The 114738-nt window shown below is 35.1% G+C and overlaps 9 protein-coding genes across 15 annotated transcripts in view; 6 read left to right on the forward strand and 3 right to left on the reverse strand.

The window, feature by feature from the left end:
* Window positions 1-10728, reverse strand: part of LOC117912900 (endoribonuclease Dicer homolog 2) — a 13158-nt gene extending 2430 nt beyond the window's left edge. Inside the window, exons 1-20 of one of the 3 annotated variants that reach the window (XM_034827691.1) lie at window positions 10550-10728; window positions 10059-10140; window positions 9707-9884; window positions 9152-9265; window positions 8606-8740; window positions 7626-7710; window positions 7458-7522; window positions 6693-6833; window positions 6424-6552; window positions 6207-6336; window positions 5998-6097; window positions 5347-5542; window positions 5102-5262; window positions 3588-3806; window positions 3218-3444; window positions 2792-3063; window positions 2277-2686; window positions 2049-2152; window positions 1310-1503; window positions 185-394 (exon numbers count right to left, since the gene is read on the reverse strand). In XM_034827691.1, coding sequence (XP_034683582.1) covers window positions 185-394; window positions 1310-1503; window positions 2049-2152; window positions 2277-2686; window positions 2792-3063; window positions 3218-3444; window positions 3588-3806; window positions 5102-5262; window positions 5347-5542; window positions 5998-6097; window positions 6207-6336; window positions 6424-6552; window positions 6693-6833; window positions 7458-7522; window positions 7626-7710; window positions 8606-8740; window positions 9152-9265; window positions 9707-9884; window positions 10059-10140; window positions 10550-10568 — 3171 coding nt within the window. In that variant the 5' untranslated portion in view covers window positions 10569-10728. The other 2 variants (XM_034827692.1, XM_034827694.1) reach the window with 2 other exon arrangements.
* A 9047-nt stretch (window positions 10729-19775) lies between these two features.
* LOC117913687 (60S ribosomal protein L38-like) lies at window positions 19776-22430 on the forward strand. Its single transcript, XM_034828739.1, has 3 exons — window positions 19776-19878; window positions 21538-21721; window positions 22102-22430. The coding sequence occupies exons 1-3, from the start codon at window positions 19876-19878 to the stop codon at window positions 22122-22124; spliced, it is 210 nt and encodes a 69-aa protein (XP_034684630.1). The 5' UTR covers window positions 19776-19875; the 3' UTR covers window positions 22125-22430.
* Window positions 22431-26617: 4187 nt separating this feature from the next.
* Window positions 26618-35284, forward strand: LOC117913538 (phospholipase A(1) LCAT3). Of its 2 annotated transcripts, XM_034828530.1 has the most exons (12): window positions 26618-26913; window positions 28046-28137; window positions 29154-29281; window positions 29469-29604; window positions 29724-29775; window positions 30754-30854; window positions 31837-32019; window positions 32755-32912; window positions 33190-33273; window positions 33798-33852; window positions 34130-34183; window positions 34815-35284. In XM_034828530.1, exons 1-12 carry the CDS (start codon window positions 26685-26687, stop codon window positions 34968-34970), a joined length of 1428 nt encoding a protein of 475 aa, XP_034684421.1. In that variant the 5' UTR covers window positions 26618-26684; the 3' UTR covers window positions 34971-35284. The 2 variants fall into 2 exon arrangements, with proteins under 2 accessions (XP_034684421.1, XP_034684422.1); XM_034828531.1 differs by lacking the exon at window positions 33190-33273 and having other exon boundaries at window positions 26619-26913.
* Window positions 35285-45469: 10185 nt separating this feature from the next.
* Window positions 45470-50294, forward strand: LOC117912372 (AP2-like ethylene-responsive transcription factor BBM). Its single transcript, XM_034826936.1, has 9 exons — window positions 45470-45944; window positions 46084-46756; window positions 46867-46949; window positions 47110-47118; window positions 47261-47349; window positions 47637-47710; window positions 47802-47852; window positions 48829-48905; window positions 48993-50294. The coding sequence occupies exons 1-9, from the start codon at window positions 45707-45709 to the stop codon at window positions 49898-49900; spliced, it is 2202 nt and encodes a 733-aa protein (XP_034682827.1). The 5' UTR covers window positions 45470-45706; the 3' UTR covers window positions 49901-50294.
* A 2585-nt stretch (window positions 50295-52879) lies between these two features.
* Window positions 52880-56200, forward strand: LOC117913292 (AP2-like ethylene-responsive transcription factor BBM). Its single transcript, XM_034828240.1, is given in 8 exon segments — window positions 52880-53150; window positions 53231-53305; window positions 53594-53682; window positions 53989-54062; window positions 54160-54210; window positions 55123-55169; window positions 55286-55415; window positions 55417-56200. Coding segments are annotated over 8 exon segments (1521 nt in total).
* A 7560-nt stretch (window positions 56201-63760) lies between these two features.
* LOC117912146 (histone-lysine N-methyltransferase SUVR5) lies at window positions 63761-82002 on the forward strand. 2 transcript variants are annotated; one of them, XM_034826635.1, is made up of 13 exons: window positions 63761-64106; window positions 64513-64597; window positions 66077-66628; window positions 67446-67748; window positions 67837-67947; window positions 70403-70513; window positions 74428-77250; window positions 77730-77891; window positions 78430-78546; window positions 78653-78759; window positions 78847-78984; window positions 80935-81022; window positions 81378-82002. In XM_034826635.1, the coding sequence occupies exons 3-13, from the start codon at window positions 66143-66145 to the stop codon at window positions 81483-81485; spliced, it is 4554 nt and encodes a 1517-aa protein (XP_034682526.1). In that variant the 5' UTR covers window positions 63761-64106; window positions 64513-64597; window positions 66077-66142; the 3' UTR covers window positions 81486-82002. The 2 variants fall into 2 exon arrangements, with proteins under 2 accessions (XP_034682526.1, XP_034682525.1); XM_034826634.1 differs by lacking the exon at window positions 64513-64597.
* Window positions 82003-82597: 595 nt separating this feature from the next.
* On the reverse strand, window positions 82598-83848 carry LOC117912147. Of its 2 annotated transcripts, XM_034826637.1 has the most exons (4): window positions 83492-83848; window positions 83296-83382; window positions 83056-83211; window positions 82598-82941 (listed from the first exon to the last, which is right to left on the reverse strand). In XM_034826637.1, the coding sequence occupies exons 1-4, from the start codon at window positions 83580-83582 to the stop codon at window positions 82862-82864; spliced, it is 414 nt and encodes a 137-aa protein (XP_034682528.1). In that variant the 5' UTR covers window positions 83583-83848; the 3' UTR covers window positions 82598-82861. The 2 variants fall into 2 exon arrangements, with proteins under 2 accessions (XP_034682528.1, XP_034682527.1); XM_034826636.1 differs by having other exon boundaries at window positions 83056-83382.
* Window positions 83849-86095: 2247 nt separating this feature from the next.
* On the forward strand, window positions 86096-91038 carry LOC117912901 (BTB/POZ domain-containing protein At3g50780-like). The gene is given in 3 exon segments (XM_034827695.1): window positions 86096-87785; window positions 89645-89780; window positions 89783-91038. Coding segments are annotated over 3 exon segments (1572 nt in total). The 5' UTR covers window positions 86096-87149; the 3' UTR covers window positions 90583-91038.
* A 4358-nt stretch (window positions 91039-95396) lies between these two features.
* Window positions 95397-101633, reverse strand: LOC117912563 (BEL1-like homeodomain protein 2). Of its 2 annotated transcripts, XM_034827201.1 has the most exons (5): window positions 101351-101633; window positions 99696-101095; window positions 98191-98576; window positions 97419-97479; window positions 95397-96303 (listed from the first exon to the last, which is right to left on the reverse strand). In XM_034827201.1, exons 2-5 carry the CDS (start codon window positions 101025-101027, stop codon window positions 95677-95679), a joined length of 2406 nt encoding a protein of 801 aa, XP_034683092.1. In that variant the 5' UTR covers window positions 101028-101095; window positions 101351-101633; the 3' UTR covers window positions 95397-95676. The 2 variants fall into 2 exon arrangements, with proteins under 2 accessions (XP_034683092.1, XP_034683093.1); XM_034827202.1 differs by lacking the exon at window positions 101351-101633 and having other exon boundaries at window positions 99696-101340.
* Window positions 101634-114738: the final 13105 nt, after the last annotated feature.

Below are 114738 nucleotides of genomic sequence, written 5' to 3' on the forward strand. Positions count from 1 at the left end.
CTTAAGCAAAAAAGTATCTGAATCAGGGAATTGAACAGCCAAAGCTTATGTTTATACAATACTATATTAAAAAAAAAACCTTGTTAATAGCATGCTTAGGTAATTAATCATTCGAGGAAATCTTCCACAGTTGTGAAACAATCATTTTATTGAGTTATAACAAAAAAAAAAACAAGGGAAGTACCGGAAGTTTGCGGTCACATCCTAGCTTACACAATGAAGCATTAGAAATTATTCTTTCTTTCTTAACACTAAGAAGGCCCTCATGATGATTTTGAAAGGTTTTGAAGAGCTGTTGACTTGCAGCATATTTGAGAAAAGAGTCTCCAAGGGTCTCCAAAGACTCCAAATGAAATCCCTCTTGGCAATGCTTTGTCGTAATTGCTTCCAATACCTATGATGGAAAAATGAGTTAGAACAAAGTTTAAATCAATGTTCACAAAACAGAAACCAATGAAGAATGAACTTAGAAATGTTAAAAAGTCAGAGAAAATTAATAATCAAAACAAATTTTATAACCAATTTGACATCTTAAGTAAATTGTATATTTTGCCAAAGTAAAGTGCACAAACCGCAATGCAAGAAAATGCCACATATTTGTGACAGATGCAAATGTAGTTTATCTATAAATAAAAAAATAAAAAAAAGAAGAAAAGATGAGCAATTTTCAATCAGATCCAAACACCAGAAGAAGTGAGAAATTCATCAGTTACTTAGGGATAACATAATTGTCATAAAATTTAGGCAATATTTATTATTTTTGTTTTCATCCTTGAACATACATAAACAAGAGGTAGTTATGTGTCCTACAAGTACAATAAAATTAATATAAAAAAAATGTATCTTTTCTTACCACATAGAATTCCCAACAACAATACAATGAATGCTACACACTAGTGACAGCTGCAGCTTTAGATTATTCTATAGTCAGCAGCAAATTAATTGTAAAACAAATCCAAAATGGCAAAACAAGTGAACAACCACAATCATGTACATAAATATCACAAAAGGCATTTGCTTATTTTATTTTTATTTTTACTTTTTATCTTTTTACATGCATAAACAACACTCTACATTTGCCCACCTTTTCATGCCTTTTATGTAAGATGAAATGATGATAGACCTCCATCACAAGCACACAGATGTAGATGGTAGTTGTGAATAACAAGCTGATCAGATTATCAATGACAATAACTATAGACAAATAATGATCCAAGACAGATATGAACTTCCAGGCAGAACTTGTCTTTCACAATATGAAGCATGCATTCTATGGATTTATAAATATATCCTACGTAAAGATAAGTACCTTGAAAGTTGGAATGTCATTTTGCTCGCAATAGTTGAGGTGTATCTTTTTCAAATTGACAGCAAGTAGTAGAGACTCAATCCGATGCATGATGGATGGGATCAATGAGAAAGAATAGATAATACTAATAGATATTGGAGACATAAAGATAACACATAGTTCAGGAGGCAGTTCGACGGTTGTGTTACTCAACTCTGCAATTATAGAACAAGCAGAATTATTTAGCATAAAACCAATAAGATTATTATGCAAATACAATACAAAGGCAAATTTTACTAAGAGTAAAATTTCTTATAATAGTGAAGAGGAACAGAGAAATTTTTTTTTTTTTTTTTTTAAATGAGTCTCAAAAGGAAATAACATGTCAGTTAGCTCAAGAAATCTGGGAAGATCCATAAGAAAATAGAAGGATTTAAGAGAGGCTTGTTTCCTAATTCATTTAGTGCATACACCAAAAGGAAAAAATAAAAATAACAACAAAATTCAATGGCTGAAAAACTGCTAGCTTTGCTAGCTTCATTCCAGATCCCACAGAAGACAAAATGTGGTAAAATCTACTTTCCAAGGAGCAGAGCACAAACAGAAACAAAAAAACTCCATGGGCCATTAACAAATCATTTTGTACAGTTGTTGCTTATCTCAATAGGACAAGACAAGAGTAATGTAACATACAAGCAACTAATAGGAACTAGAAACATAGAGGTACACATGTTCAGAATGAGAAGTAAGCAAAGTGAACCTTTCTCCTTCTGTTGTCTGCACCTCTGAAGATAGTTTTGTACCACAAACATGCGTCTTCCTTTAAGCAATTTTTCTCCATCAAACTGCAACTCAATTCCATGCCTGTAATTAAATATTTAGTTCACTTTCTGTTGTTTCATATCCATAGTGTTCAATATAATCATAAACAACTAACAAAAAAAGTTGTTACCATTAATAATATAGGGAGAAGAGAATATACACAAACCTTAGATGATAATATTCCTTGTAAGTAAGAAGACCTCCATTCTTCAAACTAAGAAACGAGTTCCCGTTCAATTCACCCAAAATACCAGTGATGCAATAAAATTGGCTAGTGTGCGGAGTGTACACTATTGAATTTTTAAGTGTACAACTACAAACAAAACCACTTTTTGTATGCATCCTTGGAAAGAAGCAACCCATGTGATTGGAAGCATTTTCATGTGAAAAGAAAACAGACCCAAGACATTTCCAATCAACGATGGATGGTATTTCCCGTGAGTTAGTCGACGGGAGCATGAGATAGTCCACCATTTGATCATTTCCTAAGTCATATCTGTCAAAAACCGCTTTATCTATAGCACGATCTATAAGAACCCTTAAAAGAGTGATTTGAAACTTCCTACACATAAGAACCTGTCAACAAAAGATTTCAAGAGTAAGGAAAAATATCAGCAAACTTATTTGTTCTAATATTAGACAGCAAGAAGCCATTGCAGCAAATGAAACTAGGTAACTCACCTGCTCAGCAGTAAGATGGATCACTCCAACATAATTCATGCTCACAGTCATAGTACCCCTATCAACTTGCAAGTCAAAATTTACATTTCCAACATCATATTCAAGTTCACTCCTAACAGCAAGCACAATACCCTGAGGAGAAACTTCATATTCGTACTTTTGGTCCAACTCAATTAAGTAGCAATGATATGGGGTGACTGGATCCTTTAATGAAGGATTAATCAACTCTGGTGGATAATAAGTCGCCTGCTCATCATCGTAAGGCATATTTTCTGCACATTAAGCAATTGAAGAGAAGCAAAGTAAGCAATGCAATTAAAAATTTGAAAGACCAAAGAATTTAAAGAAATAAAGGGAGGACAAAAATGTGTTTAAAGCTAATCATTCCAAGCATGTACAAAATTAAAGGTTATGTATGATAATTACCATCTTGTGCAACAATAGCTTCTTCCTCAACAATCTGTGGCACAAGATTATCAGTTAAAGCTCCGGCTTTATGTAGTTCCTTGCATGCTTCAAGGCATGCAATCTGCTTCAGTGTTTTAATGTTGCCTCGCACAGAAACAGTTTGTATTGGGCAGCTTTTAGGAAGGTATATGGTGCAAGTCCCCATGTCCTGATTGATAGAGCACCTAGGAGTCGGTTTAAAATATCTGCAAAAAGTTTACAAGAGAAGGGAATACAATATTAAATCACAGTACAAAGCTAAAAGTAAGATCTTAAGCTTAAAAAAGAATAATTATAACAATCAAAAACGCAGAGAGCAACATGAGATTAAAGAGAATTAGCAACCAACCCATCAGAAGGGAGCCGGGAACAGTAGAAATATAACAACCCAATGCTGGAACTCAGAGTCACTATTGCTCTAGTACTTTCAACCCAATAGAACTCTTCATCATCCAAACTACTTTTGAGAGGTGCACAAGGGAGGGAGGCATTGCGTAAGGACTCTTCCCTCATTACTTTTCCACTATCAAGATAGGTCCGTAGCCTTGAAAGTGTTTTATCATCCCCACTACAAAAAATGAAAAAGAAAAGGACAATTGAGGAACCAACTCCCCTTAAACCATATAATACAATAATCAAATCACCTATGGATAAAAAAAATATATAAAAAAAAAAAGTAAATAAATGGGAGTTATGTAATATTGAATTAAATCTTAATCACAAGGAGGCTATAGATGGAAAACGAGCATATTGAAATCCTTAAGATATTTTCTATAAATGAGAAAACATATACTAAAATTTCTCCAAAAAGTAGTGGTACTCCAAACTTAGTCTTGAGCCTTCTATCCAAATTTCCATTGGATACAAGGATGAGCAGTAACATTAAGGCATGTTTGATAACTTTTTCTGAAAATAGTTTTCTATTCTCCAGAACAAAAAACAGGAAAACATGTTTAACAACCAAAAAACAGAAAACTATTTTTTGTTCTTAAAAACAAAAAATGTTGTGTTTTAAGAGAACATCTTTTAGTTGTTTTCATTTGTATTCCGATGGCTGTTTTAAAAAATGATTATACAGATATAGAGAATGATTAAAAACAAAGCATTACATATAAAAGTTATTTTTAAAACATATTTAAAAATATAGAAAACAAGTTAAAAACATTTTAGGTTTTTTATGAGAAACAACAAAGTGATATATTGAATTAGAAAATAAGAATTACAATAGAAGTATGAGGAATCCTCCTACAATAAAAAATTAAACATAAGGAATACCAAAAAACCATAAACCATAAGGTAATTACAAAAGCAACCTCTTCTTACTCACCCACACCCTTGGAACTATACACCGCTAATCAATCAAGTTGAACCACATTAAGGGGAATGCCCTTAAAAGTTATGGTGCAAGAGGCCCAAAAAGAAGCGAGGAAATAACTAGTATCACAAAGAACCTCTGAAGTCCTTGCCTTGTCCTCAAAAATCCTCGCATTTCTTTCCCATCACACAACCCAAATTAAAGCAATACAAGGGGTACACTAGGCCTCTTGGAGGTTAAAAACATTTAAGGTTCCTAAATAGATATTTATTCTATAAAATATTAGAGAACAATTTTCAAAAACTATTTTTCAAAATTGTTTTTTAAAATAGTTACCAAACAGGGCTTTACCTTCTCACCATTAATAAGAAATCATAAGTTCTGCATTCTAGCACGATGGAAAAGGAGTATATTGAAATCCTTAAGATATTCTCTATAAATTACAAAACATTTTCAAAAATTTCTCCACAAAGTGGTGGTACACCAAACTTAGTCTTGAGCCTTCTATCCAAATTTCCATTGGATACAAGGATGAACTGGAACATTACCTTCTCACCATTAATAAGTAATCAGAATTCTGCATTCTAGCACGACCTCGGGACTGTATAAAACTGCAAACCGTGGCTGAGGGATCAAATCTTATGACCAAGTTGCAACTCTGAACATCTAAACCCTCCTCAAGGATCGATGTTGAAACAATAACATTCACCTGCAAATGTGATAATCTCATGTTCAAATGTGTCAATTGGTAAGTAATATATTTCATACAATTTACAGAAGGTAAACACCATACCATGCCTTTGCGAAATTCTTCAACAAGTGCATTTTGCACTCTCCTACTTTGAGATTGCAATTGAGAAGCATTCCCTGCTATATATCCTGCTTCCCAACCACTTAATTTGGGAAGCAACTTACTTAGCAGTTTTTGAAGAACAATAGCTGTAATGACCCTTTCAACAAAAACTATGCATCTCAAATTCTTTAAATGCCTGTTTTGAAATAAAGCAAAAGATATTCATAACCATTAAATAATGTGGTTCCAGAACAAACAAGAAAAACAAGTTCGGAATAGATTAAATTCCAAATGAAAATATAACGAATAATAAAATAGTACAAAGCCAGACAAAAGACCAAATAAATTTAATTCCAGTAAGTAAAAATGTTAGGAACTGTTAAATAATACAGGTGAATAAAAGTGAAGCTTTTTATAAAAGAAGCGTGCCAAAGGCTCAACAATAATGTGTTAAGTGCATGATATACATTATAGGTCCAAATCCAATAAGCTTAAGCTTTTAGGAAAATTGATTATCCAACACGGTATCAAAGCCTCGTTTGGCAAGAGGTCATTTGTTCTAAATTTTCAATAGTATCCAAACATTACAAAGATCAATAAGCATTAAACTTGTTGAAACGAGTAAAGATAAATCAGGTAATAAACAAAAACCTGTATTGAAGAAGAGACCCAACGAGGCAAATAACTTTTGTCGTTAGGAACCCGGACTCTGCATCAGCTTCCAGATCATCACCAACAGAAAGCTCTCGATCTAAATGCAAGTCAAAAGGAAAGCAAAAAAATGAGAAGAAACTGTATCATCAAGAAGAAAGAAAAAAGAAGATTACATTGAAACATCACCAACTCAGGATTAGAAGTACCAGATGGTAAATATGTCGAGATCACTTTGTATGCATCCTTATTGAAATTTTTAATTATTTCCTCACCAGACAAATCCAACTGTCCCCAGCAACAGATGTCCATATCATCACAAAACGAGAACTCAGCAGCCTGTTTCACAGACACAATGTTGATTGATGTCTAACACAGAATTGCCAATAACAAATGAGGTGTATTAGGCTTAGAGTTTACACCTACCTTTAAAGCCAACCAGAGCCCAAGGTCATTCAAACAAAACAAAAATGCAGAAAATAGCTTGGATATTTTTTTCCTAGCAGATTCCTTTGTAGATTCCATGAGATTCAAGCTTTCTAGAGAGTGTTCATACTGGAAAGTACATTTGGTGCCAAAATTCATCAGAAAATAAATAGTTTACCAGAAAGAAATAAAATATAGAAGATTCAGAAACAAAGAAACAAAAATAAAAGATTTAGAAGGAAGCACCCATTGATAAAAAATACACATACCTTATTCTTCAAAATCTCTAATTGATGTGCTAAACTCTCAAATAAGGCAGATGGGATATCCTTGTCTTTATAATACGTCAACTTTGGAGTTGAGAATGGTACAAACTCAGCCAATACAGCTTCACTAACACTTGTGTATATCTTCACAAAAAAGATATACAGAAGAAAATTTAAGAGATGAAGGGAAATCATCAAAATACTTTTATAGGAATATGTTGGGGCTCAGAAGGATAATGTATAAACAAATTACACAAAAAACAATGTAATCAAGATAAAATAATGAAATGGATAGAATGAATTGCTAAAAATCCAATATTAAAAGTCGAGGACAAGCTTGGTCGATGCTAAGCTGACTATTGGGATTTATTCGCCTTGGTAATCCTCTTGGAAGCTCAGGATCGACAATGGTCCATGGCCCAAGTCCCAACTTAATTCTAAGCTTTGTAGATAGAAATTTCATTGGTTTAATGTGAAAAGAAACTTAAGTTTCACTCCCGATTTTTTTTATTTTGGGTAACTCAGAAACTTCAGTTTGTAACTGATTTTAAGTATATTTCAGAAAGATAAAGGTTTTGCTTAGATGGTTTAAAATGTTTTACAGCGCCATCCAGACATCATATCAAATTGCAGAATTTACTAAAAGTGACTTTCAAAACAAAACATAAGAACTTAAGGTTAGACATATAATGGTCATCGTACATCTCACAAGCAAAATGAAGCTTATAATACATGACAAATAAATTAAACACAAGAATAAAGAAGCACCTTTGAGTTCATAAGATTCTCCAGTTCAATCATATTTTTACCACAGGACCATGTTGATGTTGTCCCTAGATGTCGAGAAAGTAATTGGTAAAAGGTCCAAAATCGTAGGCCATTCAGCATAATGTAAACAGAAAAAACAAGATGAAGAATGCATCAAGTCATTAACACCTTTGGTCTTTATAGGGGAAGCGGTCATTCCAAATATCCGAGGAAGATTAGAGTTATTAGACCGTACTTGTCCATGATAGAACTCCTGCAAAGGCAGAAAAAAAAAAAAAATCCTTCAAATCATCCTCTCATAAAAAATATAAAGAAAACTCCAGAAACAATATCCATAATATAGCGTACAACAAAAACATGTGGAGTGCGTACAACCAACATAACAAGGAAAATAAATTTTACATTTTTCATTCATTTTTACTGTTAGATTGAAAATCAACATCATTGGAACGTTTGAGAAGTTCAATATTGCTCAAAACATAATACAACCTCACCGAAAAGTAAAACGTGTAGTAACATCTGTCAATCAGCCTCACAACCTATAACAAAATTCTATCAAAAATTTCAATCCATAGTCCTGTGGTCATGAATGCCAGAACCAACATCTCAACTTTCCCTTACTAACTGCATAATAAGAAGTGGCACTAGAGATTAAACATGGCATAAGATTGGCATATGTTGTACTGATGATTTCCACTAGAATATCTCCATCTAGCTGAGATCCCATCTAACATCGATTTCAAGAATCAAGTTGTCTTAAGCATGATGAAAATAACTAACAAGTAGCATATCAGAGGCGTGTAGAAAATAAGAAAAAACTTTGATATATGGACATAAAGTAGAAGTATTATAAGGAAATAAAGCCCTCATTATAATGAAGGATTATAGCCTTTCCAGTCAAAAGTTAGTACAAGTATCTGTATTTTCCTGATTCTTTATTTCTGAGATACAATTTAAACAACCAAATCTTAATTTCCCACAGAGCAAAACATTTTGAGCTATAACTTCCTATCAGAAGTGAGGACAATGCTTAGAACAGTGAAAATCCAACCTTTTCCACCTTATTTAGCTACCACAAACCGACTAAGAGAACACACAGACATCTTGACACTCCAGCACTTAAATAGAAAGTAAAGAAGAGAACTCACTTTCATAATGCAAGCATAAGGGTCTTTGCCCCTGGCATGATGGCATTCATCAAATATCAAAACCTTAATCATGTCCAATTTGAAAAAGCTATGCCTCAAGCCATTGAGTAAAATTGCGGGTGTCATTACAAGCACCTGTAAAGATAAATCAAAAAGTTATTGAATTGAGCATCCCGTAAGTTTATATTATAAGGTCACCATATTGAAAATTTACTTCATATAATAAGCATATGCCTATGCCTGCAATGCAAAAGAACAAAGAATACAAGGCCAAATAGAAGTAGGAGATTAGCTGCGCTCCAATAAGACATAAACACAAGCAGGTTATATCTATTCACTATTTTCGAAAAACAGCCTCATCATATCAACCGAAATCACCAACATACAATAGATACAGATTTATTTGACAAAATTCAAGTCAACCAAAAAAAAGGAAACTTAAATAACATAAAACCAAAATAGAAACTAAACATATTAAACAGGCCAGCGGGCAAGGTTCCTTTATTATCATTAAAGAAATAATTGAAAAAATGTAAAAGTATCAACCTCATGCTTGTCTTGTTCTTTCCTCCAAGTTGCAGCATCCCAGTAATCAACTCCCATATCTCCCCAATACGTGCCCACTTTGAGGTCAGTGTGCATTTTCACAGCTTCTGCTTGCTTTACAAATATAACACGATATATTAGTTGTCAACTCTTCTAAATTTATCTCCAACATCCTTATTTAACCATTCTAAATTTTCACCTCAGCATCTAAATTTAAACATAAAATGCATCTTCCTCGTTTTATAATTTTAGCTTCAACCCCCATATCCAACAACCTTTTAAATCTGAGTAGGAAATACGAAGCTATTGAATAATAGCTGCAACACCCATATGTGACGCCTCCAAAATTTCAAACTGGCCTAAAGTTTCGGAAGGGAAATGTATAGTTTCTTGAATCCTATATTCGATGCCCAAATTGAAGATTTCATATTTTTGGTTTTTGTCATATAATTTGATTGCAGAAAGATCAAATTCAATCTAATAAAAATCCATAGAAATTGCATACACCCATTAAAATATATATGTATATAAAATCTTCTTTCCTTTTCTATATACCTGAGGAACTAAAACAACTTTAGGGACTAAGAAAACGGCAATGAAAGGCGATGGTTTCCGGAGGAGATGGGCATAGTAGCGCAGGAGCATTATAGCAATCAGGGTTTTCCCAGAGCCAGTCTCGAGAAACACTATGGTGTTTTGCTTAATTGCTTTCTCGAGGGCTTCAATCTGATAACTGCATCAATCCCACAATAATCAGATACCAAAACTATAACCCCAATCCATTATCGAGAAATGAAAAGAGTCTTTGATCTTCTTTTTTTCTTTTTCTTTCCTGCATTTTCCCTGCTACCAAACAAGGGAAATATAGAGATGCACCAATTAAAAAAAAAAAAAAATCAAGAATCACCTTCTAGCAAATGGGAGTGGATCGACGGTTTGCCCAACGTTGTTTCCATCAGCTCCGATCATATTCACTGGCTCCATTGATTCTGCTTCAACACCAAACAAATCAGAGATATAAAACTCAAATCAAAACCCAATTCTAAAGGGATATAAACCTCCAAAAAGAAAAAAAAAAAAAAAATGCTTAAAACCCGGTTCCAGAAAGAGATATAAAACTCAAAAACGATCGGAACCCAGTCCCACACAGAAGCAACAAAGAGAAATAAAACTAAGAAAATGTCAAAACCCAGTTCTGAAAGTTAACATCAGAGAGATTACAAAACTCAGAAATGATCAAAACCCAGATAAAAAGAGAGAAACACGAATTCAGAAACGATTAAAGGGCTCACTTTTGGAGGTGGGTTTGGACTAAAGAGAAGCAGAATCACAAAAAGTTTTGGAACTGTGAGTGCGAAATGAACGAAACAAAAGGAAGGCGTGAGATTTATAGAGCACCTGGGAGTGTAACAGTCATCACTCAACTGTAACTTCTTACTTGCTCTTGAAGGAACTGGAACTCCGTAGAGAAAAGGTATAAAGTGAAGAATGGAACGCGGAGAAAGGTATATTTATATAGAAAAAAACAAAGCTCTAGAATGAGAAAGTGAGGGTGACAGCACCAAGATTGCAACGTTTTATTTTCTGTGTCACCAAACAGAAAATAGTCAGTCTTATGGGGAACTACTGACTCTGGATCATTAGGTCATTTACTCATCATCTGTGATACTCCAAAGCTTCAAATTTTCAAATCAAATTGAATGGCAGAGTACTCCTAAGTTCCTAGCTGAGCTACACCTGGTAGGGCACTGTTGGCGGTTTCCAAGTTCGAAGCCTGCATGTCCAACTCTTTTCCCAATAAGCCCTTCTTGAAAGATTTTTGCCATAAACCCCTCCCTAAATATGTTATTGCCCGGTTCGCCCCCAAATATTTTACCACTTCTATACAATAAAGATTCGATAATTTTAACCTATGTAAGTTTGTAATTAATTTTAGTTATTTTTTTCGTATATTATACTATAAAATATGAGAAAATCATTTTTTATATTTTTAAAGATTTTTTTATATTTTTTTCTTTGTATTATTTTGAATCAAACATAACTTAACTGAATTTGCATAAATATATAAAAATAATTTACTAATTTTAGTTCTATTTTTTTATCTACTTTTTCTGCTTTGTGTCTTTTCCTACCATTTTTGCTTTCACATTTTCCAAAGCGAGTGTAAATTATTTTGAAAATGTTATAAGTGTTTTTTAATACTTGGAAGTGTTTTATTATATAAATTACGGCTATATTTAGTTCCTAAAAAATATTATTAAAAAAAATATTAAGAAAAATAGTTTTTTTTATGTTTGATTTCACGTTGAAAAATATATTAAAAAAAAAACCAAACATGGTTAAAATTTGTCAAAAATTTATATGTTTTTAAATTATTTAATATTTATATAATAAAAAGAAATAAGTAAAATGAGTTTGAAAAAATATATAAAAATAGTTTATTGAGTTTAAACCTAGTTTTAGTTTTTTTTTTTTTTCTTATGCTTTTTCTCTCTATTTTTCTTTCCTCACATTTTCACTCAAAATTTTCAGGACCAAACATAGCCTACATATTTGACAAACTTTTTAAATTTTAGAAAATCAATTAAAAGTAACTCTTAACCATAATTGTGGTTCTTTAAAAAATAACTCTTTTGCTAGGCAACACCTTATTAGAAATACTATGAAAACACTTATACTTTTTTTATGACATTTATTTCTTGTAGAAAATAGAAAATTGCCTTTTCATATAGGAAAAAATAGTGGAAAATGATTTGTCAATATTAAATGGCATACCCTAGTATATATTTGAAATATCGAGGCAAATTCGAAATTTATTTAAAATGAATGATAAAAAAATAATAATAATAATAATAATAATAGCATTCACTTCTTATTTTAAATAGATGCTATTTATATTGGGAAAGTTAGGGTAACTATTTTTTAGAATAATTAAAATTAAAGTACTTAGATCTAAAAATTATTTTTAAACTATATTTAAAAATATTTAAAACACGTTAATATTTTGAAAATGAATTTTTAGAACAAAATTTGAAAATTATTATTATCGGTTTGCAAAGCCCCTATCTTCAGAGCCTTTTCCCACAAGTCTCTTTTTTTAAAAGTAAAAAATGAGAGGCTTTGTCAAATTGTTCATACTAAATCTATCACAAATTCAAATTTATTTTTTCTAAATTTTATTAAATAATTGTTGAAAAAAATAATTCATAAATTCATAAATTTTTTTATTTATAAAAGAAATATACCTTCTCAAGTGAACAGGGTGAGTGCAGCCCATCATTTTGTTCTATTTATTTTATGGGCTATTAAAATTTTTTTAATAAGGGTATCTCATAAAAATAAATATTTTTTAAAAAAGACAATAAATAAAGATAACCATCATTGTAAGAATTTCGATTAATTACGATAACTCAATCCAAAAATATCAAACATATTATTACCATTTATTTATGCAAAAAATAATAATTATTAAAATCTTTAAATGAGTGTTAGAAATGATAGAAAAAGGGCAATATAATTTATAATTGACCTCACCAAATGAATTATTTTTTTCTTATCTATTAGTAGAAATAGAAGGCAATAAATATATTGGAAAAACGAAAATACACATATTTTTCTTCAAGCGTGACATTTTTATTTAATTACAAATTTTAAAAATATCATAATTTTTTCATTTTTAATAAAAGTATTTATAAATACGATTTCCAAGTCATTGATTATCTATATCCTTATAAAATGAAAAAATTAAACCTTATCCCAAATGGGATTTGGGTTATTAAGAACAAAAATTAATGAAATATGAAATAATCTTATAATTAAATATAAAATTATAACCGAAAAAAAAAGTGTGTTTTTCACTTATCTAAAAATAATTATAAAATACAAATTTTTTAAAAATAATCCAAATTTTATACACTCGGTAATATAAAATATTTATATCATTAAAAGATAGTATCTAAATGATAAAAAATATTATATTTGATAAAAATATATATATAAAATAATAATTATTTTTAAATAGCGATTTAAAATTTAAAATTTTACAAATTCGAATTCTTATTTTATAGTTTTTTTCATGTTAATACAAGTTTCGAAAAATAAAATAAAATAAACAAATAAAAGCAAAAGAAGTGGTTCCCAAGAACCAAATGCTAGGTTCCAAAAATCCAAACTTGGCCATCAAGTTATCCCCACTTGGACAAAACCATGCTTGGAGAGGACTCACCACTCATAACAATTCAAATCAATGAACTTATGGTGGGTCCCATCCTTTTCCTTTTCCTTTTCCATTTTTAAGAAGGGTGGAGGGGTGAGGAAAATTTTAGAATTTTGAAGTATGATATTTTTGGCTTTATTTGCTACTTGGGCCCTATCCTTAAGGCCAATTGCAAGTTGATCCATGCATTTCATACCATCTTATGGCCTTGATCTCAAATCAATATAAATTGAATTAACATAGTTGATATTTAAATATTTAAGTGGTATTATAAATTAGAAGAAAAATCTAAATCATCGGGAATTTTATTTATGAAATTTCTATTATTAAGAAATAATAATAATAATATTTTCATGGGTGGTGGGGTTTTTAAGGAAACAAAAAATTCATGGCCATATTATGAATTCAAGTACTTGAACCACTTGGATGCATAGATGTAACCATTGGTACCAATTTTATTTTTATTTTTATTTATTTTTTCAATAATTCAAACTTGTTCACCAAGATTTGGTTTCTAAGGGAGTAGACAACATGGTACACATGTGACCATTGTGAATTTTGTCCATAAAAGACCTAGATTTCTTCACATGGATATTCTACTTGTGTGTGTCCTTATTAAAGTTGGACCACAATCTTTGAGTTTTTGACTTTTAAGGTGATTACTTGATTTTGGGAGGATCCAGAACCTTTTAGAAGAAGTTTAAATATTTGAATAAAATGAAATGTAAAGGTTTTATGTTATGATATGATGACATGTCATGTTATTTTCTCGTGAGAATCATATTTTTGATATATCATTGTTTTTATAAGAATCTTAAAAGGTTTCGATTCTAAAAATAAAATAAAATCGACTATATCAATATGAAAGGTTTTATACTTCAATGAAATTGAATTAAATTTTTAGTGGTGAAAATTTAACCCAAATTAAAATTTTAAAACAACATTCTGGTCCGGTCAATTGGACTGGATTGGGATTGAACCGAGGTCAAATTGCTTGAACCGACAGTTCAACCGGTGAACCAGACGAATTGGCCGGTTCAATTGATTTTTTATTTATTTTTTTAAAACAACATCAAAATGACGTCGTTTTGGAGTCCTAAGCCTGCAACCTCCACAGTCCAAACCCTCCCTCCTCCTCGCAGTAGTTGCCACCTTGCTGTTTCGCCCTTCGTCAACGCGCCGCAACTCGCGACACCCAATCAACTCCCGCCGGCGGCTATTATAAGACGGCAACCCTCCCTGTCGTCGCCTCTTCCAGTCTTCCCAGTTCCCCACTGTGGCGTTGAAAACCCATCCCTACCGTTGGAAGCCTGTAAACCACCCTGACCAGCTGGTACCCACCCTTCTCGACTATAAACATCCCACACCCCCGACTGCCTGTAAACCCCCACCCCCTAGCGTCTCAAAGAAAAAATAGGGAAAGGGAAAGAAACAGAAAAAGAAAAAAAAATTATTATTATTCATGCAATATAGTTTCTTTTTCAAATAAAAAACTTTGCCTTTCTAGTTTGATATTTTTCTTTTTGGGGGTTCACTTAATTTGTTAGGTTAACTAGTTTCTTGACTAATTTAGATAGAATTTATTAATTTATTAATTTTGAATAATATATAAAATAATAAAATATATATTTATTATGTCATCGGTTTGACCGTTGGTCCGACCAGTGAACCGTGAACCGATAATTTTTCGGTTCAATGACCGGTCTAGTTCTGAAAACATTGCTCATAACTCATCCATATTTATTCTTATTGTAAGCCAAGAAAACACAAAGTTGTCTCACTTGTTAACATTGAAAAATCTTTGAAATTCACCAAAAAATCAAAGTCATCAATTTATTTACTTCAACCAAATTTATTTTTGTTTTTATTTATAAAAAAAAAAATTGGGGTTTCTAAATATATTTAATATTTATAATAATAATAATACCCCACTTATATATTTTATCTTTGAAAATAATAAAAATAAAAGTGCATCCAAACAAAAACCTTATTTCTAAAAACATATAACACTTCTCCCTATCCTTCTGAAGATGTGTTCAATAATACTTAACATTTATTATTTAACGAATTAAATTTACTTTAAGTTAAAATATATTTAAGTTGTTGAATTAACACTTATTACTTAATTATTATTCTAAGTATTAAGGTTATGATATACTTATCCTCATAAATTACAAATAGGACAAAGAAGGTCGAATAACAAGGGAGATCATAGAGTAGCAAAAGAGATTGTGGGGTAAATAGTAGAAATGATGATAAAAAAGTAAAATAAAAATATGAATTTAAGAATAAGTTAATTATTTTTATTTATTACTTAAAATTATTTTTTTACTATAAGTCGTACAATTTAATTATTTTATCAAATATACTTAATTTATTTAATGACTTAAATTAAGTTATTAAAATAATTTAAGTTATTAAAAAAAAAAAGCGTAATCCACCATGCATTGCTACAAATAAAAAATATATCTCATGGTAAGTCCAAAAGCATCACCCTTTTCACAAGTCATGGATTGTGTTCGATGCACTTTACTCATGTAAATGTGACAATTGATTGTGCCTTTTATTTATTATTTATTTATTTTTAAATATTTTTGGAATAATTCTAACTTGGTCCCCAAGCTTTGGCATCTAAAAAAACATATGATGAAGGTAGCACATGCGGATTCATCATGGATTTTTCTTTGATTTTGTTCCCCTCACTTTCCAACAATTTTGATTTAATCTCCTTAAAAGATAAACTACAATTTCTTTGTATCTTCAATGAAATATTAAAATAGTTATAATTTTGATAAAAGCCTAAATTTTTTATCTATTTTTTTTTTGTATCATTGGGCAAAAAGGTCTTTATAACTATTGGTATTAATTATTTTAAAAAATAATAATAATTCAAACTTGTTGACTAAGTTTTGACTTATGTATAGGATTGAAGAATTGAGTACATGTGGGGCCATGCTTTCACTTTTTAAAGCCCCTTGATGTTGAGTTTTTTCTTTGCATATGTTCTTCTCCCTCGCTTCCTTTATGCTATGCTATGCTATGAGGGGAGAGACCCAAAAATAAATAAAAAATAAAAAAATTATAAATTATTTTATTTGATTATTTGATGTTTGGCATTTTCTTTCAAATTTAAATCGGTTTGAGTTGGGCTCAAGCCAAAGTTCAAACAACAGAACTTGATTTAAACATGATTTAATGTTTTATAATATTTATAATATATTATATTATATAATAATATTCATTTCATTTTTATTTTTTTAAGAAAAAATCAAATTATATTATATATATATATAATTTTTTTAGAAAGATATATAAATTTTATTTTATTTTTCATTGATATATTGAAAATTTGTCCTATTTACAATTTAAATTTTGATGATAATTTTTTTTTTTTAAATATTACAAATGAATTTTGAAATTGGGTTAAGTACCCGACCAATCTCAAGTCAAATTTGACTAAATCAAACTTAACTCGAGTTAGGAGAAATGGGTTTGAGTTGAGTATTTTGAGTTAAAGGTTGGATTCAGGTTAAAGTTATTTTTTTTTTAATTCGAATTATATTTAAGTTAGCAATCAACTCATCAAAAGTTGAGATTTTTTATAAGAGTACGACAGTTTTATAAAATAATTCATATATTATTGTAGTAAGAAAAATAATTTCAAATTTAAAGTAGTTTTATCTGGATATGATGGAAAAAATAAATTATAAGTGATAAATCGTCTTTTAAAGAGACAATTTTTTTTTAAAAAATGAAGTGAGAAATCGTCTCTTCAATAGACGATTTCAAAAAATAAAAGATGAAGTAGGAAATCGTCTCTTAAATAAACAATTTTCATATAATAAATTAAAAAAAAAAAACACCTAAGTGGGAAATCATTTTTTAAAAAGACGATTTCCACATGGAAAAAAATATAGGGAGAATTACCCTTAAGGCAGGCTGGGGAAAAAAATTTACTGAAAATGGTGGATAGATTTGATAATTCTTATAAAGGCCTCATATTTTTATCAGACTAATTTACCTTGAATTTCTCAAGTCCATTTACCAATTGAGAAGTACACATTCTTTCCTAACAATTATAAAGTATAAATACAATACAAATGTAATATAGTTACAATGAAAAAATATTAACATTACGATACATTACAATAAACCAAAATGACAAAATATTGAATTCATTTTTTACTGAACTAACATTTATAGGCTATCATGTTGTATTCCTATCATAAAGCATCCTTACAAGCCAAAATTATAAAAAGACAACAAAAATATATTATTATAATTTCAATACATGAAGTTGTTGATGGTAATCCAAACGTATAAAAAAAATCTATAAAATTAATTTTTTTATATATAAAAATACACTACAATTACAATATAAATACAATAACATTACGATACATTACGATAAGGTAAAATTTTCAAATTTTTTATGAAACTGGGTAATTGTGGGTTTTTTTTATATAAAAATATAAATATACAATAAAAATACACTATAATTACAATATAAATACAATAACATTACGATAAGGTAAAATTTTTAAAATTTCAAATTTCTTATGAAATTGGGCAGTTGTGGGTTTTTTTGGCATATATATGTCTAATATACAACAAATATTGTTCTTTATTATATAAATTATGCCTCAATTGATTACAATTTTGAGTTTTCCAAACAACCCGAAAAATAAATTAAAAATAAAAACACATCTTCAATATGACCAAAATAATATAAAAAAAATTCAAAATAATAAATTTAAATAACATTTTATACAAAAAATGTAATTTCTTTCTCAAAACTTCCTTCAATATTTTAGATCTAATATCTTACATCTACATTGTTAAAATTATTAACTTTTCGTTCTTTCAATCCGATTTTTAAATTATTTATTATTTTTTCCATAAACTTTTATATATTTTTTTGGCATTTAAAGAAAAACTCACCTTTAATGGATTTCTTGCTAGATTCACACAAAAAAAACAAACTTTGTACAGATCATGACCTCAAGTGCTAGACTTTTTTCTTTTTTTCTTTTTTTCTTTTACAACACCGACAAGCTAGAGGTAGGTTAAATAAAACTCTTTTTTCTTTGCTGTTACTTTTCACTTTGCTATTACTTTTCATTTATTAAGGGTAGTGTTGGCATTTAAACAAAATAAAGTCTTTGGAGGAATTATCATAATTTCATCATACCCTTCACAATAATTATCAAATATACCTACCATTCACAGTAATTTTTTTCCCCAGACTACCCTTAACAGTAATTCTCCCAAAAATATATATGTGAGAAATTTTTATTTAAAAAAAAAAAAAAAAAGTAAGTAATAAATTATCTCTTGAAGAGACGATTTTCGTATGATAATTTTTTTTTTAAAAGAAAACACCTAAGTTGGAAGTAGTCTCTTAAAGAGACAATTTTCACAATTTTTTTTTTTTTAATTCTCACTTTACAAATTTAAAAAATAAAAAACAAAAAACAGTTGGAAATCTTTCTCTTCGAGATTTCACTCCAGCTGGTAGACCTAACCAGTCCTGTAAACCCCATCCGAAAATCAAAATGGGGTAAAAATGAAAACAAAAATGCAAGAAGAAAGTGGATTCAAATATGGTTTTTGTTCAGAAAAACACCAGCAAAGTCGGATGAATGGCTTCTTTATTTTTTATATGAGAATCTTGTAGTTGAAGGGAAGAATATGATGAAATTATACCCATCGGCTTTGTTTCGAGCTTGTGTCCACAACCGGGCCACTGCTTGGATCCACATGCTCTTCAAGCTTGGCATCAATGAGATCAGAGCTGCTGATGGAGCCCAAATGAGTCTTATTCATTGTTGTTCCGATTAATTCTTTTTTTATTTTTTGGAAAATGATCATCTCCGATTGGTTAATTTGTGTATATATATATATATATATATATATTTTTATTTTATTTTATGAAATCGTCTTTTCAAAAGACGATTTAAAGAAATAAATATCTTTTCCTTCCACCTAGTAAAAACTATCATATATTTTGAATTATTTTTCCGACTATGATAATTTAAGAATTATTTTTTAAAATCACCGTACTCTTATAAAAATTCCTTCAAAGTTATGTGTTAAAAGCTATGCAATACCGTCCATTATCAAAGGTTCGTTTATTGTGTGAAGCCCATTTGTTGGAGTTCCATACGTTTATATCCAACTATGGTCAGCCTACCCAACTCTACGCTATGACTGTCATAAGACAAACCTGGCCCAAGTACACCCCGTCCAAGCCCATTACTAGGCAAAGTTGGACCCAACATCCCTTAAAGCCCAATTTAGAATGAATCTGCGCACAGTTCGGAGCCCAAAGGCCCATCAACTGCCATAGGAATTAAGGCAAAAGATAGGGACAAACCCGGAAATTCAAGAAAATAGAATTAGGGTTAGGGTTTACGGCCAGCTCTCTCTCTTTATATATACATAGGCTTTCCTGGCGTTTTCTTCTTCAGAAACCGCAGCTTCCAGTGGGTCGGTTCGGAACTCAAAAATGGTAATACTTTGATCTCATTTTTACGTGTTTTCCTTCTCTCCTTTCGCTTTCTCAGCAGCCCAACAGAGTGTTAGTCTTTGTTTCTCAAAGAAGGATTTTTCTTTGGTGTTTTTGTTTCGTTATAGAAACATGGTTTAAGGTTTTGGTTGTTAGATTCTGTGAATTTGGGGTGTTGATTCGGCGGTGATTGGTTGGTAAAAAAAATGTAGGAAAAGGAAAGGAACGATAACATTATATTGAGCACAGTAGATTGGTTTGTTTGAGTTATTAACTGTTTTTCTTTGGAAGCAAATGGAAAAATAAAGCATAATACTCGAATCACCTTTGTTTTCTGGTTTGCCAAACGAGGATTAGGATTTCTCTGCGCATATCCCGCTCAGTTTGGTTTGAATCACCTAATCCCAAACCCGGGCTAGGGTTTTTTTTCCCCTCTGGATCTGCCATTTTCTGGTCTTTTTTTCCATCTTCTATTACCGTCTTGACATTTCAACCTTGATTGCCAAGAAAAACGTGGGAAAGTAAAACGAAATAAAGTGATGTTGGTTACCGTCTGTCAAAACTGGTTTTCATAATTTTTCAGAATGGAAGAGATCAAAATCATGTAAACAAGCCCTGAAAATATTTTCCTCAAAACCCTAACCTCTTGGTTTAAGTGGGTTTTGGTGGTGAACTAGATTTCTCAGAGCGCAACCAGACTTAAGTCAGGTATCCACCCTTATATTCAAAACTATGGTTGATACAGTTACATGTCTGGGAAATTAACAGGGGCCTATCGTTACAGATGTCCTAATGCTTTTCAAGCTCACATCTGCTCCATTTGGCCCCTACACATGCTAGCTTAATGCAACAATCTCGGTTTGTTGGATAGAATGGCTATCTAATTCGATGAACTTAGGATCTTAGATATAAAAGAAATTGTTGTTTTAGATGATTTTACTGCAATGGGTACTACAACTAAAAATTATTATTATTGTGATTAGTATTATTACTGTTGGGTCTAAGTAATTGATGACTATTCATCTGAAGGCATGCAGATAAATATATGCTATTTGAGAGATGGCTGCTATGGTTGGGGTGATATTATAATTGATTGGTTTCCTTTTGACTAGTTGATGATTGACCTGCCTGTGCTTTGTAATAAATTAATCATAGAACTCAGCTTATAATTCTGCATTTATTCTAATGTAAAAATAATGCAAATGTCTCAAAGTTGCTACAACCATCAATGGTTTTTAAAAAAGGTAATCGAATGCCCCAAAGATCACCTTTTTCAATCATTATTCCCATCCAACCCTTGGGGATTTTGCACTTACAATCAGGAAAACTATCACATCGTTGACCTAGTAGATTTTGTTTCATTATATCGAGCTTGCAACCCTTCATGCAGCAGATACCTGTCATATTAGAAGTACAAAGGTTTCAGTTTGTGTAACCTGACAAGGGTTATTATTAGTCACCCATAACCTTCTGTTTCTTATTGTTTTTCATTTTTTTGCATCTTTGCACTTGGCCTATGGGTTTAGTCATGGACTAAACATATATGCCCATGATGGGCCCAGCTTCGGAATATTGGTTTTCTAGCTTTACGAATCTCTTATGATGTACTTCTATTACAGATTTGAAATGTACTCATGCTTTGAGTCCTATTTTTTATTGCAGCCGAAGCAGATCCATGAGATTAAGGATTTCCTTCTTACAGCAAGAAGGAAGGATGCTCGATCTGTCAAAATCAAGAGGAGCAAAGATGTAGTCAAGTTTAAGGTTCGGTGCTCCAAGTACCTTTACACACTATGTGTGTTTGACTCAGATAAGGCTGACAAATTGAAGCAATCTCTTCCTCCAGGTATTTTACCCCCACCTTGCAATTTTCATGGGTTAATTTTTAGTGAGTTGATACATTATATGGCCATGCTTGAGACATGTGTTGCATGTGTGTCTGGTTCTTCCCTCAACACATGGACTAAACTGGACTATGCTCTTTTGGAACAGAGTTAACTGGGTTTATTTATACATTTGTGTTTTTTTCGTACCTGGTTTTTAAGTATACATGGCTCCACCTTTAATACTCTTAGAAAACCATGTTCAATCCAAACTTTTGCATGCATATTTTTTGAAGTTATAAATGCTTTTAAAAAGGGTTTTTCAAACAGACCCTTGGATCCTTTGCTGATATTGCGCTGTCTATGGTTGGTTGCTTCATCCACATATGTTTCTGTTTTGTAGGTTTGAGTGTGCAGGACCTGTGAAGAGGGAGCTGGGTAGGACCTTTTTGTTGGCATTTGGCTATGAGAAATTAGCAAATTTACTTTCGTTCTGTTCCTTTTTGGAAATGATATTTCTTCCTTGATTGCATACTATTTGGTGTTTAGATTCTATTTGCCTTTTTGGCAGAAAAAAATCTCCAGATTCTTTTTCTCCCTTGTATGTGTAGACTTGTGATGAGTGTAGCTTCTATCTAATGTATGCATTTTTCCATCTCTTGCATCTCTGAGGATGTGTTTGGGATGGGGGAATAGGAATGGAAATGGAAGTGAATCAATATTCATGTGCAAGAGATGGATCAAAATCCTTAAAAGAGTGGGTTTTGGTTTTACATGAGAATCGAATTGGCGATTCCCTATTCTCATTTCTGTTTTCTAGTTGTAAACCCAAACGCAGGAGGAACAAATGGGAAATGGGAATGCATTTCTCATTCCAATGTCCTATTCCAACATTCCAAATGTAGCCTAAATGTGATATGTGCATATGCAGGTATCCTTTTTGTGGCAAATTTGATCTTTGAAGACATTACTATTTAATTGCATTTTGGATTTGTAGGTGGGGGCCTTCTTGTGTTTGGGCAATGAGAAAATGTTTCTCCTTGTGGCCTGATAAACCTGAGGGTATGTTTGGAATCCGGGAATGGGAATGAAAACAAACAGTTTTAGAGTCTGGTTAAGGTGGATTCCGACCTTTACTTTCCTTTTGTTTTTTATTTTATTTTATTAAATAAAAATGTTTTATTTACTCAAAACATTTTTAACTGCAATAAGTTTTCTTTTTGGTTTTAGATGTTGAAGGGGGGGGGGGGGAGGAGGCCATGAATTTAAAGATTTATTATTTAATTTTTTTAAAAGATTTTATTAATTTTATTTATTAAAAAAAATTAGAAGTTAAAGTTTTTTATTAATTTTTTTAATTAAAAAACTAGAAGGATGCATTTATAGGATCGCTTTTAGTAAATCAACCAATAATGAGAAATATGACACATTTCCTTTTCTTTTAAAACATAGAGGAAATATGGGGAAGGAATTAAAAGTAATACTATGGTTTTTGAAAAATACTGAAAATAAAAAAGATGGAAAATGCTGAAAATAAAAAAATTAAGAAAAATGATTTTTTTATGTTGGATTTTATTATAAAAAATATAAAAAATTAAATAGAATTAAAATTAATTTAAAAATATATGCATGTTAAAATTATTTAATCTATGAATGAGATAAATAAGTAATCTATAAATGAGATAAATGAGGTTAGGGAACTATGAAAATAATTTATTAAATTTAAATTTATTTTTTACTTTCATTCATGAGTTTTTTTCTTTTTTCTTTTTTTGCATTTTCCTTCATATTTCCTTTCGGAATTAAATATATAGCTTAAAGAATTTCAAAAAGTAAAGTGTTTTTTTTTAGTAAAATAATTACTTTTTTTTTTCAAGTAATACCATTTATATATATATATATATATATATATATATATATATTACATAACTCTTAAAATTAAAAAAAAATATGTATATAAAAAATAAATAATAAAATAATGAATTTTCTAGAGATGTTGATGTCTAAATTTGTTTTTAGTTGATAAAAGGCAAAGACAGAAAACCATTACTCTCATGTTTCCCATTTTTGTATTCTTTAGGGTCAGGGGAATGAAGTTGTTGTTAGTGGGTTGTTTGGATGAACTCTTATATGGTTTTAACTTTGCTAAATTATTGATTTTCAAACATCTTTTATCTTAATAATAATAGTAATCATTTTTTTGTAATGACAATTATGATAAATTATTAGTTTTACAATATTTTACTATTGTAATAAATTTTAATATTTTGAAATATTTAAAAATATGTTAATTATTAATTTTTAATGGTATTATTAATTAAGATGGCAAATACATGATAATTTTTTATCCTTTGAAACCCGGTGTTGACAAAATTGTGTCTTACAATTAAGATTGCTATATTGACTCTGGGTTGTGATGATTTATTTTATTATTTTATTTTTAGATATTTCTAAAAAGAGTTTGATTAAGACTAAAAACCTAAAAATAAAAAAAGAGCTTCTCACAACTGGTCCAAGGCAAGAATGCACTTGGAAGTCACATTAGACGTGTTTCATAAGTTTTGAACCAAACAAGCCCTAATTTTTGAGGCCACCACCGTGACATTATCAATCGTTGAAAACTTGAAATTGATAATGGCATTTATCTATAAAGCGCTGAATCCAAGGATATCCACTACAGATACTACGTAAATCACTTTGGTGTTTTTCCTCTGCTTCGCATCCCCGCATAACACCTACTCTCCACCCAATCAGCCCCTTCCAACAGGTGTACTGTGCTGTCATTTTGTCAAAAGCGTAGGGTTATTTAGGGAATTCAACTATTTTAACAGCATTTTTTTCTTTTTTTTGTCTGAAACTACTGTTTTCCCCTCATTTTTAAATACAAATTAATCCTATAAAATGACAAAATTACCCCTTCTCACCTATAGTCCAACAACACGTATGATAAGTTAAATTTAAGTTAAATTAACTTATTGACTTAAAACTTATAACTTAATTAATTATTTGATAAAATTAATTTAAAATTTATTCTAAATTATCACATTAATATATTTATCCTCATAAATTATAATTAAGAGAAAGGAGTCTAGTAATAATAGGGGTAGTTAAATAACAAAAGAGATCTAAAAAAGTGAAATGAAGATGTGAAATTAAAAATTAATTAATTTTTTTACTTATTATTTGAAATTATTTTTGACTTTAAGTCATATTATTAAATTATTTTATCAAATATATTTAATATACCCAACAACTTAAATTAAGTTATTAAGTCACTTTAAGTTATTAAATTGGTTTATTAAATATCTACTAATTCTAAAATTCTTTTTTTATTTATTTTAATTTTTTAGACGTGTAATTTATTTATAGGTTATTATTATTGTATTTTAAAATTATTTTTATTTATAAAATAAAAGATAATTTTTTTGCTTTTATAATATACATTTTTTTAAAGTACATTGTTTTTATATTAAATTTTAATTATAAATAAATAAATATTATTTATGTATTATTTTGTAGCACAACGTGAATAGCACGTTTTACCGGTTTACGTAGAATTTCCCTGACTTGTTGCCGATTATAATATCTTCTTTCGTATCGGTTGTACTTGAGTGTCGCTCACAATGAACAGGTACAACTAATCATTCACGGTTGGGCACGTGGCAGTACTGGATTGATGTGAAAGGAAAACGAACCATCGCGTACCTTTTTTTTTTTTTGAGTGGCCCCTACTTTTTTATTAGTTTCATTGCCACCCTTTTTTATTTATATATTAGTCCTTTACTTTCCGAAATGATGAATTTCCATATTTAAGAAAAACCATAATAAATTTTACTACTCACAGTACGTGAAAAGAAAATTTAATAATTTAATAGTTTTTGTTTAACAAAAGTTTAGAATAAAATATCAAACTGTGAAGCTTGTGAAATAAACATTTTAAAATTAAAATAATTTAATTTAAACTATGAAGTTTGGGTACTGATAATTTTTTTTTCAAGTTCATTTTTGAACAAGATTTTTGGACATTTATTTAGCTCGGGTTTTGATATAAAAACCTAGCATTTTAGATTGTAATGTATGCATGTGATCTTATAACTATTCTTATGCGATTGTGCTCTTAATTCTAATATGCTTTTAAGAATCTTCTTAAAAGATTTTTCGATGAAAATTCGAAATACATTAAACTATGAACCTCAAAACATGTTGAAGTGATCCATCAATGAGCCTTGGGTGGTGTTTGTAAAATTAAATTTTTAATTAATAAATTATCTAAAACATAGAGGATGAGTGACTAAGCAATTCAAGCAATAAAAATTAAAATTTATGTAACAACTATACCGATAATGTATATAAAAATTTAATTTATTTGTAAATAAAAAAGAATAAAAATTATTGTTTAGTTTAATTTCATTTGTGTTTTTAATTTTTTTTTAAATGTTAAACTTGACTTCTAATTAGTATTTTCAGTCAAATGGTAAACCAATAATTTTTTATGAAAAGGGTTATAATATTTTTGCACAAGTTCATAACAAGCTTAAAAACTTTCTTTTTTATCGGTATTTATAATAATAATGAATTAATGTTGGTAATAATATTAATCGTGATCTTGATGCAAAATTGTAATCGTTAATTATGATAAATGCTCTAATTATAATTATCGGAAATAAATAAATTTTATATCATTATGCAATTTGAATTAACAAAATTAATGTTTCATTGCGTAGTAAGGGCATTCCAATTACCAAATATGATAATCTTAAGCTCGAAATGGTCTTATGTCAAGAAATGATAAAAATTTCGAGATTATGGGCATGCCAAATAAATGTAAAAATTATGATACTAAAGTATAAATAAGTGAAGATGTAAGGGTATTGTTGCAAAAAAGCACTTTTGTACAGTTATATTACAAGCAGAGAGCAACGACTCTCCTACCAGTCTCTTCACAATCTTCAGTCAAATCTAGACCCGACCCGATATTTGTTATCCATGATCGGATGCTGTAGTTTTTGCCCATGTTTCGGAATCTCCGGCGACGCCGACGACGATCTGGGCCGCTCCAATCTAGACCCGGTGCTGCTAATCTCCGGCATCGGTGGCTCCATTCTCCATTCCAAGAGGAGGCGGCGCGGGTTCCAGACCCGGGTTTGGGTCCGGATCTTCTTGGCTGATTTGGAGTTCAAGAAGAAGCTCTGGTCTATCTACAATCCGAAAACAGGTCTCCTCTATCTTCCTGTGTTTCTTGTTTGGTTGATGAGAAAATGCGGGAAAAAGTCAGGAACATGGAGTACAGAATCTCGTGTTTTTGTTATTTTTATTTTTGGTTTGGAGGAGAGAGAATGAGGAGATTCAACTCAGCTATGCGAAGTAGTTGAGCATTGGATCAGTTTGGTAGAGGTTTGTTTTTTTGTTTATGAAATGATGAAGTTGAAGACAGAAAATTGGTTTTTTGACTTTTTGTTGATTTTCTCAGCAACCAAACAGACAGTGACTTGATCTGCATTTCCAGTTCTTAGATGTTACTAGCAGTTAATCTGAATTCAGATTGTTAAAGTTAATTCAAACTGTTAAAAGGGATTGCTAAACTCAATTCGAATTCTTAGGTTGTTGAAGTTATTTTAGATTCTGGGTTGGTTATTATATAATTTATATGCTTGTCGGTTAATACTTTGATCTACTTATTTAGGTAGTAGAGCATAACATGCCTCTTCTCTTTCTCGGTTGTCTGATCGGTTGCTGAGAAAAAGCAAGAAAATATGAGAAAAAGGTTTATTTTCAGTTGGTTTTGAGAAAAGAAAATGAAGAGATTGAATTGCAATAAACCATGCAGTCGGACTTTATGCTAAGTCGGGTGGGGGGTTTTCATGTTCTTATTTCTGAAATGATGAAAGCGTAATAATATGCAAAATTAGTTTCCTGTCTTTTTATTAATTTTCTCAGCAGCCAAGTGAACCATAACTTTACTACGTTTTTTTCTGTTTTTTTTTTCCTCAACAACCAAACAGAACACATGTTGGTTTGGATCTTTTTTCTTATTAAATTTAATCCAAATTGTTAGAGGGATTTTCAAAGTCCATTCAAATTCTCGGGGGTTTGCAATTAATTTATCTTATGTTATTTTTTGGAGCATAATAAAATTCCTACATTTATTTCTTTGGAGAAATTTGTTTATTTGTTATCTTTCGAGTTTGATATTTGCTCCAATAAACTGGAATATTGGGAGTCAAGTTAGATATTGGGGCCTTAGTGTTTTCAGTTCAGCATGCTTATGTTGCATGGTGAGGGAATCTAAATTCAAGGGTTTTGTGAAATTTGTTGGTCCTGTAACTTTGTTGATGTGGACTTTTCAGGTTATACAGAAGCACTAGATGATGACTCAGAAATTCTGGTCCCTGATGATGATCATGGACTTTATGCGATTGATATTTTAGATCCCTCTGTGGTAATGTTGACTGAACTGTTCTTATAAGGAGATTACTAGTTTACATTTGTTTAATCTACCAAAAGAGGTGTACTGTTAATGTGACATTTTTTGCACCCTTCTTAAATGATTGGGCATGCAATTGCAGTATTCTGACTTGTGACTGGAAAAAAAATTAACAGACTTAAGTGGTTTATTGAGGTCTTGTTAAAAATTTATTCAGCTAGAGGGTATTTAGAAAGTTCTATGTTAGACAATGTGTTCCTCTTTCCAACTCTTTAGGCTCAGTAATTTGATCGATCATGTTTAACCTCTTGGTGTTTCATGTGCTTGACTGATTATTCAAATTCACTACTCCATTGAATTCTGAGACAAAGAAGGATTGTGGAACACCTCAGTTTCTTTAGAGTTGAGTAGGCCAAAAGCAAAAACATGCATCTGTCCTTGCAAGTTGAGTGAGCTTATAACAAACTCTTTGCTGGACATGTCTATTTCTGTTTGAAATTCTTAAAGCTCACTAGGCTAGGACTAGACCAGCTGACTTATCCTACTCTGAACAAAAAGGATCATTTGCTCCTGCTTGTTAGTCACTGACAGAGGATTAGGGCTTTACATATCTTTGCCTTACGTGATTTCTTCCACCTGTTAAAGATTGGGATTGGCTATTTGTTCTTATCTTGCCCTGAGCTGGGGTTCATTAAGTATTAGACTGCTGTATTCCTATGGTGTTGATGTCACTAGTCATTTCAGATAATGGTTCAAAGCTATTACTGGGAAATGTATACTATAATTTGATAGTAAGTCTTAATCAGACTTTGTGATCTGGGATTTCCATGTCCAATTGAAAACAGTTAACTTTTGTGTTTTCCTTTGAAACATGGCTGTTGTTGATTTAAGATCTTCAGAAACATATACCACTTATGGTTATCCTTTTTAATATAATATTTTGTTATTTATTTTGTTTATTTACCAAAAGACCATATATTTTAGTGTTTTATTATTTCTTATAGTTTTTTTTTTTTCGCTTTGATGTTCAGCTGACAAAATGTTTACATCTGAAGGAGGTATATTATTTTCATGATATGATTAATATGCTCCTTCGATGTGGGTACAAGAAGGGAACCACATTGTTTGGATATGGTTATGACTTCCGGCAAAGCAATAGGTAGTTCATTTCAACTTGTTGAATACTTTGTGGTAAAAGTTGATTACTTGATTATTTCCTCAAATGGTTAAATCCACAACCATACATAATCAACTATCACAACAATGTCCTAGCAAGAGTTTCCACAACTTGCATTTAGTGCAATGTCCTCAATCTCTGAGCATCCTGTTTGTTTTGTTATTGGCAGAATTGACAAAGCGATGGAAGGCCTAAAAATAAAGTTGCAAACTGCATACAAAGCTTCTGGGGGTAGAAAAGTTAATATAATTTCACATTCAATGGGTGGATTGCTAGTGTCCTGTTTCATGTCACTCTACAATGATGTGCGCAAAATTTATCTTGGTGATTAGTTGAATCATTTATCATATTTCATGGAGAATGTGGAAATATGAGCTCATATACCATGAGAGGTGTGACCACTGATTAAATTGTTCATTGGCAGGTATTTTCCAAATATGTAAATAAGTGGATCTGCATTGGGTGTCCTTTTCAAGGTAAATTTTTATGTTTGCCAACAAAAATGCTGTCTTGGAATAAGCCTAGAAAAATTACGCCCTTTTTTATAGCCAAACATCATGGAAGATTTTTTTTTTTTTTTGATAAGCAGAGAGAAAAATAAAAGATGCCTAACAAAAGAAGGGGGGTGTACCCCAAGTATATGGGGGGGACATCATAGAAGAAATTGTTGGTCATTGATTCTCACTTATATCTGTGAGTCTCAGTCATGTGAAAGAGGTAGAGTTTCTTGAGTATGTGAAACAATTCTCATACTGTTACAACCACACCCTGCCCTTACCCCTCCACTTGAGTCTAGAACTGAAAGTCAGTCCAAAATGGTCTTTTTGAAGAAGAATTGCTGGGCAAATCATATAAAAAGAAGCGCTAGCTCTGGTTTTTCATATCATACTTTGTTCATATTATATGGAGAAATGATGTCAAAAAAAAGCAACTTGAAATGGCTTTTATCACTTGTGCACCATAAAACCAGTGGAACAAAGTGGGTATAAATTTGCATTAATGGAAGCCAGATAGCTCACTGTTAATTAAATGATTTTAATATATTTTTTGTACAGATATTTAATTAAACAGCATATTAAGCATTACAAAATATGCACATTTAGGCAGTGGAAAAATGTGTAAAAATGCAAGACCTAATCTGTAGAGGCCCTTCAGTTCTTATTTTCTTATTCATGATGTGTGGTGATGTGGAAGGTTTCAGATTTGATTTTCCCAACAGGAAAAAGGAAATGTAACCTATCAAATAAATGAACTAAAAGTACTAAAAGTTTGCACAAGCACCTCCCCGACAAGTTGTACCTAGTGACCTTTACAGCAGGTGGAACAAGAATGCCCATGCTCTTTGAAATAATCTTTTCAAGACCTGAAAAGTTCCATTCCACCATTTATGCTGTTTCAGTTTTTCCCCTCTATGAGTGTATACTTGAATATCAATTCTGAAATATGCTTAACAGGTGCACCAGGATGCATCAATGGTTCCCTTTTGACTGGATTGCAATTTGTTGATGGCTTGGAAAGCTTCTTTTTTGTATTGAGGTGGACAATGCATCAACTGGTAATTTCTTAGTTTTGATTCCTCTACCTGTGATGAAACTAAGGCATGTGTTAAACTTTCTAGTGTGATGATACCTTCCATTATGTACACCCTAGGGTTGGGTCTATAGGGTCAGGACTGTTTTACTTGTATAGGCCTTTTGTTCCTTTTGTATAGCCTTCCTTGGTTAGGGGAGGTTTACTTAGTTCTTTTGATCAGGCGGCCTTTTGTACCTTTTGTATAGCCTTCCTTGGTTAGTGGAGGTTTACTTGGTTCTTTTGATCAAGCTTGTACTTCATGGGGAGGATTCCTCATCTTTCTCATGTTTCTTTTCTCATTTAATACATATCTTTTGTTTCTGATAAAAAAATATAAAAATGATGCCTTAAAAGTGGAGAAACTAAAATCTTCTTCACCATCAAGGGTTTTGCCCAATTTTGTTGGTCAGTTTTATCTCTAAGTTTTTCTTTTTGTGACATGAATGGTCATTTGAGTCTACTTAACTCATGTGATTATTGCTTGGTGGTGATTTGAGAGAATGCAAAGCTCTTAATTCACCTTTCTTACAAGCCAGTCCATATGAATCTGAAGCCTAAAACCAAAACTCATCTCATGTCACTCATCTTTCTTGATAGAATTATTTTAATAAGTGGAATGTAACTTGTATGTGGTGTTAATAAATGAGTCCTATAATAGTTATAATAATTGGAAGAAATAGATGGAATACAAATCAACTAATGCAAAATAAGAACTGAAGAAAAAAGCAAATTTCAAAATTAAATGGTCTGACTTCTGTTACGGATACATAGACTCATTCCTTAGGTAATATGATGAAAGAATAGGAAGTTGTGCATGCTATTAGGAAATAATAGCTAGTTTTAGCATGCCATCTCAGTCATGTTAGACAATACATTTCCATGATTTTTTCCTCACTTTGTCCATGTCATCATATTCACTTGGCACAGTTTCATTTAAAATGCTGCAAATTCTTTCCCATTTTTAGTTGGTCGAGAGCCCATCAATATATGAAATGATGGCAAATCCAGAATTCCAGTGGAAAAAGCAACCTGAGATTCAGGTTTGGAGAAAGCAATTCAAGGATAAGAAAACTTCTTCAGTCGTGCTGGAAACATATGGCCCAACTGAAAGCATCACTCTGTTTGAAGAAGCTTTGAGAGATAATGAGGTACAAATTCAAACTTCATTAAGCAGGAAAATGATCTAAATTCTTGTTGTGAAGGTATTGACACAACTTTATTTAAATGGAAAGCAATCTAAATTCATGCAGTGGAGGTGTTGAATCTCTGCGTGTCTGTTCCCACTGTGTGGCCTTAATTTTTCTTGATTAATCAAAAAGCTGGTGATTGTGTGGTTCAAGTTCACTAAATTAATTTAACTACATCTAAAACTGAGAACATCTTAAATAAAACCCAAAAAATGTAGAGTCCTTTTTTCTTTTTTAACATTGGAATTTCTCTAGTAGTGTTGAAGATGCAAAGGGACTTGAATGAAGGCAACTCTAACAATAATGAATGATAAATACTGTTCCTCACTCACAGGTCATGCTTGCCCTTTTCCATAGGCAACTAAAGTTTAAACATAAAATACATTGTTGTGAATTTCCTCTTGAACACCTATGGGTTTAGGATTTATACAAATTAGTAAAACTACTAGAACACCAATTCTATTGTTTTCTGTTATCTTCCAATCATATTTTGATATATTCTAGGTTGTTAACTAATCATTATTTTATAGCTGAATTTATTTATTGACTCTGTTTTGCTTGCTGTGATATCAGTTCTTGTAGCCTGGTTTTCCGCATTCTTGCCACTGAATAACTATTGTACTTCTTAACTTCTAGGCAGAACCCATTTCATTCATCTCTTGAAAACTAAATTTACTTTATTTCATTCAATTACAGGTGAGTTATAATGGGAGAACGATAGCTGTGCCATTCAACTTTTCTATTCTTCAATGGGCTACTGGTACTCGTCAAGTTCTCAATAATGCTCAACTACCAACTGGAGTCTCCTTTTACAACATTTATGGGACATGTTTTGACACACCATTTGATGTTTGGTATGAAACTAAACCATCTAAGAATGTTGTAATAAGTCAAAATTTGTCATAAACCAGCTTCACGTTTGTGTCAAAATGTGAGACGTGAAAAGCTATAACCTATGATTGATCAAACATGATATATCTTAGGTGACAGCTTAATGCATTATGTGCAATCATGAACTTTCACACTATCAATTCTTTTTTAATGATTAGAACTACTATGATGAGGATCAGAGAAAGGTTCAGAGCAGGAAGTTATAACTATCTTACTGTATTCTGTAAATATTATATGCAGTTACCAGTTCAGTGATGTTGTCTGCTTGAGTTTCTCTGGTAAAGCGTGGTCTTTGTGTTGTTCATTCCTTCTGGAATCAGATTGGTAGGTGTATGGAAATTCTGCTTTACTCAAGGTCTAGATAAATCCTTCTCCTTCTAGTCCAAATCTTAAGAATATCAGAGTTGTAGAAGAGATTGAAGGGCTGCATTGGCGATAGCATTTCCCCTGTTATTATCCAAATGCACCCATTAATCTGAAGATTTATTGTCACCCTTAATTGTATCAGTAATTTATTTCCACCCCCATAAGCTTTTGCTGAAACCTGATTGGGCAGTTTGACTTACGATCAGTACGTCTCCTTGGAAAATCCTAGTCACTAACAAATCATTGGTCTTTAAAATTGGAGGCTCTTAGATCTTCCAATTAACTACTAAAACTGTGAAAAAATATCCTTATATATGTGCACATCATGTAATCCAGGATGACCATCAAATTCTTCTGACTTAATATATCTAACTAGATTTATAATATTAGATAGTTGTATCATTATTAAATCAAAATTATGCAACTATTTTTTTTTTTGTCTTTAAATTGTAAGCAGATCTGACATATATGGTTGAATGCAGCTATGGCTCGGAAACTTCTCCAATCAATGACTTGTCTGACTTATGCCACACAATTGTGAGTGATATGATATCTTTTTATGTCATTGTGCTACTAGAGTACCTAAAATGGAATATTATAGTTTACAGTGACCTGCATTGTGCATCTGGTAATTGTAACGCTTTGCTAAAATATAGCAAGTTATAATACCTGCCTTTTCTGCTCATAGGAGCAGTTTCCGATTCCCTTTCTTACATTCATTGGCACCGTTGCACCTTCGTAAAAGTTTGGCTAACACTTAATGTTTCTATATTCCATTATAACATATATTTCTTATATTTTTTGTTTGTTTCAGCCTGAGTATTCTTATGTGGATGGAGATGAAACTGTTCCAGCTGAATCAGCAAAGGTGCTATTTCCATTTTCCAGCATTTCATTTTATGATCATGTTTACCTGGAATTATCTGAGGATGATCTCCATAATAATCTTGGGACTGATCTATAAAATGTTTGGTGTCAAAACCTTTGCATAGGGAGCCTAAATCCTGATTGATGAATAGAAAAAGACAATACAATATTGAAGCTTCTTTGGCAAAAATAAAAAATAAAATAGAGGAGAATCAATGACAGCTCTAGCCGATAGATCTATAGATTTGCTTTCTGAAAAGAGGAATATAGATGGATGCAAGCAATGTTTTTATCATTGCCATTCCTATTGTTTCAATCTCCTGGCTGATGTTGTTATGTTCTGAATTTCACCAAACTCAACTATGCCCATCTCCTATTGTCCGTTTTAATTGCCCAACATTTTCTACTATTTTCATGTATGGTCACATCTATGCGAAAATATATGGAATGTATTGGCCAATGTCTGAAGGAAGAAAATGATGTTAGATAAAATTTGAAATTGCTATAGTTCGTAGCCTCAGTATCAAGGCATGGAAAGCATTTATGAAGTTCTTGAGCTTTCTCTTTGAATACTACTAGTATCGCTGCATTTGACCCGATGCTCATCATGTTGTTTCTTATCCGTCCCACAGGCAGATGGATTTGCAGCAACAGCAAGAGTAGGAGTTGGTGCTCGTCATCGGGATCTCTTACGGGACAAAAAGGTATTCCATCTCATCCAGAAGTGGTTGGGAGTGAGCCCAAAACATTCAAGAACTTCCAGAGTGACGAATATTTCAGCAAATTAACACCCCTCTGTAAGAAACTCTCTTTTGCACGAAAATGGTATGTTTCATAGAATCAAAACTAATAAAACAGATTTTCTTGCTAAAACTAACCGGGACTGGCGATCCCTTTCCTGAAAATTCATGATTTGAATAATTCATACTTTACAACTGTGTAAAATTACTTCACTTGATCTTGTAAATCATATTACAAAGATTATAGCTATAGTAGCTGTGTTGTTTGGATTTGTAACATTTTCCCAAATGTGGGTTATGCAATGTATACTATATACTTCAAACTGATAAAAAATTGTTGCTCTTTTTGTTTTTGGATTTCATTCAGCTCTTGTTATGAAAATTTTTCAGTAACATGGCTTATCAAGGGAAGATTGATGCATTCCCTGCTAGGGTTTTGAGACTCACACCCCTAAGTGACAAACCCTCCCTTATTTTCAAGTGGGTTGTGTTATACTAAGTAGCCAGGAACAAGTGCCATATTAATACTAAACACTGACAATAACCATCTATGCTTCTTTTGCTATTGGTTTTAGAGCTTTGGGCCGGGTCCTTTCTCACTGCATCCAAGTTTTAGCCCAACAACAGCAACCCCACCCCCACCCAAAAAGAGGGTAAATTGTAGTGTAAAAAACAGAAAAGAGGAGATAAAGCTAGAAAAAGTGGAAGAAAATAGTCCTAAAACAAGCCAAGAAACACCAAGTGGGTGCATGGGCAGCACAGTGAAAAGGGGCACAAATACAGATGAGGATGAAGATCAACTTAGGCCAAATGGAACTGGAGGGAAGAATGTACATGGGGAGATGAAACTGAAGAAGAGGGGTTGAAGGGTGGTGGTGGGGTAGTCCAAGTCAAAAGAAAAAGTTTGAATCCCAAACACTCTTGGCCTTGGCATTGGGGCTTAAAATCTACTAAAGGAAAAGACTAAAAGAGAGAGATAGGGAGAGAAGGAGATGAGCATTCCAAGGGCCGCCTTGTTAGCTTGTGGGGAGGATTCCATTTCACATATTTGGACACACTCACACTCACCCATCTCCCATGCATTTTTTAATCTCTCTCTCTCTCTCCTTCTCTCCCTCTCTCCCTTGCAGGCTTCAAACTACTCATACACTAATATATTATGCGATTTTTCACATTAATTAATATTACACGCAAGGAAAAATTAAAATCCTTACAAGAATAAGTTTTGGTTTTCATTCAAATAAATTTAAAATTTTTATTCTTATTTTTAATCCAAACATAATAATAAATGAAATCTAAAATGATTTCTTATCAATGCATTGTAAAAAACTTAGATTTGTATTTCTTAAAGCATTAATACAATTTTTGAATTCGAATTTTTCCTTGACATATCACAATTTTTTTTTTTTTTTGGCAATTCCGACATTATACCACTTTGAAACTATTGTATTGAATTCGACTGTTAGGCAAGAAAATAAATAATATTATTAATAAATAGATATAAAAATCACATAATATGTAGCTAAATTTTTAAAATTTTCTAATTCCAAGAATCTGAAAAGCTATGAAACAAAGTTTTGTACCCTCGTATTATTGGTACGTAATCAATTTTTTTATATCCCATAGTATCGTTATTCGGACTTATTTTTCATATGCCGGTTACTTTTTTTGTCATAATTTTTGTACTTGTGTATGCTCATTTGTATTTTTTATATGTCTAAAATTAAATTGGACGGTAGCAATTCAACATGATGACTTTTTTTAAGGATAAAAAAATTAAAATAGAGCAAAAGCTAAACCCAAAATCCATTTTAATTAACTACTAATTATTTTCTAATGTAGATGAACTAAAAGTCACAAACTTAATTACAATAAGAACAAAAACGGGAGATATACAGAGAGGAAGAGAAGGCATGGATTGGGATTGGACCCATCTTCATTTTGTTGTAGTATGTAATAAAATAAGGCGACCTTTCTTGGAAATCAGAGCGGAGAGGGAGGGGGAGAAGGGGCTGCATGGATAATGATGAAATACATATAGAAGGAGAGAGAAGGGGGGAGAGAGAGGGAGAGGTGTGAATGATGAAAATGAAATATTGGAATTCATTCCAAGGAGGCACGGGTGCTCCGCTGATTTCTCCAAGGCAATCCCAGTTCCCACTGCCTTCTTCTCTCCCCTCCTCTCTCTCCCCCTTTGAATATTTGGCCTCTTTTCTTGTGCTTCATATGACTCCTCCTCCACCTTCCTCTTTTTATTCTTCTCATCCTCTCTTTGCATGCATATCCCTACTTTGTTTTATATATATATACTAGTTTTTATATGTGGTATGTGATGTTCATGATGGACCCCATTGAGTTTGAGGTTTCTTGTTTATTGGAAAATAAAATAATATTTTGTTGGTAAGTCGGTAGATTTAGACGGTGTTTATTTATTTATTTAAATAAAATATTAAATTATTTGAATTTTTTATTTAATTAAAAATAATCTTTTTATATCAACTAATATAATTAAATTGAATTTATTGATAATAAATTTACTTTTAATTATATTGGTTGATATTAAGTTATTTTTAATTAAATATTTAATTTTTTTTATTTGACAAAAAAAAAAAACACCACCTTAATGGTAAGAAGTTAAAAGATGAATGCATGATTTTGAAAGTTTTTATTTTTAATTAAATATGAAATAACTTTATCATAAATTAAAGAAATATTGTGAAATTAATATTGTCTTTACTTCTATATATTATTAAATTGTTTGTAAAATCATAATTGGCTTAGTGCAACTGCAACACCCTTGTTAAATATGAAGTTTTTGTTTATTGAAAAAAGTGTCACATTTGGGAGTCAATCTGACATCCATTTTGAATTAGGAAAAAAAAAAGAAGAAAAAGGAAAGAATGATTTTTAAAAATTGTTTTTGAATACGGAAATGATGGAAACATGTTTTTTTTTTTTTTTTTAAAGTATAATATGTGAAAGCAATGAGTCTTATTTAATTGGTTTGTTGTCAAGGTTTGGAAAACAAAATTCAAAACAATAAAAGCAACTACTTGGTGTTTTCTATATTAATGAAGGGTTTTAGGCATACAATTTATAGATGTTTCTTGATGTAAGAGAACTCGTAGTTATAAAATAAGTCTTATTTTTATTTTTATTATTTTTTTTTAAAGTTAAAGATGAGTTATTCAACCCTTATTTTATTTAGATTAAATTTTACAATGATTTTAAAAAATATTTTTAATTTTTTTGATATTTGAAATTTTTTTATGAAAAGAGTTATTTTTAAGTATTAGAGATTAAAAAACAACACCTCAAATAAAATCTTATTAAATTATCATTTAGAAATGATTCTCAAAAATTATATATTTTTGTTTTGTAGGACTTTCGTTGAGATTACTCCTATTAGAAATATTTTTATAAAATAATAGTTAATGTCTAAATATAAATAATTTTTTTATAATAAATATATTATTTGTCTATTATCTAATAATTAAGCTTTTATATCACTTGATAACTTAAGATGATATTGAAGTTTTGTTTATTTTTATTTATTTATTTATTAATTTCACGTGCAAACTCGAAGAAGAATTATTGATAATATAGTGAGTTTTTTGGTTTCTCTTAAATGGGTTAAAAGTGAGTTTGAGAATTTATTTTCTAAAACTAAGGTTGAGTTCAAGGTGTGTTTGGGTGTTACCTTATTGCACTCCGCCTTACCGCAATTACATATAAAAATTAAATAAAAATAATTTAATTTAATTTTTATTTTTAATAATATTAATTTAAAAATGGTTTTTTAAAATATTAAAAATTTTAAATAAAGGCGGGGTAGGGTGGGATAAGGCAAATATGGGAAATTGTTTGTCCAACCTGGTTTTATTTATTTATTTATTTATATCATAAAGGGATGAAAATTGATTTAAATATTTGAGACCCTTAAATTGGCAAGGTTGTGACCCTTATGCTTAAAGAGAGAGTTTGTGAGGTAGAATGAGGTGATAATATAAGAATAATTTTTCACATTTATTGTTAATCCTGTCACTAATGATATAGTAAGCATTAGTCCAAAAATTATTTAGACTTTTAAATTAATTTTTTAAACATCGTCAATAATTTTTAGAAGAAAAATATTAGACAATGTTGGATTGTGAAATTTGAATCTATTTTGTTGCGCTTCTCATGGGATGCCATAGTCAAGCTCTTTATTGAGCTCGCGAGGATCAAGTTGTCCAATTAGGTTCACGAGGTTACAGGAGGTAGCACCCCTCGAGAGGGTTTTTTTTTTCATATGATGAATGATGAATTTGTCCTTATCATATATTTAGTCTTTTTATGTTTTGGGGCTTTATTCTTAAGAGAGCGTGATCACAATTAAAAGACTTTTTAGAGTTTTATCATTGTACTATTTCTGTTTCCTTTTTATTAGTGTATTATTGAGTATTAATGCACTTCATTGACGTAAGGATTATATTGATAATTGAATCACGTTAAAATCTCATGTTTTCTTAATTTTCTGTTCATGTGTATACGTGATTTTGGTTAATACAAAATTTTAAAACTATTTATAACCATTTTGGAATCACTCTAAAATACAATTGATGTAAGCTTAACAATTCCGAATGTATTTGTTTCTTCAAAGGTATGGACCTTTCTAGCTTACTTTTTATAATTTATTAATTTTTGAGTTAGTTTTCCTTTTTTCTAATATAACTATTTTCTAAAATGCATATTTGATCATACCCTTACATAATATATTCCAAACTAATTGGGAGAGTACCAAACTTTGACAAAACCTAATTGTATGATTTAATATTCAAAAAATTTCATCATTTATTATTACTTTGGGTGATGGTTGAAAGCTTATGGATTCATATTAGGCTTGAACTTGATACAAGGATCAATCAATCATGGCCCTTACTTGGTTGAAATTATTATTGGATATAATATAATTAAAAGTCATCAAATCCTTTTTCAATAGCTAGCATTCAACTAAATCCCATGTTAGAGTGGTAGATCCACTTAATATGGTTGGTGTAGGCACCCATTTGACCTTGACTACCCCTCTTGCTCATTTAGTAATGTGATTGCTACTTTCTTTTGCTACACACAAACTAGACAGCATTCACCAACTTTCTTCCATCCATGTTGGCTAGTCCCTTCATGGCAAAGGTATCTTGACTAGGGTTTCCAAATAGCTATTTCTCAATTTTCTTTTGATACACACATCTTTATAATAGTCCCCATTTTGAAACATTTTCGGGTTTTTACATAAGTAGGTTTATTTTTAGACAAGTATGTTAATTAGTTTTTTTTATTGCTCGATCTTGATTATAACATTACATAAGTCTGTTTCCTTTTATTATTGATTTTACAATAATAATCGATATAATTGGGATTATAATATATTTTATATTTTATATATTATTTAAAAATTATAGTCATATTATATGTCATATTGGTAGCAACTTTATTTTAATTTCATCGATTCTAATTTTATGATCAAATGGTATTAAATAATGTATGTTTTTTAATAATATCAAATTAGAGATAGGAAAATGTCATTATCGTAAACGAAGCAAAAGAAACAAAAGTTAAGACAAATAAAAATAAAATATTTAAAAATTAAATTAAAATATTTTTTATAAAAATAAAACAATTAAAATATTACATATTACTAAGCTTGGTTTTTACTCTCCCTAGAGCAGTGAGTGCAGTGTTGGTCTCCCCAAGGCACACCTGTTGGCCACTAAGCTCTTAAATAAATGGACCGACCAACTGCCACGTGGCGGTCACATTTCATGAATCTCCCTTCATTTCGGCATTTCATCTTGCTTGTTATCCGGTTTCCTGTCCACTCTATCAACCCTACCAAAGCCCTATTATACTATTTGTGTTTCTAATTTATTTAATAATGAATTACTTAAAAATTGAAATCTTGGGCTAAAAAAAAAAATGGAAAATTAAAGTGGGTTTTGGAGATAGAGGAAAATTTTAAGATTAAAAGTAAAAAAAATGTGGCTAAAGTTTAAAATATTAATAAAGATATGAAAATTATGAATTAAATGTGAATAAGTATGAATTAGGAAAAAAATGGTAATAGTGAAAGATGAAACCTCCTATGTTTGAAAAAAAATGCAATATAGGTCTTGTTTGGCTATTATTTTCGAGAATAGTTTTGAAAAATTGTTTTATGATATTTTGTAGAATAAAAGTAAAGTAAAAGTTTGTTTAAAAATTTGAAATGTTTTTAACATATTTTTAAAATATTTTTTATGAATTAGGAAAAAAAAAGGTAATAGTCAAAGATGAAACCTCCTATGTTTGAAACAAAGGGTAATATACTTCTAGTTTGGTAACTTTTTAAAAAATTATTTTTGAAAGTTAATAAATGATGTTTTGTAAGATAAAAGTCTGTTTGAAAACCCAAAATATTTTTAATATTTTTAAATATATTTTAAAAATAATTTTTATGTCTAGTGGTCTATTTTTAATCACTTTATATGTTTGTATAATTATTTTTTAAAATAACCTTTAAAAAATAAAAAAATGAAATAATTGAAAATAACTATAAAATCATATCATCTTAAAGCACCCTATTTTCAGTGTTTAAGAACAAAAAAAAAAAAAAACAGTTTTTTTTTGTTATCAAACATATTTTTTTGTTATTTATTTATTTATTTTGGAGAATAGAAAACAAACAACTTTGTAATGATCCTATTTGAATCAATTTCTCATATGTCAAAAACTTTTCTTTTTTTAAACCTTATATGCATGTATGATAATTTTGTTAAAAAACTTAGTGTTTAATATGAAGGTAAAATAATATTGTTATTTTTTAATTTAATAAAACTTTTATGATAGCAATATCTTTCTCCAAAAATTGTAACTTAGAGTGAACGAATAAAAAGCTACTCTAAACAACAATGACGTCATAGTAAACCAAAGCAAAAGCTTGTCTTTTGAAATTCACAAGACAAGTCATGAATCGAGTGTTTGATTTCTACTATTCAATGTAGCTAAAAATATCCACACACAATATTGGGCACTGCACCAACAAGGAAGATGAACTCATGGAGGCCATTTTCATGAAGGAATTCACCAAAAAAAAAAAAGACCCATTTGCTACCTTTCTTCTATTCAATATCTTTGTTGATCAGATTAACATTGTCCATTAATGTCAGTTATATATGACTCTTGTAATTCTTCAATGTCCATTTTCCTATCTTTTCCCACATTTTCTTTAGAATCAAAGGTAAAAACAGTCCTCCCCCACCAATCCTTTTGCTCAAAACTTTCAATCATTTTCCATAAATCAAGCAATTCCACGGACATGGAATGAATAGAAAGACCCATTGTTTCTTTGAGAGTAATACTTGGCAGTTGAGATAAATATTATAAATTAATTGTTCCTTGTTCACTGTTCACTGTTCAATGATCTGCATATGCATATGGGCTTGAATTATAACACATATCAGCTGCCAAATTTGACAGCATGAATACGCTGTGCATGCAGGTGAGGAAAATTATAAGTACAACTAAGACCATAAATATTGTCATATATATATATATATATATATAGTATTAGGCCCTGAGAAATACTCTGATCTCCTTTGGTAGCTCAGAGCTCCCATCATGGTGGTGGACCCCTAGAGTTACAAGAATGTGGACTCAATGCCCTACATTATTTGGTAATCATAATGCATGGGCTAATAGTGCACTGCATGGGCTCCATGCATGCATATCACTCTCCCCTGGTTCACGAGCCAATAGTTTCATCACAGACTACCAGTAGAATTTACAGACTACTCTATGTATTAGATGAGCTATCCATATGCCTAGCTCCATGAGTATAATGGCTAACATCTTATATCTATCAAAACTATCGATTTAATTCAAAAGCTTATATGTCATCATTATGAATAGTATCAAACTGATTAATACAAATATTGAATAAAACCCTATTATCATTATATTAAATTGTGAGTGGATTAGTGACATTTAGAACCCTAATAATCTTACAACCATTTTAAGGATGAGGGCTCCACACTTCTCAATCTGATTTATTGATTTATGCAAGTATTAGTGAACCAAAAGGAAACAGATTTTGTTTAAGTGAATTAATTAACCTTATTTTTAATTAATGATTTATAATTAAATACAGCTCTTAAATATGAAATCAAAAGATGACTCTCTTACCATGTTATGAAGATGTGGAATTAAGAAGATACAAATGTGATGAAGTGGAGAGAAGAAAAAAATGTGATGAACACATGGCAATCATGCCCATGAACAGAGTGGCATCCATGCAGTGACCAAGTTTTGAAAACTACTTTAATATTAATATCTATATATTAATTTTATATGTCTTCTATGGTTGAGGTGGGCATGCGCAGAAGCCACAGGGCCTCACAATAAGTGCTGCTGCAAGGCAGTAAATTTTTATTTTTATTTTTAACAAAAGCCATACATGCATCATCTATGAGACATCCCCACATATAATATTTAGTACTATTAGGTGGGTAGAGTAATTTGTGAAGAACCCTAGAAAATGGTTGCTATGGTCAAAAGTCATAACCCACCCAACCCACCTTTAAAACTCTAAGATCTCTCTCTCTCTCTCTAAAGAAGAGAAGAGAGGGCTAAGCAAGGGCATGATTATGATTAGATTACCGAGAGCATTTATTTTTACAGTGGAGCAGGCTTTTAATAATAATAATAGTATATATATAAATATAGATATAGATAAAGAAAACCAGTGAAGCTATAGCCATGTGTTTTACCATGTTTGATTCCTTTCTTGACGGTCAAACTTACAGTGAGGTTTTGCACCCCTCGAGACCAACTTTCTCCATAAAATATTCAACCCCATGAATGAGTCCATGACAAACAATAGTGTAGAGCCATTAAACAAGGGAAAAACCTCACATTGACAAAAGCTTTTTTGGTTGTTATGCATGAATAATTCCATTTGGATCCTTGGGGGAGAGAGAAAGAGAGAGATGTGAGATCATTAGATTTTCTTCCAATCTGTCCCTTAATATATTGAGAATGAAATAAACCCTTAAACCCGGAAGACAAGGGTTAGTGTCTTCATATAGGGGTGCAAGGAGCAAACCCATCTCCATATTTTTTTCACCTTTTTATTTGGAAGTGTTATTAGTGTGTGAGTGAAGGATTCTCACTTTGCATTGTTGAGAAAAATAATGAATAAAAGTGTCAGTCATGCATGAATTATTGTTATGTGTACAGTACTGCAGTGAGGGAGAGAGGGGGCTAAAGAAAAGGTGTTTGGAGAGAGAGAGAGAGGGAGAGAGACTCCCGTTTGCAGCGGGGGAGCAGTTTGATGATTAGGACTAAGGGATAATAGTAAAATAATGGTGATCATGGATGGATGGAATGTGACAAAGTTATGGGTGTTCAAAGGGCAGACCCCAGGCTGAGGGGTTTATAGAGAGAGAGATGCCAATGAAAAGGGGTTGGTTAGGGGAGTGGTAGGAGCAGATCACTGACATGAAATGACTTGTGTCCAAATGGGTATGAATAAATGGGTGTGGAGAGGGGGCTGCGTGTGGGTTTTTTGTCACACCTTGTCAGATATCATCTTCTACAGGTGTTCTACACCAAATAGTTTCACACAAGCAAATAAAATATTATACAACTTGTATGAAAATTTTAAAATATAAACAATTACATTACGAAAAAATTTCGACTGTAAAAAATATCATTCCAAATAGATAAGGGTATGAAACCAAAATTATGATTCAAATAAGAGCATGAAAATTCAAATTGACCTTGATATTATGATGTCCAAAAGTTATAAAAAATATGATCTAAATGTGAAAAATTAAATTAGGTATGAAAATTGAATCTTAGATATTGAAAAGTTACAGACAAATATAATTTGAATAAAAAAAAGATTAATGAGGGTATATATGAAAAATCTAACCAAGACAAAGAGGGTATGGTACCAAAAAGCTGCTTAGCAGGAGCATAGTCCAACCCTATGAATAAAGTATTTTTATACTATATGTTTTTAATAAGTGTAAAAGCCAATTTGAACTCAAAGTAGAATCAAGGAAATCTTTGAAGTCCAAAGGGGGAATACATAGAGTTTGTTTTAGGTTTACGAAACCACATGCTCATAGGCTATGACCCATGTGTTAACCCTCGCAGCCTCATAAAAATATATAATTTAACTATCAGTGACCATGAAGATAAGCTCCAGTTCCCTCTCCCCCCTTCCCCCTTCTCTATTTTTGGATGAAATCAAAAAAGCTTTTAAAAAATAAAACTATCTCTATTTTTGGATGAAATAAAAAAAGCTTATAAAAAATAAAACTATCTACAATAGTACAATTGCCTAGATTCAAAGTCTTACTGCTCCTCGTGCACTTCTCTTTGTTGTTATTATTATTATTATACTTTTTTTCTAGGCAGTGCTACTGAGATTTTTCCTTTAGGATTGTGATTTGGGCACCTTAATGATGGAAGAATTTGGGGTTGGAGATCCAACTGCCCTTAAATTTGAGGAGTGCCCAGTTGATGATTCATATGAGAGAGAGGGAGAGGTTATATAAATCTTCATTTTGCTTTGGAAGAAATGATTTCTCTCCTATTTTTTCCCTTGACCTTTCCTCTTCTTCCTTCTTTGATGGTCTCCTCTCTTCTCAACTTCATGCATGAATGATTCTTCTTTTCCGCTTCTTCTGCCTCTTCTTCTTCTTTTTCTGTTTTTCTCAATCTTGACTGCAGTCTAACACTTCGGTTTTTTGCTTACAAAAATGGCTTCCATGAACAACTGGTTGGGTTTCTCTTTGTCCCCTCGAGAACTTCCACCACAGCCTGAAAATCACTCACAGAACAGTGTCTCTAGACTTGGTTTCAACTCTGATGAAATCTCTGGGACTGATGTGTCAGGTGAGTGTTTTGATCTCACTTCAGATTCCACTGCTCCCTCTCTCAACCTCCCTCCCCCTTTTGGGATACTTGAAGCATTCAACAGGAATAATCAGCCCCAAGGTTAGTCTCAGAGCCGGCTTTTCCCACATCTAAAAGTACTTTCAGGTTAACCAAAACCTTACCGAAAGAAATGGAATAATATCTTGTGATTCTCTTTCCTTTTTTTTTTCTCCCCCTTTTTGTTCTTCCTTTTTTGCAGATTGGAACATGAAGGGTTTGGGCATGAATTCAGATACTAACTACAAAACCACCACTTCTGAGCTCTCCATGCTCATGGGTAGTTCATGCAGTAGTCATCATAACCTCGAAAACCAAGAACCCAAACTTGAAAATTTCCTGGGCTGCCGCTCTTTTGCTGATCATGAGCAGAAACTTCAAGGGTGTAACTCCATTGCAGCAGCAGCTTATGATAGCTCTGCAGACTACATGTTCCCCAACTGCTCACTGCAGCTTCCATCTGAGCCAGTGGACACCCCCACTCCCCGCGGTGGCGGCGGTGGAAGCACTACCGTCAACAATAGTTCCATTGGTTTATCCATGATCAAGACATGGCTGCGGAACCAACCTGCACCCACCCATCAGGATAACAACAAGAGTACTGATACTGGGCCTGTCGGTGGAGCCGCCGCTGGGAACCTACCCAATGCACAGACCTTATCGTTGTCCATGAGCACCGGCTCGCAGTCCAGCTCTCCTTTGCCTCTCCTAACAGCGAGTGCAGGTGGTGGTGGTGGGAGTGGAGGAGAGAGTTCTTCATCAGATAACAAGAAGGCCACCCCTCTCGATAGCCAGACCGGTGCCATTGAAACGGTGCCAAGGAAGTCCATTGATACATTTGGACAGAGGACATCCATATACCGTGGTGTAACAAGGTCTCTTTTCAATACCCCATTTCCACTTCCTTTCCATATATTTCCTTTGTTTTGGTTTGTGATCTCTAACAATGATTTCGAGTTATATGTATGTATATGTATCTCTACAGGCATAGATGGACTGGTAGATATGAGGCTCATCTATGGGACAACAGTTGCAGAAGAGAAGGACAAACTCGAAAGGGAAGGCAAGGTATGGTATCATACTGCTTACACTTCTTAATTTAATCACTTCAGAATTAAAATTTTGCTTTCCATTTGGATACAAATCAATGATTTCTTTTGTATTAACTCGTGTTTCTTCCTTGATTTTCTTATGTTCTGATGTGGGCCTTCCTCAACCACCGTCACAGTTTATTTAGGTTAGTAGAAAAGGAGGGTTGGTTCCTTTATGCCTTTCCAATTTGTTTTCTCTTTTTATTCTTTTATCAAACCTATATTTCCGTTCAGATTTCTTAACTACCACTGTTGTTTTCTTTGTTTTTGTTTTTGTTTTTCCCATAGGTGGTTATGACAAAGAAGAAAAGGCAGCTAGGGCTTATGATTTAGCAGCACTGAAGTATTGGGGTACCACCACCACAACAAATTTCCCTGTAAGCTTCACCTTTGTCCCCTTTCAATAATGAATAAAATCATTCATAATGCAGCAACTTTGCCATTAGGGGTTTTCATTATTTTGATGAATGAAATACATTGGACCACCTAATTAAGGTGGCATTGACATGCAAGTGTTTCATGTAAAGGTAATAGGGAAAGTGTTGTAAAGTATTATAATATGCAAGGTGCACATACTGTAATCTCTAGTGCTTCTAAAAGGTGTCCCCATTATCAGGGATGTTGTTGATCTTTTTTCGGTTTTTCTTTGAATAAATGTCTTCAGATTAGCAACTATGAAAAAGAGATAGAAGAGATGAAGCACATGACAAGGCAGGAGTACGTAGCATCTCTGCGAAGGTACTTAATCTAATATATTTGATGAGGAAAAGAGATTACTGTTAATGAAAGAACTAGTATGCAGTGTATAATATTTTTGTTCTTCTTTCAGGAAGAGTAGCGGGTTTTCTCGTGGAGCATCCATATATAGAGGAGTGACCAGGTGAATTAATACTTTGAGAAAATGCAATTAATATCTACATTTTTCTCTTTCAACTTGATATTCTTTCTGCATTTTTCTGAAAAGGCTCAGTGGATATTATCATGTTCACTAAATTTGTACAAGACCATGGTTTTCAACTGCTCCTTCTTAGTTTCTTCTGAGACAGTTTTGATAACATCTAGATTGGAGATAATAACAGACATATTAAAAACAATGATTTCAATCTTAAACCTTAGTTTGAAGGAATCCATAAACGACACAATGATTTCTTTCCCCACATCTATCTACATATCAGCCAGTGCTTTAGCCTCTAGTAATGGATAGCTAGGGTTCTATCCCATATATGACTAGATTGAGATGATGGAGCTAGGACTGGATCAAGGTAATTAAGAAACACATCATCGTCATTTTGAGGTGTTCCAGTACTATTTCAGTTGGTAAACAATAATTTAATATGCTTGAGAGATTGGGCAATCTAGGAAGAAGCCCTATCGGTGGTTCATCAACCTGGGTGAGATTATATTAGACTGTTAGATCAATTGTCATGTCTACAACTCTTTGAGTTTATTCATTACTCGGCTTGTTAAGTTACTGATCTCATTGCGATGTTGGTAATGAGATGGAAAAACTTTGTAACATTTTAATCTAATGATGTTTAGCTGTGTGATTTAATGTATTCTTTGCTTTATGAATTGAAAGTTAATTCCTTGCTGTGTAGGACCAAACTTATTCTAGCCGTCTCTCTTACACAGTTGTATGCTGAGTTTTTGTTTACCTGGAATGACCAACGAGCATGGCCCTACAATGTTTTGTTGCCATGAATTATTGGTTTATATCATCATGTAGAAAAGAAGTGTGGCCAGCCCCTGTCCATATTATGATGCTCAATTCTAACACCCCCATGTCTTAACATTTTTTCAAGACATTGAGAGCTTTGTCTTACCATTTGTAATTTTGTAATGCAATGTTGTTACAGACACCATCAGCATGGGAGATGGCAGGCAAGGATTGGAAGAGTCGCAGGCAACAAAGATCTTTACTTGGGAACTTTCAGTGAGTATATCTATAATTCAATATCCCCATCTTCAAAAATGACAAAGACCTTTGTCATGGATTGTTGTTCCTTTTTCTTTTTTGCAGGCACCCAAGAGGAAGCAGCAGAGGCCTATGACATTGCTGCCATTAAGTTTCGAGGATTGAATGCGGTGACCAACTTTGATATGAGTAGATATGATGTTAATAGCATTCTAGAGAGCAGCACCTTGCCGATTGGTGGAGCTGCAAAGCGGTTGAAAGATGCTGAGCAGGCTGAAATGACTATAGATGGACAGAGGACAGACGATGAGATGAGCTCACAGCTGACTGATGGAATCAACAACTATGGAGCACACCACCATGGCTGGCCTACTGTTGCATTCCAACAAGCTCAGCCATTTAGCATGCACTACCCTTATGGCCATCAGCAGAGGGCTGTTTGGTGTAAGCAAGAGCAAGACCCTGATGCTACACACAACTTTCAAGATCTTCACCAACTACAATTGGGAAACACTCACAACTTCTTCCAGCCTAATGTTCTGCACAACCTCATGAGCATGGACTCTTCTTCAATGGACCATAGCTCAGGCTCCAATTCAGTCATCTATAGCGGTGGTGGAGCCGCTGATGGAAGCGCTGCAACTGGCGGCAGTGGCAGTGGGAGCTTCCAAGGGGTAGGTTATGGGAACAACATTGGCTTTGTGATGCCCATAAGCACCGTCATCGCTCATGAAGGCGGCCATGGCCAGGGAAATGGTGGCTTTGGAGATAGCGAAGTGAAGGCGATTGGTTACGACAACATGTTTGGATCGACAGATCCTTACCATGCTAGGAGCTTGTACTATCTTTCACAGCAATCATCTGCAGGCATGGTGAAGGGCAGTAGTGCATATGATCAGGGTTCAGGGTGTAACAACTGGGTTCCAACTGCAGTTCCAACCCTAGCTCCAAGGACTAACAACTTGGCAGTATGCCATGGAACACCTACATTCACAGTATGGAATGATACATAAAGCTTGGAAGAATGGAAGAAGAGATTAGATATGGGGGAAGAGGTGGGTGGAGGGTGAGGGGCAGAAAAGGATGTATACATCACAACTGATCATTTCCTAATTTTGATTTTTGATTTTCCTTTCTTCCTTATCTATATATCTTCGGCAAATGATCTAGTAAGGAAGATGGGCAGTTTTTTTTTTTTTTTTTTTTTTTTAAAAATTTCTTTTGTTAACTTGAATCAGGGAAATTGTAAAAGGATCTGACTGAGGAACATCAATAGCAGTTGAGAGTTGACAGGCTCTCAATATTTTGCTATGAATTTTGGGAACTTCAGATTGGTTGATCCTCGAAAAGTTTTAATTAACTACACCAGGCTTTGTAATTTTGAATAACAGAATGATGATACAAAGAATGGAATTTTCTCTTTTTCTCTATGTATATGGTTGTATGATGATATAAACATGTATGCCTTTCCTATATATAATTTATCTCTATTTATATGTTCTCTTTGTTGAGAGATGGATGCAGAATAAGGCTATCTTTACTTCGTAAAAAGTGATAAGAAAAAGAAAAAAAAAAATTTAAGATCTTAAGGGGTATTTGGGTTTGGGTTTGGGTTTGGAGGGGCTAATGCTAAAACAGTTTGCTCCGTATTTTTCTTGGAAAAAAGGTGGGAAAGTGGGACAAGTTTGCCCCCTAATTTTTTTCCTTTGATTTTTCTATAGAAAATAAGAGAAAATTTTACAATTTTTTTCTTCGTTTTCTTCCCCACAAGCTTTTTAGGAGCACAAACCAACATAAAATCGTCCATGTGTTTTCTAAGACAACCAGAATTTTATGGACATGTCTAAAGAGAAGTTGGGTTTAGTATTGATATGGTGAATGTCATCATAATTCACATGATTTCCTTTGAGTCTATTCAGAAGTGGCCGGTTTAGAATGCTTACAAAAATTAGATGGTTGAAATTTTTTTATAAATCACTATTACAAGCGTAAAGAATAAGTTAAAATGATTCCGAAACAATTCTTTATAAGTGATTTTTCTATAAATCATTTTTTTATATTATAAAATACATTATTTAAAAAGTTATTCAAATATTTTTTCGATTTATATTTAAGATGACGTTTCACAGTGTTTTCACTTAAAGTGTTTTTAAGAGAATCACTTAGTGTTTTAAAAATCGAATCAGACTGATTGGTTACCAATCTAGATCAATTTGACGACCAACTTTTAAACTAGTCTCAAATTGTCGGAACCGCCAACCGGCTGACAAATCGATTTCCCCACTTCCCCCTTTCTCCTTTCCCACTTCGAGCCCAATGCCTCCATTTCCATATTTTCTTTATGATTTTTATTTTTATTTACTTTATTAGTTTATCTTCATTATTGTTTATTTTATTTTACATTTGTTTTTTTTTTTAATTTTATGATTTTAATTTTAATTAATAAAAATATTATGATTTTAAATAAATTTATGAAAACATTGTGTTTCTGATATCTTAAATAAATTTTTGATTTTAAAATAAGTTTCTGATTTAAAATTTTTTAATTTTCAATTAAAATTTTGATTTAATTTAAATTTCTTATTTGAAACTGATTTTTTGATTTTCAAATACAATTTTGATTTTTAAATCATATATAAATTATTATTTTATTTTTATAATTATTTTTAATTTTAATAATATATAAATTATATATTTATAATATCATCAGTTCGAGCACGATTTAATCACAAATCTAACTAGTAAACTGTGAATCGATAACTTTTTCGATTCAATGACTGATTCTAGTTTGAAAACATTGTAATAAGTTATTAAGTGTTTTTCCAAAAATTTAAAGAAAAAAAAATACTATAAGCAATTTTTCAATATTATAAATGATCTCTTAAAATTTTAGAAGTGTTTTCCAACTTTTGCAAAATATTTGATTTTTGGTTATTGGTTTTTTTTTTTTAAGTGTCTTTCAAAAACACTCCCACATAGACTCTTTAAAAGTGTTTTAAATATAAATACTACTAAAAAACTGTTAAAGATAAAAACGCATTAACCAAAATCACTTACAGATAAACTCGTCATTTCTTCTTGGATATTTGTTGAACTCATTAGACATTTATTATTATAAATATAAATAGAAATTGGTCCACCACAAAAATAAGACTTTATAAACTTGGACACCTAATTACAACTTTGAATATAAGCTAAAAAATGTGGTAACAGACAGCTATTGATTGGATACTTAAGATAAAACACTCAAAGTGATATTGTTCCAATCAAAATCTTAGGATTCAATTGTCCACAAAAAAGATTTTGATTCTTGAGGTTTCAATGTTAGTTTAGCCTTAATTGGACAATTGAATCCTAATCGAGTCCAGACTCTACCATTATTAAAAGCTTAGGCTTCATATTTGTTGGATTTTGAATTGGGTTAGATCAAACCCCACTTTAAAAATGATCAATTCTTTCCATAATCCCAATCGAGCCTTCTTTCTTTCTTTCTTTCTTTTCTTTTCTTTTTTTTAAAAAACCTCCATAAATAGGAAATTTATGATTTAGTATCATATGAACTCATGACGTGTATGATTAAATTAATTTGAATCATTGAACAAAAATACAAATAAAAATACACATAATTTAATCCAAAGACTTATTTTCATCACACAATCACTTTTAATTGGATGTCAAATTTCGAAATGGTACAAAAAAAAAAAGGAAAAAAAAAAGACTTTTCAATGTCATAGAAAAACCCTATTGGAAGAAACATATAGCAAAACTCAAACTTCGACCACTACAAAAGTACTGGCAATTACATGTATAATCAAGTTGATCAAAATGAATATGTTGAATAATATTATCACATAAGTTTCATGCAAGGACGTGGGCTTCTCTTTGATTGATGGGGCGGCTGCATGCAAATCTAACTTCTTCATGTACATTAGGGTTTTTAAACTTACACCCCCACATGCTTTGACTTCTATAAATACATATACTAATACTATATGTTTGTATCTGCAAAACTGCCTCCAACACTGTATCCTGTGTCGGTGCAGCCGCTGGGAACCTACGTATCGCTATCCATGAGCACCGGCTCGCAGTCCAGCTCTCCTTTGCCTCTCCTAACAGCGAGTGCAGGTGGTGGTGGGAGTGGAGGAGAGAGTTCTTCGTCATATAACAAGAAGGCCACCCCCCTCGATAGCCAGACCAGCGCCATTGAAACAGTGCCAAGAAAGTCCATGGATACATTTGGACAGAGGGGATCCATATATCGTGGTGTAACAAGGTCTCCTTTCGATGCTTTTTGTTTGTGATCTCTAACAATGAGTTAGGGTTATATGTATGTATCTCTACAGACATAGATGGACGGGTAGATATGGGGCTCATCTATGGGACAACAGTTGCAGAAGAGGACAAACTTGAAAGGGAAGGCAAGGAATGGTATCATACTGCTTATACTTCTTAATTTACTCACTTTAGAATAAAAAATTTGCTTTCCATTTGGATACAAGTCAATGATTTCTTTTGTATTAACTTGTGTTTCTTCCTTGACTTTCTTTTGTTCTGATGTGGGCCTTCCTCAACCTCCCTCAGTTTATTTAGGTTAGTAGAAAAGGAGGGTTCTTTTATGCATTTTTCTTTTATCATTCTTTTATCAAACCTATATTTCTCTTCAGATTTCTTAACTACCACTGTTGTTTTCTTTGTTTTTCCCATAGGTGGTTGTGACAAAGAAGAAAAGGCAGCTAGGGCTTATGATTTAGCAGCACTGAAGTATTGGGGTACCACTACCACAACAAATTTCCCTGTAAGCTTCACCTTTGTCCCCTTTTAAAAATGAATCAAATCATTCATAATGCAGTAACTTTGAAGATGTTTGCCATCAGGGGTTTTCATTATTTTGATGAATGACATACATTGGACCGCCTAATTAAGGCAACATTTACATGCAGTGTTTCATGTAAAGGTAATAGGGAAAGTGTTGTAAAGTATTATAATATGCAAGGTGCACATACTGTAATCTCTAGTGCTTCTAAGAGGTGTCCCCATTTTCAGGGATGTTGATTTTTTTTTTTTTTTTTTTTTCGGTTTTTCTTTGAATAAACGTCTTCAGATTAGCAACCATGAAAAAGAGATAGAAGAGATGAAGCACATGACCAGGCAGGAGTACACTGCATCCCTCCGAAGGTAGTTCTCCATCTAAACAATTTGATGAGGAAAAGAGATTACGACTGTTAATGCAAGAACTAGTATAAAGCACATAAATTTTTTGTTCTTCTCTCAGGAAGAGTAGCGGGTTTTCTCGTGGAGTATCCATATATAGAGGACTGACCAGGTGAATTAATACTTCAAGAAAATGCAACCAATATCTACATTTTTCTCTTCCAACTTCATTTTCTTTCTGCATTTCTCTCAGAAGGGCTCAGTGGATACAATCAATGTCCACTAAATATGTACAAGACCATAATTTTCATCTGCTCCTATATTAGTTTCTTCTGAAGCAGTTTTGATAATACATTGGAGATAATAGCAGACAAGTTAAAAACAAAGATTTCAATCTTAGACCCTAGTTTGAAGGGATCCATAAACCACACAATGATTTCCTTCCCCACATCTATCTACATATATATTAGCCAGTGGTCAAGGTAATTAAGAAACACATCATTGTCATTTTGAGGTGTTCCAGTACTATTTCAGTTGGTAGACGATAATTTGATATGCTTGAGAGATTGGGCAATATAGGAAGAAGCCCTATGGATAGTTCATCAACATGGGTCAGATTATATTAGACTGTTAGATCGATCTTCATGTCTACAACTCTTTGTTTATTTATTAATCAGTTTGTTAAGTTGCCGACCTCATTGGCCATGTTGGCAACAAGATAGAAAACCTTTCTAACATTTTAATCTAGTGATGTTTAGCTTTGTGATTTAATTTATTCTTGCTCTTGATATATAATGCTTTATGAATTGAAAGTTCCTTACTGTGTAGAGCCACACCTACTCTAGCTGTCTCTCTTACACAGTTGTATGCTGAGTTTTTGTTTACCTGGAATGACCAACAAGCATGGTCCTACAATGTTTGGTTGCCATGAATTATTGGTTTATATCATCATGTAGAAAAAGAAGTGCGGCCAGTCCCCGTCCATATTATGATGCTCAATTCTAACACCCACATGTCTTAACATTTTCTTATTTCAAGACATTGAGAGCTTTGTCTTATCATTTGTAATACAATATTGTTACAGACACCACCAGCATGGCAGATGGCAGGCAAGGATTGGAAGAGTTGCAGGCAACAAAGATCTTTAATTGGGAACTTTCAGTGAGTATATCTATAATTCAATATCCCCATCTTCTAAAATGACAAAGACCTTTGTAATGGATTGTTTTTCCTTTTTCTTTTTGCAGGCACCCAGGAGGAAGCAGCAGAGGTCTATGACATTGCTGCCATTAAGTTCCAACATTTGAATGCGGTGACTAACTTTGACATGAGTAGATATGATGTTAATAGCATCCTAGAGAGCAGTACATTGCCAATTTTGAGCTGTGAAGTTGTTGAAAGATGCTGAGCAGGCTGAAATGACTACAGATGGACAGAGGTCAGACGATGAAATGAGCTCACAGCTGACTGATGGAATCAACAACTATGGAGCGCATCACCATGGCGGGCCTACTGTTGCATTCCAACAAGCTCAGCCATTTAGCATGCACTACCCTTATGGCCATCAGCAGAGGGCTGTTTGGTGTAAGCAAGAACAAGACCCTGATGCCACACACAGCTTTCAAGATCTTCACCAACTACAATTGGGAAACACTCACAACTTCTTCCAGCCTAATGTTCTGCACAACCTCATGAGCATGGACTCTTCTTCAATGAAACATAGCTCAGGTTCCAATTCAGTTATCTACAGTGGTGGTGGAGCCGCTGATGGCAGCGCTGCAACTGGCGGCGGCAGTGGGAGCTTCCAAGGGGTTGGCTATGGGAGCAACATTGGCTTTGTGATGCCAATAAGCACAGTCATTGCTCATGAAAGCAGCCATGGCCAGGGAAATGGCAGCTTTGGAGATAGCAAAGTGAAGGCAATTGGTTATGACAACATATTTGGATCAACAGATCCTTACCATGCTAGGAGCTTGTACTATCTCTCACAGCAATCATCTGCAGGCATGGTTAAGGGCAGTAGTGCATATGATCAAGGGTCAGGGTGTACCAACTGGGTTCCAGCCCTAGCTCCACTAACAACATGGCAGTATGCCATGGAGCACCTGCATTCACAGTATGGAATGATACAGAAAGCTTGGAAGAATGGAAGAAGAGATTAGATATGGGGGAAGAGGTGGGTGGAGGGTGGGGGGCAGGAAAGGATGTATACATCACAACTGATCATTTCCTAATTTTGATTTTTGATTTTCCTTTCTTCCTTCTATATATCTTCAGCAAATGATCTAGGAAGGAAGATGGGGCTCCATGCAAAGATGTCGCTGACTTCTTGGAGCAAATTCCACATCCGCACTTTGTCATGGTCCAACATGAGAGAGTCGACCATAACTATCTTTCCTGTGCCCTCCCCCTCTAATGCTAATGGTTCCAAGAGTTCAGCTGCTAATGACTCTGTATTCCCTGACTCCTTCCCGAGGGTTACTGACTAATTACTATTTGTACAAATGGATTCCTTCATCGACCCTTTTGCTGACCTTGAGGGCAATGTGGCAGCATATACATGTTGTGGTTTGGTTATCGTATATTTCCCAAGTTCCTTGCGACATGGGGAGCTTGATGATATAATCATAGCAGTTAAAAACTTACAATACACGATACAATACAATGACATGATACATTTTTTATGGAAATCAATACATATTGCGATTTGTATCATATCATGTATCGTATATCTTGAAGTGTATCTTACAATGCATATATGATATACAATATGCGATATAACAATACAACAATACATACATTTTTAACTATTTTCTAGAATTTTTAAGAAAAATCAAATTAATTTTTTTAAAAAGAATTTATAATACTAATTGTTTAAAATGTACTAAAAGATTAAAAATTGAATATAAAAAAAGAGACAAAGGTAAGATAATCTTATATGAAAAGTTGCATTCTTGTTGTCAAATGCTAAATTAGAAGTCAAGTAAACTATTGTAAGAATTTTTATTTGAATGGTTTGAATGTTGACATTGAAAATGATGGTGATTGGTGAATAAAATTTTTTTAGTTAATATATTAGCTTTTTTTATTTTGTTTTCAATGGGGAAGGAATGATGACAAACATGAAAAAGTTGGAACTTTGAAGATGACAAAGAAAGATGTATATATATATATATATATGCATATCAACAACACAATAAGTGCATATGCCTAGTTAGAATTTGGAAATAAAAATTATAGTTAAAAAATTTAATAAGTTTATTTCTATGGATTATGTGATGAATTTCTATATTAAAGTCATATTTTGTTAATTTGAACTAGTCAAAACACCAATATTCACTTTTTTCATATGATATGATAAGATATAATTTAATTCTTTAGATCTTACTATCTTCCATAAAAGTGATTATATATTACTTTATACTTCATACTTCCAATATATATATATATATATAACTTATAATACACAATACAAAAAAATAGAAAAACAAGACATAAAATGTTTTACTAGTTAACAACCATGAGTATAATGGTAGGTTAACGAGGTGATCTTCATGTTGTGGATCCAAGGTCCCCCCATGGCAATGCTATATAGAAAGGGTGTGTTCATGACTGAGAATTGCGTGTGTAAGGTTATTGGTCCCACTTCCATAGGAAGGGTTACCTTGCCCAATGGCTCATAGGGCACCCATCAAGGCCGACCAACTAGTACGGATTGGGTGGTAGCTCTTCCTTCATGAGATATATCTAATCATTTTCTAGTAAGTACAACAAAAAGATCAAGCTACCAAGATCAACCAAGATTAATTGGACTTCGAAGTTGGTGACTCTTAACATGATGAAGACGAGGGTCCTAATGGGGGACCTTGACACACTCAAGGTTGCTTCCAAAGAAGCATAGGGTGTAATTAAAACATGTGGTGATCCTTGGGTTTAAGCCAAAGATTTTTTATCTTATGGTAGTCTATTGCCTCGAGGTGTGAATACTTTGTCTCAAGCCTTCAAGCTAGGCAATGAGCCCACCAAAAACTATGGCTATTATCACTTTAGAAGCTTCAAGTTGTGGGTTTTGATGGGTTGTATCGTTATTTCTTCTTTTGCTAAACTCCTAGAGATACTCCTTTATAAGCTTCTCCATGAGCTTCTTTAGGCTCCTACAATCGTCCATCCATTACCCTCGTTATTCATGGAATTCATAGTACCAACTCTAGTCCCGATACTTCACATCCCATGGAAACGAAGCAAATTTCACATATTCCTTCATCTATTGGGTTTCTTGCAAGATCTTCCCATAGAAAACATTTAGGGTACTATATTCCATCTTGGGCATGTTCTAGCATTTGGTTTCCATTTGGGATCATTTCCTTGATGCACTAGCCCTTTGATTTATTAATCCATCCTTATGTTCCTGATCCCTTCCTATTCTCCCAACGAGCCTCCACTCCTCTCTAACGATAGTCAAGGCAATGGACTTGAGGGTTGAAATCCTCATGTCTTCCTCTAAGTCGGCATAGCTTCCGACTTTGGAAAATAGTCCTTCCAGGGTTGCAAGTGTTTTCTTTGTAAGGGAGCGGTAGAGGCTAGACATGGATGGAAGCCCATTCTTGAAAGTTACTATTGTAGCCACTACACTACATCCTTCTACTTAAGTGATCTCCAAGTTAAACTATCATATTGGCTTTGTACAAACTCACTACAAATTTTTAGCATCTTGAATAAGATATCTAAGCTTTTCTTTTGCCGAGTCGAATGCATATATTGGGAAGAAAACATGACCCCTAGTCCCTCATTGGGGGGAAGTTTGTGGAACCAAATTAGGGTTGATCCCTAAAGGCTTGTTGGAAAGATCTTGCACAAGAGTCAATCGTTCCCTTATTCTAGAATCATCATTTGCCTGTAGTGCATAAGGTGGTCTAACAGGTTGTCAATTCCATCAAACAGGTTAAATTTAAGGCATGGTGAACTATGAGGTAGCTTCCTCCCTCAAGATGTCCCTAGTGAAGGTTTTGAGGTGATGCCCCGCACAACCTAGACTATATTTGGTTCAACAGCACACTCAAGGAGTGCATAACGTTCTTCCGTGAGCCAAATGCTTGTTTGCCCCTTTTAAGTTTCCCTAAGGGGCCCAGAGTGGCAGCTTCCCCAAGAAAATGGATGCTAGTTGCTCATTGATCTCCTCAGACAAGTGTTCATTGGGTGAGTGGGGCCTTCGCTTGTTACCTTGTACTCTGCTAGCACTAGTCGTCAAGGGTGGAGCCACCTGATCCTTCTGATATTCCTCTTAACATCGCTCTAAGGGTGGTATTTTCCTAGGCTAACAACTCAATCTGATTGGTGAGCTTCTCCATCTGTTGTTAGGTGCACTCACTCCTGTTCTTAGCTTCACTGTCACTCGATCACAGCCAACCATTCTTGTCATGATTCTAGCATGGGGTAGTCTTCTTGGATTCATCCGTTATTACGAGTCTAAACCATCTCTAGCTTTTAGTACATCCCCACAGACGATGTATTTTCTGTCAGTACCATTCCTCCAATTTTACCCAGACTGGCTCTTTAGATACTTGCAAAATAGCATATCATGAAGCCCAAAGGCCCCTGAGGGTTGCAGGGGCTCCAATGCCAAAGTAGGAGACTGTTTATAGACAAAGCAGTGAAAACACTGAATTAGCTTGGAAGAGAATTTCTTCACCTACCTTTCATCCATCGTTAAGTGCTCCTTTTATAGGGGAATTCTTATTGCGGAAGCAATTGGGTTGCCTGACAATAGGGTCAGGCTTAAGGTTCCACAACATTCGTAATTAATGGCCATTAAATGGGAAATGAGTACCAATGGCTTTGTGCTACTATAAATGGGCTCTGGTTTATAGGTTTGATGGTGCGGGAGTTCAATTTGTCTCCTAAAGTCTATCAAACAGGAAAGCCCCTCCACAGCAGGATAAGAAATTATCTCACCTGTGACCGGCACCTTGTAGTAGGATTACACAACAAACACCTCATTCTTGGAAGCCTACCACAATGTCTCGTCCCCCACATCGCTCAGATTGCGTTGAGTTTAATCATTTCAAGAATGAATCCGACCCTTTCAATTCTGATCAAAGAAAACATTCCTGCATCGTATTCAGCGTCCTCCAGGTCCTTCTCCCATCGCCCAAAGTTCTTATGAATTCTAACATGAATTTCTTAATACCCACTTAAATATGTTTCATTTTTCCCCCTTTTAAGCCTAACAAAACCCAAGTCCCATCTATTCCCAAGACCAAACAACCCCCTGATACTGAATTTCTCACTTGCCACCATACTTACATGCATCGTGGCCCTCTTTAAGAATTCCGATGCTATATACATATTCCCCTGAAATTTCCAAGTATCGGACCCACCCATAGCAACAGTTTTTCGTATTTCCTTCAAGCTACGATTAGGGCAATGCTTCAAAGTGGTGGTAGTTCAACAGAACCCTATAATGTCCGAAATGGACGTCAGAAAGAAATGCAGAAAAACAAAATTCATATACAGATTTTGACAGTAAAATCCAGGCTTCAGAGTTCCATTAATTTTGCAGCGACCCAATTTTTGGAACTTAAATATGAAAATAAAGAAAGTGGACTTACAATCCCCATTTTTGTTAAGAGCCTCAGACTGAATCCGACTACGTTCTTGGGAAAAATCTCCCTCGTCTTCCGCCGAACTTCTGGGTTGCGGTTCCCTCCACCAGACAATGGAAAAGGATCCGATTCCATTTAGGCCATGAAAGGCATTTAAACGTCGTCGTTTTAATGTCTAATTTACTATTTTTATATTTTCAATCATTATTTGCCACATGAATTTAAGTTTATAATAATTCACTTTTCAAAGGAAGATAAAGCTTTGAGTTGTGCGTGTAATGTGTATTAAGAGCTACTACATCAAGAATGTAAAAGGGAAAGCGGATATAATTGAAAATAAGTCATGTATTTTGAGTGAATAAAAACTATGTATTTATTAGAATTTAATGAGGGAAAATTATATTTCTTTAGAATATGAAGTGGACTAAAATTAAAAGAAATTCGTTGATATTGTTTGTTGATATAATTCTTAAGTATCGTGGTGGTTACGCACGAGTGTAAAATTCTTGAAAAAAGTTATATATAAAAAAAAAAGAACTTGCTTTCTTAGGGGAAAAAAACCATAGTTTAATGACAATTATATTTTAGTCAATCCCTAAACACTTGTCCAAGTGAAAGCTATCAAGTATAACACAAAATTCATTGGTTTAAGACACAAGACAAAATATAGTTTAGGGTAACGTGGTAAATAAATTAAAATTAATAAGACAAATATAAGCTAAGACGATATGATAAAAAATGAAAGAAAAACTGAATTTAAAGTCCCAATGATGATCTCTATGTCCCTTGTGAGCATAGTGTGATAACATAAAAATTCTGAAAGTTATGGATGAAACAAAACATTCCATGATATAACGATAATGAATAATTAATGAGAAATATATAAACATAGGGGCCAAAACTCTAGAGGACCCTATGTATATATATATATACATACACTGTGGGATGAATACTCAATAAAAAAATATAAATACATTAATCAATGATTCTATTAGACCCTAACTATGAGTATAACACATAAGAGAGGGCTACCTTTGGTCAAGAAATAGTAGACTAGATGATAAAAAATAAAATAAGACATATACATAAGGTTTTATGGGCTAGCAAGGGATCATGCAATAAGTAAATACATGGTAAGTAGGTCATATGAATGATGACCACCGATCTTATGACCATAATTTCACCTATAGTTCTTTCTTAATTGATCTATATTGATCAATTTATGAGAATTGATTTTCATCCAAATCCGTCAATCATGTTATTCATTTTAAAGTTAACTTTTTAGTTGTATAAAGTTCACTCTAATTTGGTTTGAATTTGCCCAATGGGCTACCTAAGTCATCTCATGATTTTCAAAATGAGATCTCCTTTCTTCAACTTATAAAATATCACCCTCTTATTGAATATTCTAGCCATCTTTCTTTGATATGCTTAAACATATAGCAGAAGTCAAATTGTTGTCCCACTGTCTTTAAATGACCAATGATTTATAATTTTTTACCCCAATTTTTATATAAATTAGATATTGTATTTTGATCTTATTTACTTTATTTCATTCTCCAAATTGATTTAGAAATATGAAATTTACATATGAGTTATAAAAAATTAAAATTTAAACTAATTTAGATATGAAAACTTTATTTTTTTGTTAGGACAATCAAATCATCCTTTTCCTTTGGGTAATTTCATAAAATAAGGAGCATTTCTGTTTTAGAGTAAATTTCATTTAATATACATAAATTTAGTTATTAAAAAAATAAAATTATTCCATTTAATTGTTAAGAAAACAAAAGAAATATATATATAATAAAATATTTTTTTTCAAATATCCTTTCACTTCATCTCTAAACACTATAAGAGTATCCCAAGTAAGTTAGTGGTTGAGAAGAAGCTTAAAACTTAAAAAATTGGTTGCTTGTTTGATAAGAGAAGCTACTTAAGATATAAAACTTGAATCTATTGTACAAATTCTTTTTAAAATTTTAGGACTTTTTTATTTGTTTTTTTTAGTCTTTTTTATATTTTTAATTATATTTATAACAAAGTAGCTGCTGAGAAAATATAACAAATTTGTGAAATTTACGTTGTTTTATTAAAACCATTTAAAAAAAATTATGATATTAAAAACAATTTTCCTATCTCAAATAAAAATTACTTTGATTTTTTTTTCTCCATATGTTATTACTCTATTATCCTTATTTAATTTTATTAATTTGGGTAGTCATATAACACTAATAAAAAAAAAAGTGGGTGAGTAAATTAAATTTCCCACCACTATTGCGAGATCCAAAGAAATATATTATACCATATTGATATATATATAAGCTTAAAATAAATATATTGTATCATAATATTTGTCATAAAAAAGTATGAAATCTTTAATATTATTTAGAAATTATTTTGCATTTTAGTAAATATTATTATTATTATTATTATTTCGTTCATGCCATTTTTGAATTTAGAAGGGATTTCATGCTACAATTTATATTGGAAGCAAAAGTTAAAAATGGAAATTGCAAAAATAAATTCAATTCCAAAGTCAATAGGAAAGAAAAATGGAACAATGATTCCTATCTTTCCATTCCCATCCATCAATTCAAACATGACCTTATTTCTTATTCTAAAAATTTCCCAATTGAAGGGCAGTCCAAAAGTAAAAAGTTAATAGCGGTTCTTTTTATTATTAAAATATGTCTTGAATTATTACATTTATTTTAAAAAATAAAAATAAAAATCAAATGGTCGATCAGAATCAAGGGATTATTACTAAAAGCAAACCCATATCACCATTTGGGTAGATGAGGGGTTCCCATCTAATTAAGTCGTGGACAAGGAAAAGCCCACTTGACAAAATTAATAAAATGGAATCGAGCCGCACCAGTCTCATCAAAATTATGAATGCAATCCTTTCCACCTACGGCTACGATCTTAATCGACAGATAGTAGAAGGAGGGGGGTGGCGAGTCTGGCGACCCAAATTCTGAACCGGCGCACCGACCCAAGTCACGAAACTTCCAAACCCAGTGAATATATTGAAAGAAAATAATAATAAGAAGAAAACAATATATGATAAAAGGTGAAACCCTATAAATGAAGACCCCCCCAGCCACGTTACCCATATGGGTCTATAGAATCGCGATCCATACAGAACTCAACCACTCAGTCAGCCTTAGCCCTTAGGTTTTCACAATACCATTTCTTTTGTGCCCCACACCCACAGGTTACAACCATAGTTTCTCCTCCCCAATTCTCTCTCTCCTCTCCAATCTGTCTCTTTTCTCTTATATTTTTTGCCATGGTACACACCCAGACCTAAAAGAGAAAAAAAAGAAAGGGAAAAAAAAAACTGGCCCCGTAGCACATCTATTAGTAGGAATAGAGGAAAAATTCCCACAAATTTCACCCGAACAACAATGGGAAAAGGTGATGCTCGTGCAAAATCCACCTCTCCTGCCCATCTTTAAAGGTACATTACCACCATTCTCCGGTTCTATTTGGTGTCTCTGTATCTAAGCGTAGGCCATGGCATATATGTGACATGTTTGTGACCTTATATATTTTTATTATATATTAGGTACAGCCCATGCGACTAATCAGAATAGGGAAGAACCCTTACTTGATTTCATGGGTTAATTAAAATCAATCAAGGGATTTTGGGGACATTGATTGTGGTTTTTCTTATACACGGTTAGATGATTTTGATTTTTGATTTGGACCCACCTTTTGGATTGCTGATCTGTATATGGGTTTTGGATGTTGTTGATTATTGTAGGGTTTTTTTTGGTAATTGTATTATCAATAAGGGAAAATAATGCTAGGGTTTTAATGCAAGATTATTGTTGGGTTTCTGTAATTTGGTCTTCTCTGATTAGGGTTTTAGTCAATGACGATCACTGCAACTTAAACGTCGGTTCCTGGAATTCAGATCCTTCATATGCACGATCATTTCGTTACAGGGTAATGCTATCTAGTAGGCGACCGGGCTTTACAGTTTTGCATGCGGCTTAGCTGTTTCATTTTTTCATGCAGATGTTGTCTCCGTTAATGCCGGTTTTTTTTTTTAATCGCTTAAAATTTATTTTTGGAAGCAAATTTTGCTAAATTCATACAACCCATTTTATTGAATACTAATAAACTAATTGGTCATGTCATTATTGTTTATTATTTTTAAAGCAAGTGAATGCTGTTTTTTTTTTCTTTTTTATTTTTATTTTTTAAAATTTTTTATTTTTATACCGTTAGTGTATTAAATGTTAATATTGTTATTATTATCATTCTGTATAGAAAGAAATTTTATTGGGACTCTAGAAAATTGATGGGTGGATTATTGTCAATCCCTGAAGTGAGAATCATTATGAATTGAGGCATGAAACAGCTAATGGTTAAAATTTATATTTAATTTCATGTAAAACATATGAGCCTGGTGTTGTTTGGCATAAATGTGCTATGATATTACCAATTTCATGGGGACCTCTTGATGAGCTAGAGATGTCTGGCTCGATTGTTCTGGTTGAAAATGGTGGTTAAGCTTGTCAAGTGAGATTTAAGTAATATGGTATTCTTACCCAGCCTTTAACTTAATTGATATTGTTAGTGAATGTTAATGCTTGCTATGTGCCACCACATGGCATTATGTGTGAGACACAGAATAATCCTTTTTAGTTAATTAGTTATTTTGGTTTCATTGAACTTAAAAAGCTGGTAAAAGTGGACATTGAAGTCATTTTGATCTGGTTTTTGTTAAGGTTTTGGTTCTTTTCCATAAGAACATAATTTTAAGGGAACTGTATTATTTGGACTGTGGATTCACCCTGATTGGTTTTAGATGTAATTAGAATAGTCATTTCATATACCGTACAGTCTGGTTCTATGTGGTTATGAGAAGATTTCTAGTTCAAATTTTCACCATGAGAATCAAATGGCAACATTACCGGATTGCTGTTTCTTGTAAAAGAAAAAATAGCAATACAGAAAAAGACACCTATGTTAGTGATGAGCGGCAAGAAAAAGATGCTCTCTCCAGTATGTACTAGCCTCAAATATGGCATGCATCTACTTGTTATGTTTCATTTATTGCAACTCTCCAGAAGGATCTTCTTTGCCATAGTTGGCCTATTTGGTTGATTAATGCCACAATATGTCTCCTGTTATCCTATGGTTGATGTGCAAATTGTTACAAATACTGAAATACCAGCTTCTATTGGAGCCAAATTATGAGCTACATAGTTTACTTTATCCTAAAGTGGCTTCGTATTATTCTAATCTAGTATCTTTGTATTTAAGCACACACAGGCAAGTGTTGTCACATATCCATATTGTTATTCGTATAGAGGAAAATGCATTTCTGTTTCTATGTTTTGCTTGAGCCGTCATTTATGTGTCATTGATGGTTTTTAATTCATGCACCTGACTCATCATGGGTTGGACTTTGGACAGGGAAGGTGAGTTGGGTTTAATCAATAAAATATAGACATTGTATGGCATCACGAATTTTAGTGCAGTATGGAAGTACTTCCTTGTTCTGGAGTTCAGTATGTTGGAGAATCTGATTGTCCTCAACAGAGTCCCGGAACAACTTTTATATATGATGGAGATTCAAACTGTGTTGAACATGGACAACAAGTTCAATTGGCAGATGATAAAATGGATAGATTATTGCTAAATGCTGAAGGATCTCAGAAAGAAAAAGAGGGTGAAGTTGAAGGGAGGGTTGAGGAGCTGCCTACTTCAGAGGGTCACTGTAGTGGAGCTTTGTATTTTGATTGTGAGGTGGAGGACCAAAAGCAACCTTGTAATTCTCTATATTTTGAAGATGGCAACTTAAATGTGCAGAATGGTTGCACAGAACCTTGCTTAGCCTCTGATAGCTCTCATCTCATTGTGGATACCATTGAGAGTGAACTGCCAAGCAACACTGGGGATGGGGAGTTGTCTGTTTCAGAGCCCAAGTGGCTAGAACAAGATGAGACTGTGGCCTTATGGGTCAAGGTACTAATATTATCTTCACTCTGTCAACTTTTTCTTCCTTTGTGGATCATATGGTTTTGTTCATGCTCACATCATGCATATATAATTTTGGTGGCTTGTTTGGTTTGAGTTTAATCTGTTCAAATTTTCATAGATAATCTATCCTAGTCTCTTTAAAGTACAGCATTGCTATCTTTAGACAGCGTGAAAGTGTTCCTTTTTCAAGGAACAGTTGGTTCTCTTCCTTGTAAAGAACCGTCCTTTTGATTCACCATGATTTCTTTCTAGTTTTCATATTCTTCCCTCTTTTGTGGTCCTGTGGATATACCCTGGAAACATTGTTGCTGGAAGCTCCATTAAATGGACATTTTTAAAGTATGTGAAACAAACATTTTGGACATCACATGACAAGGACTTGGGTGTGATATGTATGTCCAATATGCTTATTAATATGGTATGTACCCAACATGTAGACCAAAAATGGAAAAGGAATAAAAGATTCCTAGTTGGTTACAGGTGACTCTATACGCACATTTGACATTCTATACACCTCAATCTGGCTGTATAGAATGTGAAAAGAGAGGAAAATAGGTTATTATGCCATGCTCTACTATCATTTAATTTGGGGAGTAAGCAAATATGACACTTAAGATGCACACCATTTTCTAGTATTTGTACTGGGTTCCATGAACACACCCTTTAAGTGTCTTGGTCCCAGGTATCAGGTAAAAGATTTGGTATGATGGAAATTTTACTAATATAATATGTGCCATGAAAAAAGATAACCATGAGCTGACTTTATTTCCATGTTTCTGTCTCTCTGTTTTTCCAAGTATAGTGGCGAGGGAAATGGCAAGCAGGAATCAGATGCTCAAGGGCTGATTGGCCATTATCAACTTTGAAAGCGAAGCCAACTCATGACAGGAAGAAGTATGTTGTCATATTTTTTCCTCACACAAGAATTTATTCTTGGGCAGATATTCTTCTTGTGTGCCCAATTAATAAGTTTCCACAGCCCATTGCACACAAGACACATAATGTTGGATTGGAAATGGTTAAAGATTTGACTATTGCACGCCGTTTTATCATGCAAAAGTTAGCTGTTGGCATGCTACATATCAGCGATCAATTACATATTGAGGTATATGGTACCTTTTCTCTTCTCTTCCTCTCACTTTTCATTCTCCTTTGCCTGTGTGTTTTTACTCAATATCTGCTCAACTCTGTAGGCCCTGACAGAGAATGTTCGTAATGTGATGTCCTGGAAGGAATTTGCAATGGAAGCTTCCCGCTGTAAAGGGTATTCTGATCTTGGAAGAATGCTTCCAAGGCTTCAGAGTGTAATCTCTTGCCTCCCCATTCGTAGATAAGGAAGTAGAATAGTTCTTTATGTTTTCTCATCTGACATAGGTTATTTTGGTTTTACTATCTTCATTTCATGTGTTGTCTTTAAAACATTAAAGATCATTATCCTCATGGAGTGTGTTGAAGGCCTTTTAAGATTGCAATGCTTTTAAGTTCATTTTATGCATTTTTTACCATATTATTTTTATAATGTTCATGCTGAAAATCTATGACATTAATTAGTGGAAATAATGTCAGAGTTCTCTTTCTTGTTCCACATAGCTTTAGATGAGTTTTTCACATGTGTCAGTGGGCTGACCCTGGCACTTTATCAATTTAATGCTTAGACTTGGCTTAATTCCTCATTCCCCTTAGCCTCATTTTCACGCACGAGTTTCACCATTTTATTGAGATATTGTTTGTGATTGTATTCCCTCAATTAGTTGGTGGTATCTGGTATTTGGATATCGATGCACATTGAACTGCAGCTTGGGGAAATAGGTTTGAGTGGTAGTCTGAAAGTGATGCAACTTTTATGGGATGGATATGGATGGATCCGTTGAGGCACAGGAATAGGTTTGAAAGGGAGGAGGTTAATAGTATCTGTGGTGTGAGGACTGATCCATTCTCTGTTTTGGTTTTTTCCTCTTAGTCACTATGTGTATTTTTGACAAATTGGAGTAGGTCGTGAGAAAGAGGCATTGTGTTCTCTGAAAATGACTTATGATAATGGTAAAGGAAAAATTTAAAATTGATTGTGTTTAGAGTGCTGATTGTATATATGAATTTACATGTGTTGATGTCTGTAGTGACTGTCATTAACCTAAAAGCAAGGTTTATTGTGGCATTATAAGGTTTCTGTAGTGGTTATGGAGCTTGGAATGTTTCCTAGATAAAGATTCCTGGCATCCTAGGAGAGTAAACTCCCCTGTTTATTGTACTGCTGTCACTTGGCTTATCCAAGAAAAAAAAAAAAAAACGCCATCTCTTGGGTGCTGTTGTTGGTGGTTGCCTTTTGGGGCTGCAGTGAGATGTTACATTCAAATCCCAATAAAATAGGTGATCTTGCTTGTACCTTTGGGGCATGATAGGTATAGGATAGTTTCATATGAATAAATTGGTGAGCCCTTTGATGACATGCATGTCTACATGGTCTGATATCATTTTGAATATCTGTATCTGACTGTATTGCTGAGAGTTGTAACTCTGTCTTTTGAACTTTATTTGATAATCGTGATAAAGTTATTAGTTATTTTATGATACAATGTTAAGTGATCAAATGTCATGACGGTTAAGGTGCTGTGGTTTTTCTTTAATGAAAAAGAATGTGTGGCTGGATATGAGTTATGGACATACTGGATATAAATATAATGCATTCAGATGTAACAGATTGCATGGGATTTAGGGGATGCCTTGCAATATGGGGTGGGTCTGTAAACCTATGGGTAACTTGCACAGTCTATTTTTCTCAGTGCCTCATGAAATTAATAGTGAAAGCATCTCTTTTGTTGCTAATATACAAGTAGGTAACCTGCTTCTAAATAGCTTAGAGAGGATAATGCACTATAATCCTGCACTTTGCTTATGAAGAAGAGGGTCACTGAAGCTTAGCTGGCCCTTTCCATATTTTCTTTGATATGAGGTCCTTTTCCTCTCTAATTTTAAAAGTACATATATTATTCTTGGGAATATGGTATCACTCGCATTTATTCATTGGATTAGTTGAAATAAGACAATTTTATGCTTGTCATAAGAATGGTAAAAATCCCCAAAAGACAACACTTGGCTTGCTTCACTATCAATATAGAAGGAGAAAAAGGAAGGAAATAGGATAAACATGTAGCCGGTTTTCCCTTTACCACAGGGTGTTCAAACTTTTGGACTTTTTTGACAATATGGCAGGGTGTTGGTTAGGTAGTTGTGAGCTTGTATGTTTTCATGGCATGCTGTTGTTGGTGCTTGACAGTATAGACATCTTAATTTATTCAGTCATAATGTATTCTTTTTGATAGGCAAACAAAAACATTGATTAAGAGCCCCTAACAAAAATAGGGGTGCAACCCTAATACACTGGTAGTTACATCTTGAAGTTACAACATTAATTTGATAATCAATAACCTGCTATTTACAATTTCTTAGTGCTCCATGGTAGGATAAATACAATTGGATGTTTATGATGGTCTTATCTGGATAAAATCTTTAATAGGCTATTGAATATGGAGTCCTACCTTGCATATTTATCTTGTATGGACGCTTATAAAAAAAAAAGTATTTATCTTGCATGGACAGTAAAATCCATTTATCATGATATTTGAAGAGTATTTCTGCTCAGTATTTTTGATTATGCTGATATCATGATATATATTTTTTCGTTTTGTTATTAACAAATAGAGATTTTTTTCTTTTCTCTGCTTTTGCTTAATTTTTAAGTTACACTTCTTTTCTTCACAGATGATATTGATGAACTACATAAGTCCTGACTGGGTACAACATTCTTTTCGATCTTGGGTAGAACGGTGTCATAGTGCAGATAGTGCTGAATCTGTTGAAATACTGAAGGAGGTATAGACCCATCTTTTGTTGCTCTTTCATGTTAAGCAGGCATCAGATTTGGTGTGCTATATTATAGTTTGTCATCTATTGGATAGTTGACTTTGGAAACAAGAGGGAAGAATATGCAATATGGCTTCACTTGCCTTAAAAAAAAAGATGCAATATGGCTTCATTAATAAAACATCTTAATGTATGATATGCTACCTTGCTCTTAATAAGGTATATGCTGTGGCAAGATTAGCTGCATATAGAAGAAAAATAAGATGAAAATACCCTGGGGTAAGTTTTCTGAAGTTATGTTGAGTTGTTGCTGCTTAAGATTCAATACCTGTATTTGAGTACCAAATATCTGTATGAATTGATACTAAAAGACTTTTTGGTAGCACCTTGAAAGTTTATTTCTTGCTTTTAGAGGAAAGAATAATTGGTAATATGCCTGGAAGACCCTTCTTACAAACAAATGATAAGAATGAAAACTGAGAAGTTATTGCTTTTGAAAGAAAAAAGATATTCCTTTTTCTTCATGTTACTACCATTGCCATCCCCAATGCACTTGAACCATCATATCCACAATGTCTACCACTGATAAAGCACTGGTAGCATTGCCATCACAATCACCACTGCCTAACCTCCACCTTCACTGATGCCACGAATTCTACTCCATGATTGCCACTCTATCATAGCCACTAGTGCTGCAAAAGGATACATTAATAAGGCCCAATCAAAAAGGGGGGACACACCCTTTATACACAGGGAGTATACAAGATTTGCCACACAGACAAAAAGGAAATGACACCAAAGATAAGATTAATTAAAACCACTATTGATAGATCAAGTTATCTATAAAATCTAACAGAGAAGCACATTCTCCCTCGAACAGGGCTCTAGCTGATTCCATAAGAGACCTAATTAGTATCTCTTTCAGCTTATGGTTGTCAAGCTCTTCCCCGTTGAATATCCTTTTGTTTCTTTCATGTCACACACAACAGAACAAACAAAGGGGAGCCATACTCCACATCCTCCTTCTCCTTTTGCCAATACCCTCAACTTCCAACCCAAAAGTGATCTGTCTCAGAATATGGAAACACCCACTGTAGTCCAAATATTGCAAACAACATATCTCACAACCTTTTGGTTTTATCACAATGGATAAGAATGTGGTTTGCTGATTCCTCACTGAATTTACAAAGACTGCATTTGTTGGTCATCTACTATCCTCTCCTCATAAGAACATCGCTGGTGCTGCAAGTTGAGTGAGTTGAACCTTTTCCAATCAGTTTTCAAAATCTTATGTTGAAGTTCTTACATGCAGGATTGTGGTGGGCTTAAAAAATCTCAGTGTATTCTTAGGTTTATGAGTGGTTTGATGCTTCGAGGGACTTGGTCCAGCCAAGGCCAATCTGACAAATACTTGTTCAGTACTATTTTATGAATTAGATTTTGTGTAGTTGCTTTTATATGTTATTAAGTACAATTGTGTTTTTATGTGTAATGTATAATGGCTTTTTGTTATAACCTTGAGGGTGATATATATATATATATATATTTTGATAAATAAAGAAGATTATATTAAAAAGGGGTGCCAAAAGAGCGACCAAAGGTATACAAGATAAATACACCCACCCCCACATAGCTCAAACAAAAAAGAAGCTGCCAAAAAGGAGGTGCAAAAAACATCCCCACCCTCAACGAGTGCCCAACAAATCAATGAAACTAATTAGTGTTGAAGGATGGGCCATCCTTTACAAACATCTTAGTCTCTGACTAAGGAAAGCTTAGCCTTTGGATGGAAACCATGTCATCTTTGAAGGCAATTCTATTCCTTGCCTTCCAAACTATCCAAAAAATGCATAAGGGGCTTGCCTTCCAAACTTTCTTGTGCTTTTTACCCACAAATGAACCATTCCAACCCAAAAGCATTGCTTTAACCGAAGAAGGAAGCACCTAAGATACCCAAAAAAGAGTACAAAACATCTCCCATAAAACTCTTGTCTTTACACTGTGGAGAAGGATGTGATCTATGGATTGTTCATGCATTTGACAAAGATAACATCTATTCGCTAAGGACCATCCTCTTTTCTGAATTTGGTCCAGGGTTAAAGCTTTTCCCCATGTTGCCTCCCAAGCAAAGAAGCTCACTTTAGGTTGCACTCATGGATTCCAAATGATTTTCATTGGAAAAGAAACTAAATTGCTGGGCTACAAGGTTTTATAGAGAGACTTAACAGTGAAACTTGCCACTCTTTATCTCTGTCCAAAGAACCCTGTCCTCCTCATCCTTATGCACTCTCTTCCCATGCAGGCACAACAAAAAACTTTGCACTTCATCCACCTTCTAATTGTTAAAAGGTCTAGAGAAAACAAGGCCCTAACTCCCCCTTACAACTAAGGAATTCCAAATATCCTTCACTCATTCCTCTTTGGAGACAGCTAAAGCAAATAAAGAAAGGAAGGAAGCACACAAAGGTGTAGTCTCACACCACTTATCCTTCCAAAATTTCACCCTCTGCTTGTTATCCACCACAAAGGAAAGTCTACTTTTGACAAGGTCCCAATCCTTCCTAATCACTTCCCAAGAACATAGTCCATTAAGATTCTTAAATATAGTTTCAAATGTTTCTCTATTTATCATTGTGGTTACTTAGAACATCTAGCTTGACTAGGTGATAAAATTTCCCCTCATTTTCTTCCAAGGAGTCATTTCTAGTCTCCTTCAATATATCATTTGCAGCCATGATCTAATATATGTCTGGACAACAAGCATTATAAAACAATAAAATGGACAAGATCTATCAAAAAAAATATAAAACAATAAAATGGACAAAGTAAACAAGATATGCTAAAAATGCAATTATTCCTCTTTTAACTGGGATATGGCTTGAGCACCTCAGACCCAAGGTAGGTTCTGGTTTGGCGATGGGCAGCTTGCTCAACCCATACAGTTGGCATTGGTATATATCTGTGTGTGTGTTCTTTTTGTTAGTATCATTTTACATAATAGCTTTTCTCTCATCTAGGAAAACAAAGAAGTGGCAAAACTGCTTTCTTACTTCTATTGGTTCTCAATATTATTTTAAAGAAGTATGATTGGTTGGCGCCTATGTTAACTTTTAGTTTAGATGGAGTCTGATTCAGCTCTTTCCTCAGAGAACTTCAATGAGCTGTAATATTTCTCAACTTTTATTCCATTTTCTCATTATTACCTCTTTCCTTCGCGCTTCACAAAATTTTGGGCTAGAGCATTATCAAGTTTGTTTTAGGGGGAAAAGGAGAAAAATTGTGGCTTGGTATTTGTTTCAGTTGGATCTTCTCTTGGCATCTTGTAATTATAAATGTTGTACAGTATTGGGTTTTGATCAATCTTGGGATTAGCTAGACCTAAGACTTCAACAAGAGTGATTTAGTTTTCTAATCTTTTGAGAAACTTAGACTACCAATACCTCTTGTGGAATAGAAACTTCTTTCTGTTACACCCATTATGCCATAATGGAGTAAGGAATAAGATAAATAGCTGTTAGAACTCCATATAAAAGTCTAAAAGGTGATAATGGATTGTTATTGCATGTTTTCCTGTCCTGCCTTTGATTTGTTGCAACTTATAATTCAGAAGTTACCTGCTTCTGGTGTTTGCCTTCTGAATTGGAGTGGTGTAGTGTTGTTATCTTGAGGTAACCAGTTCATAGAAGTTTCAAGATTGTCTTAGAATATTGCAATTAGTTTCTTGAAGTGTGTTATTTAAAGCTGCTTTCAGGGGAGCCATTTTCTGAGATGTTGCTTAGTGAGAAAAGAATGAAGATACTTCTATCAATTTAATTCTAAAGCCCCCATGACAGTGAATAGGCCCTGTTTATCTTGAAATTATCTTAATAGTGGACTTTATTCCACTGTTGGCTCATGGTTTTCTTTTTTCCTTTCTGATCCAGGAATTGTTTGGTTCTATTCTGTGGAATGAAGTCAGCTCACTCTGGGATGCACCAGTGCAACCTGAGTTGGGTTCTGAGTGGAAGACCTGGAAGCATGAAGTCATGAAATGGTTTTCAACATCTCATCCCATCTCTAGCAGTGGAGACATAAAACAACAGAGCGGTGATAACCCCTTGACCTCAAGCCTCCAAATTAACAGGAAGAGGCCCAAGCTTGAAGTTCGTCGTGCAGAGACCCATGCTTCAGTGGTTGAGACAGGGGGTTTACATCAGGCTGTAACTGTCGACATTGACTCCGGATTTTTTGATAGTCGAGATATTGTGCATGATGCTCCATCAGCATCTGAACCTTATAAGGAGGAAGTGTTTGGGGAGGGAGCTGTAACAACAAATTCTCCAGGTAGTGCCACTGATAGATGGAATGAAATTGTAGTTGAATCTGGAAATCCAGAACTTTTCCAAACCAAAGATGTGGAAATGACACCTGTGAGTGAGGTGGTTGCTAAGAAATCCTTGGATCCTGGGAACAAAAATCGCCAATGTATAGCTTTTATTGAAGCAAAAGGTAGACAATGTGTGAGGTGGGCAAATGATGGTGATGTGTATTGTTGTGTGCATTTGGCCTCTCGTTTTGTGGGGAACTCTGCAAAAGCAGATGTAGCTCCCCCTGTTGATATGCCAATGTGTGAAGGTACCACAACTCTTGGCACTCGATGCAAGCATCGGTCTCTCTATGGCTCCTCATTCTGTAAGAAACACAGACCCCAGAGTGACACAAAAAGGACCTTGACTTCACCAGAGAATAAACTTAAGAGAAAACATGAGGAGAATATATCAATTTCAGAAACCACACTATGTAAAGATATAATATTGGTGGGTGAAGTTGAAAACCCTCTCCAAGTGGATCCGATATCAGTTGTGAAGGGAGACAACTTTGAGAGAAAACATAACTTGATTGAGAATCCTGAGTATTCTAGTAAAGGGTATATGAGCGCAGAGGTACTGCACTGCATTGGCTCACGCCCTGAAGATGGTGGTGATCCTTGCTTGGAAAGTCCAAAGCGACATTCATTGTACTGTGAAAAACACCTTCCGAGCTGGCTTAAACGTGCTAGGAATGGTAAAAGCAGAATAATTTCAAAAGAAGTGTTTATAGATCTTTTAAGAAATTGTTGTTCACAGGAGCAAAAATTGCATTTGCATCAAGCATGTGAGCTTTTCTACAGACTCTTCAAAAGTATTCTGTCCTTGAGAAACCCAGTTCCTAGGGAAGTCCAACTTCAATGGGCACTGTCTGAAGCTTCTAAAGAATCTGGTGTTGGGGAATTCTTGACAAAGTTGGTTTGCAGTGAAAAAGATAAGCTCATGAGACTCTGGGGCTTTAATGCTGATACTGATGTACAAGTTTCCTCCTCTGTAATGGAAGAAGCAGTTCCTGTTCCGGTAGCCATTGTGAGTGGCTGTGATACTGAAAAGACCATTAAGTGCAAAATTTGCTCAGAGGAGTTTCCTGATGACCAAGCAATAGGCAAACACTGGATGGACAATCATAAAAAGGAATCTCAATGGTTGTTCAGAGGTTATGCTTGTGCCATCTGCCTGGATTCTTTTACAAACAGGAAAGTTCTGGAAAGTCATGTGCAGGACAGACACCATGTTCAGTTTGTTGAACAATGCATGCTTTTCCAGTGTATTCCTTGTGGCAGCCATTTTGGGAATACGGAAGCATTGTGGTTGCATGTGGTCTCAGTTCATCCTGTTGATTTTAGGCTGTCAACAGTTACTCAACAGCATAATGTGTCTGCAGGTGAAGATTCTCCTCAGAAACTTGAGCTGGGTACTTCAGCTTCTATGGAGAATCACACTGAGGGTCAAGGTGGTTTCCGGAAGTTCATTTGTAGGTTTTGTGGGTTGAAGTTTGATCTGCTTCCTGATCTTGGCCGCCACCATCAAGCTGCTCATATGGGGCCAAATCTAGTTAGCTCTCGCCCTGGAAAGAAGGGGGTTCGTTATTATGCTTATAGATTAAAATCAGGGAGGCTTAGCCGTCCTAGATTTAAGAAAGGCCTAGGAGCAGCATCATTTAAGATCAGAAACAGGAGCACTGCTAATATGAAGAAACGCATCCAGGCATCTACTTCAACCAGTTCTGGGGGACTAAGAGCACCTTCTCATGTAACTGAGCCAGTGAGCCTTGGTAGATTGGTGGAATCCCAATGCTCTGATGTTGCAAAGATATTATTCTCTGAGATTCAGAAAACAAGATCCCGACCCAGTAACCTTGATATTTTGTCCATTGCTCGCTCAACTTGCTGTAAGGTAAACCTCCAAGCATTACTGGAGGGGAAGTATGGAGTTTTGCCAGAACGGTTGTATCTGAAGGCGGCCAAACTCTGTAGTGAACATAATATTCAAGTGAGCTGGCATCAAGATGGGTTTGTTTGCCCTAATGGATGCAAACCTGTGTCAAACGCACATTTACCGTCTCTGCTGATGCCACACTCAAATGGTTCTATTGGGCATGGCTCTGCATCATTAGATCCTGTGAGTGAGGAGTGGGAAATGGATGAGTGCCATTATGTCATTGATTCACGTCATTTTGGAAACACACTCTTGCAAAAAGATGTCGTTGTGTGTGATGATATAAGCTTTGGTCAGGAATCAGTTCCAATTGCCTGTGTAGTGGATGAGGATCTTCTGGACTCCCTTCACATCCTTGCAGATGGTTCTGATGGCCAAATCACCAGATACTCCATGCCTTGGGAGAGCTTTACCTATGTCACAAAGCCATTGCTTGACCAGTCCCTTGGTCTTGATGCAGAGGTACCTTTTTACTAGTTACTTTGGTCTTTGTTCTAGTGCTCTCTAATGGTAAAGCTATCTTTATATCATTATGGACTAAACTATCCTTGTTATATACAATATGTAACTTGACCACCATAAACTGGGGTTGGAGACTCTTTATCATTATGTCTTTGAAGATCTATGTTACAGTGACCCTGATTGGCCAAATGGTCGAAGCTGTAATCTTCTCATGAAGTTGCTTCCTGTGTGTGTTAATGAATTTACTCTTGCACCATTATTCTACTCTGTCTTTCTCTAAATGCATTTATTCTCATGCCACTGTTGTACTCCCTCCCTCTCCACATGCATCTGGTCTGTGCCAAATTGTACACATGACAGACACCAGACACATGCTCCATGCATTTTTTTTTTATTGCATCAGAAGTGAAAGGTTACTTGTATTTAACTCCTTCGTGCTGGAGCCATTTCATTTGCTTTCCTCTTTTTTTCTGGTACAGAGTTGGCAATTGGGTTGTGCTTGTCTACACTCAACTTGCTCTCCTGAAAGATGTGATCATGTATACCTCTTTGATAATGACTATTCAGATGCAAAGGATATATATGGGAAACCCATGAGTGGCAGATTCCCATATGATGAAAAAGGACGGATTATCTTGGAGGTAATGAAATTTATTCTACTGAGTCACTCTAAATTTGATAATATTGAATGATTGAACTTTTATTGTTGATTACATCTGAAATAGTATGTGCTTTTGTAGAATTCCTTGTCCTTTTTCTTCATCAGTTATACCATGCTAGAATACAGATAGAATGGCATGGTTATCATACAAGTTAGGAAATTTCTTATTAGGTGATGAAGGAATGCTGTTTTCTTTGTTTTTGTTCTTATCTGGAATGCTGGAAATTATAACCAATTAGTGAAAGCCATAGATTACCCAATTTGGTTTCCCTAATTATCTAATCTATCCCCCAAAATTGCTTTTTATCCAAACATGTGCTAGAATGATGAAATAAGTGAGGGAATTGTAAGTTCTAGATGCGAGTGGGTTATAAAGTTGTCCAAATCTTTCACTGTGTTCCCTTTATAGGCACAATGCCACAAACTCCATTGACAAGAAGACAAAACTGTTCTTACTGGACTTATTCCTTTATTGGCATGGGTTGGTACATTAGACTTTTTCTCTTATAATCCTGCAGGAGGGTTACCTTGTCTATGAGTGCAATGGCAAGTGCAGCTGCAACAGAACATGTCAGAATAGGGTTTTGCAGAATGGAGTGCGAGTAAAGATGGAAGTCTTTAGAACAGAGGAAAAGGTAATGTTATCCACTTTTTCATATCTATCAAAAAAAAAAAGTTATCTACTTTTTCATGGTTGTCAAGACAAGAATCTTAGGTTAATCTCTTTGAAATTATTCACAGGGTTGGGCAGTCAGGGCAGGTGAAGCAATCCTTCGGGGTACGTTCATATGTGAGTACATTGGAGAGGTTTTAAGTGAGCAAGAAGCAGACAAGAGGGGCAACAATAGGTTTCGCACTCTTCCTAATGGACATGGTTTCATCATTTTATGTTAAATTTTATTCTATGTTCTGACTTTGTTGATTACAATGTCCAGGCATGGTGAAGAAGGTTGCAGCTATTTTTATGACATTGACTCTCATATCAATGATATGAGCAGATTGGTAGAAGGACAGGTCCCTTATGTAATTGATGCTACAAGATATGGAAATGTTTCACGGTTCATCAATCACAGGTGAGTGAAGAGTTACTATGTGCTGTTTTTCGGAATATGCTTTCTTATGCTCTGGTTTAGAAGCTATATATTGCAACTTGTCTACTTGTGCAACCATTAGGATAAAAAATCAAATGGTGTGCTGCCAGTTTGATCCCAAGTTTGACTATTGTTTAAGAAGGTGAAGTGTCGGTGAATTGTATGGCTTCTAGTTACATGAGGCACATGCTTCATGCCCCTCAATTTGGACAGAAAATTGGAAAGAAGGATTTTGAAAGCAATGAAAGATTAGAGAAGTTTATAGTATAAATATTTTTGTATTCAGTAAATATTTATTTATTCAAGCATCATTTATGGATTGTACAAATCAGGGAGTAGTGAAAGAAGTTCATAGATGTTCCTTTTAACCCAATAATGCATATACACATACATACACCCATCCACACACACACAAACACAAACACAAACGCACCATATATGTATGTATATGTATATTGGGAAGTAGGACCTGAGTTTTACACCCACTGCCCTCACCCAATAAGATCTTTCTCTAAAAGGTGTTGATTATCAGCTGTTAATGGTCAAAAGCAGTACTATAATACTTATAATATATTAATTAATCTCTCAAAATTTGATTTTAATGAAAGCAAATTAACGCCAACATCACCACCACAATGATGGTTGATATAGTAGTATTATAGTAGTTACTAATGGTTCATGGTATTGTGTTAGAAGCCATGTTTTTAACAACAATTATCCCATTGTTTTAAAGGCTATTATAATTTATTGTTATTTTGATCAAATTATATTGTTTTAGCTGATTCTAAACACCACCATCGCCACCACAACCATGGTTGTTGTTGTAGCATTATAGTAGTTACTAATGGTTCAAAGTATTGTGCTACAAGCCATGATTTTAACAACAATTATCCCATTGTTTTAAAGGCTATTATAATTTATTGTTGTTTTGATCAAATTATATTGTTTTAGCTGATTCCAGTATTAAAACATTACATACAACAGTTTAATATTATTTTTCACCTAATTATCCCAACATTTATTGTTTTATTTATAACCTTGACTACTAATGTTGTGCCACCCCATAGGTAACCTGCATCATGGCCTTGTAATGCTGTCACTGCCACTGACCTTCTTTTGCTTTCCTTTGTTCATACACCATGTCTCCACTGTGTTTATCACTGTTGTGTTGCACACAGCATGCTGTATGTCTTGTCTGCATGTTAAATAATTTAGAAGTGAGTAGAAAATGGCAGTGAGCACTATTTTTGGTTTATATTTCAGGTTGTGAAAAGCTACATATAAAATGTAGCAGCCATTTTGTTCATAAGCTTACTTCTAGTATGTTTGAACATTAATTTAAAAAGAGCCACATTATTTTTGTGCTTGTATAACTACTATTAGATCCCTTCTAAGTGGCTTTAGAAACACACAAATATTGAAGATAGAGTTAGGAATCAATCAATGAAGAATGGTTAATTATAGATGCTAGTGTTTCGTATACTTTTTGCTTGGAAAGAGACTTCTCACCTAAAATTTGTTCAGGCATCATTATTGAAGTTCTTTTTAGAAAAAGCAGTTTTGATAAGCTTTCTAAGAGAGCTTTTAGTGGTCCTTCCTATTGCAAGAGAAGTATTGCTGAGAATTTGGATGCCTGGGATCAAATTGCTTTAAGCATTTTTTACCATCGCTATTTTCTGTCTCAGTAGTTAGTCCATATGTCTTGGAAAAAAAGAATATTATGAAAGCTACAGAAACATTATAATTTTTTATCTTGCGCCAGGGACAAATGTACAATGTTGTTGAGGTTCCAAGCTTGATTCATGCACCTCATGTTCCTCTCGTAATATGAGACTTTAGAATTTACTGCTTTTCCCAATATTTGTTTGAGAGGATATTGGAAGGCTTTGTTTAAATGTCTATTGACTTGTTCTGACATATTGTTGTTGGTAGCTGCTCACCAAACCTCATTAATCACCAAGTTCTTGTGGAAAGCATGGATTGTCAGCTTGCACATATTGGTCTCTTTGCAAATCGAGATGTAAGCTCCCTTTCCTGTCCTTTAAATACAAATTTCTACATGCTATAAGACCTAGGAAAATTGAGTTGTCTAAAATGATTTTTAAGATGATAGATCCTGTTGGGAATGGGAGGAGTAGCATTATATGATTGGGTGTGCGGGGATCTTCTGGGTGGGACTCAAAATGGGCGCTAGGCCTCTCATGTGCCAAAACATAATCCATGACTCATCCTTTACCAGTTCATATAGATTATTTCCCATGCCACTACTTGTTTTCGCGTGGATGGTGACACTCCACCTCTAAATGTAAGTAGTAGTCTCCGTTGTCCTAGTACTGCACTTCTAATGTAATTGCTGTTTTAATTTTTATGAGCAGATATCTTTGGGTGAAGAACTGACGTATGATTATCGATATAAACTACTGCCTGGAGAAGGATACCCATGTCATTGTGGAGCTTCCAAGTGCCGTGGTCGTCTTCACTAGATCTTTAATCAATGTTTTGCCCTTGTCCAGCGTACAGCATTTGGTTATAGAATTAAATGATTAGAGGATGGGAGATTTGTGAGACGATAAAACTCCTTTCAGCTAGTAAGAAGTGTCAATTTTTGGTAGAGAGAATGGCGGATAACGTCCCTAGCACCTTAGTAAGCTGTACAACTCACACCAAGGCAATGAGCACATCGGATGAGGCTGACAATGGCACCCAGGTTCTTTAAACTCCAGATCATCTTTCTGTAATTAGGCGTATGGCTTTCCCCTTAAGTAGATTGTATCTATGCCTTTTTCCTTTATACACGTGTCTCCAAAGAAAGGGTGGAAGCTCATCTTATCTGGAAAATTGATTTTTTATTTATTTAACTTAAAGGTTATCTGGATTAGCAAGTTGTAGATGATTTTGCACCACTTTAAGTAGGTAGTCTTCTGATAACAAATGTGCATTGTTTAAAATTAGCTTATTTATGCTGAAAATTCCAATACGTTTACCCATTTTTTTACAATATTGAGCTTCCACATAATTTGGCAGAAATTCTGAATTCACTGAAAATGATACTAGGAACTTCCAATGTTCTTCTGTTGATTCCATATTTCAGAAGCAGAATATGCAGGCTTAATTGTTTGTCAATTTGTTGGGTGGAATCGTAGAAGGAATTATTGTCCACGGTTGAACAATTGTCTTGTTGGTGTTCGACGACTTCTCTGCTTTGGTTTGACGTCCCAAATTAGAATGAACCTGGAGTAGCAGATTCAGGAATGATTTCATACAGACAGCAGGTTTGGTTTGGTGCTGGAAAAATGAGGGCCCAACCCTCATGTTTTGATATAATTTAGATGGGGGAATATGATAAAATTTGCTGACATGCGCTTTACCTTCTTGATTAGTATATCTCTATGGTATGCAGCCTCTCTCTGGAATTTACCAACATCATACAAGCTTCAGTATCTTAATTTGTTGAAGGTTGTTCAGAGTCACAAAAATGATGGCCATGATTGATGATATGATATTACTAATCTATTGGATTGAGAACTTAATATAATGAGTTTAATGAAGGTTACTGTACCCAGCCTATTTCTATATATGTATGATGTACAATATGAACTCAATGAAGCTTCTAATCTAGTCTTATCATCTTCTGAAATGGCGTGGAACCCATTTTTCATCATTTTGGAGAAGAGTGCAGAGAAAATATCTATAATGAGTGTCTGATATAGCTGACATGCATTATCGGAAAGAAGCTATTGTAGAAAGTTTAGTACATTGCTAACATATATTACTCTCTTAGATCAGCCCTTCGTTTCTTCATCATCCCTGCACATTAGCTCTATTATCACACATGATAGAGGTATATTTATGTGTCTGATCAGCTCTTCATTTCTCCTTTTTGCAACACGAAGAAGCCATAGGACATCCCATAGCTGGCTACCACCAAGATTGCCATCCCTGTAATCCCAGATACCAGAATCGATTACGTTGAAAATCGCATAGCTCAATACTAATTCATATTTCCCACACAATTTAGTAAAAAGATAAGACCAGGCAGTTCATCTTTCTCACCGCATTCAACATATCTTGGCACTTTCTTTTCCTTCCTTTTGACGTAATCTTTTTGGACAGATGCTGCTTGTAACTGCAGATACATGGAATTGACCACAAATCCACTTCCAAATTTCTCTCTAACAACTTTCTCCTTTAAATCTAATGACCAGAACCCTGCGATTCCATATACAAAATCTTCCACGGCAACCTTAATAAACAGGAACACTCCAAGCCATAGTGCTAGTTTAGCAATCTTACTGATTGGTTTCAATGACAGGGCCCCGATCCCATTAATCAAATTAACACCACAAGCAGACGCATAGAGAGGAAACCAGAAATACCAATCTAAACAAATCAACCAAAAAAAGGAAAGGATAGAAAACACAGATAGATAGAGTTAGCCAGTTGAGGTTGGAACTAGTGAAAAACAAATAGGTCAGTAAGACTAAAGTACCAGGATCATCAAATTGAACAGATGAAGACCAAGCAAAGAGGGAGGCCATTAATAGAGAGCACAAGCTGAATAGCTTTGTGGGTGTAGCCATTTTCTTCTGTGCCCAGAGCTTTCAAAACTGATGGTGGCATATGAGGCATCTAACTGGTGCTTGAAGTAAGACGATTGAACTGAAATAGTCAACGGTTTATGAAGGTTCGATCTATTCATTTAACTATTCATTTCTGTGGGTGGTTTTGGATTTTCTATTACCAATCCTGGTCATTATGATGGAAGTTTGGATACTGATCGGCCACAATCCTCTGATCGGGTATCGCTTGATTCTGATTCCAATACATTGAAAGACATGTACTGGGAAAAGCCAATTTGTAGTTATAAATAATAGCACATTGATCACTGCCTAAGAGGCTGGGCAAAGTCTAACTAGACATCAGAAGTGTTGCTGAAGCAGCCTAAAATTTTTGACATTAGGAGCAAGGGGTCTTTATGGTGGAACACATTCTCCAGCCAACAACCACCTCGCGTAGCATTTAATCCACACACCCATTTGATCGTCCTTTGTCCATCACTGATTACTCTTGATTTCAGCCATGGGTATTGATCCTAGCTTCCCAAGGAAAATTGCTAAAAAATTGTAAGTGAGAATGTGCATAGTGCCCATTATTCTATTCTTAGGCTGATGCCGAATGCCAAAGCAGACCAACTGATCTAATGGAAGCTACTTACCATCTGCTATAGGCTCCAGCCCTCATTTCTCTACGTCCTAATGCAGAGGATGACCCATATAAATACATTAATTTCAACCTTAGCTTTACCACCAATATTCTTACCAATTTTAGTAACAGTTGAGCTGCTGAGAAACTTCCTGTTATGCAATCACTCTTACGAAAGCCTGATAAGTAACAAGGCAGGCAGGGACCATGGTCACATGGGGCATTGGGCTTTAGGTGACAAATGTTAAATCAAGTACAGGCGTGGCAAGCAACTTGGTCTCTAATCAGCTGAAACATGGTGTTTCTTTTTATTGTTCTGGTAACAGATAATGCTCTTTGTCTGCTTGTTTCCAGGAGTCATGCGTTCCCGCAACAAGAATCTGGGTGGAAAAAATTCGATAAAACAGAAAAAGAAAAAACCAGGAGAAGAAAACAAAGAAAAGCTGTATTCACTGTCGCAAGATACATGGTTTCTGAATCAGAAATTTCAGTATCTTCTAATGCATTTTACTTAGTTTTTAAATCAATGGCAAGTGTTATTAATCGAGGCAATTTCTTATCATCCTAACAGCTGTTCTCTTTCATCATACAGTCATTGGGCTGAGTCCCTTCTACATGACTCTTCGACCACTATAATTGGCAATGATCAACAGCAATATGCGCCAGTGGAACCCAGTACCCACTTTACAGAAATATGTAATGGGAGTAATATTAATCCAACTCTGAGTGAAAAATGAAAGCTTCCTTAGATGATTGCTTATTGTTTACACCTAAATTATGGAAAATTTCATTCATTTTATTATTACATAACCTGATAGCTTTAATTGACAGAAAATGTCTAAATGAGATTCAAATAATGATCCATAATCTGGTACAAGTCTGATTCTATTATAGCTTGAAAAAGCAGCATCCACATGGGAGTTGACTCCTACATCCAATTTATAGATCTCTGGAAAGGGGTCAAATTAATTGTAGGATGAGTGAGAGATGGTGTTCATAGGATTTATGGTTAAAACCAGGAGGAGCCAAGATGGGTGCTCAGTGTTCTCCAAGATGTACCCACATGAGAATAGGTGGGATGGTGGGCCAATTCACGCCACTGCCATCTGGCCCTGGGCTTCTTTTCTGTACCATCGATGATGATAACGTGCGCCTTCTTTTTTTTTTTCCACTCAAGCATCATATGTAAACCCTCCATTATTGCACAGCAACAAACTACGGCCCATAGCTTTAAATAATGGGGCAGAACCCCAAAAAAATGAAAAGCTTGGGTCAAAAGAAATTCAAAACTTCATAGACATTTGGGCTAGTATCTTACAACTATGTTTATGTGAATTTGTGCTACTTGATGGTGATGCTTTTCCCCTCTTTATTTTTTTAAAGTGAAAGAAGCTTGTAGGGAGGAGGAGAAAAAGAAGAAGAAAAGAAACCCAATTCCATCCGATCATTTTGAATCATTACTCTTTTCTTTTACATTCTGTATCACAATGGGCCCATGATATCATCCCATTGAAGATTAAGGGGTTCAAATTAGATTTGTTTGCCTTTAATCCAGTCATGTCTGGAATGTGGTCACCCTCTTGAAATCACACAGACCCTGTTGAAATAACATTTTTAAATTTGGTTGGTTTTAGGGCAATTGGAATTATTTTTGTGTTTTCAAAGTTTTGATTCCTTTGAATGATTTGATTAGTTGGCTTCAAACTTGGGCGGAGACAAAATAATAAATTGCATTGTAACTACCAAAACGAGTTGGAAATAGCAATATGAGTTGTTATTTTTCTCCAAGAATGGTATTAGGCATTTAGGACCATCCATCATTTTCCTCTGCTCAAAGTCTCCAGCCTCTATTCCCAAAATGCCCAAAGGACAATGCCATAATCTGGAATCTTTTGAACCCCAAATTAAGCAATGTTGTAAGGGTGTTTGTGTGAATTACAAAGTCCATAGATTAGAGGACACACGAAAACAACAGGGTCTTTAGGCAAGCGAATCCTGCAACGGTCCACAAAAGCAACATAGGCATACAAGAAAGGAAAAAAGCAAAAAAAAGTTGTAAGACAGTGGTATGGCGTGCCTGTTTGATCACTGAGAAAGAAAGAGAAAGTTTAGAGACAGAGTATTTTCAGGGAGTGGTAAAGTTAGAAACACAACCCATCAATTATCACTTTTCTTTTTTCTGTGTTTTTCTTTTAAAAAAAAAATTCTTTTGGGTGTTGTAATTTTCTTAATAAAAAATAAAAGAAATAAAGAGACACCCATCATTTCTCTCTGCAAGTTTGTGTTGAGTGGTTCCCTTGATGCTTGACAACGGAGCTCCGTCCAATCATTCTGGACGCTCGTGGACTCTAAAATAAGAGGTAGGGAGATGGGGTTTCAAGGAAGTCACAAAATTCTGCTGTTTGTGGTGGTGAGTTGGTAGGTCTTTCTGGGGGTTCAGTGTTATATAGAAGCCCTATTTCATGCTTACTTGCGGTTTTTGTGGTTTAATTGTTTATGGGGCGTTGTCTAGGACTTGATCTATAGTTAGATATGAAGGAGTCGAGGAATCTCTTGGTCTCTACTTCACGGATTTGACTGCATTTTGTGCCTTTCTATGGGAGATATTGGTGAGCTTTAATTTAAATTATTTAGGAAAAAGATTTCAAATTTCTGTCTTTGAGGCTGGTTTTCTGTGTTTCTGTAAAGTTCACATTCGTTTCATCTGCTTCCTAGCTGCTACGGGCAAGTAAAACTCAGCTTTGGTTTTCCATGTTCTGTGTTCTCTTGTGGAATTGACGGTTTGGTAACATTTGTTTTGATTTGAAGTTCTTGACCCTCATTTTTTTAGAAAATGATTTTTTTCTCTACCATTTTGAAGAACAATTAATTAGTTGCTTTTGGAGTCCCTCCATGTTTTTACATGCCATATCTTCATCGAATTATGCTATAAATTCTTGTTAAATATGGCTGAAATTAGACTTACCAAGGTAGAACAGGGTCAAACCAAAATCAGAAATGTTCCAATTGCTGTGACCCCGGAAGGTTTTTGGTGTTGCCCCTCGCCTGTTGTTTTTCAAAAGACTCTCAAAGCTCAAAACCCTCTAAACAAACCCAAATCCTCACCCCCACCACCCACCAAGACCTCTGTTCAGAAGAAGCAGGCCCCAATGACTGAGAGAAAACCGAGTTCCACTCCATCAAGGCCAGGAGTTGTTTCTGATGATCAAAGAACTTTTGCTTCTGATGCCCCTGTTCTAAGTGCATTGGTTAATGAGAGGGCCCCAAGGCCCAAGGTCGAAAATTTACCTAGGAAGGTGGCAATCGAGTTTGGTGAACCTGGAACCAGTGATATGAAAGTGATCTTAATGGGAAAGCAGGGGTTTTATGTGAAGTTGAGTGTTCACAAGAATGTTCTCATGGAAAATAGCAGTTTTTTTGCAGACAAACTTTCTGAAGAACAGTCTAGTTTGTCCTGTCTTGAAATCGAGGATTGTGAAGACATTGAAATTTATGTTGAAACGGTGGGATTGATGTATTGTAAAGAAACAAAGCAACGGTTGATCAAACAAAGTGTCTCACGGGTACTTCGTATTCTCAAGGTAATTAGCCAATGGATCCCTTCATTATTTTACAACTATATGTTGACTGAAATTGTGCCATATATGTTTTGTAATTTGTACTGTAAGACAACCATAATAACTATCTTAAAGGTATGTTTTGGCTTGTTGAAGCTTTATTAGAAGAACCTTAAATTATGATTCCCCCAGTCTAGAATAATTTTGATGTATTTTCTGGATGTTACAAATGGTTTATCTTCTCTTCAATTATGTCAATTATGATTCCTCCTTACTCTATCCTATTATAGTTTGATATATTTTTTTATGCATGTTGTAAATGGTTTGTTTTCTCTTCAATTATGTTGTCAGTGGTGCCTAGAAAGTAATGGAGCATACTGTAAATGGTTTATTTTCTCTTCAATTTTTCATTGGTGGTGCCTGAGTAGCAATTAAGCATAATGCTTTATTGATTCTGAACTTTTTGTAATATGAAGACTTTATCTGAAGAGGACTGTAAACTTTTTCTAATTTGTCTGATCAATTAGACTGTTCTGAATACTAGGAATATTACGCATCATTTTTCCAACCAGTTTAGTGACGCTAGCCCTCACAACTTTAAAACACTTATATTCATTTTAGAAGAGTCACCCCTTATGAGCGTCAAGAACTTCTCTACCCCTTGACAATGTTGGATGCCGCATGGATGATGGTTCTTATGGTACAATCACTTAGATAACAGGCTCCAAATATTGTGTCACAGATTTGATAATTCATTTGGATTATGGATGTAACATGGTATTGAATCCCAACTACTTTTGCCATGTTGTATTGTTTATTGTGTGAAACTACATTTGGCTTGTTTACTGGAAAAAACAATTAGATCATGCAGTATTCCTGGAAAATAGTCTTGAAGCTTTCATATCTACACATGGATCATTGACAGTTGTACTTATTTGGTATGATCATCTGTTCATTTCTTAATCAGAGGTTCGGTTTATTTTTTTGAGGAAAGTGAAATGAGGCATCATTAGGGGTTAATGTGTTATTTAAAAAAAAAAAATTGTCAGGAAATCAGCAATTTATTGACCTGTGTAAGTTAGTACAGGGCTATGAGATGAAAATGCTCATTTATGCTGGATTCTCAACTATGAAATTTAGAATCTGTATGCTCCAACAGTAAAGTGAGAGGGAGTTGTAATACAAAAGTCCTAATGTAGGATCATTGAAATTCCATTAGAATGCTTTAACTCCATTAGATAGTTGTGGATGAGCTAGGGTCTGCTCTTTCTCTTGGGGCAATAACAAAGCTGGATATTTACCTGGGCTTAGATAGCTGCTCTTTTGCTAGTGGGGCAATAACAATAGCTGGCGGTGGGCGGTAAATGGTCATTTGGCATCCATACCTTTCAATGACTGTCTTACTTAACCTGTTGTTAGCTACTTTTTTTTTTCTTGTTTCAATCAGTTATTCGCAAGATGTTGGTGTTGCCCCATACACTCATCCTTGATTTTCACTTTGCTCACCAAGTTAAATTAAAGCTTTAGAGCACCATTTTTCCAATTTATGAAATATAATGATTATACTGGAGGGATGGCTAATCAGGAGGACATAGGCTTGCTAGTTCCATTTGTTGTGGTGATTGTTGTCATATATTTGATTCTAGATCCATAATAAGCTGACAAGAAGCTAATTTTTTTGGCGAGTTTTGCTTAGAAGTGTATCATCGTGAGGATTCATACTACTTGATGATTTCTTTAATTCTCCTTTTATTAATTTCTACACCTTTTAATTGGAAGCTGAAGCCATCTCTGTTTTCTCTGATGTTTCAGTTAAACTTCTAAAAGATGCCAGATTTTTCTTTGCATGCCATAACCTCACCTGAAAGTGGATTATTTTGCAGGTTGCAGAGCTACTTGGCTTCAACTCATGCATGCAATCATGTTTGGAGTATTTAGAGGCAGTCCCTTGGGTTGGTGAAGAAGAAGAAGAAAAGGTGGTTTCTTCAGTTCTGCAACTCCAGGTAGAGGGTATTGGGGTCACCCAGTACTGAAACGAGTCTCTTCTGAAGTCAGTAACTGCCCGAAGGACACACTCTTCCACATAATGGAACTGGTTCTAAAGAGCAGTGAGGAGAGAGGCCGGCGTGAGATGAAATCTATAGTCCTGAAGCTCCTTCGAGAAAATAGCAGTGTCCCCAGCTATGCGGGTTCAGCTGACATCTGCAATGAAACTATTTATAGCTCATGCAGAAGCTGCTTGGATTCATTATTATCTATGTTCAGGCAAGCTGCTGAACTAGGGTTTACTGATAAACCCATGGAAAACAAAGAACCTGTGTTGAAGCAGATAACTTTGGAGGCTGATAACCTCTCATGGTTACTTGAAATTTTAGCTGACAGGCAAGCAGCAGATGAGTTTGCAGTGATGTGGGCTAGCCAGCAAGAGTTAGCAACCCTACATACAAAGCTTCCTGTTGTCTCTCGCCACCATGTTAGCTGCATTACGGCAAGGCTATTTGTTGGAATAGGAAGGGGGGAGCTGCTACCGTCAAAAGACACCCGTCAGTTGTTGTTACAGACCTGGTTGCAGCCTTTGATCAATGACTACAGCTGGTTACAACATGGGTGTAGGTCATTTGACAGGAAGGTTGTAGAGGAAGGAATTGGTAGGACAATCCTGACACTGCCTCTAGAGGATCAGCAGAGTATTTTGCTTGCTTGGTTGGGCAGTTTTCTAAAGGCTGGTGATAACTGCCCAAATCTTCAGAGGGCCTTTGAGGTCTGGTGGCGGAGAACTTTCGTTAGACCTTATGTTGAACCCCAAGGAAATCTAATGTAGTCAGATAGCTCAATGACTTCATGATGGGTGGCTAAAAGCATATCACTGTGTGTTGCAACTTGCAAGTAATGATATGTATAAATTTAATAGGGATGATCTTTCACAATGAGGAGGAGTTCCATCTCTACTTGAAAGGCAACAGAAAAAGAGAAGAAGAAATGTTGACGGGAGAAGTTCACAGAGTTGACATGGAGATGGGAACAGTGACATGACTTGGGTTTGAATCCTTCCCCTGAATGTTCTTGACAGTAAGGTAATACAGAAAGGGAAAGAAAATGAACTTCTTGTGGATTGATGAATGTGGGTTGATTGCTTGATGTAGAAATACTTGAAAGAAATGTATTATGGAGTTGAGGCTTTGTGTGAATTTAATTTTACTCCGATATTTTTACTGGTAAAAGCTAGAAATGCATTTTGAATGGACCTCTCCTATGAAAATGATATTTGAATTGTTTACCAGGGCCTGTGGAGTAACAATTTATCCATACAATAGAAAGCAGGAGTAAAGACTGCAGGAACTGTTTCTGTATTCTCAGTATAAGCTAAAGAAATGTCCATGTTGGTTAACTGTTAATTTACGAAACTGCCCTGAACTGTGATAAACTGTAACTGATCATTTTTCTGAGGGAGGGTGCTAAACAAGTTAGACCCCCAACATCCCATCCCACCATGTGATTCATTTGGGTATTGAAGCTTTAATTGAGTATCCCCTCTATTTATCTAGTCAGGGAAGGATGATGATATGATTGATATGAATATCAAACACTGAGGTGGTATTCCTTGCTCGTATTGTCGTGATAAGTGAAAACCATGTGACAATCCTCCAGCAATGAGAGGCCCTCATGTCACTACAAAATTGAGTTCACGTGTTCTTCGATAATGTACCCTGTCTGGGTCACAAATATTTGATGTAGTGGACCATAGTTTCTACCCAAAAGGGGAAAAGAAATAAGAGATGAAAATTTGCCTTTGGTTTGTCTGTTTGGTATGGTGAGAAGATAAACTGCAGTCCCCAGTTTGGTGCAATGAACTCTTCCAACTCTTGCTAAAAGGTTAACTGATTGGTACTAACATGTCCTTTTATTGTATAACCAGATTTTAGGTCACTTGAATTTTTAACTCTGGTGGATACTACTTACAGTTGAATAACCATGGCTGTGGGGGAATTCTGGATGATTGATTTTGATGAAAAAAAAGGCTAGTTTGTTAGGGTTTTTTCCAGTTAGAAATTGATGCTTACCTTCTGTGTCTGTTGCCATCTTTCAGGACTTTGGTTATAGAAAATGTAGAAAATGTGTCTTCTGTTTTGGGTAACCCAAGGTCCCAAATAAAGAAGTGAATGAGATTGGAGCATAAAAGAGCTGACATAATTTCTTGGCCGAGGCTGGAGTCTCTGCAATTTATGGTGCTAGAACAGACAGGCTTCCGATATTTGGTTGGAGCCCTGAAAACACATTAATTTCGGCCTAGGTTTTGATGGTGGGTTGAGTCATTTCTCTAGTCTACACATAAACCTGCTCTGCCCATATGACAACCCTGTGTGCAATTTTTTGTCTCCCATTGACCACTTTTGGTGGGTTTTGTGCATATTTTGTGCATATGGAGTGGTCATTTCACAAGACAATGCTCCACTGAATTAGAAAAAAAAGATGGTCATTTTCTTCATATCATGAATAAATATTACATAGAGATGTATGATGGTATAAGAGTTACATGACTGGGTATTTAGGACTGCAATTTGTGGAGGCAAGAGGCTCCTAATAAGAGTCACTTCAATACAACGATGCCCATTTTAGGAAGTAGAATTACGTTAACCATCAACCTTTTTTTGAGGATAGCTTGACTGCCTTGTCCATGAGGAGCCACTGAACACTCCTCTTAAACTGCTGTGATTCGACCGCTTTATTTGGGTGGCTATGGTCTTTTGAGACTTCAATTTAACCTTTCCCAAAGATTTTTCATTTTTATAATCATTTTTGTGGAATATTTTGTATGAATTATCCTAGGTTACGGCACTGAAATGGAGAGCCCCTATTGTCCACAGGTTACCCTATCCTAGGGCCGTCAGCCAAGAAAATTTTAATTGTAGCTGAGGACTTCACAGGCGAGGATGGGCCCAAGCCCAAATCACATCAAGCGTCCCATCTTTGTTGGAGGCCCACCTAGAGGCATCTGGTTGTTAGACAGTCCTTGCAGTAGATGTCCCTTTCTTCAGCGAATGAGGAAGGGGTCCACCGGACCTGTTGTCCTGTAATGCGCACTGGGCCTAGGGGGGTGTTCTTTGAAACAAGGGTTTGAAGACCTATCATAATAATTTCCGTCCCTTTCTTGGCATTGATTTTGTAATTCATGTGGGCGAGAAAGACAAAGAAACAATTCTGGAGCTGGAAAACACATAAACTACCCTTGTTTAATCTTATTTATGAATAGGGTCCTTGAAGCCTATGAACCATGTTCTTCATAAAAGGCCACCCACCAGAAAAGTCACATTTATAACACAATGAATGGGTGAGGCAAAACAGCTCATTTATTGACCCGCTTTTATTTTGTGCAAGAATCATCAGACTAGGGAGTAAATGGGCTTCTCTCTCCCTCTCTCCCTCTCTCCCGAGTTTGTTCAATGATTTCTTCATCTCCATCCACAGTGAAAATTCTCTTACACCCACAAAAAGGGCCGTCAATCCTATGCATAGCTCAAGTAGTTTTCACTTTTCAGCACCCCTCGGTGATGTTTCCACTGGGCGCTACAGACACCATAGGAGAGGCCCTACACAAAATTTAAGAATTTTACCTAGAAGGAGGATCACCCATCAAAGTGCCTTAATCTTGATGGTACACTTTTTTCTTTCTTTCTTTTCTTTCTTTCTTTCTTTCTTTCTTTCTTTCTTTTACCTAACAACCACCCTTGAAGAAGAATGGGATGGAAGTGATAGTGACATTGCTTGATAACTACATAAGTGGAAACAAGAAGGGAAACACTGATCTTCATAGGGATTTTTTTTTAGGAGCTGCTCCATAACTGTTTGATTGCTGCTGCATCATATCATATACCCGAAACACTCTAGTTTATAGACTTTCTTACATGAAATCATAGATATTGTGATTGAAAGGGGCGTGATCGCTGCAGCAGAACAACTCGGAAAACCTAATTGTAGGCCATTTTGTTTTTGGTTAGTTATAGTGTTTCTCAAAGAAAAAGCAACAAATTAGGTAAAGGGTTACTGTTGCTTTGGAGATTATTGTTTTGGATTTCAAGGAACCTTCGTGGCGTCGGTTGTCAGGTAAAATAACAAAACCTCATAGAGGTTTAGGCACAAAAGAGAGAAGATATTGACAAACAACTGGGTGTGTGTATTCCACTATGTTGCACCATCCACCATCTGCGTAAGCATGGTTTTTAGGTTGGTACTATTTCATTTTTTTGTCTTTTCCTCCGCCTTCTTTTCTCAACTACCAAACAAACCACGTATGTGATTACAATTATCTATTTTATTGGATTAATTCTTAAGGACCACTCGCTGGTATCTGTCTTAAAATCTTTAAATCTTGCAGTGCTGAAGAAGGCCCTTTTGCAAGCATGAGGAAGGGTCACTAGACACAGTGAACAGAGCTGCATTGTTTGTTCACACTAGTCAAGGGAAGGCCTGATGGATGGATCATCAGTGTAAAGTGGCAAACTTCTTCATTTATTTTTTCACTGAGAACATGACAAGAGGAAGTTAAGTTCGAATAGTTGATCAAGTACCATGATAATGACCAATAAGCTAGCATGCCGTGGAACAGTGATTCAGGCACTGGGGGGACAGGAAGCAAGTAGGGAAATAAAATAAAGAACTGCAGATGTTTTATTTTTCTTCACTCAACAAACATGTCACGATCGTTTTGGGATGAGCAAAATTTTGATTGCAAGTAAGATTAAGGAATTCTCTTACCACCATTCATTAGAAAATACATGAAAACTAATTAGAATTAATTATGAGGTGAAATGGAGGCCTTGGAAGCCATGTTGTGAGTTGTAACCATCTCCAAGGCTCTTCATTCCACTTCTAAGACTTGAATTTTTTGTTCCTCAACAACGGTACTGACTTTGATTTCACAATTAATTCCATCAAATTAGTCCTACCACCCTACGCCCCACCTATTTTAATAGGAGAAATTTATTACACAAAGAAAAATTAAGTGGTGAAATAAATGGAGATGAAAATGGTCACATGTGCCATGGAAGAAATAGCTGTTTGGAATAGCAGTCCTCTTAAATTTATATGCATCCCTCTTCGGTCGTCCCATCCTCTGGTGATTTCTAGGATTTTACCAGGGAGACAGGCATTTTCACCGGTAATTAATGCTGCTTCTACTGGCTGCGGAGATGTTTCTAGCCATTATTTCTCAACAATAACGTTGTTGTAACTTGTACGTGGGACCGCCAACAGCTCCTCATGAAATTTAAAACCAAGAACAGTGACTTCCCAATTGGTGATTTTAAAAAGACAGAAATTTCAAAGTGGCATGCATGCTTTAAATTCAAGCTCACCTGCCATCTCTCTGCATTTGAATTTACCACCATTCAATTTCAAAACATCCATAGCTTTCAAGATATACTCAAAATCACTATCACATTAAGATTGGCGATATACAGATTAGTAGAATGGAATGAGTAGCCCACCTGTAGGGTTCAATCATCACTATCAAGATTTTGACCACGGGAACACGAAAATGGTCAATATATATATATATATATATATATATATATACGCCCATGCACACACACAATAGATTTACTGATATAATTAATCACCCAATAATCAAGACGAAGGTATAATAATTCTCTCTCTAAACATGTTTCCATATTATTTTAGAAGTATATACTAAAGTACAAAACCTTTAGTACATAAAAGGCAAAAGATGGAAGCAAAACAATGTACTATACAATTACAACAGACCTCATAAGGCTAGCTAATGTAATGCTACGTTTCTTGGGATGATGATGATGACGATGATGATAGATGTATTTTCTTAATAGATCAATTAATTATGGAAAGAGGAAAACCAAAAACAAAAAAGATTGATAAGATGGAACTGGGGGATCGAATTGTTTTAACAGCCACCGAAGTCTCTAACGGAGAAGGGACTCTTGTCCGGGAGGTTGCCGGCGTGGCGGAGGCCGAGAGTGAGGGAGACATCACCGGCGGTGGTCCCGAACCTTATGAGTGTTGACCCAATGTCAGGGTTAGTAGAGGTGGTCCCGAAATCAGAAGAAACAAGGCTTCCGCGGCGACAGGTGTCATCAACAGGGAGTCGATGGTGCAGGTCAGAGTCATGGGTGGTCGGAAAACATTGGGATACGGGTGGAGGTGGTGACACGTCAGCGGAGGTGGAGGTAGTGGTGGTGGTGGTGGGGATAGTGGAGGTGGCTTGTTTTGCTTGGTTTTCCGAGAAGCATTGTCTATTGATTGCGATGAGTGAAGGGTCGCCATCGGCTGCATTGATTTCGGATCTTTTGCCCGTTGCTGTAGTTGTTGTTGTTGGTGTTGTTGATGCTGTGGCTGCACCTGCACCTCCTGCACCTGTCGAAGGTGTTGGTGTCTGTGCTAGCCCACTACTTTGCAGCTGATTCACTTCTCTCTCTTCTGATCCCTCTTCTTCTTTCGTCTCCTGCTGGTACATTTCCTCCACCATGGGTTTCCACAACCGGACCCTGGCATTAATGAACCAGTTCGAGACCTGGAGAAAGAAATTAGAAAACACAATCAAACAAAATATGTATATCCGCAACATTTAATTCTATTTCAAAAATACATTGATGGGACTGTCTTTCTATTTATGGTTTCCATTGTGACAGTGCAATTTGTATGTGTTTTTTTTTTTCCTGGGATGTTAACGGGTTTCCCGGTGAAAAGACAATCCCGACCTTGCAGATCAAAGTCTACACACTTCTCTATTAGTTAATACTGTACACCAGCAAGAAAGGATGTTGGGCAACTCCATTTATGAGCGAGCCCAGATCACAGTCCTTTATTTCCAGCAGATGAGTTTTGAGTTTTGGCCTTTCATGCAGACAATTATCCAGTTTTGATGTGACAACAAGAAGTATGTATCAAAAAACCAAAATGTTCATATGATTATCATAGTCAAGCTTGCAGCTTTTTTTTTAATTAAAAAAATAAATTAGTGTTAGGATCTTTGTAGTGCAATATGGAAGAGAAAAAAAGGGGAGAGCTGCGTTTAATGATGTGATGAAGAGGTAGATGGAGTTGCATGACTACGTACTGAAGTTCCGCACAGTAATAAATTAACATGGGAAGCCTTTGTTGAGAAAACAAGAGGTAGAGTTTTTTCTTTTCAAAAAGGAAAAAGACCAGAAATTCAGTGTTTCAAGTACAGAAAAGTTTATAAATCGTCTTTATGGTTGAAATGGTGTGGTTGGACAAGGGAGAGGGAATCAAAGCTGCAAACTCTCATGTCTCATCTCTTGCTGTACTTGCATCTGCTCTTATTGACTATTGGGTTCTCTCTCTATTTCAGAATTTATAGCCTGGCCGGTGAGAAAGAGCACGAAGGGAGAAATAAAGGAGGAAGACACTTGGGTGTTTCAGCAACAGAAAGAAGAGAAAATTTAGAAATAGAACCCAAAACCATGCAAGTTCAACTGAACATACTGATGGTCATTTCCGTGATGGGTTTTCTTGTTTTCTTTGGTTTTCTCTTCTCCGTGACTGTTTTAAATGAAAGAAAGAAGAGGAGCATATGGAAAAGATGATTACTGGCTCTGCCTTTTTACTGTATTTACTGTTATGTTGCATGAGTATGGAAGAGAGAGAGAGAGAGAGAGAGAGAACCTGATTTCTCGATAAACCAGTCTGTCGTGCCAACAGATGCTTATCTGCATCGCTTGGGTACCTGAGAAAGAGACCAGAAAATGACATCAGAGACCTTACCTAAAACGTATAAAGAGAAACAAAGCTTTTGTGCATCCGTAGATGGGATTGAACCTTTGTTTCCCTGCATGGGCGTGAGAATCTAAAAGAGAAGATCAGTAGTAACAGCAGCAGCAGCTGCAGAAGTAAATAGGACAACTGCACTCGCTCATATTTCTTATTGACTCTTATTATACTTATTATTGCCAGGCATAGATTCATTAAAGAAAAAAAAAGGCCTAGAGAAAAGAGGGAGAGGCGGTCAGTTAAATTACAGTTTAATGGAGTCCTTTCTTCATAACTAATTCCAGGCGTCGACCAAAGACTAAGTATGCTATTATTGAATCAGGAGAAAACGCAGTGCGCAAAACGAAGATGTTCTATTTACAGCTTTCTTCTGACGAGACAACGTCCAAGGACGCTCGCTGCCTCACTGTTGCCTTCTATACACAACTCTCTCTCTCTCTCTCTCCCTCTCTTTGGTTTTTTTTTTTTTCTTTTTCATATTAAAAAAGGGAAGTGGACTACAAGGAAGTCATGGATTTGAATTTTGTATCTTCTACACAGTAACTAAACAGAGGTATATATGGTTAGGGCCTGGCTTCCTATAATTTTGTAATAACCATTTTGCTTTGATATTTTCATTAGGGAAGAAGCAGATTGTGGAGTAGTGATATAGGGAAAGGTGACGTACGGATGAAGGAAGTGCTCAAAAAGCCAGGATCTCAAAATGTTGACAGAACGTTCAGGCAAGCCTCTTTGGGGTCTCCAAGCTTCTTGTTCCATCATTCCCATTTGATGGAAGGCTCTTTGCTGTCTGAGGCTTTGCTCCAACAGCCTCAGCCTCGGTGTCTCTCCTTTGGTCACTCCTGAAGTCCCCGAGGGGTCTTTTTCTCCAAGCAGCTCGCAGCTGTGCTTCAGTTGTACTGCAATTGCATCCTTCAAACACCGGAAGTGCCTGGACATGGCCTTCTGCGCTAGTGCCGTGTATGGAACTGCCGCTCCGAACCCCATCACCAAATCAAACGAGTTCACCACCATTTGCATTTGTTCACAGTAGTGATTGTATCTTCGATCCACCTACAGTCAATGTTACATACACCCACAAAATAATAACGAAACGAATAAATCAAACATTCAATTTAGAGTATGATGAGACTTAAGAGATTGAGATACTGGTCAAAACACAAAAACCAATGCTATCATTGAATAAGAATTTATGATATCGCTCCTCCTACCATCCCGACCCAGAAACTTTTCACTGTTATCTGTACTGCCCACCAGCGAAAGAGAAGTAAATAAAGCAAGAAATGCCAAGAGCAAGAAAAAAGAAAAGAAAATCAAAAGCTCCATGTGGAATTTTACAAGGGATGGAAGATCTCAGGAGAGGAGAGGAGAGGAGAGAAGAAAGATGAGATGAAAAAGGGAGGTTCTTCCAGAATTTTATAACCCTAAAATTTGTAGACTACACTTTGCTGCTCTTAAGGAGGGAAGGCCAAAGTAGAAGAATAAATGCGTGAATCAAAGGCTGTGTACAGTGATATTATTGTTAATGGGAACAAAGAATATCCTTGTGTTTCTTTCCTTCTCTCTTTTCCCAATACGGCCAATAGATGAGTAAGAAATAAAAAAAGAAAAGAAAAGAAAAGAAAACAATCCCCAGGTCAACTAAGACATAAATCAATGGCTTTCTCTGCAATACTACCATGATAGGTTTGGATCTCTTGGAGCAGCGGCATTCCTAACAACTTTCTACGTATAATAGTGCCTCACTGCCCATCTTCCCAATCACAAGGAACGTCATTTCTTACTGGACACAGGCCCCAAATAGTAGTCTCTCAGGTTCTCACCAAACTCAAATCAGCAGTATCCTAACACCCCACCAATCGAATAACTGAAATAAAATACAATTTGAAAAAAAAAAAAATTATGCAATCAAACTCAGCCAACTTGATCCTATGAAAGAACTATTGCACCAGCCGGCTTTTCTTCACCCTGGTGTATAAAATATTCATGGAAACTTGCCGGAATTTTCTATTTGTCTTCCCTCTGATTTTGAAAACAATTAACGGACTAAATAATTTATTTTTTTTCAAAAAAAAAAGAAAAGAAAAAGATCGGGGTCTTGACTCTTGGTAGAGGGAGAGAGAGGGAGAGCAGAGACGGGGAGGAGAGGAGAAAAGGAGAGAGATTACATGCCTCATCAAGCATGGATAATAGTTTGACCTTTCTTCTCTGATGCTCAATTCTATCAGCAGCTGACAAAGGAGGAAGATCTTTTGACGAGGATGAAGAGCCGCCTCCACCAGCACTGCCGCCACCTGGATTAGAATTAGGGTTGGTGTTGTGTCTCCCAAACTTGTTCTTCTTGAACTGACCCCTCCCAACACTGCAAAATTCTTCCAATAATTCTTGGGCAGCCTTCACATACTTGGAATTCCTCATAACATTCACCGCTCCCAATGAAGATCCAAACCCGACATGAACTTGGTGGTTGTGACCCACTCCCCCTTGCAAATGCAATGGCTGTTGATGACCGCCCAAGCTCTTATACGGATATTGAGCCGAAGAAGAACCCCCTCCTTGGCCGTAGAATAGCATGCCGCTGTCTCCCATCCTCAATTCCTCGGCTTTAGCTGCTTCCAAATGTTGCAATGAAGAGGATAGGGACAAGGAAAGGCCTTGGCCTTCTACAATTCCTCCAATTTCACTAGGGTTGTTACCGCTTTCATGACCGCTATCAGGAACCCATGTGAATTGGGATGTAGGTATTACACTAGCACCAAAAGCCCCCCCTCCTGGTGCAGAAGCAGTAGCAAAGCCTTGGAGGGAAGTGGATTGGTTTGGAAGCAGCATATGAAGTGTAGAAGAGGTTGCAGGAGGATGGGGATGAGGATGGGGTTGTGGAGGTGGAGAAGGTGATCTGGGTTGCGGATTCATGAGGAAAAGCTGCATGGCAGCAGCTGAGTCCGCATTAATGCTTGAAATCTGATGATGATGCTGAGCTAGACTGTCACGGTTATTTACGTTTTGATTCTTTGAATCACCCAACGGTCCCAAACCTCCCACCATCCCTTGTCTGCTCCCATACCATTCCGAGTTACTCACCCCCGTTACCGCCGTTGCTGGCCGCGGGTTCCGATAATTCGATGGCAGCTGATGCTCCAACAGTTCCGCGGCCGTGGTGGCTCCAGGACCAAAATTGAACATTTCAGACAACATCCCAGCTGTCTCGTACACGGGAAGCCCACCAGATTCTTCTTCTTCTATGGCCACTAATGGCGGTGGCGGTTCGAACCCTTGCACCCTCAGCTTATCCCTCCGGATCTGCTGTGTTATGTGCTGCTGTTGCTGCTGCTGTTCTTGGTGTGTCACCGCCGATCTCTCGAACCCATTCGAGAAACTGAAGATACCTTGGTGGAAGTCTTGGGACATAGAATTTGCAAAATTGGACTTGTGGGCGATTGGAATTGGGTTGTGGACCTTTGAGTGAGAGAAAACAGGTGGAAGAGGCGGTGTTGCTATTCCCATATCAGTATCTTCTTCATCATCGTCGTCTCTTTCTTCCGCCTTGTGACTCCCACTTCCTTCTCTTAACACTGTCCATCAATTCAGCCATGGATCGGTTAGTCAAAAGCAAAACAAAGCACTCCCATTATGGAGTAAGAGCTATTGATGAGGATTATAGACAAATAGTAGATTTAAAAGAGAAAAAAAAAGGAAGAGGAAGAAGAAGAAGAAACTAAAGAGAAAAAGAGAAGGCATCAAATGGGTCTTTGTTGGTGCTTTCTCAATTTTTCCTTTTTGCCCCCCCTTTTTTTCATTTTCAGCTTTGCTCATCGATGTATATACACCTCTTAGAGTTGCAGGTCGTGAAAGGGTGCAAAGCTCTCAGACATCGTTTTCTCTTCTGTGGGTTGAAAGCTTCTTCAAAATTGTTTTCTTTCTCTCCGCGTTGTCTCTAACTCTCATCTCCTCTCTCTCTCTCTCCTTTTCTCTCTCTTTCTTGCTCTTTGCAGTAGACGTTCTGCAAATTGCCTTCTGGAAAGAGAGATGATGAAAGAGTAATAATAATAAAAAAATATGGAGGCTTGGCACTGATATATCTCCCGCAAAAAACACCCCCAAGAGAGAGAAGAGAAGAAGTCGCTATTGATCTTCTTAACCTCCTCCTTCCCCACCAATATATATATATAAATATTTTTTTTTGTTTTTACATTTATTTAATTCATTATTCAATCAACTTGGTATAGAAATTTATGAAAAATCTGACTTAAAAATTAAGAAAAAAAAATAGTCTTCATATAATAATCAGTCTCGCAAACTATATCCTAAAATACAGTTAAATATAAAATGACTAAAACAACCCTTGGGGAAAATATGGAGGGTGTGGCATAAAGTACTTAGGGGTAGAATTAGGATGACGAGAGAGAGGAACTTGGATGGTATCTAAACAGACATTATCAATCAATAACGTCGTCGCCAATAATAATCTTCTAGCATTATTCTCTAATACATAGTATTATTTAAAGACCAAAATGCCACTCGAAAGTGTTGGCCATTGTTGTCATTTTCCATGCGCCCTTGGAAACCAACGCAAACTTCGGAATATAAAAAAGATAAGGTCAGTACAAAGTCATCTCAATGATCCAAACTACCACCATCCTTGGTTTTCGTCCAAATGACCACAACGCCCTACCCCAGTCATTATCATGATCCAACAACAGTAAAGTTTATAGGGCCATTCTGGTCTTTTCGAGTTGTCTTTTTAATTTCTTGAAGAGGGGATTTTTGGACTTGTAATTAATTGGGAAGCCGAGTACCCGACCCCAAAGGAGATAGAGAAAGGGGAAAGAGAGAATTAATAAGGAAAGCCCACACGCAAAACAAGCGCGGCACGTGCCACAGGTTGGGCTATGGACAAGTTAGGTTTGAAAGCCACATTTAACCGCTTTACAGTTTTGGCAATGTCGCGATGGGTATGTTGGATTACCCTTTTCATGTCACCTTAATTTCTACAGGTGTTTTATGTTTCCCTTTTTTTTTTAAATAAAAAATAAAAAAAATTAAAATTTACTTTTTGATATAAAAAAACGAAAAGGAAATTACAAAAAGAAAAGCAGATCCTGTGGTTTGTAAAGGACCAAAGCCAGAAAAGAAGAAGGGCATATCGGTAAGGGTATGGTAATATTAATGTGGTGGTGATACTTTGCATGGCACCATATAAGTGGTGGTGAGTTGGATAGAGGTGTCTTGTGCTTCAATGCCCGAGACTTTTCATACGGGTCATGCTTTTTCTTCCCCCGTGTTTGGAAAAATATCCAAATCAACCTTACAATTTTTCTAATTCCACTTTTTTTAATCTGAGAAATTTAGGTTTTGTCCTTTATCATTCGACGCCAACTCAAGAGTGAATGGGTCCAAACTATAGTATTAAATTTTGGACAACAATTCATAATTTTGACTTTATTTTTATTGACCCAAGAGAGGGAAATTTAGGATATTTTCCTCTTTTATATATTTTTATATTAGAGCTAAAAGAAAGATGGGGCTAAAAGGGGGGCACATTGCTTAGCATGTATTCACATAGAGAAGATGCATAAAGATGATGATTTCTTTGTGCATGTCACTATCTTTCTAAAAGAGACTTGTAATCACTGATTAATCAATGGTTAGCGCATCTCACTTGTAAAAGGTGTGCCTAAAAAGGTCTTAATTGAAGCATAATGTTGGAAATTAGAAGGCTTTTGACACTAAAATCCATCTATATGATGGGGGTATTGTAAGAGAATAGAATATCCATGAAACCCACATATAAATTTGTGAAAAGGGTGGATAAGAATTGTCCAATTTTTCTTCTGAATGCAGGAAGAGAGGGCAAGAAAGAAAAAGGAAAATGAGATGGTTTGGATGAAATGGTAGAGAGGTTTGAGACTGAAGACAGATTTAGAGTGAGATAAAACTTTCCAACTGCAAACCGGATTGAAAGATGACAGGCCAACCTTCTCCCATCTGTCGTCTTTTGGGTGATGTCACGTGAATCTCACCCTCCTCTCACACGCTTGACAGGACCACTTCATCATTGAAATCTAATATCTCATCTGCTCTTCACGTGCCAAAGTCGGCTACGCACGTGCCCCTCCTTTCCCTCATTTATTTCGATTCTTTGTTTTTTTTTTTTTTTTTTTGGTTGGACCCGTATATGATTTTCGTCCTCTCCTTTGCTCCTTTATTCTTTTATTACAAGTTCACGTTGCATCATGGCTGGAAAGAATAACAGCCACCCCTTATTTTCCTAGGTGGTTGTGGGGTTAAGGATAGGCTTGGCTTTTTCTTGCCTTCCTTTTTTCTCTCCTGCCAAACAACCCCCACAAACCTCACCAGTACCCTTTTCTAGACAGCACACCCACGTACATCAACCAGCTATATTGCTCATTTTGAGATGGAGAAAGGCTCAAAGCTATCACCAACTGATAATTTCCACCAGACACACTCATGTTCCCAAAATTAAAAACTTGATCTACTAGTGTAGGACCACATTCCCTGCATCCATGATTTTGTTCAGAACAAACGGTGATGCTCAGCTCCCCATCGCCCACATTTTCCTTTTCCTTCCACACCGGGTACATCACATTATATACTCCATTGCTCCTCACCCTACGCATTTTTCTCATCAACTTGATGTGCTAGAAATATGAGAGAAAAATTGATTTCCAGGATGGCGGTGCAGTAGCAGCGGTGCCGATTGTGGTTGGGTGAGGCGGAGAAAATGGCGTCTGGGGTGCATGGTGTTTCGTACTTTCATGTATTGATTGTGGTGACTGGTGATACTTGTGGATGCATACGTTAGCGTTGGGGGTTTAATTTGTGTGCCAGATTGATGGGAAACCCTATAAATAAAAGGCCATGCATGGCAATCACCAATGTCCTTTGTTGTCCAGGGCTCTCCATGATCATGAACAGTTTTAAATTGATGGGAAGTGATAAAATCTGTGAGGTATGAAGGGAACAGATCATGTCAAGGAAAATATCCTTCTTCGTCCTTTGGGTGTTCAATTATAATTTCACGCTTAGTATAACATTTATCTCTTCCTATTTGAATTAAATAAAATTCTATTAGGGGGTCTTAATAAGTAGCTTCCATGGGAACTCCCCTCATGCTATATAGCCATCTCAGTCAAAAGACTGACCATGTATCACAGTATCTGTAACCTTCAATGCTTCAACTTCACCAATTCTAAAGTGGGGGAATAATTTTCACCATTACTGCTACTAATCTAAAACTCACTACTACCAAAACTGATGTCTTCAATGTCATGAAAAAAAAATGCCCGTTATTTTTATCTTACAAACTAGGACGGTGACATTGTGGTTCACAAGAAAAATATTTTGCACCCTGGAGCTGTCACACCAATTACCATGTATCATGTTATAGCCATAACAGTACATGTCATAGCCATAACAGTACATGTCACTGAATTTTAGATTTCGATTGAACTTTTCTTGGGCAATTTGATTTTGAAATGGCATGAGATAGAGCACGCATCGCCAAGATTGTGGATGGCTGATGGCCTCATTTCCGTACGTACACAAATGACAAAAAGGACGGAAGGAGTTGGGATCCTGGGCCCTCCACTTTGCCTTAGTGGTCTCCCTTTCTACCTAAAGGATGATTTTTTAGTGTTTGGTTAACCTGTGAAAGGATTGATGTGACCCGATTAGTAGAAAATTTGGAATTCCTATTTTCTTATAGATTTATTATTATTATTATTATATAAATGGTGGTGTGATCCGTAAAGCTTGGGATTCATTTAAAGTAATAAATATTAGATTAACTTAGCAAATTGCTCTTTCTTTTTCTCTACTTTTGTTGTAGCAGCCTGAGAGAGAGAGAGAGGAATAAAGAGAAAATAAATGCCTGGTTGTCCCACAGAGCTGATTTTGATAGAGTGGACTAGTTGATAAAGGTAAGTAGCAGTGGCACAAGTAGGGAATGGTTAAGAGGCTCAATGCAGGGTCTAAGGTTATTTTCTTTCAAACCTTTCATTTGTAATTGGGGTCGCTGTCTGCGCTTCGAGTCCTGCTTTACAACTTTACTTGAGGGGACTCTTAGTCTTTACTCCTCCAGTCACTCTCCCACACTTCTCAACCTCGCACTTCCCGGAATTGCCGTGTAAAGGCATGAGTACCAAGTGCAATGCATGACATCTCCTCCATCACAGAGGTCCAAAAGTAAAAGGCTGTGCTCGGTCGCTTCTTCTACCTTTTTTGTTTTATTCACAAAAAATCATACTTATGATTTCTGATTTCATACACATAACTCAGTCTTATATATTTATAGTTCTAATGCATGAGCTGGCTGTTTTAAGGTGTTCATTAACATTAGTTTGATGGGTGTGCCTAATCAGAGGGGGGAGGAGAGAAAAAAGAGCAAGTAAAAATAAGGAAGAATTACAATGGATGAGAAAGGGGGTAATTTTTTATTTTTTTATTTTAAAAGAAAAGGTACATAGGCAAATGTCGTACGAGGAAGCGTCAACACCGAATTCTAACTGTCTCTTTTGCCCAATGGAGAGATGGAAAAGGAAAATGATGCAAAGCAAACGAGGAGAGGAGGACAAAAGGGAGTCCACCCCTCATTCACTACACTCTCTAACAAACTACATCATCATCATCATCATATATGACTACGGACGATTGGAATTGGATGGTCCCTTTGCTTTCCTTTGTCCTTCCTATACCAATCAAATTATTCCTTTCCTTTTCCGGACGTCTCCCCCACCTTCCTTTTTCCTCTCCCTTTTCAATCCTCCTCCATTTTTTTTACCACTCTTAGTCTTTGCAATGACCACACTCCCACTTTGCTTGCCTCCCAGTTCTCTCATTCCCTCCCTCCCCCCCTCCACTCACTTATCACTAATCACTCTATCAATCCCATTCACTCGTGTTTTAGAGTTGTTCTCATCATCTTTTTACTATTGACTTTGCATGCCTATTTCCACTCCATACTCTTGTTGACTTACTGAATTTTTGGATTATGCTAGTCATCGAGTAACTCCAAAATTTTGCTGTGTCACCTCCTTTGGAAGAGCAGTTGTTGACGTTGCCTCACTGGGAGCTCATCTCTTGGTCATATATGACTAGATTGCCTGGGTTATTTAGAATAATCTATTTCCCAGTGGGCTGCGGTCCAACCTTACTCAGACTCGGGCTAACCGTCATGCAATTTAGTTATAAAATTCTCATATGACCTGGCTCAAAATAAAAACAAAGATCAGATGTTTCCTGTAAAAGAAGATTCATATACACATAAAAGAATTTCCTTGTCTGAAACAGAATCAATAACCAGGGAAAGTGAGGCCCAGTTCATCTCAAAATGGACTAACCAAGTTACATAATCAGAAAGTGATTGTGATTTGTGATACCAAGGACTCGGTTCCCTCCCAGTCATGTCACTCGAATCAATATTTTATTCACACCATGTCCTATTAGGTCATGCATCTATTTAATTAATATCAAGAAAAAAAAATTAAGAGTAATTAATGTGACCTAAAGACTCCTTCAACTAAAATCAATTGGTCTAGCTAAAATATCACTTGGGGGAGGCTTTTCCATGTGGAGCATATAAAAAGATTAGTCCTTATCGTGAATATGCAGGAGGTACATGGAACTTTCATGAAACCGGGGTTAAAGAGTCATTGTGTCAACCGTTGATACTTTAGGGTTTTAAAGACACAATGATAAGAAATTAAAGTTGATGAAAAAACATCATGGTACACTCGCTCCACACGTGTCGGTTGTTAGAGACCAATAGCTTGGGGTGTCCATGCCTTCATGGGGACGCATGATAAGCTAATCAAACAATATGATAAAGAAAAACTGACACTTAAAATATAAAAGGTGATGCTAATCCATCGCCAATCGCCAAAACGTATAATCACAAGGACAATCATATCTAATTGTTTGTTTGCACTTGAAATTAATTATAAAAAATCATTAAAAAGTGAGTACCTTTCACCTAATGATGTTAAACCCTAACCAACCATCTTAATTCCAACAAAATAAGATGGGCTCCCTAGATACTCTATACGATGTTAAGCAACCCCAAGAACACCCATATTTTTTTACTTAGAATTCAAGCGTTGAGCCTCTCGTGCCCCCACCAAACCCCAATATAAAGTTTTGTTACTGGGTTCAGTTTCCACGCCCATTGGTCCTAAAACTTGAAATCTTTTCTTGTTGAGGTGTATATTGTGAGAAAATCATTAGAATAAACCTGGATTATGTTTATTTTAACAACATAAGAAATGCGCTGTTATGGGCCAGCTGTTCGATATATCGGTCGCCTTCCATAGTCCCAAAAGTTTTCTCGGGTACCCAATTTTATATATGTGTATATATGTATGTATGTTGGACCAAGTAAAACAATCATAAAACTGGTCTAAAATATTACAAATGGGGACACCTCCATTGACGCTACTGCTACACTTTCCAACCCACATGGAAAAGAAAAACCTTAGGAGTTTGTCTGCCTGACTTTCCCTGAAAGATGATAGAGGCCAATTGAATTGAAGCATGAACAGAGGGGTACAACAGTGAAGCCACTAATCTATGACCCTCTCACGTGATGGTCAGTAATCATAAGAGCAAAGCCCTCCGACCATTTTCGAGTTGAAAGTGCTAAAAGTACATCTTTAGAATGTTGATGAACAGTAGGGTTCTCCCAGGGTGATTATCTTATGTAAACAAATAAACGAGGTTAGATATATAGGCTGCTATGCACCATGCCAAAATCGGAAATGGTGGTTTGTTGTCATGGGGACTTGAGGGTGAAACGGCCCAATGTCCTTATCAATCGGGTAACTTAACTTTCCTCCAGGATCATTACATTTTAAGTATGGGACCGACATTAATTTTCATGGTACTGGGAGATAGCTCCACTGCTCCACCCATTTACAGCATAATTGAATTTTCTTATGTAACTTTCCTCTTTTAATCTTCAGAATTAAACTGGAAATAAAAGAGAAAAATAATAAAAATAGGAAAACAACAATTATGAAAAGGGGAAAGAAATGTGTGGCAAGTCTTTGGGTGGACAACTTTAGGGGATGGACCCATGAGGATAATGACATGAAATAATTGAAAGCATAGCACTTCTGAAACAAAATGGGAGTGCTGATGTATGAAGATTATATCAATAAGGTGGTCCAATATTCACATAAGGGGGTCCAGGTGGCAAGGCCGGCAAGGGGTGGCCGCGGCCACGTGGGAGGGGTGGTCCAAAGGGATGAAGCGATGTTCGAGATGCAACACGTGTAGGAAAAAGAGAGGTGACAGGCTGTTGGGCAAGGGCATGGGGATAGATTTTTAATCAGGAGATGATGGAGTGCAGTAAAAGTGGGTAGGAGCCTTTGCAGCCTTGCAACATGGGGATTTATTGAGTCAAGACTAAAAGACTACAGGGACCCCCCTTTTTTGTTTTTGTTTTTTGTTTTAATTTATGCCTGTGTTTGGGGTTGATGGTCCCTTGTCCAACTTGTATGCCTTCATTAGTAATGACCTTTCTCAATCACTCATAAATCATAATCTTGGAAATTAGGCTCATTAACCATTCCCACTAGCCCCTTGTGTGTTAGAAAATGCTAATGCTTTCTTAGAAAAATTTATGATGGTGCCATGCATATGGGGTTGTGCGAAATGTGAAAAAACTTTATCATTTTAACTTTGATGTTGAGACACTTCATCATTTGATTGCTTTTATCTTGAATTGGTAAATCAAAGCTCCCTTTAACTCCTTGGTTTGTTCCACTACTAAAAAGCACTCCACCATGCCTCATCATACTATGGATGGGTGTTTATCTCCTTCCGCCAAAAACATAAAACTACAACTGGCCCTGACCCCTGCTCCTGCCTTTTCCCTCAAATCATGGGAACATCCATTTGGGATGTAATGGGTACGGTGTCATTGGCAACTGAACAATCCACCAGGAGCCAGGCTGAAAACAACAGATATTGAACCATTATCATTTCCTTCAAGAAAAAAAAACAAAAGAAAGAAAAACGAGACCCATGGTACTATTCGGTTCCAAACCCTAGGTTAGTAGTATGGAAGTGAGCCAATTGAAGACCTTAGGCCAGTTCTAAAGATAAAGAAATTCTGAAACTCCTTTCCCATCTTCAATTTGGTGAGATCCTGAGTTTTTTAACGTGAATGCCAAGCAAATTGCAGGCAAAAGCTATATGGGGTTGAATGCTTTGTTTAAAGGCTTGTGAGGGCTTATATTCCAGATTGCATGGGCTGAGGTCAGGCCCACATAGATTGTCCAGCATGGCTTAAGTCTGCGGAGCTCTGGGCTCACCCATGTCCCTCATTCCCAAGGCTAAGCACGCATTGAACATGACCGCTAGCCACATTACAGATGAAGCCTCTGACACACTTGTGACATGGCTGATCCCTGGACCCAGTCCAACCCTCCAAGCCCATTGAAAGTTCACTTACTGGTTGCCCAATTACTCCTACTCCAGCATGGACTTGCTTATTGAATTCCAGGAAGAAAACGCCTTTGGAAATATATTCCCAGGGTTTTGTTTTCACCAAATCAGAAACATTTATTCTTCTGTCAAATAGATGAATTTGTGTGGTTTTAAATACACACCATTGGAAAAGCTCCAATCCTTTTATGTGGCTGAGTTGTTTTTCCTGAACCTAACTTCAACAGGCAATTGATGCCCTAAACTTGAAAGTACCAAATATAAAGAATCAGATTCCTTATCTGTGAAAGGACCATCTCCAGAAAAGTCACAAGTCTCAATCAAGTATAGCTAAAATGGAGGACCATATCTCAAAAGTTTGCCTATCTCAAGCATGGCTAAAATGGTTATGTTTTCCAATAACGTTACATCTTGACTGCACTAAATCGTAACGATCCCATATTTAATACTCCTTTGCTAAAGTTCTTTCTTGTTTTTATAATTCTGAAAGCACGCACGGGGCTTGCTATTGAAAGAAAAATGTGGGCGCTCACCGCATTCTCCTTTGGGTTATTTCTGAAGGTTTACTGCAAAGTATAGTCTTTGGAATCCATCATTGCTACCCAAGTGGGGTAGTCAAACAATTGAAAGATTTTACCTTCTGCTGCTCTGAATTGCATGAAATAAATGAACAAATTAATAATTATTCTTAATTTTATTTATAAGAAGAACACTGATGTCATTGTTTCTATTTGGAAAGAATTTCCGTAAATATGGACCGGCTACTTTTTTTCTTTCTTTGGAAAGTATTCGTGAGATTTTATTGGAGTCCAAACTGTTAAATTTGTAGAAGTCATTGAAGATAGTACTAAGAGAGACAGAAAGAAAGGAGGGAAGAAGGGGTTAATGATATGTATATTCACTGATTTCCAACCCTTGAAAAAATAGAAGTTTGTGCGGAGGTTTTTCTGGTTAAACCAGCAGGTTCTTCCTCGTGTACATCAACTTTAGCAACACATCTGAACATGAAGTTGAAGACGGCGTTAAGAAAGGAACAGGAACCACTAGCAGACATGTCTGTAGGCTTGTTCTTCTTCATCTTCTGCTTCTCCTTGAACCACTTCTTCGTCCTATCGGGAAAGCTTTCTTTCCTCGAGAAGGTGTAGCTTCTGAGGTATCTTTGCCTGGAAACGTAGTTGTCATGGCACATGGACTTGGTTGAGCTTAACATTCTCAAGAACTCTGCATCTGCTTCAGGCCATTGGTAGAGCTTCATGAAACTTACTTTAACTGGGGTTTCCACATCTAAACATCCGGCAAGACAACTGGTGTTCATCTTCTTTCTTTTTTCTTCTTCCTTGGCTTTGATATGAGTTCCCTTTTCTCAGTGCATTGTATATAGAACTATTACTCACATGCAGTTTATCTGTTTTCGTGCATGACCCAGACTGCACATAATCTATTTGGAATCCTTTTGACAACCACAAATCAATAGGACTAGAAATTTAGAGCCAAATGAAAACCAAGCATTTTCAGATAGGGATTGAATTTCTGGTATCATCTCAATCTAATCCCATGAAAGATGAAACACTAGTCTTTGAAAATTTGAACTTGAAACCTTTTTCATGAGTACTACTTTTAATTTTTAATCTGAAAAATCATCTTTCTGAGGTGATGGGACCACTGGAGGCGACCAAGCTAGGGATTGTTGAAAAAGCAAGGATACAGATCATAAGAAGTGGTGATGGGTGAGAGTGAGCATAACGTAATTTTGTTTTGTGGGATGAGAATGACCGCTGAGTGGTCGAAGCTCTAGACAGTCACTGTTTGTGGATGGGCGCGAGATATATCATATATGTAAGATTAAAAATTCAAAATTGGTTTATAATAATAAGCAAACAGTGGGAGAAAGCAACGTGATGGTGAATAGCGACACACATTCTGCGGAAAACGCTCATAAATTCAAATATCTTTTTGGTTTGTTGCAGAGAATCTTTGGCTCTTGTCTTCTCTCTTTGTTTTGTCCTTCATCTACCCCTTCTGCCTCTGCACATATATATATATATAATTTAATTAATAAGTAATTGTTTTGTCTCCACTGCAAGCGCATCCATGATCCAACAAGCCAGAGATAATCAAAAGCCCAGATTTGTTGTTGGGCCGAATATGTCCTCTGTTCAAATGTTTCATTCCTATGCATGACTCGCAGCCCAAGAAGCTCATTATAGTTTCGTCCATTTTCTATCCTCAAACACTCCAAAATTCAGCTTTGGTTTTGACCCCATTCATGTTGTATTCAAATCAAAATTTGGGACAAACCAAAACCTATTTCAGATCATAATATTTATAATCTATAATAATACTTATTTTGTGCTTTTTTTTTTTTTTAAAGTGTCAAACTATAATTATATTATAAAATATTTACTTTTTTTTAAAGACAGATAAAAATTTTATTATTATTATTATTATTTTGTCTTGAACAATTATTTAAATTATGGTATAAATATATTCCAAATAATGTTAAAAAAAAAAAATTATTGACTCAAACTTGGTGCAACCTGAAATTGACCCATACTAATTCAAATTCATCTTGATAACTTGAACCTAGCCACGCTCAACCTAAACTCTAAAAGATGAGGTTGGTTAATTACCCCAAGTTAAAAGTCAAGCTCGGATAGGTTGATTGGACATTTTAAATTCAGATAAGACTTGGGGGCTCAGACCCAATTTTTAGGCCCGATCCATACCCAAGAATGAATTTGGGACTTGGGAATGGACCTTTGTGATTGGCTATGCCCGCTTGGGCCTAATACCCTCTCATCGATGGATGGGCAATGGCCAGACCTTGTGGCCATTTTGAATATTCTCAGACAAAGGGTTCAATTTACAAGACACTTTCCTCCGTGGACATGATAATGAAATCATACACTTGTGATTTGTGACGTGCGAATGAGAAATCCACGCAATTGAGTGCGAACAAAAAAAAAAAAAAAAAAAGGCGATTTTCCCATGGGATGCAAAACCTTTTCTAATTGTCTTTTGGCACATGAGGCGTGGTAGGATCGTATTCACAAAGACCCATCAAAGCACCATGGTGGTGGGGGAGGCGGAATCTCTAGTCCTTGCTGGGTCCTGTGGGTCGATTTGACGGACCCTGAACACAATCGAAATTGTGATAGTGCACACAAGATCGTCCATATCCATTTCAAAGAAAGATGCGGGCACAAGCATCTGAACCGTAAGGAAAAGACAAAATGGGTAGGCAAAACAGTCATATCATGGGGAGGTGGCTTTTCTATGCTACAAATAATTTTGTAAGAGACTAGCAGGCAAATTTTAATGATGCCCTAGGACAGAAGCTTTGGGTGCTTGTTTTCTCAGTGGTACCTTGTTTCAGATGAAGGAAGGTTTAGGTTGCAGTGGGGTCGGTGCAGTGGACTAAGTGGACCCTGTAACTAGAATTTGCGAATTTTTGTTGAGATCCGCAAGATACTGCTTTCAAGCTACTGGCGTCACAAGTGTTCAAACAAGGAAATAATAATAACTTAAACAAAAAAAGTATTGGCCGGAACATCAAAATTTCCAGCAAACAACGTCAGAGCCAACATGGGGTAGGTGGAGTGCTTAATCAGAGGAGCATGGCTTTGCCCCAGTAAGAAGCATGCACTTGAAAGATTCGGGTCATTCCCTGTAGGCATCCGATTCTCACACAAGTCTAAAGTGGTGATGAAGTAGAGTTAGGATTCTAATCTTTAGAGCCAAGTAGTAGATATGCACACAAATTTAGGAAACACAAGTTAACACCAGTGAATGGTAAAAGGGCTTTGATTTGGGAAGCTCAACTAATAATTAGCCAATAACTGTTACAATCATGAAATTTAGGCTCACATGATCTGGATCTAGGCGATTGTTGGGCTGTCTTGCTTTCTTAATCATAACCCTTTAATCAATGAAAAGGAGAGATCAGGAAGCATTGAGACATGCGGCCAGGATCATCGCAGTGCATGGAAGTGCCCATTCTCTTCTTCAAAATGTTTTGCTTGCTCATTTATAGTAAATTTTGTGTCATTGAAATTGTGTGGGGCCCTGGGCCAGTCAGATTCTGAGGTGGGTGGTTACCTTCCTCTGCTTGTAGTGGCTTGAGAAAATACTACTGGGCGACAAACATGCTGATTTCATAGCCCACCAATCTGACAAAGTCTCTCTAGGTGGGGGATAACCATGCTTAGGTATTGCTGGGTTACCCTATCTTAAGTTTCATGTGATCCAGATGTTGGAATCATTTCAAGAAGGTGGAAGCACTAACCCACAAACCCAGATGTAGAGAGAAAGAATGGTATGTGTTGGTCAAGTTTCCTGAGTTTTTTGGGAACACAAAAATGGCAATTCATAATTATGATCTTCAGAATCTGCAACCAGAATTTGGAGCAAATCATGATTTAATGGAAAGGTCAATCAGTCCTGGTGTAGTTACTTTAGGATGATTAATCTTTATCCTGTTGTGCAACCCAATCTCCACTCAGTAAATATTACTTAACTTGACCAGTGGGAGGATTTGATTAAAAGAGATGCAGTTTGGGTTCTACCTTTGGGAGGTACCAAAAAGATTTCACCAATGAGTGAGATCACATGTGCGGTCGAATCTTCTAGTATTTGAATCTTAGCCTTATAATTCCATTTATTTGGATTTTTAGATTTTTTTTTCATCACTGATATTCTTTAATCAAGATGGAGAGTTCCATTTTTTCCATTTTATATATTTTATTTTCTG

This window comes from Vitis riparia, chromosome 4 (assembly GCF_004353265.1).
Source record: "Vitis riparia cultivar Riparia Gloire de Montpellier isolate 1030 chromosome 4, EGFV_Vit.rip_1.0, whole genome shotgun sequence".
Lineage (NCBI taxonomy): Eukaryota > Viridiplantae > Streptophyta > Magnoliopsida > Vitales > Vitaceae > Vitis > Vitis riparia.

What these genes read in the sequence shown, in the direction of transcription:
- LOC117912146 (XM_034826635.1), top strand. Translation starts at nt 66,143, where the DNA reads ATGGAAGTACTTCCTTGTTCTGGAGTTCAGTATGTTGGAGAATCTGAT. An exon ending in GCGATCAATTACATATTGAG is followed by an intron (nt 67,749 to 67,836) that starts GTATATGGTACC and finishes TCAACTCTGTAG; the next exon opens with GCCCTGACAGAGAATGTTCG. An exon ending in GACAAGAGGGGCAACAATAG is followed by an intron (nt 78,760 to 78,846) that starts GTTTCGCACTCT and finishes TACAATGTCCAG; the next exon opens with GCATGGTGAAGAAGGTTGCA.
- LOC117913687 (XM_034828739.1), top strand. An exon ending in GAAGCAATCTCTTCCTCCAG is followed by an intron (nt 21,722 to 22,101) that starts GTATTTTACCCC and finishes TCTGTTTTGTAG; the next exon opens with GTTTGAGTGTGCAGGACCTG.
- LOC117913538 (XM_034828530.1), top strand. Translation starts at nt 26,685, where the DNA reads ATGATCGGATGCTGTAGTTTTTGCCCATGTTTCGGAATCTCCGGCGAC. An exon ending in AAGCTTTGAGAGATAATGAG is followed by an intron (nt 32,020 to 32,754) that starts GTACAAATTCAA and finishes ATTCAATTACAG; the next exon opens with GTGAGTTATAATGGGAGAAC. An exon ending in GACACACCATTTGATGTTTG is followed by an intron (nt 32,913 to 33,189) that starts GTATGAAACTAA and finishes TATTATATGCAG; the next exon opens with TTACCAGTTCAGTGATGTTG.
- LOC117912147 (XM_034826636.1), bottom strand. Translation starts at nt 83,582, where the DNA reads ATGGCTACACCCACAAAGCTATTCAGCTTGTGCTCTCTATTAATGGCC. An exon ending in TGTTCAATTTGATGATCCTG is followed by an intron (nt 83,383 to 83,491) that starts GTACTTTAGTCT and finishes TGATTTGTTTAG; the next exon opens with ATTGGTATTTCTGGTTTCCT. An exon ending in GCCAAGATATGTTGAATGCG is followed by an intron (nt 82,942 to 83,055) that starts GTGAGAAAGATG and finishes CTGGGATTACAG; the next exon opens with GGATGGCAATCTTGGTGGTA.
- LOC117912372 (XM_034826936.1), top strand. Translation starts at nt 45,707, where the DNA reads ATGGCTTCCATGAACAACTGGTTGGGTTTCTCTTTGTCCCCTCGAGAA. An exon ending in CAGGAATAATCAGCCCCAAG is followed by an intron (nt 45,945 to 46,083) that starts GTTAGTCTCAGA and finishes CCTTTTTTGCAG; the next exon opens with ATTGGAACATGAAGGGTTTG. An exon ending in ATATACCGTGGTGTAACAAG is followed by an intron (nt 46,757 to 46,866) that starts GTCTCTTTTCAA and finishes GTATCTCTACAG; the next exon opens with GCATAGATGGACTGGTAGAT.
- LOC117912563 (XM_034827201.1), bottom strand. Translation starts at nt 101,027, where the DNA reads ATGGGAATAGCAACACCGCCTCTTCCACCTGTTTTCTCTCACTCAAAG. An exon ending in TATTATCCATGCTTGATGAG is followed by an intron (nt 98,577 to 99,695) that starts GCATGTAATCTC and finishes CATTGACTGTAG; the next exon opens with GTGGATCGAAGATACAATCA. An exon ending in TTTGAGCACTTCCTTCATCC is followed by an intron (nt 97,480 to 98,190) that starts GTACGTCACCTT and finishes TCTCTTTCTCAG; the next exon opens with GTACCCAAGCGATGCAGATA.